This window comes from Xiphophorus couchianus, chromosome 23 (assembly GCF_001444195.1).
Source record: "Xiphophorus couchianus chromosome 23, X_couchianus-1.0, whole genome shotgun sequence".
Classification (NCBI taxonomy): domain Eukaryota; kingdom Metazoa; phylum Chordata; class Actinopteri; order Cyprinodontiformes; family Poeciliidae; genus Xiphophorus; species Xiphophorus couchianus.
The window spans coordinates 5,277,963-5,403,470 of NC_040250.1; the positions used below are offsets into that span (position 1 = coordinate 5,277,963).

The following is a 125,508-nucleotide window of genomic DNA, read 5'->3' on the forward strand; positions in this document are numbered from 1 at the left end:
TTTATATGACCCAATATATGTGGCATGATGAGAAATAGTGCAAGACTTGCTTAACCTCATAAATACCTTCATTGGATAAGTTGTAGGAGATTACACTCCCTAAAATATATTTCAACTAAGAAATTATGAAGCAACATGTCAGGGACAGATTAAATAAAAATGTAATCACTGTAAAGATATCAATAAAGAGGACTACAAAGCCACCAGGACAATGACCTTAGAATCTGGCACAACACTTGTTGAAGTGGCATGATACCATGATGTCAAGTTCTTTGACACAGATGCAATCAGGCCACTATTCCTGTGGTTATCAAAGATGATCTCTGATTAAATTAGTGAGAAAATGTGTAATTTAAAGGTCTCCCAGAACAGGCGTATATAAAAACATAGATTTTTGATACGTATTTTTTCTAGAATTGTAGAATTTTGCACAAATATTTAACAAGTATTGATTTCATGCAAAAAATCAGTGTGAACTCAATATTTGCCTTTTCCTGTGGAATAAAGGTCATCTCCAAAAGCATGATGAAAAAGTTTTATGTCTTAACCTTACAAATTCACATTTCTTTGAGTTGCAAAAGGAGGTAAAGCAAACCCTTTCCTAACGACTTAGCACAGCACAGACCTCCATGTTGTGTTGTGAAATGCATCATGTGATATGCTCCTCAAAGCGGTTCAGGCGCTGTCTGCGAAAATGTACATTTTCTGTCAAGTCAGCACATTTACGATCCCATTCTGGGGCCTTGTCTCAATGTGTCAGTGTGTTCAGGCTTAATTTCACAACACAAATGTAGAAATTATTCATATGTGATCATAATGAGGAGTGAGCAACATAAGCTACCTGGTCTGTACCTTTTACTAACCAATCCAATGACAGAAAACAATTTAAATCAATATACTTTGTTAAACAACAAGTTACATTGTGACATTGTAGTTCAAACTGAAGTAGCTGGGAAAGTAGATTTTATAAGGGAAACTACATGTGTGAATAGCTCTGGGCAGTCTGCAGCTGAAGTAAATTATGAACTGCTGGGAAGTAAACAATGACAGAGGAGTGGCCAGAGAGAATGGGAGTGAAGGTCAGACTGTTGTTTCTTTTCATGCCACCCTAAGGTGCTATAAAGAAAACTATCCTAGCTTCTGTTTTAAAAAATATCACTTGCAGTTTATTGTGCAACTGTAATTTATAGCTGGTTTAGCATTTTCTAATTAACTTTTTCAAACTGTTTTTGCACTCAGTGACTTTTTGCTGTCATTTCATAATTCTTTATGTAAACTATCATTAAATCATGTTCACATAAGGTAGCAATTGAAACAATTCAAGTTGATAAAAGAAAACAGCAAAATTACTATTGTATGTCAGTCCATGCATCGTCTATAGCCGCTTATTCTTGGAGGGTTGAGGGTAGATTCTGGATGATGGTCCATCTTACACCACAGATACAAAGAGGACAAATATGTACACATACACACATGTCCTTGGTGCAAATATATATCAGGGCCAATTAGTTATGCCGGTGGAAACAAATTTGCAAACTTGTTAACATGATTTACATATCTGCTGAGCATACCTATAATGTGCAATAACAGTAGAAGACTCCGGACTACATCATGTTACTGTCCTGGTTCTGGGGGGTTTGGGGTTTGGGTTGCATTTGTGTTTGCATTTTGATTATTTCCTAGTTTATTTCAGCTTAGGTTTTGCCTCTCTTGTTCATCTCTTTTGTATTTAGCCTCTTTGACTGTGATATTTTATTCTTTGTGAAGTGTTTTGGATCATTTTATTTCTCCTCTAGGTTTACTCCTCTGTTCCTTCCCCAGTAATTGCCCCAGGTGTTCCTCATTCTCCTGATTACCCCTGTGTGGTGTGTGTGGGCGTGTGTGTGTGTGTGTATCCCCACTAGTTCCCATTTCCTGTTGCTGGATTCTTGTGTCCTATCATGCTCAACCCCATTCATATACTCCTTTGTTTCCTGTGTTGTATCCTCAAGTTGTCCTGTAAGTTTTTTTTAAATTCTCTTAATAAACCATCATTCAATTGCCACTCTCTTCCGCAATTCAATCCACCGCTCATCTGGCAAAACATGACATTTAATCCTCTAATTGCCACATCTTTACTCGTCAGTTGTTAAAAACTTTATCCTCTTTCCTTTGGTGCTATTATATGTAATCCACTTGTTAAAATATTATACCTGGCCAATGTTTATATCATTGGTATGTTTTGGGATATGACAGGTTAATTTAAGGTAAAAAGTAAAACACAATGATATTGTGTAGAAACCTACAGTTAGTGGAACCTGAGATATATTAGTGTTGGAAAAAGCAAAAATAGAAGTTTATTAGAGAAAGAAGTTATGCCACACAGTTATAGGAGAAACAAGGTACTTGAGAAGCAACAGGAAGGCTACTTGCAATGCAGAGCACTAATTTACATTATTCCTTGAGCTTTAACCCTCTTTCTGCCATAAAGCATGTAAGATTTGGAAATATTGACATTTTGTTGGAAGGCAACATATATGGTAAAAATATTTAAATATAGATGTCAGGACCAAATCAGAACCCCCAAATTTTGGACCAGATGATCTCCAGATCAGACATTCATTATTGCATCAAGTGCCGTGAACTAACATGATTCACCCTCACGACAAGAACATCAAGCAATGCTAGATTTAAATTTTTACAACCTTGCTATAATCTGCAGAATTTCCTTAAATCAGTGAAAGGTGTCTGAACCTCCACAATATGTTTCAGGCTTTTCAACATGAGAGAATGCAATTCAAGAGGTTTCTGTTAATGCTGCACCCAAGTTAATTGTTCAAACCATTTTAAACTGGGCTCATCACTCTGTACACATAACTCGCAGGGTGCGGTTCGAAGGAATCATGCACATGGAATCTAATAAGTTTGCTTGTGCACCAATCATGATAATTCTTTGGAGCTGAACATTTTTGTTTCCTGGTCATGCTTCAGCTTGCTGATGCATTTTCCTCTTCATCCTCATTGGTAGCAAACTTAATACCAGAGCTACTCTTGCTACTTGCTGCACTGCATCCTGAAAAGTTCACAACTTCCTTTGGTCTCCTGGCAACTAGCACAGCCAGGTTTACGTACAATTTGGAGGTGTGCGCCCCACTGTGCATTTGGGAAACTAAGAGGATACTGATTAAATGTGGGGATATGACACATTTAATGTGTTATATTTGGCTCTTTGGCCTAGAAAGGGGATTGTTTGTTGTAGCTGTCTGTTGAGATTTGTTTGGTTGAAGCAAAAACAGCAACAATATGGAGTCACACTAGATTCCAGAATAGTTGTCAGGTTGTAGCCTTGGCATCAGGCCAATGTTGCCATTTCTGCTTTAAATTCTCTGTGCCTATGGGTTCTACAGAATAGATACAATGCCTCTACTGCCAACACACTCCCTGAAGCTCCTTTATACTCTGTCCAAGACCCGGATATGCTGCCAACACAACAATGAACCACCATAAACTCACCATGACTTGGGAAAAGTCAAATCTAATGCTCAAATAAGGACTCACTTTGTAAAATATTTGTGCAGATGAGTAAAATTAAAAGTTATTCCGGTTAATTCATTCTTATATAATACGGTTTAGCAGAGTAACAGAGCCTGTCATTTTATTCACAACTTACTTTAATACTGCATTCTGTAGCAGTACGACTCCAGTTGAAATTTGAAACCAGAACCTTTTTGGTACAAGACAATTCTGTAAATGGATGAAACAATTTGTAACTCCATACTTAAGCAGGGTTATTCACAGGTCAGAGTCCCCAGAAAGGATTTAAATTTGGACAGTGTTCTGGCAGATCTGATTTAAGGGATTAATCCAGTTGAAGGCTTAGGTGCAACAATTGAAATTGTGTGATCCCCTGGATTTTTTAGCCACTACAAGTATCTGGTTAGGATGACTAATAAATGAAATATGACAAATAAGTAGAAGTAGCCAACCACCATCTATTAGAACATACCCATTTAAAATCAATCCTAAAAAAAACAAGAGTGAAATTCACTCACTTGTACAGCTTGCACTGGTCCCAAACACCAGTCCTCATGTGCCACTTTTTCACATGTTTTAAATGTGTCAGTTTCTACAAACCTTCTTAAAAGAAAAAAATTCTTCCCCTGCATGTTGTCAGGTTGTGTGGATACCTGTTATTCTACATCAGATGTGCTGAAAGCAGGAATATGTCTAAAATGTGCATATTTTTCAGTTATAGCTTTTATATTTTCATTTTTACTGCATCCCCAGTGAGAAGAAATGAATAGTGCAACATTTGGACGTCTTGCACGGTAATAGCTGATACATGCTCAGGAAATGTAGCCAAGCCATGGTAATTTGTTGGATGTGCTTTTGCAACACCTGGCACAAGACACTCCTTAAAACGTAACGTACTTAGACATTACATAGTGTCAACAAAATCACACACGGAGTTGGGTGTGTTAATCCCAATGTGTAACACACCCAACTCCCCCCGCCTCCCCAAGTGGGGGCAGAAGGGAGTGTTGGGGTGCACACACAGTGACATAAGTAGCAAACATTACATGAGGAGTCATTAATACAGCGACAGTGTGTTATAGGTCACTGGGAGGACATTTGCACAGGAAGACTATTTACAGCATGCCCACACATGCTGTTTTATAAAGAGTTATCATGGTTGTATAATAATTAATATGTACAGTTTAAATTCATTATTTTAAATCCTCAAACAATATAAAATGTATGTGTGTCATCTGTGGCCAACCACTAGCTGTTTAATACAAAACAAAGAAAAACCATTGTTAAAAAATTCACTTTTTTTACTATTTTGTTTTGCAGAATTGGTTGTTTGACACTCTTCTTTTTGCAGGTGTGAGCAGAAATGTGTTCTTTCGAGACATTTCAATGTCAACCAGGCATAAATTTGCAACTGCCTTGGAAATATTTCAGTTCCAACTTGATGACAAATTGCTGTAAAAGAATTGCTGCTTTATGACTCCAGTCTACTACTAGGAGGTGATTGAATTTATTTTGGTTGATCGGAGTTATATTTTGTCAGATTTTATGCATAACTTAACCAGCCTTATTGGGATCTTGAACAAAATAAAACAAAATGGTGTAGAAAAAACACTTAAAAAACATCAAATATAAACATAAAATATATTTATGGCATTTGAATGTCAATTTTCATAATCTATACAAATATTTCATCACAATGGCAAAATGTCTTGTTCATAGTATAATCTGAAGAAAGCAGTAAAAAATGATTTGGTAAAAAGGCCAATCTGAGCTGGGTTGTTAATTATTCCTAATTCTTGAAGTACTTCTACAATTTACTGTGTATTTATATCTACACACTCTAGAGCAGACACAACATATAGGTCACAAAATTTTATCCTAATATTATCACATTATCAGCAGTAATGCAATCAATGAATGACTGCTGGAAAGCAATATTTGATTTGTTATAAAATTTCATGTGTCTTGTGGGATTTTGTAAATCTTTATGGGTCAGTTGAGATTGAAATATTAAATAACATGGATTTCTGAAAATACTACCAGACGAGAAAAGACAATAAATGCAAAATAAAAATAAGTAAGAACAATTAAGTTTTCTGTTTTAAACATAAAGATTCTTTGGTGATATTTAAAGGATGTTGAGAGGGATGTAAGGGAAGCAAGGTTGTGTCCTGGTCAACAGCTGTAGAGTAACTGTATTTGGATGCACTGGCATTTAGCTGGACACACACATGATCTGTCAGCCCCACTGCGATATGTAGTGCAAAAGTCAAGGTCAGCTTGAAAAAGAGAGGGACCAATGAGGAACATAAGTGAGTGAGCTAAAGCATGGAGAAGCATGTGCAGAGGAGAATAATGCATAGCACAGGATAAATTAAAACCTACATCGCTCAGATTCACACCACACACAATTTTTCCAGCAGCTCTTCACCAGATTGACCAAGCAAGTAATGAAATTCCCTGGTTAGAAATGAATGATGCCGGCTGCCTTGAATAACATACTCCTATAAACCAAGATGCTTGTCATTCATTGATGTACATTTAGGATGAGGAATGGAAATGGTTTTACACTGACCATGCATCCATAAGGAAATATACCTGCAAAATAATCAGCACAGGGGGACAAGCAAAAGCTAGCCTGTTCTCAATGTTCATCTTGGTCCAGCAGTTGTCATCCTATGTTCCAGTCATGTTCCTGCTGTGCGGCTTACCCACCTGTAAGTCCTTGATACACTAAGCCACAGTATAGGAGGACCAATAGGATTCCCATCTATTGTTGTGGTAATGCAACCATAATCAATATGCAAAAACTAAAAATTGTATTTACTCCTTATCACCATTGTCCTTTCTCTTTAACAACACCAGCTGTAGATCAGTGAGCTTCAGTAATCACTTGCCCACAAGTTAAACTCAATAATCAGGTAACTTATTCAATCATGGTTGTTTCCCAGGAGCTTTGCTAATTTTAAGACTATTCGCATTTAGGATGCTGGTGGTGTACATGGGTATCTTTGAAGAAACAGCTTACTAAGATCACATTAAATAACTTTACCAATTTTCTGTGCCTGTCTGTAGTGTGTTGATGTGTTTGAGTCCCAAGATTAAAACCGGATGTGAGTGGTTTTCCCAAAAGGCCACATATATAACTTGCATTTTTACAAAGCCTTTTTTCATTAGCTGAACTTAATTATTCCAAAAATATACTTAGTAATAAACTCTGAATACGTTTTCATCTGCTGCAAAAATAAATCACTAAATCATACTGACAACTGAAACGTTCAATTATCTTACTGAAAATAATTATCTTGTAGAATAAATAATGGTCAAAGAAGGAGGAGATGCCCAACTTTGAGTATTTTAGTGTATGCTTAGCCTGGTGATAATCATTGAAGAGGCAACCCAGGTGGATCTGTTCAGAACCACCATGACTTCAGTTAGCAGAGGGATTCACACTGTTATATAACTGATTTGTTAAACTATTGCCTTCAGCACCCTCTGCGACCTTTACAATCGTGGAAACCATTATTTGTGTCACATGTGTGCATCTACTGGAGTAAGACTCCATCCGACGGGTTGCATATATTATTGGCATGCAACTGTTTTCTTAAAATCACAACAAATAAATAATGCATTCCAAATAGTTGTCTGAAATATTATTAATCCGCAAATTGACAATATGATGATGATATTTTATGCAATCCTTGACTGATTATAAGGTACTGCTAATAACTGAATAGTCAGTAGTGTTAATTGGGCTGGCCTAAGGTTATATGAGCCTTAAGCAGAATTTTATTTGAGACTCTTCTTCCTGTTAGAAACACCACTGCTGTAACAGTGGTTGGTGGATTCCAGAGGCCTCGTTTAATTGAGGGAAGTATATTTATGGACCAATTGAACTCAAACACAAAGAGAGACTAAACTCGAAGCTTCAACTTGTAACTATGTTAACACAGCAGTAGATTATTTTCTGTGCTTTCACAAAATATATTTGGAAATTTCTTTAAATCCAAAATTTAAATGTAAAATAATTTTTTATCTTTAGATTTTTTAATGCTTGAAGAATCAAATCAAATTTAATAGCGTTTTCATTCTCAATAAAGAAATATAAAATCTTACAAGCTAACATTAACCCGTACAAGAGGGTTTTAATGCAGCTATTCAATCGGAGAAACAGCTGCATTGATCTGCAAAATAAGACAAATAATAAATCTATGCAATTAATTTACCAAATACAAGTTTCCTAAATCCAGCACAGTTCTGTTTTAAACTCTGCAACATTAGACACCTGTCATGAGGTTATATACCAAATGTACAGGAAAGCTCTGCTTGATCAATGCTCAATAATGACCCTAAAATGTCTAATAAGTAATTAATAGTTCTTTTTTACATTGTTATCACTCAAACTGTAAATATCTACTGTAAATATCTGAGTTTCTGTGGCCTACAACAAGGTCAGCAGTTCAAAGACTGACTGCAGTTCATCTGGAAAACTGCTTTTCTATTTAAAGTTTACTAGAGTTTGAATTCTTTATTCGCTCCAAACTTCAATTACAGAGCAGCAAAAGAACAAAGCAACACAATGTGCCTGTTTGAGCTTTTTTTTTTAGATTCGTCTAACATCAACTTGAGGATTTTGAAGAACTCAGCTTTGTGAGTTTGGAAGTTTCTTTTAATCTCAATAATCCACATGAACATGATAATGGAACTGACATATTAACATCCTTGGCTCTTAATTCTGCAAACGGCGTTCAACTTGATTCCTGTGGAAACTAAACCTGTGTGTCTGAAGTGAGAAGGCAGCATAGCAGAGTGTGATATTCTGGCTAAGTGGCTGCCTCATGCACTGCCTGGTTTACAATGTTCCAGCCTATTTCCATATCTTGGACGGTTATATTTGGAACATCCTTCTTACATGACGAGATACTTTCCAGCTCCTCACTGACTGCGTTTGATCTCAACATCATAAAACAGTCAACAGTCAAACAATCAGTTGGACTTTTTCTTTTTCTGAAGTTTCTGGACTTTTTTGATGTGGGTTTTTGTAATTTCATAAAAGTCCATAACGACTTGTTTTCTGCATGTGAATCTAATTTGAGAACAGACAGAAGTTAACTATTGTTTTTGGGGTGTGCTTACAGAGCGAAATCACTGTTCACAATGACATTGGGATGCTGAGTATGTGAAAGAGTTGTGTAGGGCAGGGGTTTTACACAGTACTCTAATTTTTAGACTGTTTTGAACCATTGGACACTTTGGGAAAAACCTGCAGTCATCCCTGACTTTCAGACTCACTTGTTGCATCAGATGATGCATCAGAAGATTAAAAAAGAGAAAACCTTAGAAGGATCTTAATTGATTCTGTCAAGATGTCATTTACAATTCCCCCTTCTACTGAACCAAATATGTCGCTACAGAAATGTAATGGTGTCATTTTACTAATAAATTATTCTATTTTTGAACCTTTGAAAAAGTTCAGATGGAACAGCTGTATATATTTCTGTAAGTATATAATAACAAATCATAATTAGTTTGGTGATTTATGTTGACAGCTCCACATTTACTTTTATCCATCAAGTCTGTAGTACATGATGAAATTACATGTCCCCAGGACACAATGTGACTATTGATCATTGTGCCATGAAATTTAGACATAATATTGACGGTTGTCAGAACTCTTTGTAGACTCATAGATTTTTATTTTACATATAAATTTAAAAAATCTGTTAGACAATATTGATAGACTAAAATTTCATACATTCATTGCTACTGTCTCCAGCCTTAGCTCTTTTCCAGCAATGATCAGAAGTGATCATTTGTAGTCATAAATTAACACCACAAATAGGAAGTTTAATAGCCATTTACCTTTTTTTTTTGCTAAGTTACAATAATTATTGGCTCTTCTGTAGATTGGATTTAACTTTACTGCAGCTTGGACTCACATTTGGAGAAACTACTGAATGCAAGGAGCTGAAGAGAACTGGAGGAAACTACAACATAGATTAACAGAAGAATAAAACAGGGATATAATAAATATAACAGGACATGACTTAGCAGAATCTCACATATACAAAAGGACAACTCTTTGTGTATATGTGGGAAAAGGAAAACAGGAAGTAATTAAACAGAGCACATACAGGAGAATGGGGACTGCTTCGATCAGAAACAATGAATACGACTTTATAAATTTCAAAGAGTAAAAGGATGAAACCAAACTTCAAAATAAACATATTGAAAGTCCTACGGATTATAACACTTAGTAATCTAAAATTTACAAATGTTTATGTACACAAAGAAGTACAGAGTAATAGGCTTCTTCAGGAGAGGAAAGCCAAATACAATGCACATAGGTAATGGCAGCAGAACTCTCCCTTGGAAAGAGGAACAGCTACATGTGAAAAGCTCTCCAGTGTCTGGGTATCATTAGAGTATTAAATGAATGTATCTAAAATTAAGGATTTAAAATGTCTTAAATCCATTTTAAAAAACATCTTTTTTTGGCCGTACATAATCACAGGTCTTTAGTTTTAAATTTTATCTCTTGTATTCTATGTAGTTAATATTTCTTGTGGAACTTTTTTGAGCCGTGCACAGACATCCTCATTGCGTTCTGTGACTCTAGGTGGTTAAGACTACTGCTAACTAGCTCCTAACATTTCTTTACTTGCTGGCTTTTTACATCTATTATTTGTAAGTGTACACTGACCATTTGCATGAACAAATAGTAAAAGGGTGTACAAGCATACATTGTTTAGTAGAGCACAAAATTGTGAAACATTTGAAATTGTGCATGCATGCATTATTTAAAAGAAATAAATAGCTAATTTTAATAAAATCCTTTATCATGCTATACCTTCTTAGTATGAAGGTGTAGCCTCTGGAATGTCCAATTACCCCTAAAGCTATCTGAGGTCAGTCTGACTGTTTCAGTGACATTAAAAAGTTCAGGAGTTCACTGTTATCTTCTCATTTGCACATTAAGGCACAGGAGCAGCTAACAACATAGGCTTGAGTGCATCTAGAAAGCCCGCTTCAATAAAATACAGCAGTTATCTAAAGAACCGCCTCACATTGCCAGCCCAGCTCAATGACAGCCTGACCTCAGATCATGAGCTTTGATTGAGACAGCATGACATTTGTTGTGTAAAACTCCTGTAGGTGTTAGGGTGTCACTGCCCATTCTAGTTCCCATCTAGTCATTTTGTACACAGAACACTTAAAGACGTAGTTCTGAGTTATTTGTGGTATGCTCTTAAAAGTGACCCATGCTTCCTTGACCTGATTTGAATAGATATGGACGAAGCATGTTCACTACATTTTTTGCACCAAAAAGATCCTTAGATAATGAGATTTTAATCTGCTCAGTTCTGCCTGTTTTGACCTCCTTTCAGAATGAGCTGTCTTTTAGTGCCTCTTGTCACTTTACATTTAAATAAGCTGCTGCTGTCCCCCCCAACTCAATGTTTACACAAAAATGGCTATAAACAGATCCAATTATAAAACTGTACATCTTTGAAAAACAGACGTGGAGCTTCTTGCACAACCAACAAGAATCCAGTAAGTGGTTTCTCTATGGCAGTCCAACAACAAACACTTGTCTTTTCCAGCAGCCAGTGTACAGTGCGTACAGTGGTAAACCAGCTGACCAAATGTACTGGAGCTCAACTTGGGTTGCTAGGTAACAGGTTGGGCTTTGCTGGGTTTCTAGGTGACAGGCAGTGCTTACTGATTTGTGACGTTACATTCCAGAGGTTTATGAAACTCCTCATTGAAACTGGAAACTGGTCTAGACAAGAGAAACATTAACTTATAACTAAAAACCAGCTGGGTGGGTTTTTTAAGCACTTGGGCTGTTTTTAGGAGCAGTGGATACCCAAATGAAAGTACAAAAACATGCAAAATGTGAATTTTGCATAATACATCCCCTTTAAGTAAAAGAGATCTCATTGCAGTTTAGTTCCTCTCTCTTCCTCTCCATCTTTAAGAATACCAATTTAGTTATGCTGCTGTACATGCTCTAGATGTTACTTTGTCTTTGAGCTCCTTGGCTGTGTTTCAGGGTCCGGGAGTTGACTGGAGGCATGCTCTTTAATGACACCAAAATGCAGTAATATTAGAACCAGGGATCACCAGAACTTGATTTAGAGTACTTTGTTGGCATTTCAGCTATGGTGGCTTCTTTAAAACACTACCGACAAAACACACTGAAGAAGAAGAAATTACAGTTGTTGCTATTTTAACCAGTTGTTATGATTTATATCATTAGTTTAGTTCTCCTGAAGCAAACCTAACACATTATGTCTAATGTGACTCCCTTACTATTTGTGTTTTCATATTTACATTGTTTCTGTCATTGGAGTAATCAATTCTTAAAGTCTTGCTACTTCTCTTTTTCAGGCCCAAAAGAAAAAGGAAGAGTATGTGGTGTAATGCGTAAGCTGGTGGGTGTTGAAATCAGATGAGGAATGAGTAATGCTGTACATTAAAATAAAATTGCTGTTGGCTTTGGGTCCTTTACTGCAGTTACACAACAATATAAGATAAAAATATGTAACCATGAATAAAACCTACCACTAAATGCCTCTGATTCTCACTGTCTGTCATACCTTCACTTTGTTAAAACTTCCAGGTGTTAAGCCTAACTGTGGTGCCATTAGACTTGTATGTTTAAAGGCCTCATTATTTCAGTAAAGCACTGAAAATGCATTCTGTGTAAGTTATGAGTTGAGAAAAAAACTTTACATCAACAAAAATTCCTGTTTATGTCACCTTTACTGGCAATACTTGAACCATGCAAGCCCCTCTACTCCAAAGACCCAAAAGGACTTCTATGCTTACAAAGCTGAACAGACCTGTACTGCACAAAATTTCTATTTCTCAAGTTTTGATCTTAATATGCGTCAAAATCAGCAAAGATTATTTTAGTTCATGTAGCCCTTTTTGACAACAGACACCTTTTGAGATATTCTAGAGAAAAATATGTGCATTCCTTCTTGTCACATTTAAATGTTTCACACTATGAAACGAGTTGAACATCAAACACTAACACCAAGTAAATCAGATGAAGTTTTCAAATTTCATTTATCCTGGTGAAAAAGCAACTCAACCTAATCTGGCACAGCATTTCAGTCAGACTTTGACCAGGCCACTACAAATCTTTAACTTTGGTGGACCTGCTTGTGTTTTTCAGATCATTATCCTGCTGTGTCTCTCAGGTGTGCTTCAGCCAGAGGAAATTGGGTGAAACGCGGCCACATCTACATGCATTGTAAAGTACATTACATACATAACATTTCTATATTAGTATCAAGTTTCTCTTGGTCTTCTGCAGCATTCTACTTTTTCAGAAACTGAATTTTGAGTTTTCATCAGGTGTGAGTCATAAACACCAACAGTATTAAGCATTTTTTTGTATTTACTATATCACTATGTGTAAAACTAATTTTATTCTGAAATAAACATATTAAAATAAAATTTACTGAAAATGATTATCTTCTCAATGATATTCTCATTTCTTGAGATGAACTGGTATTCAGACAACCTTAACTGCAAGTTAATGAGTTTCTCCTTCATGATGAAGATGTTAATGAGGCAGCATTACTACATCACACCCAAAAGATACTTGTATAGCAATGCCTTTGGTAAAAAAAACAAAAAAATAATTTGTAATTCCCTGTGCATAAGGAGAAGGTAGTATTTCCTGCTCCCATGGTTGTAAAACATGATCCTCGTGCCACTTTCATGTAAGTTGATAAGTCTTTCCAGCCATTCACTCGCAGTTACTCATGCTTTGGTGTTATGACCTAAATACTGTACCTGCCAAATTAACCTTTAGCTACTAAAACCTTTCAGTTGGTTTCTGCTAAGGAGAAAACATCAAAATTAAAGACATAAAGAGTTATTTTTACTCTTGCGTTGAAGCAAAATGAAATTTGATAAGTTTTTTTAATCTGCCACTTGACTCAACTTATAAAGTCTTGGCACTGATTTGATTAATATTGTGTGAAGCAACATGACAAATATTATGCTTAAGCTTGTTTCCTTTGTTTTCAAAACTGACACTGTTAGTTGATATGTTGTTTGGGAATAAGTTCTGACAAGTTGCCATAATATATAGTGTATGTATGAAACCCATCTGTCTCTTGCAAGTAACAGTCTATTGCCCCCAAATATACTCTATTTGAAACTGTCTATCAACTTGTACTTCAGCATATATTCACAGCTTCCAAAATGAGTACTTGTCAAATTGTGCTTCTCTCTTTCTCTCTCAGATGCATGTGTGGAGGTGCTAACTGGTGGTACCGGGCTCAGTAAATCTGTCTGCCAGGTAATAATTTTCTACAGAAGTAGTTGTTGATCCAGCAAACATGCAGGAAACATTTTTGGGACTTAAAAGGTCCTGTTGATAAAACTCATTACCCTTCATGGAGTTATTCTAACAGTTTGACTCAGAATAATCATTGATGGTCTTTAATAATTAAATCTGACCATTCCAGTCAACTCTTGTCCTCTTCACCAAGCTGTCTTTATCCATTCTTAGACTCTTTGTCTGCTCCACTATTTAATCGCCTTTTTGTGTTTTTGTGAATGTTGTATTTCATTTATTGTTTTTGTCTTTTTTTATTGTGTAATTTGTGTCATTTTAAATTTTGTCTTGCTTTACAGTCCCTCTTAGCCCCACTAAGAAGAACTTTCCTTCTGCCAGGCCACATTTGTAAATAAGAAATTTGTGCATAGTCTCTTTTTTTTTTTGTCTATTTAAATAAATGTTTTATTGTAATACTAGTAAATGTTCTCATCTACAGCTCCAACATGTTGGTGCAGCCAGAAATTGTACCATTTTTTTCTGTCTTTGAGCAAGGAGAGAGAAAAAAAAAACAAGATACAAATTGACACTTCCATAGAAGAGGTCTCATCCTTTGTCTTATATATTGTGTGATGTCATCAAAGGCATGTATGTCGAAGATTGTTTGGATTAGACAATAAAATAGCTAAATAAATAAATACAACTAAGACATGATATCCTACAGCTGACAAATTATGTCTAAAATGAGTTTGCTTGATTTTACAGAAAGCAATGCCTGCTACCTTTACCTGAGCTGATCCTCATTTTCTTTTTTAAGATCTAATTCTGCAACACCTTTCTACAAAGGGATTTATGTGCTTCATGATGGTTTGGATAATTGGGAATCTGCCCAATGCAATAATTTTTCCTTAAACATTTTAAGGAAAACTGCATTACATAGCTACTTTTTTTCCCCTGACCAACAACAAAACACAAACTTGCCTTCCAGCAAAGCTACTTACTGCAATAATACATAGCCACTGGTGCCAGCAAACAACAAACAAATGCTGAGGTGTATTTTCCATTCTGTTTTGCTCTGCATCTGGATCTGATGCAATTTCAGAAACGCATAGTAAAAATGTAACAGTAACGAGTGTGTAGTGGGAATGTACAACTGGATTCATTCTGACTGCATCCAAGGAGCTGGCCTAGTAAAGATAATTACTTTTACTAGTAGTAATAAGGCAACAGATTTGTTTCTAGTTTCTTCATCTGTATGAAGAAAACTTTGTGTTTTTGTGGTATAACTAACATATTTGCATCTGCTCGGGTTAAGAATGTGCACTGTCAGATGCATTCATATGGAAAATAGAAAGACTGTTATGAGTTCAGAAACTCTGGAAATCTATTGACAGAGCAGGTTCAACATTACCTGGATCTGACTGTCCATTATCAAGTGAAAAGTCTTTGGATTAAGTTAAGGCATGTGCTGGAATGAACTTAAAAAATATTGTGCTCATCCACTGATGATACAACCATAAAGAATTAAGATGTAAGTTTGCCTCTAATTGCAAAGAAGAGAATTGTGTCTAAACTATATTGTTTAGAAGTGTCTCTGTGTGCAGAAGCCTGTCAACAAACTGCCAGAGGAAACTGTAAAGAATTAAGTCATCCAATTACCACTGACTGTGTGCAGTAAAGACGAGATTTACTCAAGCGTGCTATTTTGCTTCAGGCTAGGTGTCAGGTTGAAAGCTAGGTAAAGCCGGTTAATTCAGGCCAATAAAACAAAGTCATGCTGACTTTCAAAAAACAAGGTTGAATAACATTCCTTTTATTATCAGATTATAAACAAATGGCTCATAAAAATAAAACATTATTGCAGAACAAAGTATTAAATTGCATTTCAAACAGTTTAGCATAGTCCCTTGCAAAAGTATTCATACCCCTTGAACTCATTCACCTTTTGTTATGTTACAACTACCATCAACAATGTACAGTGTTTTCATATGGATTTTATCTGATAGGTCAACACAAATCAGCACATAATTATGAAGCAGAAGGATTGCTTCAATTGTTTTTCAATTTATTTCACAGACAGAATTCTGAAAAGTGTAGTATGAAATAAAAGCCAGTGTTACCAACTGCTTTCAGAGGCCACCTGATTAATAAATAGACTCAATGTAAGTGTAATTTAATGTTAGCATTAATATTGCTCGTCTGAGAACATTGTAGAAGTTTGTGATGAGAAAAAAGCTATTGTTAGCAGGAAACCAATGCGCTCGTGCAGCACGGGACACAGTAAATATGTGGAAAAAGGGGCTGTCACTATATGAATCAATACAAATATATAAATATATTCAAAACCGTGTGTGTGGAAGAAAACGGTACCCGGTTAGAATGGTTTCGCAGAACATCAGCTGTGTTGGAATAGACAACTGACAGGCGTCGATGTTGCTGTTTCCCAGCAACAGCAAGAGGATTTTGCCACTTATAGCTGTGGATCTGAGACAAAAGCAGAATGTTTCAAGAGTTTTTAACTGTACAATGCATGTCCCCACATTTTGTGTTTTTCTTTTCTGTGGTTACAAAACAATGTCCTTAATGAATGCATATTAGTTTGGCGTTCATTTTTATTCTTAGTTTTAATGCCAAGATTACACTTGTGTTTGATGTAATGTATTCAATGATCAGGCATAACATTATGACCACTAAGAGTTGAAGTGAATGAAACTGATCACATTTTCCTTATGGTACTGCAATGGAACACTTTGTCCTAAATGTTGATTTGTTATAAGGAGTAAAAATTGATAAGGGTGAAGATTTGAGTGAATTTGACCAGGCCTGAACGACTTGGTCAGAGTATCTACAAAACTGCAGCCCTTATAGGGTGATACTGCAGTGGAAAACATCAGTCAAAATAGCATAGAGGACTGATGTCTTGGTCATAATGCACATTGGGAGCAAAGGCTGGCTTGTGTAGTGCGCTGAATTGCTCAAGAAGTTAATGCTAAATGGCTTGTACTTGTATAGCACTTTTTCAATCCAGAAGACCCGATTCACACACACACATTCACATGCTAATGGTGGCAATCTACTGGATAGTAGCCACAGCTGCCCTAGTCAAGGCTATTTTAGCAGCAAAGGAGAAACCAACCCACTATTAAGCAGCCGGTCATAATGTTAGGTCTAATTCATGTGTGGTGATGCTGGACATTGCTGAAACTCTATAAATATGCAAGGAAAAAACAGAACAGGTCATTCTACAATAACAACAATAAACTTTAAAAGCAAAGCCCCAAAACTGAAACTATGGATGAGATGGATTTGCATGTTTGAAATATAATTCATCTACTAGTTCAACAAAAATATATGAGAGGATTGCATGGCGTGTTTCTAATTTCTCTGAGTTTTTCTCAGCTACATCAAAATTATATCAACACATTTGAACTGCTGTAAACTGTTGGTTATGTTGCAGAAAATGTGCTTTCTTCTGAGAATATGTCTATCTATTTCTATAAATAGATCTTTATTAAGCTTATAGGGCAGTGACACTGCAGTGAAGCAGTCCTGATTTAGCTGCGGGAATCCAAGCATCGACCCCCTGGTGCTCCCCGGAGACCGCTTTTGAAGAGCCGCATGTCTTTTAATGTGTATGTTTGTCTCCACGAGTAAATAGATGCGCCCCCTACAGACGGCCCGCTCTCACTCCTCCTCCTCCTATACTCCACTCTCTGACTCCGCAGCTCCTCATTCACTAGAAGATGGCGGACTGCGCTCCACTATTAGATGAGGAACTCTCGTCCTTTGTCTTCAGTTACCTGACAGAAAACTCCGGCAGCCAGGTAAGACCCCAGCCTTGGAGGACACACGGGACGCCGGGCTTTGCAGAGCAGGGCGCGTCTCTGCACGTCGCCGGCTCTGGTGCACGCTGTGCCCGGCTGATGAGAGCCTCTCTCTGGGCTGCTCAGCAGCATCTCCCCGGCACAGTGCAAGCCGGCTTCTCGGTCTGCATGCGTGCGTGAGCGTCTGTGTGTGTGTGGACTACAATGACTTGATGTCTGGCTTTCACGTGTCTTGGAGGAAATGTCATCAGCCATCGGCAATAGGGGAATTCAATGAATGAAAATGGATAAATGTTTTGGTGTTAGACCTGGAGGCGGAAAGCAGCCGGTGTGCTGCTGCTCGGCCGGGATTATTTGGTATGCAAAGGGGCGCTTTGGAAACTTTAGACGCATTCTTGAGGGAAGTTTTAATTTCAGTGCCGGGGACTCGGAACACGTGGTGCGCCTCTTCATGCGTGGACGAAGCCGGTGGATTATTGTGATATATTGACGTATTAATTGGGTTCTGGACAGTTTATTTTTTTAATGTGTGTGAAGAAAGTCGAACTTGTGTGTGCTTAGACCACGTGTTTGCGTTCCTTGTTTTCTTTTTAACACTAATGAAATGTTTTGAAGAGGTCCCTTGTTGTGGCATTGCAACACATCAATGCTGTGTAATGGTATTTATCCACTTCATTATTAAGCTGATTGCCTCGACACGGCGGGCTTAGAGCGCTGGAGGATCTTTGGATCTCCAGCGGATCTATGCATGCTGGTCGGAGCGCTCCAAAGTTGAGCAACACCTTTCCCACGATGCGTTCATGGACATCTCATTATTATGGTTATTAGACTTTGTATCTCCAAAACGTGGACGAAGAAGAGCAGAGTTCCGAGTCAGCTGGGAAAGTTGATGCGGTTTTACGTTTTCGTAATGGTTTCCGTAATCGAAACGATTACAAAACGCGTCTGGCTGAAAAACTGACTGAAATCCGAGCGATTCTTGGACAGTTTACCTGAAAGTGTGATTATCGTTAACCGATTTTGTGCATGGATGAGGAGGGTCGCGGGGGGCTGCGCTATAAAGGGGTCAGTTATGTCAGGAAATCAGCGAAGATTTGCTGATTCTTAATTTAAAGTCGCAACACACTAAGATTAATCTCCTAGCAGGTAGTCTGCAGGAAAAGACCCCCTCAGGGGTCTGTCATTGTCAATCCAGGATCCGCAGCGCAGCGTGACATAATTGCATTGCGGTGATTGTTTTTGCTCTGGATGATGCAGGGTCATCGCGGCATCTGATGCGCTGTGTGTGTGGGTTGGAGGTATCGGTGTTGCTGGTGGTGAAGTGGGGGAAGAAGGGAGGTCTGTCACAGCTGATTGGCAGCCCTAGCAGGTTGAAATCAGTGCGTGGAGGGATGTAGGGAGACTGTGGACTATTTATAAGCCGCAGCAGTGACATGTGCCTACACATAACACATACTGTGGATGTGAGCCATCTCAATGTTATGCATATTAAAGGGAGATGCAAAACAATGTCTGTTATATTTGCAGAACATTATGTTACACATAACTGAGCTATACTATTCATGTATTCTCACTGGGATTGATCACATATTTAGCTCTTTAAATTGGTTTTGCAACAATAAATTGAATCAAAGTCATCACGCATTATCAGCGTATGCAATATCTCTATTCCAAAGCACTGCAAATTTGTAGCCTATCATATTTCATGTTTTATGCATTCAAACTGCTTTCCAATAATCCTTATGAAGTACAAACACCAATTAGCATTGTAAATTATTCAGATTTTTTCCTCATCATGTTGCCAATAAGTGGATGAAAGGTTTCTCCTCAAAGTCAGAAAAATGGACAAGCGTAAGAATTTGAGTGAGTTTCATAAGGGCAAGTGTGTGACAGTCAAATTGTGTCAGAAACAGCAGCCTTCCTGCTTTGCATGGATCTGTAAATATAAGAAGTGGTCCAAGGACTGAATAGTAGTGAGCTATGAAACACGGTGACGGCAGCATCATGCTTTTGTATAGCAGGGAGAGAAAAGCAAAGTTGATGGGACAATGGAAGGAGCTAAAATTAGGCAATTGTGCTTTTTATGCAAAAAGCTGAAAACAGGAATTAAGGTTCATCTTCCAGATGGAACATTACTCTAAACACATAAACACATCTTAGCTAAAATGGAATGGCTTGAATATACTCATGGACTAGAATGGCCCAGTCAAAGATAAGACCTAAATCGAAATTAAAAATTGTGGAAATAATTTAAAATTGATGTTCACATATGTTCTCCATCCAGTCGCTTTTTATTCTTGTTAAATTTGTAATTTGATATGTTTTTTTTTTAGTTAAAAAATGCTTTTTGTACATCATTATTATTTTCTGTTTTGATAGAATAAGCTTGTTAACTTGTCTGTATTGCGCTGTCATGTATTGTATTTCTAATGATTGTACCCTGAGAGACTATAGCTAACTCTTATATATTATATAATATTCATTGTCCCTTTTTGAAATAAATAAACAACAGGTTGAGATAGATTGCAATGAAAAACTGGAAATAATTTAAATCTCTACAAATGCAAATCTGGAAGAGATTACATCAAGAGGGGCCTTGCTGGTCATAATGTTTTGCCCTGATGGGTGGGTATTTGACTCAATGAACTGATAGCTTATATCTGTACCAAATCTAGATTTTATTGACCAAGAGTCTAAAGCTCAGGGACCGTAGTGGGGATATCATGACCAAGGAAAAAGAGCAGTACAAAATTATACCTCTATTACTAGCAGTCACTATTACTGATGCTGCATTAATCAACAATATTCTGATATAATTATTTTATCTGACTGGTTATGTAAAATTGGAATAGAAGACATATTCACGGTATATATGATACAAGTTTTGTTGTCTTTGTCCTTGTCCCTCCCCAAATTGAAGTGACTCCCTTGGCGATGAGCCTTAACGGCCAAATGACAAAACTCCATTGTGTATCAGGTTACCACAGTTGTGAATAAAATTCCCAGAAACAGTCAAAAAGTGGTGTACCAAATCATTTCTGTTCAAAAATCACCTCTGCCTTACAAACCCACACAACCAAACATCAGTCAACCAGCAGAAGGGAGTTGGCAATGCATATCATGCTGAGCACAAGGGGGAAAAATAATGCACAAGACACCTAATACACATTTCGATTTGGAAAATGTGACTATAAAACAAAAGTATATCCATGCTGCGCAGATCCAATAAAGATGTGGATGTGGAATGAAAATGGGACAACTGCGAGGGAGAAAAGTGCTCAGATGGAAATAGGCATGCTGTTACGTCTAACCGACGCTTTGCTCTGAGGCTTTTAATGCTGGATTGCTTTTAAGTCCTTGACTGGCACGGAAGAGGGAAGATAAACTTGACTCAGAAACAGAATCAAACTGTGCACTGTATCGCAGTGTGAAGTCCTTTCTCTATGTGCAGTCTGATAAGGTTATTTGTAGTGCAAACGGCACATTATATGTTAATATTTACTACTGGTTATTAAGGCGGACTTATGGCTTCCTTTTACTCCCCGTTGCTGTGTGTGTGTATTTGGGTTGTACTTGTAAAAGACACACTTGCCCCTGCCGGCTGGTTTTTGTAGTACTCTATCCTCGTGACTGGTGTTACAGAACTGCCCTGCTGCAGTCATGTGAGTTGTAGTGGAGGGAGGGGCGGACGGAGGCGTCACCGTGACGTAGAGGAGGGATGGGCTGTCTCGCCTCCCTCCTCTTCTCTACTTCCTCCTAACATGTGACTGCTTCCTTGTCTCGCTGTCTCTTTAGTTTTCTCTCACACATACACACATAAAAAAACATGGCACAGTTTGCCTCATTTTTTCTCTTCCTGTCTGTTTCGCACATGCACCTTCACATACTATATGAAAATAAATTGCTGTTTGGGCTTAGATTCCATTTCTACAAACGTTGACAGGAATTGGCTTTCCAACAAACTTAGGTTTTTGCTTTTTATTTTAGGATTTTCTCTGGCAATATTTGCAGAATTCAAACTCCCCAAAGTTATTTTTCTTGAGTTGTCTCCTAAATGACACAAACTGCTGCCTATATCTGTTTACTATATCACCATATAGTCAAGTTTGGAGTATTTGCTTATTTCTCTGTCATAATATGACAATTAGAGATTAGTCTTACACAAAATATGCTGTTGCCTCCGGGTGAAAGGAATAGTTTCTTAAAGTTGCTACAACATTGGCATTTCAAACATTTGTCTTGCAAAATCACAATGTCTATGATGACATGTTCCTGCAGATGCTTCTGCTGATGTCAACGTGTTTTGCTTTTTATCACAGAGAGAACAAGTAGATTCTTAGTAACACTGCATATATTAAAGTAAAGGCAGCAACAGGCCCAAGTTCACAGTTATACCTTGCAGCCTATTAAGATTATGAAATTTCCAAGATGATTCTGGAAGTGTTGGTTTGAAATCTTTTTTGCAAAATCTCTTCCTCTTCTTTTAATGATGAATAAGTCCATGACAAATGTAGTGCCTGTAAATCATAACTAAAAGTTATGATTAACTAAAAGTTATGATTTACAGTCAAGCCTGCACTCAACTACAGGATAACTAAAAGTTATGATTTTTCCTTTATGTATTTTGCTGAATTTCCTCACTGTGGGACAGGAAAGTATATTTCTATTCTATTCTATTTTCATCCCAAGCTACTTTGAAATGACCAGATCATCCCCATTTGTTATTACATATAAACACAGTTACCTACAAGCATCAGACAGTGTTAAATTGCCACTTCATACAAATCTTTAGTAAAGTATTGCTGCATTTGTGTAACAATTTTGGCAAAATTCTAGAAAAATTTGTAACATCATTGAATTTATATATAGTAACAGTATAAACAACCCCCCACTATATTTTGTTATTGTATTTATGTGTTTAATGCACAGTTTGTCTGTTTGATTAGCAAGCCTGCACTCAACTGCGTAACAGACACATTCATAGCTTAACAACTGTAGTTCATAGCGCCAGCACACTACAGGATAATTATGCTAATGCTCATGTAAACTTAACAACATCAAAACATTAACATTATTATCCTATGACAAAAGTTATTGGAAGAACTACTGTGTAATCTAAGTTTTAAATGTGTTATGGTTTTACAGGATAACAGTATGTTTTTGGACTTGCAAACCGGCTGCTTCTCTGGAGGTTTAATGCAAAGACAACATGATGTATTTAAAACTTTTCTGTTTCCGTTGACCTGACCGGACCCACAGAGAAGTCGCTTTAGATCACAGAAAGCTTCTCAGACCTCTCTCAGGGCTTATAACTGACCGGGTGTCGAGGGTCGCTCTCAGCCCTCTCAACAGGGGTAGAGGGGGATTTTGGCGGAGATCAGTCCGACTTACCATCAGCAACACATCTTGCTTTGACAGGACATAACCGGCTACGGGACACATGCTGGTAAAATATTAGCCTTGTCACGTCCAGTTCACTCTGCTGTTCAAACCGCCGGTTGGGCAAACTCGCTTCACTACTGAGAAAATCACATGCGCGTTCAGCGCACACGTGTTATTTTCCAGGATAAAGAAGGTGAACTCAGAAGCACTTGCTGCCTCTTTGATCACCATACAATAGGCCAACCATCATTCATTAAACAGCACCATAAAGTTGTGAGAAGCATTTTTTGTCAAAGTATTTTGATGTTCTTTGGATATTTGAAAACCATAGTCACATTTATATCTATAGACATTGTGGACTTTTAAAATACTTTCCTGCATACTTACAAAATTGAATTTTAATGATGCTTTGTGTGCTTTTAAAGCACTTTCAGTTGACCTTTCTATGAATAGTGACAAACTTGCCTTGTTTTGTAATTGTGTTGGCTTTAAGTTGCAATGCAAAAATTAAACTTCAGACAAAGAAATCTTTGGAATGTTGTCAATAAGTCATTCTTGATTATGTATTTTGTAGTAAACATCTAAAAAATACAGTTCCTTTAATAGTAACTTACATTTATAAGATGCCCTTTATTTTTGATTTGCCACAGCAAAACCTGAGTTCTTATTGAATACGTTTATTATTTTTGGTAAATCCATTCTAATTTAAGATACTTAAAGCACCTATTCAGTGGTTTTGCCCTTTGGGTTCCACCAAAATATGTTCTGAAACCAGTTAAACCAGTCTTACTTATGTGGATCTTAACCGAAGTAGGAGTGCTTTGTAGATGCCAAGCAAAGCACTCAATGGAACAACTTGTTGTTCCATTGAGAATGTTTTTTTAACAAACAAAATAAATTCACCAATTGTGAATTGAAAAAATTTATATAAAGTAGGATTACTGAGTTCTAAAATTGCATCAAATTATATTTTAAATTGGAGTGAATCTAGGTTTGGTAAGATCCCCCCTCAAAACATAATTGTCCTTTACCTCATTGCCCAATTGGAAATTCAACATTCTGATTTTTCATAATTTATGGAAGGTCTAGACAGGCAAATGGTTTCTTTTGAAATGTTGGGAAATATTATTGGATATATATTTGAGTCTGCCAATGTAACAAATTTTATTAATCTTGAAATCAGCCACCAACCTCATTCAGCAACCATGGAGCATCTGTGATGTAAATGTTGTCTTGAGCTCAAGCAGACTTTACTTCTAATTCCAGCCAATTAAAAACAAGCTTCTAATGTGTTCATTCTTTGTTTTTCTATGCTTCTGTATGATTATAGGAACAAGATGATACTAATACACAAAACAATTTGATGAAAGATTTATATAAGATCGTTGTGATTAAATTTGGATATAAAATTCTATTTCATTTGTTACTTACAGCCGAATGGGGGCAGAAAGCCAGCTGGCACATCACCTTCTTTGTGTAGACTGATAAATATGCCTTAAACTAGTTGGTGACTGAGGAGTGAAGGCTCAGCACAGACAGCAGACAGATGAGTATAGATATCAAGGCTTTAAGGATCCTCCCAGGTGTGATGGATGTCTTTGATACAGACGTTACTGACAGTGTTCAATATATATTCTATCCTGAGTTGTTTCTTTACTTTTCAATGATTTAGGCTTTTTGCTGTGTCTCCGCTACATTTACTTTTGGTGTGTTTGTGTTCCACCATCCTGTGTTTTATTCCCAATTCCGTGCCGTTAGCTCTCTTGCTGTTCCTCTCTTGTCTGTGCGAGTCGTGATGTGCAGTGCTGCAGTGCAATGTGTTCAGCCTGCAGCCCCGCGGTGACTCACCTGTCCCTTCTGTCACTATGTGCTGCTCACATCACGAGCAGCACTTGGATATAATCACACAATTGTGTGGAAACAGTGTCCAATATGACATAAGCTGACTTGTTTTGTCTTTTAAATATTTTAATATAGCTGGGGATGATGCAATTAAGGGTGCAGCTGGTGGAGTATCCACCTTGTTGGAGACAGAACAATATGTCCGCCTGACATAAAGTACGAAAGAAAGTAAGAAAGTTTAGGTGAATTGTTGCCCAGGTGTCAGATTCACAGCTTAGTAGTATTAAAATAGTCACTGGTCTTTTTAAAGTACCCCATTATGGTGCTTTGCACCTGATAAGAATCACCTAGTTTTTGTCAGGGACGAAAGTGTGTTGATGTTTGGCTAATTCCCTTTGGGTCTGTGTTAGTCTGTGATGGCGTTGGGAATATGTTTGTTTCCTCTGAAATCCCTCTGAGGTTCATCAGGCATCCTGCTGAGACACCAGGGGCCCATTCTCCCGTTAACCACTCTACTAAACCCTGTGTGTGTGTTGAAGGGATCTCTCAGGCCATCATGTGTTTGACGGTTGCTAGCTACCATGCTAGCAGAGGCAGGTTGGTGGAGGGGGTGTTCAATAATTAATTAGGTGGTGATTCATCAGCTGCTCACTCAGACTTTCTTGGCACCACAGCAAAAATTCATGCAGGCATACTCTCAGTTAGATCATGCAATCTCTGATTAAATCTGGACTTCTGTCTCTGAATTCAGATTATAATTGTGTCGTCTCTATAATCGCAGTAGCTCTTTGTTCTTTTTCTCATTCATCTAAGATACTTTTTTGTCATGATTTGCATTGTCAGTTTTTCTGGTAACTTAGGTCACCACTCAGATTTGAGTATCACTGAAAATGTATTGCTACAGTAAATTGATCCAACTCAGAATTGTTTAACTTAGAGTTTTAATAACTGATTTTACCTTATTAGGGAAAGCAGCTAGCTAACTGTTTATTAACTTTTCAGCAATGCATTAACCAAGTTGTTTTGTAACATGACATCTTGGCATGTCTCAACTTTGCACCATTGTGTACACTGTTTTACGCCATGGATAGTGTTCTTGTAAATATGTGACAAAAACTGAAGAGTATTTTCTAATAACTGCACTCCAAGCTGGACATCAAGAAACATGATTAGCAATTGATTTTTCTTACAATTTTAGTCAGGATACATTAGTCGTTGAGTAAAGATCCAGTACAAGATTTGCTACGTCCAAAAGATTTCATGAAGTATACATCAGCCAGGTGATCCAAATCAAATGCATTTGATTAAGTGACCACCAGTCCGTTCACCACTAAATAGCCAGCGGTTTTGGTAGGACAATGATTTCAAACACAGCCGCACATCTGCATCAGCACAGCCCAAATGATGTGACTCCAGGTGTTGCAATAGCTCAGTCAAAGTCCAAACTCTAGACTTTGTCATATTGAGTCATATCGTGAAAACGATTTACCTACTTCAAGTGAATGCTACAAAATATAGCTATAGAATCATTCGATCTTGTTATTCCCGTTTCCATAACTGTGTTTGTGACTTTTTTTAAACACAACAATGGAAAATTAAATGTTGCTTGTCAATTTTGTTGTATGATTGCCTTCAATTTTTGTCCACAATGGTTTTGGAAAGTTTTACCTATAACATAATCTCATGTGATCCTAATTTTGCATTGGAGTAATCAGAAGGTGTTGGTTAGATGCAGCAAATCACCCATGCTAATTAAAACATAGCAAAGTAGATTTCATTAAGCCTTGATGGATACAGTTTTAATGTGCAGAAGTGGTATGATTATTGCTAAAGAGCCAGACTCATTAAGTCTTTGCTGGCAGTCCTGGAAGACTGATATGGTCTACCCATCTGTCAAGATCAGATGCAGTTTCTTCTTCTAATCATGTGGCTTTGTCTTTGGTATCCCATAACAGAACACAGTAAGGCTCTTGGTCAGTGTTAACCTTTAGTCCAGTTTCCAAAAGGGGATAAACGGGGCTAGCAAAGGCTTACAGGCCTGCATGGTTCAGGGCAAAGTGGAGCTGTACATTATTGCTTTAGGTTTAATCAAATCAACATGAGTTTTGTTCCTGCTTCCCTTGAATGCATGTCAAGCTGCGCCCCCCATCACCACAAGGTTCACTTTTATTTGAAGGACCTTGTGTTAGTGGAACTGCCTATTTCAATTGATAGTTTGAGCACTGAGCTTTCTCATGATCCAATAAATGCTATTTGTAGAAGGGAAGTGGAGTATAACAGGTTGCATTTCTTATTTTGCAATCTGTAAGAAACGTGGATCTATGGATGAATCTCTGAAATCCAATTTCCATGCAGCAGAATTTCACACAGTGGCTTTCTGTTAGGTATTGCAGTAAGCAGCAAAAGGAAAGATGCTGGAGAAATCAGGTAAGCAGAAAAAAAAATCTAACATGACTGAGACTCAAGGGGAATTCAGATCCTATTAGGAATTCCTTATTGCATTTTTCCACCTTAATTTATATGAAAATCTATTCAGACTGTCGCCGTGTTGCAGGTTGTTGCCGCTGTGACTCAAACCGGAGTGGGATGTGAAGATGTAAATTTCTCCTCCATCTCATCTTTTGCACTCAGTCCAAGCTTTTCAGTTAGTGTTGTGATTCACTGGTATCCCCTCTCTCCATTCCCTCATGCTGCTGATTATTCTTCAAATTTATGCTTTTTATCTTTATGGCACATTGAAATCCACCTCCGAGGGTTTAAACATATTCAGTGTTTTATTGTTAAATCATCTTTTACACACCGTTTAACACTGGTGAGCTGGTTAAGCCTCTCAGTCTGATCTGATAGAGCTTTTCCCCTGCAAAGACCCTGATTCATCAGTGAGTCAAATTACAACAATTTGAGTAATTTATCAGTCGCTAAAGTCATTGAGAAACTTCTTTGAATAAATCTTTTTGCTGCTTTCTCCTGTCACTGTAGGCCCCAGGCAGTCATTAGGTATTTTGTACTAGTATTTGATGCTGAATTGGCTCATAAATGGCTAATTAGACATTTATTAGACAAAACCCTGACTATAAAACCTCACTTTTTACCCACTCAATATCTTACATTGTATTACATTTATAACACTTTGCCATCTCGCAAAGCTAAACATTTACTAAAAATATATGTTTATATGCATTACATGCATTTCCATATATTAATTAAATAATTATTCAGCTTACATATGGTTTGAAGGCTTTGGAGGAAGGTAGACGCTCTCTGACTCATGGCATATCGACATGTCCACTTTCTGCAAGCTTTGCCACAACCTCAGAAGCTGCCTTCCCTTCAATCAACTCCTTTCTGATATTTTTATTTGAATCTATATTCGTATTCATACTTAGGACCACAAATTGGAAATAATTGGTAATTTGATAATTGCAGCTGAAAATGTAGTTTCTCTTAAATTTTTAACATTAGATCACCAAAAAATGGATTTTACACATTTTTCGAACTACACAATTTTTGGAAAGACTGCTGACTGGACAGTTATCCGATAGTCAGTAACTGACACTTTCATGAGGAGGGTAAGCCACAAGAGGTCATTACTAAAGAAGCTGGTTGTTCAGTGTGTTTTGGTGGAAAGTTGAGTAGAAGGAAAAACTGTGGTAGGAAAAGTTGCAAAGGATTGTGAAGCATAGCCCACTCTGGGATAACTCTACCATATCCGTATCACTGTCAAATCAGAGGTAATGCCAAAAGAATCTTGCCTGAGCCAATGAGAAAAAGAATTAGATTGATGCTCAGTGGTGCAATATTCTTTTTTCAGATGACTTTGCAGTCTACCTTCAAGAAATTGACTTTAGCATCTCTATAAATAAGGTTTATAGAGATACTTATTTCATATGCCTGCAGGACTTGGCTTCTGCTCACACTGCCAAATAGACCAATTCCTGCTATACTGGCCATGGCCACTGTACTTAATTAGCCAGTAAACATATTCTTAAGCTGACTAAAGTCTGTAAGTCAGACTTTTAAGGTGTCCAGAAAAGGTCCTAAGTGGCCCAATGAACAAAGATTATCTTTAAAAAATGATTGGACTGGTGTGATATTTGAAGTTATGAGAAGCTGGCTTTTGGCCTTCAGTAGCTCTACACCATAACAATTAAAATCACCCAAGAATAAAATGGATTCCTCTGTTTGCAATGAATGAAACAAACTTTTCAATGATATTCACTTGTGTTCTACATGTCCTTTTCTAACCTTTGTTGGTAATTTGTATTCATCACAACTGCCATGGTGGCTATATTGATAGTGTCAACATAAGAAGTGCAGCTGTCATCCCTTGTACACTCAGATAGACACACAGTAAATGTCCACATCACCTGATGGAGGTGTGAAGGGGTTGGTACAGGGGGAATTCAATCTCACCCTGCTGCTCAGGGCTTTGTAGTGAGGCAAGAGCTCGCTGGATGCCCTAATTCTTTAAAGCTCTCTTCCACCGCTGCCTGATTTGTCATGGGGGCAGCCACATAGGAAATGTCTTATTTTAAGGGAGAAAGACCCACACCCAATGTTATATCTCTTTTCAAAACCTGAGATGAGTGGAATATAAAAAAGAAGGTTTAATCTTGCTGCGTAGGAAACGTGACAAGCAAATAACGGAACATACTTGCAGACAAAACTGATAAACCACTGCGTCTCTTCCCTCCAAATAATCCACTCGTCCTCCTGGATTAATGTGTAAGATTATGACCCATGCTCCACAACTTCAGGGATTACATGGTGCTTCCTGGGGTAATGCCACCCAGAGCTGAGGAGGCAGTGATGCAACATCAGTGCATATGTTGCACTCCCTGTAGTATTTCCTTTACTCTGCTTGTGGTCGCACCGACACAATGCTAGAAATAGCATTGCTCAAAAATGCAGAAATGTTGTGTGCTTGTGGAAGGAAACATTTAAAGCTATAAAATGTATTGCAACATTAACTGTGGATTACAAGATTATTTGCAGAGAGTACATACTGTAAGTCTTTCTTGCAGAGGGTCTCTCAAAATCAGAGATTAAAAGAGATTCCTTAAATTAAAACACATCACAACACAACCACTTTTAAACTGAACCTTGATGAACTCATGACTTTATATAGCTTATGCAAATTTGTGACCTTACTGTCTGACTGTCTCACTTGAAATTTAGACTCATCGGCCAAGCAACATTTTCTGCTAATTTTCAGCAGTCCGGTTTTGACTGTGATTAAATCAATAAGTGGCACCTGCTCAGGTCTTCTGTTGCTGCAACTAGCTTCCTGATTGTTGTGGTCAAAGATAGGATTCCTTATACTTTGGTTGTAAAGAGTAACTGTTTAAGCTAATGCTGTCTTTCTTCAACTTTTAAAAATGGCTTGCTCAATTTCTTTGACTCTGATATCAACAAGGGGTTTGGTCAACATATTTGCTGTTTTCTCTTTTTCATACCATTCTCTATAAACCTGAGAAATGTTTGTATGTGTTTTTGAAGTACTCAGACCAGTATGTCTGACACTAATAACTATACCACGACTCCACCAGAAGACATCTTTTAGTTCCTTGAACACATGTTTAAGAACATTTTTGATTGGTTGTTGGTCTTCATTAATGAGTTATGCTCCTACTGAAAGTTTGCCTTTCCTGCGGCTTTGCTGAGGTACCTTTGTCATGGGAAACAGTAAAAACAGAAGTTAAAATGTTACTGGTCCCAGTTCAAACATTGAAACCAGTTTGGTAGCTTTGTTTACCAGTGCAGTCTATTGTCAAAGAACACATTACTCTAGTTTGCCTAACTACTGCAAAGACTATTTTGTGCAAGCCACAACATGACTTAAAATTTGATTTGGAATTTTACAGCATTTGTGTTGTGAAAGGAAAGCAGGGATGAGACTTTTAGTAATTTCACAGATTATTACAGACTTTTAGAAGTAGTCTTGGCTAGGCTAATATAGTAGTCGAAGCAGCGATAATATTCATCATGTTACTCAATGTTTTAGGAGTTTGGACACCTAAACGGTCTCCATGGCAGTTGGTTTTATCTCTACTGAACCGTTTACTGCCCCCAACAAAGAGACAGGGGAGATAGAAAAAGTTTTTGTTGCACTTAGAGATCTCTCAAGGGCAATGGTGTAAATGAGGGAAAAGGTTAAAGGAAATTTCCATGGAATGGCGAAACAGACCTTAGGGACAAAAGGACACACAGTCACATGCAAGAGTGCCAGCATGACATATATCTGTGGCAACAGTGAGCCAGGGGAAGGCAAGCATAGACTGGTATGATCATGCACCTCTGCAAACACAGGTAACCATGGTTTGCTTTAAACACAGCCTATTACAAGCAGCGCAACATTATTGGATATGGTTCAGTGCAGTATTTCACACACACTCCTGCACTTATAGCTTAGTGTTTCTCCCTGTGCTTTACTCCATTTTAAAAGATGTTTTATTTTTAGATTTAACTTTGTTGCTTCCTCAGATAAAAGGCACATTATTGTCTCTCTTTACCTCAGTGTGTGTGATCCAGCAGGGAGTGACTGTTATAAATAGATCTGTTGGCTTCGAAGTGCACACCTTTCTGTCACATCATACACACTTAGACTTGTGGACGATCACGCGTTCAGACGTAATTACTAAAAGAGCTCCATGTGGGCTTGTTAAAAGAATAACAGAAAAATTGCAGACTAATGCTGTAACTCATCAGAATGTATTAAATTACCACAGCAGAAATTCAAAATTGAATCACTCTGATTTTGTGATGCATTCTGATGATAATCTAATGTAATATCTCTGATAATTTCTAATGATGAATACATTAGAGTGGAGTTTCAGTAATAGGCTCAGGAGGCTCTCTGGGGCTTAGTGATGGAAAGTTTAGAGGTGTGTGTGTGAGTGTGCTGTAAGCAAGCAGGCGTCTACCTGCACTTGATGAAGGCACTGATAGAGGTGGGTGAGGTTGTTAATAGCTGTGCTTACTTCCTCATTGGCACACACATGTCAGCATTCATACCAAGTCTAACATGTGAGTACATGTTTGCCGCTAAACAGACACCCTGCTTCTGGAAATTTCCATCCTTTTCCCGCCTTTTTGTGCAATCGTACTCCTTTATTATGATTTTATATTTGTCTTGAGCATGACTTATTTCCACCTCCTGCCATTCACCAGCCTGCTGCTCATTGACCTACATCCCAAAGGCCGCTTAGGATTGCGTGACCACAGTTCAGTGGCATGGAGATATGGCATTACACACATACAGTATTGTGTCTACAACCAAATTTGCTGCTGGGAAGTACAGATCTGCTTCTGGATGCTGTATCATTAATAAAATCCAGAAACTTTCAGTCACAGTTTTTACAAAACATTGTAACTAAAATTAATAAAATGATTGTTGTTATATTCAATAATAAAATGTAATTCTTAAATATACTCAAGTGAGCCCAGTGTGAAATTGTTCAGATTGAAATCAGAAAGGTGTATATTACTTTTATTCAAAGTCAATAAACATAAAGTAGCAAACTACTGAAAGCCATTATCTGTTATTACATTTTATTGCCTTTATCTGTTACAACAGGCAATAAATTATAAAGCACATTCACAACTGGTCGGACATTGGTTGAATAGCAGATGATGTGCATCAGGAACAATGATTCCTTTTTGGTGTTTTTTGTCTTTGTTAAACTTTGCCACACTTTACTGCAAACAGTTTGGTGGATTGATGCCCAATATAAATGATTTAGATTAGATTTAAATTATGAGGCTTTACAATACACCATTGCTTCCACTACATGACATATGGTGTATCACATCTTGAGCACTGCTAAATAAAAACAAGTGGTGGATATTCAACCTTCTGCATCTCACCAGCTATTCTTAAAATGCTTTGGGGTACAATGCTTTAGATAGCAGCCTAATCTGTCATCTGTTTTGATACTTACAATGCCAGTCCTGTTCTGCGTGACTCCTATTGACTGACTTATTCTTTTTGGACTTCATGTGAACATCGCCTAAGCAAGTACATATACTGTTATTCCTCTCCTGCACAGTATATGTATGCCCCATAAATAGCTTGAAAATAAATAAATACATGATCAGTGTTTTACCTGCATTCTTTGTCCTGTCTGCATAAAAGCCATATTGCAACAATAGCATGCAAACACTCAGCATCTTACTTTGTGCAAATGTTTAGGTTGGTCTGACTTTTTTGAGCCAGAGAGGAAAACATTTTCTTTTGTGATTTAACTTTACTTTGAAAATCAATGCAGCTAACACAAGAAAGTGAGATGAATCAAATTTAAAGTTTGAAAATCCGTTGTTGCTCTGTTGATGCAGCGCGGATAGATTAAGCAACTTTCTTCTAACTTTTGTATTAATCACATTTATCAGAAAATTGAGACGAGCCTCTGGGGAGCATCAGGTTTGAGTTAATGAGGAAATGATTTCTAATCAACTCTGACATATTAATGTGCCCAGACCTCCTCTCTCACCTCTTCAGTCTGTCAGTAGTTGGGAGAGTATCCGATCTCCATCAACAGATTAGAAAAATGAGAAGCATCTTGTTGATTGCGCTCTGAAAATATGGGCACATCCAACACTGTGGAGTTCAGCACCTTTGTTTTCTTTTTTGCTCTCTATCAGTGGTTCCCAGTTTTGCTGCAATGCGGGGGCGCTGTTGACATAAAGAACATTACTATTATAATGGCAGTTGAGTAGTAAGTCACATACTTTATTGGTGTGTGTGTCTTTGTATCCGGATGGAAATGTTTTTGGTGAATTTATTCTTTGTGCTAATTAGTTATAAATTAATCTTAAAAAATTCAGTAGTTTAGTGACAAGCTGCACATTAAACCAGTTTGTGCTGATTTTATTGTCACATTAACTGAAATTCGTCCTCTTTCAATTTTGGCTGGTGGTTCTTCACAGTTATGTTAGGTGTAAACACTTAACTACTATTTTATATATAAATAGTTACATCTACAAATTCATCATACTTGTCTACATTCAGCATTGTAAAACCAACAAACTTTATCTCACAAACTGACATAATCCCAAAGTTTTCCAGCTTTAGATTTATTTTTGTTCTTGGTATTGGTATATTTGTCTGACTGAGGTTTTATTTATCTTAAAGTAAACTTTTTATGTATGTTTATTTAATAATTTACAGTTGCATATTGTAAAAAATATATTTACAAACAGGCTTTTATTATATATTTTCTAGATTCATGTTCACATCCACAACTGTCTGTATTTTTTTTCCTGGGATGAAAATGCCCTGCTCTTTTAAGGCTTGTTACCATCACAGTACAAAGAAGTAAAGGTTAGCTAAATTGGAGGCTTATATGGATAAACTAACAGCCTGGAAAGAGTGAAACCAACCCTGATCCTTCCAAACTTTGGACCTTTCAGCACCAGGTAATTGTGTGGAGGTGATGGATGGACACACATTAGTAGACTAAATGTCTCCTTTGGGTGTTGTGTACTTTTATCTATACTCGTTGACTTTTTGATGCGCTGTCACTCTTCTATATTTTGTAGGTCTCATTGATGCTCTGACTTTCCAAAACATAACATTTTTTAAAAACATACACCAATGAATTTCCGTTGGTCCATCCAGTCTATATTTTTTGCAGGTTCCATATTTAATGCCGTGCAAAGGTCGAAATGGCTACCATTATCCCATTGCAACCATTTTATATTTGACCTTTAAAAGTTAGCCATAAAAGTACTGATTATTTTACAAAACGAGAATCTGGAAAATGGTAAAATTGGGATTGAAAATGTGCCATGAACCCATGTTATTAATTCAGGTTGGGGGACTAACCACAATATGGTTTCTAAAGTGATGCATCTTGAAGGTCAGTGCTGCGTTTTGGTTTCCCAAGCACACAGTAGAAGAGATCCATGTGATTTGCTTGTTTGGTAGTTGGCAGGGTTATGCAAATTTTCTTACACCTAATGTAAAGTTGGACTATGGACAAATACAGCTGCATTTCCGGTCATTACAGACCTTTCACACCATTTTTTGTTCACCTCACTTGTGTTCTTTCTGTGTGCATCTTGGCTCTCCATCATTGCTCCTCTGTTCTGAACTCCTTGCTGGAGTCTGTGACCTTTTTTTCAACTGCGTTCCTCCTTTTATTTCCTTTCCATTTTACTCTTTTCAATGCGTTTTTTATTCCTATTGGCTTTGATGTCACTGCAGCCTGCTCTATCTTTTTTTATCACTCAGCTTGAATATTGCTCTATTAACAGTTAGTCATGTTTCAGATACTGGGGCAACACACACACACACACATGCACGCCCCCTCACTGTGACCGGTAAGCAGTCATGAGTGAGTGATAGAGATTTTGTCAATCAAATGTAGGATTTGAATTGACAGCACACACTTGCGTGTGAACACACACACACACCTGGTCAGAGAAGAGCACAAATACCGGCTCAGGCAGGCTGATAGCCAATTTACACAGCGTGAAATACAGGCCGAAGAGACGGGAGTGAGTCTACGAGTTGTCGTGGTCTGATAGCTTATCGATTCCTCTGCAGGTGATTTTAGGAAGAAGACGACCGGGGAATCCGGGGGAAGGAGGAAGTAGACAAAAGAGTCAGAGCAGGTGAGGCAGATAGTGAAGCAGAGATAGACTCATATTATTTTAGTCAAGGGACACAATCCTTCTGAGAACTCACTCACTTATTCAACTCTGAACTCTTAAGAAACATGTATTGGTGAGAGAGATCATAGTCTATCACTTTTGGTACTGACTCTTTATATAAAAGACAGCTGCAATCAATATTCCGAGGTATAAATATATTATAAATAGAAAAGGTTTGCATGACTTCATTCTATTCTCAACAGGAAACAAAGCTAATCTGTAATCAGTCTAAGAAAAGTCACATTTTAGCCATAGCAGATGCTTAGACTCAGAGGTAGCCATTTATGGTTGTGATTTCTGCTGCAGTTTTAACTAGGTTAATTAGTTAAGCCCTAAACAGCTCTTTGCAGCTATTTAGGAGTGAAGCAGGCTGATGAGGTACTCCCCTAAGCCTGGTTGTGCCTTGGATAGGGTGTGAATGTTTGGCAGTGCCTCTTCAGTTGATATTTATGCTACAAAGTAGGTGTGCTTTATTTGCTCTGGAAAAATTGACGTAATCCCTTTTTGAAGGGCATGTGAACACATCAGCCAGACCAAATTCTACACCCCAGCTTGTATGTTTGCTCTACATTTCTGCTATTTACATGAATGAGCTCCTTTTGGTTTCCTCATCAGAAATCACACTAGTTAGATATTCACGTTTCTCCTGGTCTGGTTGTATTTCAGAGTACTGAACAGTGCTGTTTAATATTCAGGTCTTCTTTCTTCCCCCTGGGGCTGTGTGTTTGGGTAGCAGTACTGCCACATTGTTTGATATTGTTGTAGACTGCCCACGAAGAAGACTGAATGATCACCCAGTGTATACACCTCTGTGTTCTTGTCCCATCAGAATGGCAATCTTGGTTTAGTTCATCAGCATTATTGCCAGGACCTGAATGTGGACCTGTCGGACATCTTGGAAATCAACAGTAAAAGACTAACATTCTTTTGAATATTTTAGATAAATACAAAAATAATAATAATAATAATTGGTGAATTGTCTACAAATAATTCCATCATTTAAAGCAATTAGCAAACTCCACTGTTTATGTATTGTTTGTGTTGCTTACATTTGAGTGTATATGCATGAATAGATGGCTGAGCATTGCAGTCACCAGATGAAGCCACTTTAAAAAGTGTTCAGCAACAAAGCAAAGAGAAGTGATTAAGTGGTGGAAAGCTTCTCTCAGGCAGCCATGTTGGAGGTTTTTAAGTCCTAAAAAGTGGCATTGAAGAGCTGATTGAGTCTGATTGTGGATCTTAATTTGAGCCGTTCAGCCGAAGTGAAGAATTGTGCTGTTTACTGAGGGGAAATAACCACCGGAGGAGAGAACCTGAATAAAACAACAGATTTCCAGGAGAGAGATCAACTTTGGTTGGATAGTGTGGTTTCTTATTCATTACATTGCCTAATTAATCATCTGAGAAGTCTTAAATTGATTCATGTCCCCCAGCCTGAGGAAGGTTATTAAAACCACCGCATGGGAAAAGTGAAGGGAGACAAATGAAATGAATAACATGATATGAAGCAAGATATTTTTTCTTCTTTAATGAATGCTTTCTGTTGCAGGCCAGATTTCAAGCTGTTCCAGCTTAACGTGAAGGTGTCAAAACCCTTTAAAGTGTGAGATGTTAAATGTTCTGACAGTGGTCTGGCAGGATCTCCAAACAGCCATTCCCATCTGGATCTGATGATGCAGTCTGACACGACTGTCAAGAGATTAGTGACTCAAACTTCTGTAGCTCTTTTAGAAGATAAATATACAGAGGGTGGTACTCACAAGAAAAAACATGTTTTTCTGTGGAAGTCAAATCAAAAGTGCAATAGTACATCTTATCAAAATTTTGCAACTCTTAAACAAATGAGCATCCTCCTGAGGTGTTCTGGTTTGCCATGAAGAAGTCCCATTATTGACATGAGGAACAGTTTAACAGTGTACACTAGTGAAGTACTGTAAAGTATGTGGATACGAGCTCTCTGTGATTAATTGGAAGAAAACCTGCCGTAATTTTCTTTGCATGTATAGAAATGCTGAAAATTGCTGTCATGACTAACCCTTGCATAAGAACTTCCTACACACACTTCATCTCACTGACACAACACATACTTACACACTTTATGATTCATCAAGCAATCACATTTTTTGCAAAGTTGCTGAGTGACAGAATCTACGCTCACATCGTGTACCATTTTTCTCAAAAGATGTGCGCTCTAAGTGCAGTTTGAGTTTGCAAAACTGATATTACCGAAATTCTGCTGTCACTGTCTTTTTATGGCCATCTGTAATTCTCTTACTGCTAAAGCTGAAATTGTTCTATTTTATCACGTTGGGACTAGAGACTAGTAAATTTTATTGTACATGCCATAAAAGTCTGTTCAGTTAAACATCTTTTTTTGTAGTTGCATTGCTGCACATCACATTTTAGTTTGTAGCCTCTCTACTAATTCTGATGCTCTAATAACAAAAGCCCAGTTTCAGCAGGATTTGACTAGAGCCGTTTCAATAAATGTGGTGCTTCACATCAGCCATATTGACCACTAAGACTTTTATGCACAGCTCGTTGTGTGTCTTAAGATTTCCCAATATAAAACCACAACATTTCTTGTCAAAAAGAGAAGTCAATCTGCAGGACTATCGTATTATTGCTGGTGTCACTTTGTTTTATGAAGTAATTCTTCAGATGTTTTAATTATTGCCTGGATATGAAGGTGATTGTTTAAAATTTGGCACTATGTTGTATAGGAAGTGGTTCTTCTGGCTTAACATTAGCTGGTACCTAGTAGCTAGGATGTTAGGCATCATCTCATGTTCAAAATCTGGAATAACTAGGCTGATTTAGCCTCAACTGAGTTATTCTACACTAAACAGATATTGTTTTTAAAACAAAGTTTGAGATTTATAAAACTTTCATTTTATATTAAATTGTGTTTTGGCCTTAAGAACAGTTGAGACAAGGACAACACACCATACTACCGGGAATATTTCCAAAATATTCCACAGACTATTTAAAACATTTTTAAGTTGGTTGCATTTGATTTGTGAAGCTTAATAGACACAAAAACTGCATACACACCTGTGTGCATGGGTGTGTATTGAAGGAATGACGGTAGTATAGTAATAGAATGAGGTGGTGGTGTGAAGGTCATTCTGCCACCATAAACATGATATGATACACACACACATGCACACCCTGACACACCCCCTCCCATCAGCCGCCTCTCCCACTCTGCCTGCCTGTTATTTACTGCCACATTTTCAGAACGGGCCCACGGACCGAGCTCTGTCCGAGTGTGTGGTGGAGTGTGTGAAGGCCAGTTTCAGTCTGCAAGGTGAAAGATTTGCTGCAGGTATGTTATCATGGATGGACCAAAGCAGCAACAACTGGGGAGAAAAAAATAAAAAATTCTTGTACATTTAACTGAGTAGTTTCAACCTGCCACTAATAAGTAGTTCTTCTTCCATCTTCCCGCTCTTAGACATTTGCATTTTCACTTTTTTAAAAAGCTGTGTAAAAATGTTTTGACAGATTTAAGAGCTATTTTTTTGTCACCTGTTAAAACACAGCTGAAGTTCTCTCTTGTCACTAACCATGCGCTTTAACTTTTAATGTGTTGCATCATAATTTTTAATAACGATTGATCACTTGTTGAAAGCAACACTTTTACGTCACCTTCCGAGATGTTATTAGTGCATAAGATAGAAAAACAAAACTCTTGCAGATCATGTTGCAAAAATGTATGTATGTACATTTTTGTCAATATCTTATAAATTATTTGTGAGCAGCAGTACATCAACGGGCGCATTATTGCAATATCATAAAATCAAAATCATTCATACAAATTTAGTTTCAAGTGGTCAGTTTAGACAGAAGATTCAGGAATTATTCTGAGGAAACGGAAAAAAGCCACATGAACGAAACAGCATTATGTTTGTGCAGCCAAACTGAGTCGTAATGGAAAAATGAAAGAGGACACCACCTGACATTTGTGTGTTCATGTGATTTTGTAGATGCAGCGTGCGTCTGTTACACTATGATCCTGCGGACCAGGCTGGACATAATGGCCTAAATAAAAAAGGATGTTGTGTGTGGTGCAGTGTGTGAGAAAGATGTTAAGAGGAAGCAGATCTTTTGATGGGACAGCTGGGAAGTTCAAAGCCCGCAAGGCTTTGCGTCTGATGATGAACACACATGCTCCTATAAAAACACACGCATGCAAATATACATATTCTGGTGTATAGTTCACAGCTGCAGCAACACACAACCACCCACACACCGATACACACGCGCGCACTTGTTTCGTCAGCCTCTCAGAGCAGGTTCACTTTCTGCAGAGCTGTATTTAGAGATAAACCAGGAGGTCAAAGGTTGCAGTACAAAGTCCATGTCTTTGTTTCCCTCCCTGTCAGCCCTGCCTAATATGGATCTACTGCCTCATGAGCCTTGCAGTCACGTGTGTCGTCCAGCTGCAAGACCACACACACATGCACAAAGACACACATAGAAATACAGTTAATAACGGAGCATTTCACATGCTGGGGTTCTTTCTTGGTGTAGTTCAGAAACATTAATGTCGCTCTGTAAATGTTAAGGACTCCTGTTTAATACTAGTTTCTTCGTTCCTTGACTCCTTTTTTTCTCTTATTTCTTTTTTCTTCTTTCTGCTCATATCCAACTATCATCTTTTTATTTATTTATTTATTTTTACAGATTTTATTCCTTATCTTCTGCAACCTCATTTTCAGGTCTGTTTTAGGCAGTCATTATTTTGACATTATGTAGAATGATCTTTCGCATGCAAATAAGTACTCTTCTTCAGACTTCCTTTGCAAAATGTGACAGCCAGTAAACCTTTCTTTTAATTTTGTCCTGTGCTCCCTTAATGAAAAATAACAAAAAGAATCATTTGCTATTAGAATGCCATTTTAAACTTGTAATTACCTGTATTTCCAGAGCATTGGATGATAAACTACCTCTGCAGCTTTGTTTAATCTTTTACAAACAAAAAAAGAGAAGTAGCAACATTAATCTACCTTCAGGGGCGCAACTCCATATTTTTGAGGTGGATGCGAACATATCTTCGGCGCCCCCCCCATATATCGAATGATGACTGAGGCCTGCTCTTGCTTTGAAATATCAGGTGTGCAGTCCAGTTCCACTGCAAAGTACTTAGAGGACTTGATCTTGGCAGATATTTTACTCAAAACACACTCTGATATTGAATCTAAAAATTCATTCTGAGTGCACCATGTCAGATATCCAGTGGTTTGTTTGGAGGCAGCCTTTCTAAGATGCTCTGCCAGTGTTACATCATATCGTGCTATGAGCTCAAGGATTCCCAGAAAATTTCCATTTTTAGGATTTCCTAACTGAGAATTTTTCCCCCTTAGTGGCAAGTTTCTCTCTGCAAGGAAAAGTATGCAGTCGATAACTCTAGTCAACACACTTCTCCAGTGTGCTTTTTCAGCTGCCATGGTTTTCTGCAGTTCACTATCAATAGTTTTACCTAGGCGTAAGCGAGATGCCATTTCTTTCCACGTCAGATAAGCATTTATGTGAGAACTACTGGTTTCATGGTGCTTCAGTGTTTTTGAAAGACATCGCCAGTTATTATACCCCTCCACAAGGCATGTGTCAAGAACTTTAGCTTCACCAAAAAGCTTACATGCAAAACAATAGACTCTGTTAGTATTTTTAGAATACAGTAACCAATCTCATTTAACTTTCTCTCCATTAGACAGTAAACGAAAACAGTATGCTTTGGAAAAACACCTCTTATTCTTCTCTGATCTTGGATATGGACCATCAGAAACTTTCTGTGGGCCATTTACAACCATGTACTGCCTAAATGTGTCCCCCATTTTGTGTGGTAAAGGCCACTCCTTGTTGGATAACAGTTACTGATTGGACATTACATCTGATCTGACTTATCAGATACATCACAATACCACTGTAGTGGTATTGAATAAGACATTTAAACTCAAGTGTCCCCCTGCCAAAAAGGTTGGTAAAATAGGTCACCAACCTTTTTGAGTTTAAGGGCTTTAGTGACTCTGATGACTAATTTGTCTGATACACACATGAACTTGAACAACTCATCTTTAATTAAAGAATCCATAATACATATGAGTGAAAAAAATGCACCCAGGAGGGCTAAGTGTTGGACCATAGCTGGGCACTGCCGCCACAGCAGCTTTAGCTTTCCTGTGTTAATATTTCCTGAGTTTTATTTCGGTCATTCTTACTTAGTGCGCGGTTATGTGTCTGTGACATGTTTATGTATCAGATATTCATAGAAATACAAAACAAATCGCGTCCCTTAATGGTTTAATAGGGGAGGCAACTTTTAACAGCAAATATGGGACGATTCCGTATTAGGCTAGCTGCTAGCTTTAGCTAACTTGATTATTTACAGCCCTCCTGTCCTGCTAATACACTGACGGTACTTACCTACTATCTTTCAACCACATTGAGAGGCTTTTTTTCATCCCGCCAACATCTTTATCCTTCTCCCTTTTCCTTTTTCTGTTTTGCGCCCCGGACAGCTTTTTTTTCTGCCGCTCCATTTTGTCAAGTGCACTACGAGTGGTAGTCTAAAATAAAAAAAATAAAAAAAACGCGCCTGCATACTCTTAGGGGTGCGTGCACAGCCACCTGCATGGGAGGAGCAGAGGGGCGCCTAATCAGTGCTGTTCCCCTGTTATTGATCATTTCATTCTGTTAATTATAGAAAATGCCAACAAGAAAAAAACATTTTTCGAGATGGGGTTTTGGCGCCCCCTCTAGTGCAGCGCCCCTATGCGTTGCATACCCTGCATACCCATTTTTGCGCCACTGTCTACCTTGAACATTGACTGGTTGGTCAGAAACTCAAAAATCCATTGATTTTCTCATAAGTGACCACACTAAGTGCTGCTAGCGTACAGTGCTAAGGGACTTCTGGGTGAACACTTTTCGTAAATAAAGAAGATTCAAAATTGGGTGCAGAGATCAACTAAACTTTGAAGGGTAATGCATTCTCTACAACAGTGGTTCTCAAATGGGGGTACGCGTACCCCTGGGGGTACGTGGAGGTACTGCAGGGGGTACGTGAAGCTTTTCAAAATATCTTTAAAAAATCAGTAGGCTCCTCATAATAAGTCTTGGGAAAAATTAGTTTGTAAAAAGTTCGATAAAATATAAATGTGTGTTCATGCACTGAATTATTATTTATGTATATATTTAACTTTGTACCATTACAGAGACCAATATAAATTAGCAGCGTTTTGCATATTTCAGTTTTGACTGGTTTTATACCTTACTGGTGATCACCGTCTTCTGTTTTTCTTTTTCGTTTAACCATGCAATGTTTGCAATATGGATGTATTTGTCAGGTTCACTGATATAAGTTGTTTGGCTTTAATAAATCAGACAGTGATTTTACAGCACTGTACCTCTTTTTCATTCCAAAAATGTTTTGCCCGTGTCAGGGGGTACTTGACTAAAAATATATTTTTAAGGGGGTACATCACTGAAAAAAGTTTGAGAACCACTGCTCTACAATATAGCAATATGTCTGCAGTTGAGTCAGGCTGATAACAGGAAGGTTAAGTGGAGCACAGAAAAGTTCTAGTTTGTCATGGTGTATTCTAGATTTGGAAATGTTGGCAGCCTTTTTAAAACCTCAGTTTGACTTAAGGTCTTCTTTCTTTAAGGAAGATGCTTGGAGCGAACCTTTTTTAATGCCAATTGTGCTAACTTCTAAAAGAGGCTTTAAAATGTCATCTCTGAAATAATTTTCTCTGTGTTTCAAAATAGTAAAGCCATGATTTCCAGTGAACGCTGTCTCACACAGCAGTGTGTTCACCTCCCTGCCTCTTAATGGGCAGGTTAGCTAAAATCCGTCAAACCTTTACAAAAACCACCCTGTGAAGTCTGATTGTTGTGCTATCTAAAAATTATTCATATAAATGTTAAAGTCGACATTAAAATACTCCCAGAACACTCAAAATGTTCTGTGACTTTTCAGAATCCACATAAAGCAAATGTGTGCGCTTGACTGGAGTTTGCAGGGCGTTGCAACTGGTTGTGCTGGACTAATTCTGTATGTGTTAAGCCACTAAGCCATGGTTATCTGCTCACATTTGGCTAAGCAGCCTAGCCAGGCAACGTCTGGACTGAATTCAGATGCACCTGCCCTCTCTGGTCATTATGTGAGAGGTGGCAGGAGCTTGTACCTGCAGGGGTAATACTTCTTATGCTAATGCTCTGCTCAAACCTCCTTTTAAACTCTTTTCACTCATTTCCTTCCTTTTCAGACTGAAACTGGAGTCTAATAATGCCAATAAATTAGAGAAAAATGACAATGAAATGAAAATTGCCTCCCTGTCAGATAGAAAGGCATGCATTAATTTTCAAATCAAAAATGCTACTTTAAAGACTTCTGAATTTGAATCTAAAAGCAGCTTCTGAAAAGGCATAAGATTGTCCCCCACACACCTTTAGAAGCTGCTAAAAGCAGCAGCACAAAAGAATGTTAGCCAAAGTAAAGTAGGAGAGAAAATAAAAAAGTTAGTAAAAGATGGTGGATGATGAAGCATGTCGTGAGTTTAATTGAAAACTGAGAGCGTGTAAAAAAGATATCAGGGGGGAAATGGCAAAAAGGAGAGATGAGTCTGCAAGATTCCTTCTCTGTGATGAAACAAGAGAAAATGTCAGAGGATTAGAGGAAAATGTTAAGGACGCTGAATACATTTGTACTTTAATCATATCAGAACTCTTCAGACTTTATAACATACTCCTGCATGGTGTGCATGTATGTGTGTAATGCATGAGCAACAGAACCATGTATGTGATTGTGTGTGTGTTTGTGTCATGTCTGCTTGATGATGTGTCACTCCTGGCATTCCTCCCTCAGCTCAAGGACGGAGTCTCTGATTGCACCGGTCATCCTCCACTGCCTCACTCACTGTGTTCATGTGTGGGAAAGTGTGTGTATGTAAGTAAATATGAGTGCATGCCTGCTGATCCTGTTCTCTGCTTTCTTGTATTTATTGTTTTTTTGTGTACTTATGCAATGGGTTAGAGTGTGTTCAGCAGTGACAGGTTGCAGGTAGAAGGAGGAGGGGTGACTTTTACAGGTATCATGTAACCATGCATGCAACTCTTTAAGGATGTTGCTGAAAGACACATTCAGTGATTTAAGATGGAGGATGCTGGTTTAAGTCTTTCATAGCTCACTGGGTTGTGACTTGCACACAACTGAGGCATTACAATGATCTAAATGCCATGTACATGATTCATTTTCCAGGAGTTCATGTTCATGTTTTTGACATTTATTTTGAAATCATATACAACACACGTTGTCTTTTACTTTTAAACAATCATAGAAATGCATAAAAAACTATACAAAAATTACAACTGTATTATTTCTTTTCATTGAAGCTCTCTACACATAACCAGAGTAAAATGAACACAAAATTATCACATTTATTATTCCAACTTGGTAGTGCTTTCTTCCTTTACAGACATTTCTAAAACAGATTTTTTTTTTTTTTTTGCAAAACAGCAAAAATAGCATTAGTTGTGCTATAAAAAAGATAAGCATGTGGCACAACCTTTTGCAGCGTTCGTGAAAAATATGTTTTGAAATTATATACATAATTTGAAACCAGCTGTAAATAATTTTAGGCATTAGGTTTCTTAAGTGAGGTGTGAGACATTAAGCCTGTTTATTTTTAAAGGACTCTGCAGGACATTCGTCACATGAGTGGAAATGTACCAAGAATTTGGATAATGAAAAAAAAAAAGATGATTTTCTGCTTGATCAGCCATTAAAGGCACCAGACGATCTTTTTCTGATCAGTGAATGCACTATACTTGTGTGCTACCCAGTCGGGCTGACATCAACACTCCTGTGTCTCCTAAACCTTTCACAGGAGACTCAAAGTTACATAGCTATTATTATTTAGTATCAGAGCTGTGTTTAAGGTAAAGTCATAGGAAGCACATTCATTTAATAATCTATTGAAATAATATCTCTTTTTCTAGGACATGTACAGACAAGTAGGCAGTTTATTTAGGCTACGAGAGAGAGCAAGAGGTAAAGCAGATGAAGTCATGGAGTACAGCAACGTTATTCTGCTTTGTCCTCTAGGCTTTTAGCTTTCTACTGTCAGCTAAGTTTACTGCAGGAAATCTAGAAACAACATATTTCATGTTGTGCTTAAATCTCACATGATAGTTACATATTCGAAATAAAACTCTGAATATGTGAAAATTGGGATGGGTGCTTAAAAAAAAATCTGATCAGTGCATTTCTTCATGTTACATCCTGAAGGATGTTTTTTTATTTTTCTGGCACCCTCAGAACATAGTTAAAGGCAGAGAATTAGCTTTTTTTGTTTTTTCAATGGTACAGATTGAGTGATGGAGTTTGTTTTGGTCCTAACAGAGATAACCTTAGCTATGTCCTGACAAAAGCCTTTAGCTGGAGGTGCTGGTGTTCTTCTAAAATAGCCACTGGAACCATCCCAGCCATCTCAGTTATGTACAAGCGGTCAGAGGAAGTGCTTTATAAGTCATAGACCTTGTGTTCTTGAGTCTGACTGACGTGCCCTTTAGTGGCATGCTTTCTTAACAACTGCTTCATACCTGCAGCAGGACTAGAACAGCTTTGTTTGTCCCTACAGAGCTTTTGCTGCGGGTATCTGAGTTGCGCAGTCCGAATGAAAAGGATTTCTTGTTGCCTTAGCTGCATCAGAGAAGGGCTAAAGAGGTCAGCAGTCAAGGCTCTGAATGTTCTTTGTGTTGTGTTAATGCAAGCCCGCTTTGTATCATGTGCATCTGTGTCAGCAATTTAAGCCACACTGTAAGTCGATGTGTTATGCAGAGAAAGGCTTTTATTTTCTTCCCGTGTGTTTCCGTTCACCTGGCCGTCCTGACAGTGACGGATGGATCGGGCTTCAGAACGAGAGCCTCATCTGCCGACATCCTTTCGCACATGCGCACTTGCGTTGCCTATTTATAGCCGTATGAGTGCACGCATGTGAGGAGGGATATTATATCAGCCTTCTATTTTGGCATGGGGCGAGTTCTTAGTAGACCTCGAAGATGTGCCTCAAAAGCTTCTGTTTGCATGCTCATGAGGTCAGAGTCTGACCAGCTTTGTGTGTGTCGCCAGGGGACACACATCATGTGATGAAACCTGATCAAAGGTGGAAGGCGAAAAGCGAAAGCATACAGACGATGACTTTCTGCTCAAAGGTCGTCACTTGCTTGTGTTTTGCTCAAAGTCAACCTGATTTCTCCACAGTGTCCACTAACCTGGACCCTAATCCAGAATTGAGTAACTCTGTGGTGCATGTTGCAGGAGGGGAGGCAACTATCTAGAATGCTAGTCAAGTCCAGATTACACAAATGCTGCTCCACTGGCCTCTTCTGGTTTCCCATCATGAACCTTTCACAAGGTGTTTTTAGGTTCAGAGGCAAATACATTAGAAGCTGCCAGGACACTTAACGCTGCACACATCTTAATGTTGTTGATTTCTCCGCCGAGCCTCAAGTCGCTGCCATGTCGTGCATAATAGCGGCGGCCAGATGATTAGAATTGGTTCAGCTTAAATTGGCTCTTAAATGAGAAAACTGTCGTCATTTAGAGTTACAGCCCATTTCATTCTCTCAACATCTAGTTAACATTTTGTTTGGTCATTATAGTGTGCGGGCGCTATGTAATTGGATCTATTTGATTTTAACTTTGTTTGATGACAACATGTGACAGCTGCCGTTGCTCAGTTTCCTGACAAGTTTGTTCTTTCGAGGCGTTTTAGAAGCAATCTGATGTAGTCTGTCATAATGTGCTAATTACATACTAACTACCTTATATAAAGTGTCTTGCAAAAAACCAAAACATTAAACTTTGATGTGTCACAACCAGAACTCAATTTATGTTATTGTGAATTTATGCAGTAGGTCAACATAGTCATTCAAAAAAAAAATTTTTTTCTTGAATAACAATCTGAAAAGTGTGGCATGCCTTTGCATTCAGCCCTTTGAGTCAGTGACATTGTTTCTTTATTTTGTGACATCATTCTGTCTCTTAAGTTTGTATTATTTCCCTTTTTTGTTTAAATTGTAATCTTCAGGTTATTGTTTGAGTCAGTAGTATTCTTTGTAAAGCTCTCTTTAGATCATGTATCCCCTCTAAGTGTTTCTCTGTGTTTCCTTTCATCATGCTTCTTCCATTACTCTTAGATTCCTGCTCCTCAACAGCTGCTGTGCATGATTTATTCTGCCACCTGATTCACATTTCAGTAACCAGCCTTCCCAGAATTTATGCCTCTTTGTTTAGCAATTTCCTTGCCAGGTCCATGACTGTTTTCAACCCAGTTTGCCCCCATATTGCCTGATCTTATCTGTGGCATTAATGATTTTGGATTTTCTTTTTCTAATATTTTATCACAAGCTTCCTTCAACATTCCTGTCTTCCATCTTCTGAAATTATGTCCCCTCTACTCAATTAATTATATCACTGGAAGTCTTTTGGTGTATTTTTTTTCTACCAGATTTGCACTACTGGAGACTGAAATTCTTTGCATTCTTATTTGCTAAATAGATTGAGCTCAGTCAGGTTGAATACACACCATTCGTTTTCATTTTTTTCCACGCATTTTCATTTGGTTTAGAATTAACTTTGACTGGGCCATTCTAAAACACAAATATGATTTGATTTAAACCATTCTGATTTAGCTCTGGCTGTACGCTGATGTCTTACTGGAAGGTGGAATAACATAACAGGGTTTCTTAATATTTCCCCAAATCAACCTTGACCTGTTTCCATGCCCCTAAAAATAGCATCCACACAGGATTATTCTGCCAGTTTTTTCATTGGCAGTTTTTTATTTTTAAGTTTTTTCATTGGGATTGGTACATGTACAACATCGACCTTTTGCGTTTAAACCATAGTTCAGGTTTGTGTATCTATCACTAATGTGGATTATGACCAATTTTGATGATTTTGTAAATAAATACTTGCCTTAGGAAACAAACTTTGGATATTTATTAAGATTTCTTTTCATCATGAACTACTTCTGCTGGTTTGTATTACCAGACTGCAGTGCTGGTATCATATTGCACCACACTGGGCTGTTACTGTTGGTTAGCCTTGTGTCTATCTGGGCCAAGCTCAGTGCTGAGCCCTGGGGAAGAGAAACAGTTTCCTAGCCATCAGACCTTTGCAAAAATAGAGTTTCAGGAAAAGGGTTTCAGATAAAGGTTGTAATACACTTAATACTTGGCCTCATCAATCTGAAAACATCTAAGTATTGTCTTAGATGCTTTTGTGAAATGCTGAGCTGCATAAACCGAATCCCTTTGAGCGTTTTTCAACTTTTGTGCTGACACCAGCTCAGACATGATGAAATGCATCAAACCAAAATCAATCAAATGTTTCCCAATGAGGCCAATGACTGCAATAATGTTCATGTAACTCAGATCTCTCCTGACCATATTTCCTTGAATAGCTCAGTTGAAGTGAGGAAACACTGCTAATAAAAATATCTCTGTAGGGTGATGTTTTGTGCAACAAGATAAGATCTGGTGTTTGAGGGTTTCAGACAGAATGGGGAAAGTAATTTCATTCAGCCAATCTTGGGCAATATACAGTAAGTAACTGTCACTTTAATAAATCAAACTGTTAGGAACAAATAAATGTAATTATAGCCAATATTCAGGTAAATAGAGCATGACAAACTCAGTTCACTATCAGCAGATTTGTGTTTAGCCTAAAATTTGTAGTTGAATTAAGTATGGAAATTTAGATTTATCCATTTATTTCTTGCTACAAGAATCTGAAGAGCAGAATGAGATTGCAGGGCATGGTCATTATTCAATGTGTGTCTTTCTGCAGATAGATAAATGACCAAACTACATACTAAAAGTTTGATGTATTTCAATAATCTATTTGTGAATAAAGCATTTTTCATTGCAATGTACAGTCTGTTATGGGAAAACGCCTCTTTTTGCAGCCTGACACATTTAATATTTGTAATGTAAAGGCTGACCTTCAGAACCTTTATATGTATAATACTGACAGCCTTTCAGGTCTATAAATAAACAGACACAGGGAACAGATTACATAGCTTAAAACTGAATTTAATAAATCTCATTGTATTCCTGCTTCTTTAGTCCATTACACTTGCAGGTAAAGCGAGCAGCTCTTCAGAGAGGAGAGGCAGGTTGCATTGCTATATTCATAGCCGCTCTGTTTCCATGCTAAGCTCTCACATGTTCTGCTGCATAGCGGCATATGCGGCATTCACCGCCATTCACCGTGTGTCCTTCAGACAAGGAGCTCAGTGCCCTTCATGACTGCTGCATATCAGCAGATATGGACAACAAGGGAGGGAGGGACGGTGAAATGAAAGGAGATGATGGGGTGACACAGACCAGAGCAAAGTGGTAAGGGGTGATGGGAGGGAGACAGAAAAGTAGAGCAAAGTTGAAGAAGGCAAAGTCAAGAAGAAGATGAAAAATCTGAGAGAAGAAGGAAAATGATATGTAAAGAAAGATGAAGATCAGGCATGAGCCAGTAGGAGATCCTAAGAGTTTGATCAAATTGGGCAATAAAAGGATTTCTATTTATAATAAAAGTCTATATGATCTGACTTATTTCATTTTAAATAAAAAATGAAATAAAAAAAATCTACTGCTAAAAAAATCAGTAGGCTACATTATTACTGATTTTATTTATACTGTAAATTTGTTGTTTTACGCAGTTCTTTGAATTGCCTTTTTGAGGATATTTGCTACACAAATAATTTTGCCTTGGTTTGCTTGGCCTTAAAGTGAGCATAAGGGGGGGATGTTAAAATACTTGCTACCCTTAGTGAATATTCTTTTTGCACCTCATTTTATACTGTTTTGATGCTTTTTTATAGTGTAATACTGACTTTAATTGGTTCACTAATTGGGCTATCAGCTGTTTAGCAGACTTGCTGCTAACAGACTGGCAGTATGCAGCAACAGGTGGTGCTGCTGTTTGCTGTCTGCACTGATGAAGATTCTCTAACCTCAACATGCTGGAAGCTTGAAATTGATGACTATTTCTATTTTCTGAGTATTTTCTTGGCTTGTTAGATACCAAAAAGAAAACAGGTGATCCAACTTAAAGTGATTGAATAATTTGTTACAAGTAATCAAATTAGGTTTACCCAAGTAAATATATTTTATTTATGAAGTTGACATGTTGAACAAAACCTATATAAAGCAGGTTTGACAAACTTAATACGATTACAAGTGGCAGATCACAGAATTCCACACCCTTGATCCCAATACCCATCTACTATTTGGAGTTTCGAAACTTTTAAAAAACCTTGGTAATCAGTCCAAGTCTGAGTGTTATAAACTCATCAGAAGTTTTGACTGGACCGAATGCATAAGCTGACAGAACATGTTGAGTTACTACTGAAAAGTGACACTAGAAGATAACCACAAGCTTAACAAGAAGGCAAATAACTAGAATGTTTTTTTTAGGTTGGTTCTAAGAAATATCAAAAGACTGTGAAAATTGTCAACACTCTTCACATTTATAAAGGTAGTTGAAAACCAGCTCATTATCGACACATTTTGGACTGGCATGTAAAACTTAAAGCTGATGACATAGTTTGCTATAAATGGACACATGAACGTAAAGTCTTTACAGGGACTTACCGGCAGGGAAAGAAGTAAGAACATGGGTCTAACCTAAAATTGAATCTTACCAGATTATGAGAATCAAAAGAAATAAAAATGTGTGGTAGGAGAAATTAGGGAGTAGTTAACAGGCGCAAAGAGAAAGAAAAGAGAAAAAATAGAGTGCATTAGAGGAAATGAAGACTGCAGCGGAGGCGAGAAAGAACACAGATGGTTAACTGAGATGCAATAGATGAGAAAGGGAACGAGAAGAGCATTGAAATGAGAGGAAGAGCATTAGGTAAGAGAGAAGAGTCGAGAGAAAGATAGAGGGAAGTAGACTCCATTCATCACTTAATGCGTTTTCTCCTTTTTCTTTAGAGTGCAGTGGCTGGAAGGCCTGCTCCGGTGCATTAGAATGCAGAGCCAGCTCCCTTTTTGTCAAGCAGTTGGCCTCCCCTCTCTCGCACTTTCTGTCTCTTTTTCCTTTTCGCACGTCCAGACTCCATGTGTGCGCCCACATGGGGACGCTATCACGCGAGTGTGCATCCCCGCATGTGTTTGTGTTGCCGTGGGTCACTTGAGGACGACGCTTGAAGGCTGTGTCTTCCTCATTTTCTTCGCCATGTTGCTTGAGACGATTCACAGCTTTGAAGGAGAGCTTGTGGGTAATCAGTGGTGTTTATGCATATGGGTGTTCTGCACATGCAGGACTGCTGCTCTCATCATCTCCAAGGAGATGCAGGAGCCGAGAGGACAAGCCAGCAAGGAGTTGTAACCCAAAAAATTTCACTCTGTCCAAGTCTGATTTGCGTTTGGAGGAATGTGGCTGAATTGAGTCCTTACCAGTGTTTCTGCTGCCAAGAAACCCTGTACATTCGCCATTTATAAAACCTTTATACTTGTTTAATCACAATGGCATCCCAGGTGTGTTTGGATCAGTGCTTGTGTTATGGCTATTTCCTCAGCCATGTTGTTGTAAGACAGCATTGTTTATAAGACAATGTTGTCTTATAAATGAACATTGTATATAATTTTATCATTTACATAGGTTGCTGCCAGTTATATATTAGGGGGTGTCAATAAGTGAAGAAAATTGTGAAATGCAAGATATTTAGGCAATTTGAAATTTTTAAGCCAAGAAACTTGCTTTTGAAGGATTATTTTTAAATGCACTTTCATTGGCATTAAACTTGTCTTCATATTTATTATTTGCTGAGTCCAAAAATGGGAGCAGCAGGAAGGAGTTGCTAAGGAGGGCTTGAACCTCAATCCTAACTGCTCTTCTTCTGTTAATTTTTTTTTTTTTTTAATCAGCAAAATACTTATGAAGCTTAGGGATATTTTTAGTCCAAACAAAACTTGCATTTTAATCTGAAAAGTAAAAATAAGTAATACCTAATCAAAATGGATTCAGACACAAAGCTAATAAACAATATTCTAAAATTGGCTGTTTTCTCAGACTGTCTAGTAGCATAGTTTGCAGAACAAAGTTTACCAAGTGTATGTTTAACCTAGAAGCAGCAGTTATAACTTGGTGTCTAATACCATTTGTGTCCTGCGTCGGGTAGGATTCAGCTTCCCAGACTTAGAGACACTCTGATGTCTGTGCTGGGACTAATCTTTTTGGTGTCACTCTGTATTTAGTCCAACGTGACCTCACAGCTACGCATAGAGTGACCAGGTGAACTGAGCCAATCAGACTGTCAGAGTCGTCTCAAAAAGCTTGCTGTGTAAGTTGCAGCGAGTACGCTTCTCCTGCAGAGGTTAATGAAAAGTTGAACACAATTCCAACACTTATTTTTATACTCTTTTTTTTTTTCCTCTATATTTGACAAGGCTGTTATATTGTTATATGAATGTGTCAACACAAGCACATGTTGCAAAAACCTACTCTTTGAAGCAAACATAGTGCTTAAAATCAGATTTAAAAGATTTCCTTTGAGCTTGAAGGTTCAGTGGGAGAATTTTTTTCCCCACTTGGCTTTTTATTTGTAGTTATTTAACAAAAGCATAACATGGATATAAGGGAGCATCTCATATTTTCTTTGCTTGCTTATTGCTTTGCAGGTTGTTTATCATCCTAATGACAGAGACAAATTAGTAATCAAATTGGTGTTTCTGCTGTAGCTGTCTGGAGTGCTGTAATTAACAGTGTGTACAAACTGAGTGTTTGTGTGCGGATGAAGACTGTTAAAGGTTTGAATTGGCAAGCAGCCAGTGGTGGGAATTATACGTAGTTCACCATAATAATTCCTGTTTGTAGACCCACTGAGTATGTGAAGCTCCAAAGTTGAATAGTAGTTTTTGCAGTTTTGTAAATTATATGTTTGTGTCAGTTTAGCAAAACACTACCAGGAGAACATTTTTTTTGTTGTAATCTGAAAGTTTTCAAATGTAGAACGTTTATAGACAGCTACTAAAAGGAATTTAATTGTATTTTTAGTGCTAATATGCATCTAGCAACAAGTAGACACAGAACCTTCCTAGGCCATAAGCAAATTAAGGTGCTACACAAGGGCCCTACTTAATCACTGGACAAATCATGTTTAGGGTTTAATACAATCTTGGTCAGTAAGAAATTCATTTTCTGTTTTAACAACTATCAAAAGAGAAATTTTATATAAAGAATTTGCATAATTGTTCCAAACCGTTGAGTTAATTAATTCACAAGTATCTTCAGTATGACTATTAGAGGCATTTTGCATAAAGCCAGAGTTGAGACTGGACCATGATTAACCCTCCCGTCTGGATCTGTACTGAGTGTTTTGATGCAGTTAAAAAGAAACTCATCACTAAGCTGTATTCCTATACCTCGAGATTTTCTTTTCTGTTTGTCACATTTACCCTGTTTTCTGCTTACTTTTGAGTTTTTAATACTATGTGGCCTAAAATAATTTTGTTCTTTCATTTACAGCTTCCTTTTAAAGATGTAAATCTCCCATCTCACCCAAACAAGGTTTCATTTTAATCTCTTTCCACTGACAGGAGGGTGTGTTCTCAGAAATTCAAAACATGCCCTGCACAAAGGTGACTTTGTATAGCATTAGAGGCAGGTTGCAAATAAGGATTCCTTTATCTTGAGCTGTATTTATAATTAAAAATGTCAAAATTAGCAAAAAACCCTCGGTGACGCATTGAACTTCCAGATACCTGAGCTCTTTATTCTTATGTAATTTAAATCACGTCTCCATGAAGCATGTAGCTCTAAATGTAGCTTCGACTGAACTGTCTGGCCTCATTGGAGGTAAAGCCCTTAGAAGCCATGGCATCAAAATCAGGTTAAAGATTAGCAGTCTGCAGGTTGTGTTCCATGGCTTGGTTTTAACTGAAACCAAGCCAGTTGATAACCCTTATTTAGACTGGAATGTCACACCTGCTAAATAGTGTCAGAATGATAAAGAAAAAAAATGCAGGTTAACATCAAAATTTGGTTTGATAGTTGGATCTCCAGTCAACCAATTGCTGGTCTCAATGTTGCAGACAAGCATTGATGTAAAAAGTTACTGCTGTGCAATTGGCTTGACAACAGATGGCCCTGCCGTCTGTCTCCACATTAATAAGATACTGATGAGATGAGTCAGTTAGCACACACACTTTCCCTGCTGTGTCTGTGCCTGTATTTCACTGAGCAGATGAAGAAGCTGCATATCTGTTCAATATCCCTTTTTTTGTTTTAAACATATACCTATTTGTTGGTGTGTGTGTGTGTGTGTGGGGGGGGGGGGGGGGGTGTGTGTGTGTGTGTGTGTCATTGCTCCAAGTCTCCTCTGTTCTGCTTCCTCTGAGACATCAGGGAACATCGCTGACTCACAATGTCCACTGCAACACACACATGCACCCCCCCCACACACACACAACAGCAATGAGAACAAGTGAAATACATGGGCTGTCAAAAAGGCAATAGCTTTTTCTGATAGAAGATCCTCCACTTTTGATTGAATGCTGTGTTTTTTGAACATTGAGTCAAAGATAAGCACAGGTGTGAAAAACATCACTTGTGTGTGGTTGTGTCTATATGCTGAGAGGATAAGCCCTCAGCATATAGATTTGATGGCATGGTGGGATTCTGCAGTCAGCTCCTTCCACTTGAATGCATCCTCTGCTCTCATTATGTATTTACTAGATGCCACATTAGATGATAAAGCTGCATTTTTGATAAGAGGGTTGAATCTGTCTGGTATCTAATCTTTGACCTTAAGATGGATGAAGAGATTGGATTGAATTTCTAAGCTCGATTGGGTCTGAAACCCAAAAATCAAGTCATTTTCCAAACAGTCACAAATAAGTGCTATCAGGTTGTGCTAAGAATGCCCTTCAGTGGACATTGTTACTGAGTTAAGAACACACAAAATATGTTTTTTTTTTGTTTCAGTGTGGTGATTAAAATTAAGTCAGAGTGAGCACAAAAGAAAATACTTAAAAGCAAACATCATTTTCAGTCATATGTTGAGACGTGTCGGCAATTTGTTCAGGCTGTGAGACAGTGAGCGAGAGCAAGACTCTTCAGATAACAGGAAGGCTAAATCAGGAACAGTAAAATTGCTCTGTTGTGTTCTTTGAAACTTTCAAATTTTGTATCTCAATTTCTGATGAATTTGAGTGAAGGGAATGAACTACATTTTCAAGCAAAAGCATAGAGACTGTTGTTTTAGAAATGCTAATGTTTTACAGTTACTGCTTTCTCTAACCCCCCCCCACACTTTGACAGTGGCTCTACTGTTTAGGAAAATAACTAATGATCCCTCACAGCAAGAAAAATTTGATGAATAAATCTTTAATTAACCCTTCTTGTGCATTTTGCCGAACCTAATGTTTAACAGTTGAAGATTTGTAAACTTGAGTTTTTGTTTTCCATCATTCGATTCATGTTTTTTTTTTACAATTTTCTTCAGGCAATGAATGCAGATGAAGTGCATCCTTGACTTTTTTAGAATTAATATAAACAAATTAATCCTCTCAACCCGTTTTATTAACCTCTAACTTAAGGCTGTTCCTAATCTGTGGAACAAGATTAGGGACAATCATGTTAAGTGGCATATAGTTTCTCTTACCAAAGGTTAAAGGCTATAATCAAAGTGGTTCTCCAATCTAATTTACAAGTAATATTATCTTTGAAATGTCTAAAATCTTGTTAAGAGCTACAAAGTGTAGCTTGTAATGGCACATTACATTTTAATAAAGTTGGATGAGGCTTTTAATTAGATTTATGTAACTTGGATTGGTAGTACTTTCACCCAAAATGACTCTCAGTGTGATGGGACAGAAAAATTGTCTGCTCAGCTGGTTCTCCATAGAAGTACATCTGAAAAGATGTAAGTGCAGAAATGTCAGAGGTGAGATGTGAAGTAGCTGCTGACTGCCTTTAATGTTTTATGTTGTTGCAGTTAGTGTTCAGGAAGGCGTGTGTGTGTGTGTGTTAGACTGTGCTCGCTCTGTCCCTGGAAAATGCCGTTGCTGTTTCTTCTGTTGCTGTGTATTTTAATGCAGAAGTGATTACACAGCTCCATGGATCATTTGGGAGTTTGGAAGTAATGCTGATGTGCATATGTGGAGAAAAGCAGCGACCAATGCTGTCAACAAGAAGACTTCTTACCAGCTGCTTAGCACATAGAGTTGACTTGGTGCAGAGTGAATCTATGAGGTGTGTTGGGCTTTTGAGCGTCGTATTGTTTATTTAATAAAATCTCAGCTTGTGTGATATCAGTATTGATGGGAAAAAGTTATGCTCTTGGACAAAAGCTAAGCAACACGCTGTAAAGGTAGCGCAAATAGAAACAACTGATGAGGAACTCATGTTTTGAGTGGAATAATGTGTCTTCATCAACATCGAGATTTAGTTGAAATTTAGAACGTTTCCCCCACAAAACAATCTGCTAAGCTGATTCTTTGGGTCGTCAGAGCAGTCCACCAGCAACTCACCATGTTTTTGTGTTAATAAATATTAAAAGTTACAAAACTTCACTAAGTATGTTAAAGAGAGCTGTTCACCTAAAGCCTCTTTCTTACCATGACCATTGCCCTTCTTGTTTTCAAGGACACATTGCTTCCAGGTCAACCAACCCAAAATATATTTGGCTTCAAAATACAATTTGGTGTGCAAAAGGAGGCACGTGGTGAATATGAGTTGGTGTCAGAGTGTGGTGCAACAAGGGGCACATGGTGGTGTGCTTGCTTTGATCCTACTTTAACTGGCTGCTCAGCAGATATACTCATCCAGGGACCAGCTCAGATCACACTGTTATTCTCAAGTTGGATGGTGTTTCCAGGGAGGTGGGGGGTAAGTTGTTGTTCAACACGACGACACGGCAGTTTGAATAAAGTTCAGTGCAAGGCAGCAGAAATCTACCTGCCTTAGCAAGGTAGAGTTTTTCTTTGTTTTTAGAGACAAAAGGCTTTTTGTCCAGAAAGAGAGAAAACTATTCCTTCCTTAAAGATGAGCCTCATTATTTCCTGTTCAATGATCTGGTTTTCCTGGAATAAAACCTTCCTGAATTACAGTTTTGGACTCTGTTTGTTTTGTGCAATGTTATTAATGTGGATCAGAGAACATTTGTACCCATTAAGAAGGTGCTTTGTTATCATAACAGTATAAAAAAACTACAATGGGGCTGTTTAATATCTCCAAATATGCAGCATCGGCCAGGTGTGCCATGCTGTTTTGAAGTATGTTTCCCTCAAAGATGTCTGTTGGTTTTGCTTTTATGTCACACAAAATGTTTTAGATAATCAAACAATTTTAATACCAGACAGATACAAAACAAAAAAAGAATCACAGTTGTTAGTGGTGGTAGTGTGATGTTATGGGATTTATTTGCTGTTTCAATACCTAGAAGACTTTCTTTAATTGAAGGAGCCAGCAGATTATGAGTTTAGGTTCAAACACTCATTTTTATGTAGCAACACACTGTGTAAAACAACAAAACAAAAAAACCCCTAAAACTATTAGATTTTTTAAAACTGGCCTAGTCAAAGTCTAGGACTGATTGGGTGCTGTGGGAAGACTATAAACATGTCAGAAATGTTTGACAGCGGTTGCCACAGCAGAAATAAATTAAGGGACCATTTACATCATTACATAGGCCCAGTTGACAGATTTTTCCGCTTAATACACAAATTTATAATTTGAAAACTGAATTTTGGTTGTTTGACAAAACTATGAAAGTAAAAGAAATATGCAAGAGGGAAATACTAGTGGGGAGCTCCAGTACAAGTACAATATAACGTGTGTGGAATTTGGAAAATCTTTCAAAATAACATCATCGCTGATAAATACGTAGATTCACATTGCAATGTAAAACCTGTTTATGTCTCTATTTTGTGATCAACTGGAGGAGAGCTTTAAATTTGCTTGGCTATGTGTCGGCTGTTTGGGATCGAACGGGTGACCTTTCTGATATTAAACAGGCCGGCTGTTACATGAAAACAAAGAGGAGTCAATGGGAGACAAGCATTGCAGCCCTGAGGCCTAGTTTTTTCTGCGTGAGTGAGTGTGAGAGTCCACAGCCACCTCTTTGGTATGCATGCTTATGTTTGCGAGCCTAAAATATTTTCAGCCCTGGAAAAGCGAGAGAAGGCTGCTTGGTTGGGCTGTTTGTCACCTGAACACACTCTCACACGCATAGAGACCCCCGACAGTCTCATGTAAAGGTCAGATCTCCACCCATCTCTCCTCTGCTAAAACAAAATCCACCCCCTTATTAAAGATTGGAGGAAGGAGACATGTTGTGTACAGTAACACTTATCACCAGACACCCTCCCACGTTTATACACACACAGTCTGGCTGGTTGTTTTGAAGACGAGATGGAATGATGCGGATTTAGACGAGTGATGACCTGTTTGCCACGAACTGTGATCCAGTAATTCTCCGGTATCAAAGCAGCTCACTGCCTCTCTTACCTTTTCACCCCCGTGTGACTGTCATGAAAAAGCGGCAATGATTTGAGCAGGAAAGTGTTTGTCAAAGGGATTTTTTTCAGAAGTCTGTCTGCGACTCTCACTCTCCCCGAGGAGAAGAGACGGAAAGAAAGAAAGACTGATGATGACTATAGCAGCAAAACAACTTCCTTATTTAGATGAAAAGGAAGAGAGGCTAACAGAGGGGAGATCCTCTGAGAGACCGATTAAGAAAGGAGCAGCACTGATTGTTAGGCTTTTCTGCTGTGCGCTTCAGGGGGAATTGTGAACTAAATTGTTGGTCCTAAATCACCCTGCAAGACCTGTCCATCAGCAGCTGAAATGGAGCACTGAAGGCTAAAAACAGCCAACAGCGAACATGTGATGTTGCTAAGGTGTTGTGTTTCAGAGCTATCAGCAAAGTGCAACCAAATTAATTAAAATGAGGCATCAATGAAAGGAGAAGAAATTCTCCTTTTTCTGTCTCTGTGTCACTGCTGCTCTGTTGGGTATAGAGGTTTGGTAATGAATACTTGTCAGACCTTGTTTAGAAGCTTCGCTTTGTTTCTCTTCTGAATTTCATTTCTTTTATTTGCTGCAAAATGACCTTTCAAATAGGTATTATCACTCGCCATCTAAAGTTCAAAAGCATAAATGGTCCACACCATAATCACAGTAAAATTTCCCCCTTTATCCTGTTTTGGCATTTTACTTTGTATGTAGACACACATTCACAGATGTCTCTGTTATATACGTACATCTTCTAGGCTTAGGCCAAAATGAGATTCTCACAATATGATAACCATAAAAATACCAAAGTATTTCCACAACAATGTGAAACTAAAACATATGATATAATTACACTTGTTTAATGTTTTATTGTCACTTGTGGTTTGCCATTTCATCCATCAATTGTCTTCTGGTTATCCAATACAGTATTAACTTTCATAAAAAATATTTATTCATATATTTTTTACATATTTGTTCAAAAAATAATGAGGTCCTGCCTTCCCCCAGTTATATACAGAAATACAATGCTCTTGCATCAATAACCAATAAGAGCCAGGAGGCGGGTCTTAGCACTGTCAATCAACCTCATGTATCTGCCGCTCACACACTCCCCTTTGGTCTCTAATACGCTACAGCTGGTTCACCACACTATAGTTTTCCAAAAATGCTAAGGCAAATAAATAGATAAACAGGTTTTCCTGGCATGTTAAGTTGCTTCTCCACCATTAGCACATTTAGCAGCACAAACACAAGCATGATTGAAAGAACTTCATCTTGTCTGATTGGTTGTTTTTGAGCAGTGCGGTGCATTTCTTCAGACGGCAATGGTAGCCCAGGGAGGAATTGTAGAAGATTGATCTTTTCACAGATCACTATATCATATTGTCACCACATTGCAGCCTGGGGACAGTTTTAGCAAATATCAAAAATAAAAACATTTTGGAAAAGTTACATACTTAAGCTTTAGGCAATGGGACCCAGACTTCCCCAGTCACTTGAGCCAGCTTCTCTGGGAGAATCATAAGGCAATCCCAGGAGATCCCAATCTAATGAAGCCAAAATGACCACATTATGTGTAAAAAGCAGAGATGCAATCCTGAGATCACCATAATGGATCCCTCAACGCCTTTAGTCTTGAAATTCTGTCCATAAATGCTCTGAACAGAATCGGTAACGAGATTAAGCTCAGTTTTCTCTTATTTTAACGACATAAATAAATGTTGGATCACTTTCACTATAATGCTGGAGCCTTACAAGTGATCTTCCAGACATTCAAATCTAAAAAGCCACTATCTGCTCTGGGAGCTAAGCAGTTACAGCAACCCATAAATGAGCTTTTCTTAGAATAATATCACTGAGGTACCTTAAGCATTTCAAATATTTCATTTTCATATAGGAAGTCATACAACATTGTTCAACATAGTACAGCCTACCACTAATTCCACAATAATGTTGCCTCTAAATCAGCAGTAAAGCAGTAAAGTAACTTCAGATGAGTAGTAGAAATTTAAAAAAATATTTTCTCTTAATGTAAGTTGGAACGTCTTTTGAAACATTTACAGTTCATTGTGTCAGTTTGTAGAAAAAAAAGACTAAAGTTTAGTTCATTAATCTTTCAGATTTTCTTATTTGTTTTGTGCTGCGTAGAAAAGAAACCAGCTTGTTAGGATTGAAGAAAAGGTAATCCATCACATATACCAACATGTCATCTGTTATTTGAGGTTATTTTTTGTGTAGTGTTATGCCAAGCTGGAAAATCAGCTTTTGAAATAAACATAAATCCACATAAAGGACAAGGCAACAGCTTAGATTTGCTTACATTGCTATGTTTGTTTCTTTCTATAATTCTTTGTACCTCCCTGGCTGTTTTTCTGCCCTGTCGGTTGATGTCTTTGCGCAATTATGGAGTCGTGACTGAATGGGTGCAGGAAGGATGAAGGGAAGAAGAACGAGTGGTGGAAGAGGGGAAAACGGGTGTGCCATGATCTATAGTTTCACCCCTGTTTTCTGCAGGGATGGAAATGGGTGTATTAAAACTGGGGGCTGAAAGACGGACAGAAAGAGGGTGCATGAGCAAGGGTTAAAGAGCACAGAAATGATGCAATGCTTTTAAGAGGCAAGAAAAAAAGGGAAGCGATTTCTTAAATATGTAATGAAGGGATGGAATAGAGGAGGGAAAGGATGAAGAAATAAAGAGTGACAGGGAGGGGTTAGGATAGGAGGGTAAGTTTGCAGACACACCGAGCGTTGAATGAGAATGAGACAAGATGGGGTGTGCACACACAAATGCACACACACACATACACACACATAGAGAAAGTCGTGATGCATCTGCTAGATGAGGCATTCGATCAGGTGACCCAGGTCTGGTCCATTAGTTTTTACCTGCTTCTCCTCTTTCATTCTCTGTGTCCTCTAATTTTATCACCTCATTCTCTCCTTTTTCTCATAACATGACCTCATTCATTTCTTATTTCTTTCAGCTTAGCTCCCTTCCTTCGTTGGGGTCTTCACTAATGAAACTCGCTGCTGTTCTCGCTAATAGAGCCACTGCACTACAAAAAGACCATAAATCAGTCTGAGTGTGTCTGTGTGTGTCCAGTCCATTTGGTTTCATTGCTTAATCTGCCCAGATACAGTACCTGAACCACACATGCAAGAACTGAGTGCAGACTGTGGTCCAAGGACAGGAAACAAATGAAACCCTGAATTTACCTCGACCTCACGACAAGGCGGCACCACCTGCAGAGTAGTATCTGTCTGTGTCGGAACAGGTGTGTCATTATGCAGCCTGCTGTAACAGTAGACACCTGCTGTCATTGTCTTTTTGTAAAGGACACCGACGGGGCGATAGATAGGGTATCCCCTCTAGCGTGTCGTACATGTGAGTGGATATTTTCAATGCGTTTGTGGCAACTTCCTTCAGAGTTAACTAGCAGCCACGAATAAGAGGAGAGGGTGTTTCACAACAGTTGGTAATTATTAGTGAGATATATGAAGATGAGATAAGTAAAATTACAATGGGTAGCACTTTTCTAGAGCAAATATCGTAATACACTTGAGATAAACTAACTTACAAGTAACTTTTCAGCAAGTTATAGGCATTTGGTTTAAGTCCATAATTATTTAATATTGCTGAAAAACGGGTGGGCGATACGGAATTAAAGTTTTATCATGATATTTTGTGGTACTGTTGTGACAACTATAAAAGTGACGATAGGAAGTATTTATTACAGCTTTTATAGGTAACTGCATGACCATATTATAACCCCACAAACACAATTAATGGTCTTAACAAAATATTTCCATTTGTAATACGCTTCTTTAGGACACCAGTCGTGTTAAGAAGTGCAATTTGTATCACTAGCCTACACACCGTAACTTTATTTTCAAAGTTATTGCTATTTGTTGATGCTTTTAGTGAAGTCAATTTGGGGGGTTTCAAACACCATTAATTTTAATTTTTTTGTTGCAATAATAAAAGTTATTATAATGTTAAGTAATTTATCAGAAAAATGAATAAATTATAAACAATACATTAAATCCCAACCCCTAGTGGCAGATTATTTCACTTATAACATGAAAAAATATCTTGTTGTAGGGGAAATAATCTGCCAGTAACGAGTACTTTTTCATCAGTCGTAAAAAATACTTGGTAAGATTTTGTAGTGCATAGTAATGTTTTCTATAACATTTCTTATTCTTAATTAGGTAAAAATGCAGGCACCGGTTGAGCTGATGAATTCAATTGTATCTTTCCAGTAGCCTTTCAGGTGGGGATGGGGTACAGCTGCATTAATGTCAGCTTTTTAAAATAATTTTTATAACCATGATAACCAGAACACTTTTATCCTTGGCTGGATTTCTTTTGCTAGCTGCAAAGACCACACAGACATCACACTTAATTTAGGTTCTTCATCATCAGTTTTTTTATCGTTTTGTGCTCTGCCACCTTTCTTTTCTTTTCCACCTATTCTCTTCAAACCCTCTGACCTCACAGCTCACATGCTGAGTTGTGCCTACCTGCACATTTCCCAGCTATCTCATCCATGAGAAACCACCGATGTGTGTTGGTTTGTGTTTCCAAGCTGTGATAAGCTTTTTTTTCCCTCTGTTAGGAACTGATAGGGACATCCAGGATGGTGTAGGGGAGACACTTACTGGTGGAGCTGAAAAGAAAAGTGTCCAATTTACTCACAGATAATGTAATTCCTGATAATGTGTTTTCATAGATTTATAGGCTTCTCAAAATTATATGGAATCTATGAGTGTCATAGGAAGCAGAAAAGCCGAACATTTCAATAAAACCTGCCTCTTTTCATAACTTACACCAATCCATCAACTACTGATTTAAATGGGCCAATTTTGTCTTGATTTTATATTCATAGATACATGGTATTTAGGAATTCCCACTATTTCCCAGTCTGTAAACACATCAATAAGATACGCTTTGGTGCATAATCATATACCTCACCTAATCACATCATATACCTTTGCTGGATTTAAAACCACTACCACTATCAAGAAAACTGCAGGGTATTTATTTTCTTTTATGCTTGATGTTTATCGCAGTTAGTTGTTCAGGTAAAACAAAGGTTGAACTGAAAGTATGTACTTGAAATAGAAAACATTTTCTGGAAATGGTTATGGTTTGATTAAAGCCAGTTGTTTCTCTGCTTATGAAATAATATGTAAATAGTTTTGCTTTTTATATTTTGCAAAATTGTTTTAATTAAACCAAATTGGAAAAATAAAAATGACCACAGTTTGCTGGTAATTTATTAGATATAAGCATGATTATGTAAAATTGACTCTTTATGCGTGTGCATGTGTGTGTGTTTGGGGGCGGGGGGGTGTCTGTTAGTACATCTGACGTCACCTTACCATGAGAAGTCAGTTTGGTCTTGTCGTTAGTCTTCAAAGTGCAGCAACGTACCAATATTCAGTGGGCTGCAGCCAGCAGAGAAAACACAATCAGCTGCTATTTGTCTTTCTGTCTTATGCACACGCATCCGTGAAGCAAGCCACAAGTTTGTTTATGTTTTCGTGGCGGAGCAAATAGGATGTGATTGGCTGTGTAATTAGCTGCGTGCACTCAGGTTTTCATCAGGTTTATGCTTCTGTTCAGGCTGCAGGATGAAAATGCTTTCGCACAGAAAGACAGTTGCTTGGTAGAGTTTGCTCCGTGAGAGATCTAGGAGATTAATTGACTCACTGATCGACTGATTGGTTTGCTTGTCTGCTTAAAGAGTTGGGTATCATTTGTAGAATTTCTTTAAAGTGTGAGAATCCTGCTGTTTAGTAAGGATTTCAACATTTTACACACTTGTAAAAACAAATCTATTACCGTTTTTAGCACTTAACTGTTATTGCTGCAAACTCGGTGCATCTCAGTTCAGACTTTAATGATATTACAACATCAAGCCTCATTAACTTTACAGTATTCTTCCTTCCATGCAGGAACGCCACCTGTTACCTGTTTAGGTCTGAATCTGATTTTAAAGAGCTGAATCATGTTTCCCACCTTTTTCAGGATTACAGTTTATAACTAAAAGTTCCCAAAAATGCTGAGAATGTTCAGGTCACTCAGTATGCTGTGGCATTATCTGATTGGACTCTTGATAATTGATGAAGCTCCATCGCTACTCCTTGATATCATATTTCAGACTGCAGGATCACATTTCCCTTCGGTGTCCTTTCTCTGTTCCGGCTGCCCCCTCTTCTTCCTCCTCCTTGCACTCCCCACCCTCTCTCTCCGTTCGTCTGACGTTACATGCTGCCTTAGCTACACCTCAGTCAGAATAAGCAGAAAACGTATGCAGCAACGTCCTTTGTCGGCAGCAGATGGAAAACACGGCGTCAGCAGACAGTGTCGCTAGTCTAGAGTCAGGATGGCGAAGGAGATGCGGGAAGAGAATCATAAGCAGGCTGCATTAGGGCCAAAGGATGCCTTCAATTTTCATAGAAAACTTTTAAATTAAATTTGCACAGTTTAGTTCTATTTTAATTGATCTGCCTGGATACCTTGGATCCCTAAATTGAATTTGCAACATGGCTCTTTATTTCTGCTGACAGAATTGCAGAATAATTAACAAAAACTTGCACACTGTCAGTATGTTGCTGTAAATAGTTGACCCCACCTAATGCAATATCAGCTCTGCTCAATCCTCTTAAAAGCTTTAAAAACTTCCTGATTCCCAGCCAAAGGAAGAGTTTATTGGATGCATAGACAACAAGAATGATGGACATAGCCTTTATAGTTAAAGGTTGTTGAATTTGGGTTAATTATAGATTGGTCACCCCAAGTCACAGTTTGTGATATTAGTGGAAAATGTTATTTTTCTTTGAGCTTTCATTTATTTTTCTCCTTTTTTTATGATTTAAACATATTTTTACATTTTCCTTGCATTATTTCTAATTTTTACTTAATTTCATCTATCAGCCCCTTATTCCATTTGAGTTTTTATTTGTGTTTATTTTAGTTGTTAATTGAATTTTTACACATCCATCCCATGATATTTAGGCCAATCCAGAATCTGTTCCTATTGGTAACAATGTTCAGGCCTCAGAGGAGCTCAAAGGAGGAAATAAATGAAGACAAATTAGTAACAAGACTAAATTTAATGAGTAACTTATTGTGAGAAATCTGTTGGTTTGAACTCTGTTCCTCTTGTGTTGAAACATGCATGTGTGTTCTGTCAACATGTGAGGGACAGTGGATGGCATTGCTTTTTTAAATCCAATGGAGAGATCGACAGAACATGAGAGTGGTTGACAAGACATGCATTACTGCACATAGACGTGTAGATAAAAGTGGTTTTGAAAGAGGGATTCAGAGTGAAAATGATGCTCTGTTAGACTTTGCAGTGCCTGAACTTGCTGCTGTTATTTCAATCCAATTATTATCCCAGATCAGACCCAGCATTTTTTGCCTCTGGAGTTGTTTGGGATACCATCAGATGCATGGATCTCAAGGTGATGGATTCCTCAAACTCTACAACCCGGAGAAAAACAGAGGAAAAAGAAAAAAACAAAAAGAACAACTGCTGCTTTCAGGTTTATTGGCTCCCAATTTGATTTGTCACCAATGATAAAAGGAAGTGGCTTTCAGGAACAGAATAGGCAGTTTGGACCGTTTCTTTTAGTTAACTCACCACAATTGTTTGGGTGAATTAGATGATTGCTCTGCAGCAATTGTTGCTGACCTGTGTCTGGATAAAGCTGAGTGTTTTAAAGGTTAGTGTCCATAATTTAGCCTCTAAAGTAATATTTGACATCATAATTTGAAAAGACTCAGAAGGAATGTTGTTGTTTTTTTTGTATTATTACTGCAATGCTGCATCAGATGTTTAAACCTCAAAAGCTCTTGCAGGCTCACCTGTGATAACAGTAAAATAAAAGGCACATGCGTGGCTGTGAATTCCTGGATTAAATCTGAAATGAACATCCCTACAAAATAAACTTTAATATAATGAAAAAGTAAGTTTAGGGGTTCTGGTGGAGCTGAAAGCTGGTTCCAACCGCTCTGGAATTAGATACTGGTATAGCAGGATATCTGAGACTGGGGCACCTTAAGTTGAAACCAGTTCAGCTGCAAATTCATCAAACTACAACTAAGCAAGCTGGCGAAGGAATTTGGAGACAAAGAGCTTTTATTTGTTGGAAGGCGCTGACACAATAGTGTAAAACAGAATACAAAGGGTTCAAATGTGATCCAAACAGAATCTTTACTATTCGATTTTTTAAAAATCCATTTTTGTATCAACACTTGGCTGTTTGCCTACATCTCCTGTCCTCTGTCTTTTTCGGCTTGAGGGTCAGTCACTCCAAACCAATTCTCTTGAAGCCCCGAGCTTCTATTCTCAGTTTTTCTTTTCTTATTTCCTTTCAACGCCCCAACATTTTTCCTTTTTCTTCCTTCACCATTCTCCTATCACACTGAAGCTTGTGCCCTGCATAAACCTGGCTGGCAGGGCCACCATGTCGACTTAGCTGCCACCAACGCTCTTATTTCTGAGCTTTGAATCGGCTTTTCCCTCTTCGATCCCATTACTGGGTTGGCCCTCAACCTGCGGGTCAAGATGGCTGCTCTCCACCATCCAAACTGTTCTTTGAGACCCTGTGTAAATCTTTACAATATTGACTTAAAGCAGGGTTCAATATGGAGCCTATATTTTAAAATCTTTATGAATAATTAACTTTAGTCTCAGCTAGATCAGTAGTTTTTTAAGGATCATAGCTAGAGATGCACAGATTAGAATTTTGACTCCTTAGAAACTGTGATATAGGATGAAATAATCACTCCAAGTGTATTTTTGCCAGATTTAATACTGTGACCATTTGTTAATTATTTATAATAGGAGCAGAAGGCACTTCATGTCACAGGAGTTAGATACCAACCAATGAAAAACAATGCTTATCTATTATTTCAATGGAAAACTCTATAGGAGTTGACACTACAATATTGATTTAAGAATCTCATGTAAGCAATTGCCTTGCTTATCATTGCATAAACTGTAAGAGCCAATGACATCTACTGTAGGTCTTTGCTTTAGCTTTTCATTAATCTTTAAGATCTACAGATTCCTCTAAGAGGTTAAAAGCTCAAAAGGATGGAATGAAACAACTTTACTTGATTTAGCCTTATTGTTATCTGCTGAAAGTGTTGCTCTCTTGGACCCTCAGTGAACTACAGATATTTATTTCCAGGAGATAGAATGCACATTTTCATTCTAAATAACTCCTTCCATTATATAAAATAGTTAAATTAGATTTTTTTTTTTCATTCAGTAACAACACCCACACCAAAGACTTTTTTCTCACTGTGCAACTTAATTGTGCTTAGTGGTTCTTTGAAAAACTGAAAAATAGTCTTTCATGTTTAAACATTTCACTACAATTTAATTGTCATGGAAGTTAATATAGAATGTTTCGATGTTGATTCCCTTTATTTTAGTGGATTTTTCTATTTCCTTTATGTACTCTGCTCCATGTTTTCCCTTTTCCTCCAATCAGAACTCTTGCCTTCCACTTCCCTCACTTGATTGGCTGTTGACTTATCATCGACCAGTGTGTCAGACTGATGTTATTAGCTGTCAGTGTTAATCTGACAGTAAGCAAGTGCTTAGCGTAGTGATGAAGTGATGTTGATGGGGACGAGGCTCAATCAAAAACTGAAAGAACAGCTGCTATTGTGCCACATGTGCTGGATGGAAAAGAAAAACATCTTCAACAACAGAAATAAATACACCACACCCTGCCTATGTTTTAATGCGTCTCTCAAGCTGAATAAAGACTGTTTGTCGCTCTAAGTTTATTTCCATCCGGCCAGCCTCTTAATTCAGGATGCAGGGGAGGGTTCACCAGGACTGCTCCAGATTTTGCCACGATAACTCCGTCACCCTATGGGGGAGTGGGAGATGGTGAAAGGGGGGAGGGATAAAGCCAGATTAGGTTGCAGAGTGGCAGAGGTTGGCTGGAGGTGAGATCAGTGTAACGGATCTGCCAGCAGGAAGAAAGGCAAGCAGACAGCCTTGATTCCCTGTCGTCAGTAACCTTAGACACGCAGAGTTGAGAAGCGACTCTGTGGAAAGTATTTTTTTCCTTTTTTCCAATTTTAGAACATCACAATTAATAATTAATTATCTATATGAATGTAAATTGATGATGCTGTAAGGACATTTTAGCAGGATCCTTTTCTCTTCTGGGAAACCTTATGTTTGAACACGCAAAAAAAGCCATGATTTTTACAAATTTGTACTTTTTCATCAAATGGACTGAAATGAGAAGTGTTAAAAAGCAAGACTTGTCTGTGGATGCTGACGTACTTTTCTTGCTCCAAAAGGTTTTTTATCACACCTCCCCTTTTTAGTACATCCCTGTGAGGGTTTTGCATGAACCAGCCAGCGAGACGTTGATGAAAATTCAAAATATAATCTTAATTTATTAACAAAAAGAATCCAAAAATGATAAATTGGGCCCGAACTGAGGTCAACATAACAAAATACAACTCAAGTGGTAACAGAACAAACTCAAGCACAAACTGACCTAACAAACAACACATGAGGGGAACTTAAATAGTGGCTGATCAGACCATTAACACACACTAGGGGGTAATTAAACACACAAAAACCTAACAAATATTGGTCAGAATATTACTAAATCTATAAATGAAATAAATATCAGAATTTAACTAACTTTCCAAAAGAAGAAACATTAAATAAATGGTAAAATTAAACTAAAGACCAAATTTCCCCCTCCCCTGGTGAACAAATGGAATGGTCCGCTGAGGAAGTTTGACAACCATATATGGACACCAATCAGCTGGAGCTCATCTCTGATTTTCAGCCACAGGTCCAGAGGAAACTGGTAACTCAAAAGAAAAATAATTAATTTGTTGTATTTAACAAAATATACAAAGAACTGACACATAAAGTTAACTAAATGGGTGCACAACAAATAGTTAACTAAAGAGTCAGACTAATGAAAACAAATTTAAAGATAAAAATCTAAACTACTCAATATATAAAGTAATATTAAGGGAAAACAAAAAACCATTACCAACAGTGTCTGCTTGTGACAGTCGGGACAGCTGTCACAATCCCTTTAAGGGTTTCATCCTTTATGGGAAGAGATGGATTGCCCATCGAATTCAGGAGTGAGAAAATGAGCATTAGATTGAACTCTTTGAGCATTTCTTTCAGGTGAGACTGGAAGTGGCATCAGCAGCACTCAATATCATTTGTGGTATTGACTCAGATCATTGAGTTCAGAAACTCTGTATGCGTGAGGGTGTGTGTGGGTGTGTGTGTGCGTGGGTGTGTGTGTGTGTGTGTGTGTGTGTGTGAGACAGCTACACCATGGAAGTGAAAGAAAATTTGTTCCTGAGATAAAAGATGACAGAGGAAGGGAGTGTTTGATCATGTGCTTTTTTGTGAAACAGAGATGAAAGTAAATCCACATGGAGAAATTTGGGTTTCTGACTTTGAGTCAAAATGCAAGTGACTGAGGTTGAGTACTTCCCTACATCTTAACCCTCATCATCTATTAGGGACTTTTTTTCACTCCTGCTCTCCTGCTGGCTTGTTCCCAATTTTTCAAATCTGCCAGTAATGAGAAAGGTAAAATGTTAACAGTCATAGTACCATCAGCTCCAGAAAGCAAATAAAATACCAGTTAATCTTAGGACCAAACATTTTTATTTAAGTTGGTGCAATTCATCAGTACAGTATACATTAAACCCTGTGGAGTTTGAACTCGAATAACTTTGATTTGAAGAAAAAACAAAACAAACAAAGTTTCCAACGTTATTTACGAACAGCTGGTTATTAAACTGAACTGTAGCGCTTTGAAATCACACCGTGATCATAGCAGGAATGCTGTATATGTTCAAGCAGATTTATGATACTAGATGTGATTAACATCAAACCATCTGGACAGAGCTGAGTAATTACTCAGTGATGATCTGAAATATGAACAAGAATGCTTTCTGTGTTCATTCCTGGGTTCTCTGTGGGAACTCAGACTTCCTACCACTGTCCAAAACCCATGCTTGTTTTTTTTAGGTTCATTAGCTACACTAAATTGCTGCTTCCAGTGAGTTTATGAGAATGGTTATTAGTCTGTTTCTGTGTATAGCTTTATCCATGGTACACCTGCCTCACAGCACCTCCTAAAAAACCCTGGAAATGGATGGATGGATGTTATAAACCGGTTCACTTGCAATGAATGGAATCTTTCCCTGTATTGCCACTTCTTTGATTGAGTCAGTTAAACCTCCACAAAGCTAAAGAAGAACCTAGAATTTAATCAAGCATGATTTTGTTTACTATTAATTCAATGAAATTAAATGCAGATTGATGCCATTAGATTGAAATGAAGCAGAATTTAGTGGAAATGTGTCTTAGATTTTTGGCATCCATTTTTCTACGTACAGTGTTAGCATGTCACTAATAATTGTGAGTTTTAGTCATACATTAGACTCTTCCTGTTATCTCCTGAAAATATAACTTTCTCTTGCAACCTGGATAAACCACAGGAATGTGTACAAATGTCCCTTCTTCTACTTTCAGTGTAAACACCTGACAGATACTGAATATATTAACTGAACCTACTTCATTCAGTAGCAACATCAACACAGATAAATGCTCTGACAGCACTTCTGTCTGATATGTTTACAGATTAGAAAGGCTGAATGATTATGTTTCATTCAGCCTTTCTGATCTGATAACATAACTGAAATGTTAAAATATTTAATAAATCTTTAAAGCTTCAATGTAGCTTTCATGTAGCTTTAAAATTGCAGTACTATGATCAGGACTGCAACTGATTACAGTTGCAGTACAATGAAACGTTATGATCTTGCTCTAGGTGGTAAGAACTGGGAGTCTCTTAGAATGTCTGCACACAGAGATATGCTCTGTTGCATCAAACCACTAGAACATTATCACATAAATGCACCCAAGAGAACAATAGCCAGCAGTTAAAATGCTGTATTCAGGAGCATCATACTTACATTTCGCTTGCAGTTATCACAGTTTTAACACACAAAAACAAACCGCAATCATGTAACTCACTAACTGGTCACCTCCACACTGTATTCTAAATACAAGGAAATGAACTTAAAAAGACGTTTTCATGCTTCTAGTTACAAAACTTTCAATGTAGCTGTCTGCTTCTCCAAGCTGTCTCTCTTTCAAGCGCATGCTCTGACCGCTGCTCAGGCATGTAATAAGCAACACTAGCTGCCAATTTAGCCTTTCATCCATTCATTATAGCTGCTTTATGTGCACATGTGACAGAAAGAGGCTCTCATTTAAGTAAATCACTTAATGTGGCATGTGGTCGCAGCGTTGTGCGAGGTCGAGGCCACGCACACACTCACGCACTCAGCCACGCCGGCGGTTACTACCAGAGCTTGTCCGATTAGACTTTATTGATTCCACAATAATCCCTGTTCACTTGCATCATCGAGCTTTAAGGTGTGTGTGCATGTGTGTGAGGGTCAGCGGTGTCTGGCACTGTTCCTCAGCTCATTGGCAGCCAGTGGAAGAACTGGTCATGAGACCAGGATAACAGCTAAATATAGAGGCACAGACACAGTGGACTCGATCTGTTTGTTAGTGTCTGCGTGAACCATTAGCTTATCAAAGATAAATGTTGAGAAGGTTTAGTTCTACAAGAAGACATCAATCAAATGTTTAGCATTTGATACCAATTTCTGCTTTTCCTTTATGTTTTGATAGATCAAAGTTTTATTAAACTCAAGACACAGTTCATGAATGAACTAGTCATTTTCAGTTTTGATTTATCAGTCTGGGTAATTCTGCTTTTGAAATGTTTGAGCTGCTGACCACGGTCAGCAATCAAGAAAAATCCTCTGATATCCATTACTGCCCAAATGTGATTGTTGCATCACTGGCTATAAATGTCAAACAATCTCAAACCAACCAACTATAAACCGTTCATTTAGAAATGGCATTAAGAGCCGCAAAGAGCTTGTTGCAATAACAATATGACTTGCAATTAATAAATCAATGAACTGTATTAATTCATTGTGAGTAGTTTATTCAACTGTAAATACATATATACACCTCAACAAGGTTTTGTTGCAAAAGTTGCTCCTGTCTAGTATTTTCTTAATGACCTTACCACCATATGGCCTCTTTACCTCCAGAAAATATCTATGTTGCATTAAACAAATAGTGTCACCAAATATATTGCAGGTATGGAGAGACTGCATGGTTCCTAAATAATAAGCTAAACATCTTTTGCGGTCCAAGCAGTTCCTCTTTAATGATGCAATAATGAAAATTTTCTGATTTATTGTGCAACACTTTACTAATTGTGCATTTGTAAAAAACTGAAATTAGACACTTTCTTCTAAATACATTTTTCTCATAGCTATTTGCAAGTTGGGTATTCATTGTGAAAAAAAAATTATTGGACATCAACAATCCTGACAAGTGATGTTTGATAAAAACAAAAACAAAATCCCTTCCTAGCTCTTTAAACACTGATATTGCCCATTAGACTTTAGCTATGCAGATGCCATTAAGTTTCTTCAATCCCATTTTGAGTCCTATTTATAGAGACGCTGTTACATTTTTAAACTGTCAAACATTCCTGTCATTACAGTTTTGTATAACCCCATCAACAGGCAAAGAAAAACAGTAAATCACAATGTTAAGTGGTAGATCTTTCTTTACAACTCATCTCCCAAGTCTTACTGGAAAAATGTACACTACACACTGACTATTACATGTTTTCTTCAGAAATTAAATTATGTTAATTTGATATTTCACAACAAATGCAATCCCAAACCACTGTACAAGATAAACAAGCCTAATTTATGTTTAGTTATATAAAATTAATTTTAATCATTTTCAATGCAATCCTGTCATCAGCTTAACAGTCAAATTCATTACATAATGTAATGTTAATTAGAAAAGTATAGCATGATGCTACAGTAGAGAGGATTCCCTGTCAACAGGAAGTAACCTCCAGCAGAAGTACGCTCAGTAGTAGCAACCATCTGCCTTCACAAGCTGGGTGTTGAGAAGGCTGAGTTGACAGAGAAAAGAGCAACTCACAGAAGGGAATAATAACATAAAGAGAACACAAAGATAACGGCACCATTGGGTGTCATTAATTTTAAGTGCAATTATTGGAACAGTAGCACCTAAACTGATGGAAATTGCAAATGAGTATTAGAGTAGCTATTTAAACATTCTGGCCATTTGCATTTGCCATTAATTGACGTTAAACCTGTAAATGTAAAAGCTGAAGCTAAAGAAGCATTTAAATACTATGTTAAGCTTTCCAAAGAAAAAAAGAGATTAAAAGCTACAAGATAATGATGTGCATTGATCTGTACCCTGATTTAGCTTCTTTCTGTATCCCTGGTGAGATTTTATTGTCGGACTTTGTGCCTCAATAATCAAACGGCACATAATTGGCTTTTTGTGGCCCTTATTAAACAGCAAGGGGAACGATGGATGGACGGGGGCATCCTTTTTATTCACTTTAATTAAGCACATCTCCTTCGTATTGGCTGTGTGAAGGGAAATTGAGTTTTGAAGTATAAATTGTTCAGCATTCCCTCCCCATTAGCTGTTAGTAATTTATTCACAATCCCATAGTCCCCCTCATAAAACTTAAGCTTTATTTGTTAAAGGATAAAGCGATGCAGGAGGTCACAGTAGAAATTTTCTAGGGTTAGAACTTGATATGCCAAAGTTACAAGCTTCACGATTAAAAGGGGAATATCTTTGGATTGTGGCTTGGAAATGCCGCAGAAATGACGGATACAGACGGCTCCAGATATTCCAAATTTAATAAAACGAAAGGATTTTATGTTGCTCAGTACCCTCAATCTTTGACTGGAACTTTCTGAATTGTCATTTATTATCCACTCCCTGTCAAAGTGACCTACAAGAAAGTGGGACTTAAAGGAGTGGCACACTTAGCGGAGTCCCCAGCTTGGCACTCTGCCTTATATCTTCCATGTCTCTTCAATGTTCGAGGCTTGAAGGTGATTACAATTCTCCTTCCAGCTCCCCTCATAACCATCCTTCAGCTATATGGTCTGTGCTCTTGTCACTTAACCTTCACATATTCCTTCCCCTCTCCATTTTTTATATTATGGCATCTCTGTGAGGCAGGGTGTGGCAACTGTTTAGATTATTTAAAATTCCTAATTAAATGTTAATTCTCAGGACAAATTAAGCTGACCTTAGTCTTTATTCTTTGATCAGCCAAATCTGTGCTTACATATATTCAAATTGTTAAATTGTCCTGCTGGAGTTGGGTCTATCCCAACTGGCATTGAACAGGCCTTTCTACTTCTGTGCTGTCTTGAAGTTTGAAATATCTCTAAACCAGTTGGGACATCTCGCCCCTTGACTAATGGAGACTCAGGTGTAGATGTAACATGAAGTTTGAAAGCAAATTATACGAGCACAACTAAACTATTCTTTCAAATTTGGTTTGGAAAGCCACTTTGGTTTGTTTTGCCTCTTGGATATTTCACATATTTATGGAAAACATAAACTCAGAAGGTGAGAAACCACTTTTCCACTTAAGCTAACAGTAACGAGAAAGTTGTTTGCTTTGGAGATTAACATTGTTTTCGTCCAATTTTGTTTTGATCCAATGAAATGTGTTATTCAGAAGTTAAGGTAACTCTAAATTCAATTGGGATAATGAACCATGAAACTCTCAAACTAAAATGTACTATTGAGTGCATTTCTTTCATCAATACATTCATTTTAGTAAATGTTTTGCAGTCCTAAACTTTCTGGATTGCTAGATTGTTCAGTAGGTGTTTTCAAGGTGGTAGCATTACCTGAGAAACTGATTTGCACTTTTAATTAAGACTTAAAGATTTTATTTTTTTTTTACTTCCACCATCCTTAGAGCTGCACTACAGAGTTGAGGGAGTGAGGCCTTGTATGGTGTTGCTTCTGAACAAGCATGCCTGTGCCTCAGTTTGTTCCTAAAGGGAAGTTTGGACAGTCCAGACCAATGTCACATGACTGGGCTTGTGACTGACCTTACGTAACATTACAATAGCCCCCGCTGTCTAGCTGCCAGGAAAGCAACAGCCAGGGCTTTGATTGTTTTTTTGTGGATCAATAAAGTGTCACATCATTATTACAGCTCTGTTGCAGCTCAATGGTTTATTTTAAACAGTCGAACACCTGGATACATCAGACTGTGGCTGTCATAAATTAAACAATAAAATGTGCTTACACAAATACAGCCCTGCAGATTACCCTTGTATTCTGAGTCTATGGAATGTTTCTGCAAGAATGGTTGGTTCTGTTACTCTCTTGTGAAAAATTTAATAAAAGCTTATGTTACCTAAACTCACTTTTGGTTTCCAAACCTGTGCAAAAGTTGGTTATCTGAAAAGGTTTTCCTCTAATGAGACCATTTGAGCTGCACTTGCATCTATTGCTCATTCAAACATGGAAACACTTCCACTTAATGCCCAGTACCATGGTCAAAACTCACAGAGGAAGTTGCAACTTCAAGTATGAGCCCTGCATTGATGTATGTTTATAGAAGATCCGTTTTCAATTATGTACATCCACATGCGAGGGCATCAGCACAGATTCTGTCTGGTTTTCCCACATCCATTTGTTCATTTTACTCCATATAGCTTTCCCATGTGGAAGCTTTCTATTAATAGGAGGGTCTAATGTGCGATCATCCCAGCAGGCTTTTTACAACTGAATGGGCCAGTAGGTCCTCTTCGTTGTTACTAAGGCAGAGATTAACCACAAGAGGAAGTCACTGCACTTGATTTTTTCTCCTTACACTCAATTCTGCCAATGTAGCTATTAGGCTTTATAGATGATATTATTAAGGGTTCCACAGCTCTAAAGATGATATTCTAAAGATATTTTATATCTGGGTTTTTTTAAGCTATAGAAATGTTTGTATGTTTAATTGGGAGCCAAGCAGCCATTGATTGTTTTCACCTAGTTTCATTTTTCTGCCTCCAGCAATATTGAGTCGTCAAAATGATGCACAAATCAAGCAGAGTTCAATTGCTTTTTAACGTACTGTGTTGTCAATTTTGGCTCAAAGCGGTTGTGTTGGAGCAAGCACTCAATCGTTAATTTATTTAGTACCCCTTGCTGTTACGGGGTTGGATCCCCTTTTTCTCTTGCAAACTGCCTAAATTCTTTGTGTCATAGATTCAATAAGATGTTCAAAACATGCCTCTGAGATTTTGTTGCATATTGACATGATATAATTGCTGTTACTCTGCATTTTTCCACAGCACATCCAGGACCTGACTCTCCCGTTTCACCACATCACTATAGTGCTCTGTTGAATGGCCATTCAATTACAGTCCAATCATTTTGAGATGATTTTAGCTTTTTAAAATGGTACATTTTTCTGCTGGGTGTAGCCACTAGAAGATGAGATCTTTGTGCCCATAAGGGGTTGGATACGATCAGCAAGAATAGTCAGGTAGGCTGTGCTCTTTGAAAGTGGCTCCTAAAAGGCCCAAAAGTGAATAAAGAACATATTCCCCAAATAATTTCCCACTACCAGCCTGAACCATTAAAACTAGAATGGATGGGTCTGCTTCCATGATGTTTGCACAAAATTATGATCCTTCCAACTGAATTTGTCAGCTGAAATTATGGCTCATCAGACTAGGTCATGTTTTTCCACTACATTGCTGTTTGTTAAGCTATTGTGTAAATTCAGGTTTCAGTTTCCTGTTATTAGCTGACATGAGTGATACCTGGTTTGGAGAGATGGATGTGTGTGAAATCCCAGTAGATCAGTAGTTTCTTAAATACTCAAGCCTGGCACCAACAACCATCCCACATTCAAAGTCACATACGTCTCCTTTCCTTCATCGTGTTGATGCTTGGTTTAAACTTTAACAAATCATCTTTACCGCTTAAGTGCATTGAGTTGCTCCTTTCAGATTGACTCATACACTGTTTGTGTTAACATCAATCCACAAGTGTATCTAATAAAGTGGAAAGTGAGTTCACAAAACATGGACAAGCATTGCTACAAGAATCAAGCATTTGAGGCATATAAATACTTTAAAGTCCTTGAAACTATCTCCAAATTTACTGGGATTATCAATGAATGCCCTTTTTGTAACTAATATGAAGTCTTTATTACATATTGATTTCATACTAATTGGCCTAATCTACCAGTTCTAATGCCTCATTTAAGCTTTTGGTAGATTTAGCGATATTGACAGAGACACTCTGACTGATGTTTTCATTTCTGAGGATCCCACTGTCTAATTCAACTGCTGACTTAACAGTGGTGTTTTTCAGTAAAAAGATTTATCTTGTTCAAAGTCTGCATTGAGTCTTTATTGATCTACATGATAGTTTGCTAGATTTGCTTCCCAGTTGAACACATTTTGTGACACAATATTTTGTGACACATTACATACATTAAAACACAAATAGAGTTTGACTTCACAGCCAGCATGTTTTGTGAAACCATATTTTTGTTGTACTTTTTAAAAAGTGAAATTGATTACTTAAAATTTCACTTGCCAATGTTCAAAGCTTTTGAGCTTCAGTAACAATGTTTCCATACATTTAACTTCACAATTTTAGATGCCAATGGCAGCACAGAATCGTCCTAAAAGGAGTTTTCTTATTGTTTTGTAAATGTCAACGGGATAAGATAATGGAATGAAAAAACAAACACTCAGCTTAGATACAAAGAATGTGTTATGTTTTTCAGAGGTGTGTAATTGAGATGAGATTGAGATAAATATCTCGCAAACTTGCTGAACATGTTTGGTAAGAATCTCAACAGTGTATAATCTGTCCTTTCGTAACATTAAAATAAGGTAACATAAATATTTAAAAAGACACTTTAGGAGTTTCCACCTCCTTAAAAGCCTTTGCTCTTAATCATGGTGAACTTTAGAGATCTTCCACAATCAACCTTGATGGAAAAATGAAAGAAGAGCTGCATGCAGAGGAATAACTGCTCAGTCCTCTGATTCTTCCTCCTGGTGCCTGTGAGTCATGATGTGAAGTTTTCAGCAGCTTCATCAGAACTCCATAGCACACAGCATGGCAAACATGCTGCAGCCACAACTGTCGGCCACATTTAGCCTACTTCTGCAGCAGTAAAGACATAAGAAGAAACGTCACGTGTTCTAGACATTATTCTTCAAGTAGTTCTGCTGTCTCTCTTTACATTTTTTCATATCATAACCATAATTTTTTACTGATTTCATTGGGATAAAGGACGCATCAAAGACCTGAGTAATCTGTTGTGCATTTTGTATTCATTCTTCTTTATTCAGATACCCTTATAAAAAACTTCACAATATAGCTGCAATTGTAGTGGATGGTGGTTCTATAAAGTTTTGGTTCGGCGGGGGGATTGACCCAGGTGTACCTAAAGAAAAATGCTTGGAAACCGCTGCTATGGCAGGAAGACAAGAAATAGTGGCGGGCTTTATGGTTCCTATCACCAAAGAAAGTGGCAAAAATTTATCAAGCAACTTCATGAGATTTTTGTTTGTGGAAAATCTTAATACTTCACAGAAAGACATTATTGTGTGTTTATCACATTAAATCGCCTTAAAATATATTGCGTTTTATTGTTGTAATCTCACAAATTTTGAAAAAGGTTCAGGAGGTTTTAGTGTTTCTGGCATATAGTGTGCACTTGTTAACATATATGAATCAGTGACATTGCAGTGCTTATGTCTGTGAGTGTGTGTGATAGAGAACAGGATACAGGAGAGCAGAGCATTAGCAATATAAGGCAGAGAACCTCTGCTTTGGTATGTGAATCGGTCTCCTATAACAAAACATGACATTTATTCCAGTTTTCAGGTTAAACATTCACTCTATGCATTGTGTGCTTGTGGATGTGTGTCCCATGCCCAAGGATGTTTTTATTGATTGACTAGTTGTAATGGACAGAAGAGGGGAGATATAAAGGGATGATGAAAGAGGTCCAGCAGCTGAGTGGAAACAAAGGAATCAATCAGCCAGTCCTTTGAGTTTATAAGGAGAAAAGACTGAAATGGAGGGATGAGGGAAAGATGGAGAACAGAGAGGAAGGTCATTGGAGAAGGCTTGTGTAAGTAGGAAAGAAAGTTGAACATGGTGTGGGATTGATGACTACAGAGTCACAAGGCAAAAAGGGAAAAAAAAAGACACTTAAGGGCAGATTAGAAAACATGGAAGATATGCAGGGGAAAGCAACATACGAAATATGAGCTGAGCAGCAAACAAGTGGTTGAGGGGAAGAGTGGAAACCATGTGAATTTTGTGTGTGAGCTGCATGCTAACCAATATACAAATACAGCAAGGTGAAAACACACCTGCATCAGCAACTAGAAAGAAAGGAAGCAGCAGGAGGGTCTTATAGAGGACATCCTTCCCTTCTTCCTCGCTTTTCTTCTTCCCTTATCCCCAGCGACCATCTTTTTTCTCCTTTGACCTAAATGTTTCTTTTTCTCTCTCCCTTTTTGACTTCATTCCTGCACCTGGATTCCCTTTTTCTTACCTTTCAAGTGTCCGGTATCATTTTTCCCAGCTTTATTTTCTCCTTTTCCTCTCTCTCCCTCCTTCTGTATCTCTTTTTCATCCAGTCCACGCTTTGATCAAGTCTTCTGTGGTTTACTGCGACTCTACTCCCTCTAATTTATGAAACCATAAATGATATCAGCTGCATTATCCATTCCTTGACCTAAATAAACACATAATACACTCACCCACCCTGCAAAGCAGCACGATAAGTAACTCAAAGGCAGATTTTAAAGCACTATGCACAGCAAATATTTTTACAACGTGATAATTAAGATAGAGAAAAAAAAACTGAAACTGACCGAATGTGGTTTGCTTGTTCATGAGAACTGGGAAGGTTGTTTTGTCTATGTGTGCATTTTACTGTGTGCAGAGAAAGGAAAAAAACATAGCTTGAAATTGTGAAATATATTAGTGAGAAAATAACCCATTATGGGGTAATATGATTTATGTTAATTATATACAGCAACGGTATTTAAAGTGCCCCTTAAATTGGTTTGCAAAAGTAATCATAAACCTCTAAGCATCAAGGAATTTTAAATACGGTGTTAAAACAAAGTAATGATGCTGCAGCGAGTGAGAAAAAAAAGCGAAAAACCTGATAATCAAACACCGCTTTGCAGAAGAAAAGACAATTAATTATGATGGCCTAATGGTAATTTGTTATAAATTTGTTGTGGTTGTTGATTTTTGCCGGTGCTCTGTTTGTGCATTATAGATAAACCCAATGGCTTTTTTTAATGAAATCTGTGATGATTGAATGGATGAAAATGTTGCATCAATGTGTTTGTCTTCTCTGATGACATTTTCAACCACATTTAAGCTCAACCAGGACAAGCAATCAACATAATTTGCATGCATTTGCTTAATTTAATTCACAATCAGCTTTTTCAATTAATCAAGCTGAGCTGTTGATATATCCAAATGAATTATGTTTAAGTGTCACAAACTTACACTCAATAGATTCAAGTGATTTCTAAGTTCCGTGTTATGTTTAAGTGAAATCTGATCCATTTTTTCCTTTTACATTCTTGACAGAACTTTTTCTTGTTTTCACTTTAATCTCCTATTTGGCACTTTGAATGCTCAGGCTTGTTTTATTTGTAGAATTAATATTTGTAAAACAAAAAGATGTTTTGTTGCATGACGTTGCACTGTATGCATTTATTTCAAACTGTAAAGTGCAACTCTTTGCTTAAATTTTATTTGATCGCTCTACAGAAATACAGGGGATATAAAAAACAAAGATTATTTGTACTTTAGGTAGCAAACGTTTTATTTAAGCAGCAGATTAACTCATCAGCCCTGTTTGCTCACCACAGAGAGAACAGACAAGAAACATTTTTTTTCTGTGGGCGTTTTGAATTCCAGAAACAAAGCATACTTCCCCCTTAAAACTTACAATAGATCGTTGAGCTCTAGTTGCTCTCAGATGTGCAGTTACATGTTCAGGATGTAAATAAATTTAGCTGAATCATTGCGATCGTGAAAAACGGGTTGAACTACCGTTGTTTACGTCAATGTTCCCGCCTCTAACGTTCCCTTCTCTCTTTCCCAGTTCTTCACCTAAAATCTCCTCCTGCATCCTCCTTCCCCAGGAGTCTGCAGTTGATTTCCGTCACAGCAAGTCACGTACACACTTCCTGCTTGTCTTTTAGGCTGTTCTCATGGTGACGTGGCAAAAAGTTTCCATCTGAGACCAATATCTGTTCACTGCAGAACATGTGGCTGTTTTAGCCTCATTTATCATAGTTTTATAGATGACGTAGTTTGTTTGGGTTTGCCACAAGTTTGCATATGGTCTTAGAAGAATCTCAAGTTTTTAAGCACTTGTAATTTGAGAATCACAACCTTTGGAAGTTGGAAAAACAACTTCCAAAACCTCAGAATTTTCTGTAAAATGTATGCTCGCCATTATCACACATGTTTTTAAGAAGGTTGATGCAATCCATTTTTCTCCCCAGGCTTTAAAGTTAAATGCACACACAAGTCAAATTGCATAATAACGGCTCTAATGGAGCAATTGATGCCATGAGGCAATGTTTTTTAGAAGATGTGAGATTTTATGATTCTTTCCAAGTGTTATAATAGTGTCTGGGGTCTAACCTGCTTTCTTTTTTAAGATGTGTGGATGCTGTGGGTGTAACAACAGTACAGTTTAGAACTTTAGGGGTTCCTCAGGGTATCTAAAAAGGGATACCTTTTCAGCAAATGGTACTTTAGTGAAACATGGGATCATGTTTCAGTTGCGTCATAAAGATCTTTTCAGGAAACAGTTTTGTGCAAAAGTGCTTATTGGCCAAATGTAGGAGTTTTAGGTCTTCCTCGGGAGTAAATGTGACCTGCGACAGCTTCCAGGGTCATTGAGACTATCATTGATACAAATGGAGATGTCCAAGGAGTTCTTGAACTTCCAAAGCTTGAGTTTAGTTGGTAGGTTTTCTTGAAGAGCCTCTTAAAATGTTTCAGAAAACAATTATTTGTGAAAGTTCTTGAGGTTTTTTTATGTCATGTAAAGGTGTTTAATATGTTTTTAAGGAGTTTGGGGGCTTCTTAAGTTATAGGGCTAAAGAAGGGGTTTGTTAGGAGGATCCAGATGTCTAGAACAGTTGGCTCATGTGATTTAAGAGGCCTTCAAGGGTCATTGGAGCTTTCAGAAATTCTCTAGTAGACCCTTTAAACTTACTCCAGTAAAATTGTATAGCAAGTTGTTTGAATTCTTAATTGATGAAGATTGAAGAGTTCTTTCTAAGAGGTTTCATTAATTCATGGGAGGCTTTTAAGGTCATTGCAACTTTCAAGAATCCTAATAGGACCCACATTGTTAACTTCAAATGGTCTTAATGGTTTTCATGAGCATTCGAGTTTATTAAAATACAAACAAAATATGAATGTGGCGATGCCACAAATGTATAATTTTACACTTTAAACCAAGACTTTTCTTGCCTTCTTACTCTTTTGTCCTTATCTCTGCTGGCCATTCACTTTCAGCAGTTTACAGTTCAAAATGTCTTAAGAACATAAAGCAAATCCCAGTACAAAATTTACAATACTTGGTCAGATTTTACACAATAAATCAAACACAGGAACAAGAGGAAGATTCACAATCTGAAAAACAAATACAGAAACAATGCAGTCTGCTTCACAGATAAACATCCCCTCAGCCGACAAAAGAAAACTAATCACCTTAGGACCTCTTGGGTAACTTTGCTCTGAGCCACAGGGGGATTTTGCAGAATAAATGCATAATGCAACCTCTGCGGTAACTGTCGATGCCTGTGTCGCGTTTTCTGACTGCCTCTGTCGGTTTCTGTGTTGAACCTCTAAACGTGGAAGTCTCATTATCTCTAATGAGTGGCTGTTGAAAGATGAAGAGCTGTTGATGAGAGCTCCTTCTGACTCAGACAGTGAACAGGGTAATAATATACAGTATTGGCCACATGATGGGGGCTTTTATCCAAAGTGCCTTGCTGTGCTTCGCCTGCATGCATATTTTAGAAAGGGAACTAGCCAAACCTCTAGTTCTAACAATGTGACTCTTCACAAAAAACACCAACTGTAGCAGCATGTATCAAAGGTGGAGCAGGGTTATTTTCATGCTTGGTAGCATGTTTCAAAGAGTTGCAGGGGGGGGGGGATATAAATTTCTTTGTTTTGACACAAAACTGCAAAGGTTCATATTTGTTCATATCTCACAGGAGATCTATCCAGCTGTGATCAGCAGCTCCAGATTTATTCTGGGTTCATGTTTCAGAGAGTGACTTGGTTTTTGTGTGTGTGTGTGTGGGGGGGGGAACTCTGTTGTGTCTCAGAAGACCCAAACGCCTGGGAATTGTGTGTGAATTTCAGTACTGATGTGAACTTTCTCTCTTTGTTTCCATCTTTAGTATGGGGAGGAGGAGGTGTGTTCAGACCGCTTGGACACAGACTTCCCTGACATCGACCTCTCCCAGCTGGACACCAGTGACTTTGACAGTGTCAACTGTCTCAGTGAGCTGCAGTGGTGCACTGATCATCCAGCGGATGTGTCGCCAGCCTCCATCCACTACAGTACAGCAGATGAGCTCTTTGAGGTGAGCTTTTACCACCGAAGTGAAGTTCATGTAATCTGCAGTTGAGTCATGGACTGCAGATGACTCAACTAGAATGCATGCTGATGTGCATTCTACGCACATCAGCGTAGAATGCTTTTATAATAGCACAATTTCATTTTGCTCTATTAACAATGAAATATTTGGTTTATTTTATTGTTAATAGTTAAGGGACAGTGACATTTACCTAATGTGTGCTGTTGCAGTGTCAGTCAATAAATATCAGTCGTACAACAGTGCAGATTTTTTTTGTATCTTTGTCTGTGAGGTCAAATTTTCCATTATGTTTCTGTTTACCAGATGATCTGCAGATTTTTTCCTCAATAGTCATTATGTTTACAAATTGTTCAATTTCTCCAAATTAATTTCCTTCTGTTAAATGAGGGCATGTTGAAAGGCACAACAGTCCTGCATCTTTCCATCCGATCTTTATTTTTGCAGTCCTGTTCAGGGTAAAAACTTTTATATTCTGCATCCAAACTACTGTCGTACATTTTATTTTGTTTCCTAATAAATACATTTAGAAGTTGTATGTTTTCAAATAGGTAGCAGGGGAAAAAATTGTAAAACACATAGTGAATTCTTTTCTCAAGAAATTTGGAATGGTTGTATTGAAATAAGATTCACACCAAATGTTGGTAATAATCCAAGTAATCCATGGATAAAAATAAATAAAAGCAATTTATTCTAAACTGAGGTTATATATAATAAAGGTTATAGCACAATGAATAAATATTGAACATGCTTTCTAAAGTAGATTAAATACTTAACTGAAAGAGATTTCCTGTGTCAACAGTCTAGTCTCAAGACTTATTTCATAGTGATCTCTAGTTCTTTGCATTGATTTTCAATTCTATTCATGTCAGGTGATTGATTGGACCACTCTGTCAGCTTTATTTTTCTTTGAAGCTGACTTAGAGTTGCTTCTCTGTGTCTTTGGGATCATTATCTTGATTAAAAGTCCACCTTCATTAAATCTTCACATTTTCATCAAGTGCCATTTACTGAAAGGTATCCCCAAAGCATGATGCTCCCACCTACAAAACTCACTTTTTTGAATTTTACATATTGCCTGGTCGGACTATATTCTTCCAATATAACATTGGTGTGTTAATTCTTCCTGTAGCAAATTAGTGTCTGTGTGCTTATCGTTCAGAAGTGGTATTGCAGTGTTATCACAGAAAACCCTGCTAATTTCATGTCTCTTGGAACCTCTCTATGATTCACCAACTCTTATTATTATTCTTTTGACTTTTATGGTGAAATATCTTTCTTCATTATGACCTAGGAGATTCTCACAGGAACATTGGGAAGTTTAGAAAAAGGTGTACAACCAAAGCAATTGCTACGTTTTGCAGCAACAAGGTTGAGAGAGCCCTTCCTTTCTTTTTACCCATTGTGAGATGACTCTTGTGCAATACCCTGGTAATAGGAAAGCTTTTATAGGCCACAAATTAGTATCAAATCAGTTACTATTAATTTGCATTGAAGCGGTTGGGATTTCTTTCTAATAGAAAAATCCCATCATGTCTTGTGAATTTTAAGTTAATGGCTTTATAAGAAATTGAATTTTTGAGAAAATTGGTGTGGTTTATACCTTTTATTCCTTGCTAATCCTGTAATTTAATGAACTAAATCAAAGACTTTATTATGTTACTTCTCTAAAACATTGCGTACTGTGTTCTTGACCTCCAGTACAACTTGTGCAGTCGCCAGAGCATTTCGGTTTGTTGACACGTGCATGATCCCAGCCTTTCACTTGATCCTCGTTCTGAGATTCAGACATGCAGCAGGCCTCAGAGGGCACTGCCAACAAAACTGATTCCCATTTACACTGAGTAACATGATAATGGAGGCAGTCCATCAGTTTGAACTGGCCGAGTGCTTCTGCAAGGGGCCGGCGACAACCTTCAGGCTTCAGTTTCCTGGGGCCCTTCCTCCAGGAATTCGGAGAATCCCCATCTTGATTTTCCCATATCTAAAAACCAATACTTCATTATTGACCAGGCGAGGTGTTGTGGTCTCATTACAAAGGATAAATCGAGTGCACTTTGCGAATAAAAAGGAACAACTGAGAAATAACATAGCATTTTGGTGCAGATTGTGGGTCATGTAATCCAGCCCTGCAGGTGGAAATTGCTCTGATCCTGTGATGCAGCGCAGAGTGTTGCCTAAATGAAGACAGGCAAGGCATGATGGGAATGCTGGTAAAGTAAACAGTTACTGTCTGTCTTTGCTGTTCGTCTCTGAGTGCCTCAGTCTTTATCATTACTTTGATTAATTTTAGCTGACACCAAGCAAGTGCCTATTCATTGCAGACACAAAACAGATTTTCATAGTAAAGTCTGACCTTTTTAAAAACAAAAGTCCACATTTTGCATTGATATTTTATTCTCCTCATCTCATTTTGTTTGTTGAATCTTTTGTTAAAAATGTGAAGTTAATAACCTTTCATATGACTTTTAACTTAGTGTCGATTTCTTTAATGCATAATTTTATTACGCAGGTTCCTGGTTTCACTTTGCCTAATCTAATATGAAAATGTCTTTATACATGAATTTCTATTTCTTTATTTATCTGCCATTGCTTTCCTTTTATTAATTAATCTTTTGTTTTTATATTTCATATCTCATTTGCTCATTTCTCTGATTTTGTCTTTTTACACTTTAAATTTGCACCGTTCAAGCCCAGTATTTTGTACCTCTGTGCTTTTACTCCCCCTTTCCTCCTTTGCAACATCGCATTTTGGCCACATAGTATGTCAGACTGATACAACGTAGACAATCAGGCATCATTTAATTATCTCTGAATACAGTGATAAGGACACAAATGAAGCTATTGTCAGTGTATCTTTTATGCCTCTGCTTCCTGTCAGTTGATTTCTTTATAGCAGAATATTGGAATTTAATCCCATGTTGAAAGTTATTGATTGCATTTCCGTGGGAAGACTCAATATAACCTTGGAGACTAAATCAAAGAGATTGTTTCTAAAGGTTAGAGCAATTATAACTCATCATTTGTTTTTAAACTGTAGCAATATAGATGCTTGTCTATACATCTAATTTATCACATACATAAATAAGATGTTTTCTGTGGTTTTTTTTGTATAAACCTTTATTTCGATTAAATATATTAATAAATAAATCTCACCAGTGCCAAAAACCATTTTTGCTATTTTTTCTGTCATGATGCCAAGGTTCTCTGGGCCTTTTGAAGAAAAGCACACCCACAGCATCACACATCCTCCACTGTACTTATTAGCAGGCATGAGGTGATTTTCTATATAATTTATCCTTATCTGGCCATATGCAAAGTCCCAGTAGCTTTTTGCAATTGTTCACATGATTATGATTTGCAGTGGTAGGGAATAAATACTTTTTATTGTTTCTGATGGAGATTTTTTTCACCTCCTTTAACATCTTTCTCACTGTGTGTGATGGAACGGTAAACTTGTTCCTGTTGTTTTCAACTTCTAAATTATTGCTCTGACTGTAGAAATGAGTCATTTCTTGACTTACAAAGATCCTCAGACATCTGACATGTCCTCTTGTCTTTTTGTCTTTTGAAGAGAGAGTAGGCCATGTCTTACAACATTTTTATATCCCCAGTTATATCTGAATAATTGGATGTTTTTAAGCAATTTAATCAACTTAATGTATAAGTTTCATAGTTTTATAGTAATAGGGACTCTTTGGGGCTGCGGTAAGTGTGTCACTGGGAGTTATATAAGTTTGAAGAGCTTTTAGTCACATTAAAGTACAAAAAATGTCATTGTATAATTAAATTTACTAACCATAACAAATAACCAAACAAATAAATGTGATATACAGTACAGTAACTCCCAAGACAATTATTGTTTGATTTCTTGCTTTATTATGACATTTTAAAGTATTTCTTTCTTTTCCGAATTCTGAAAAGTAGCTTCTGGCACAGAGGTAGAGCGGCAGCCAGCTTGAGACAATGAATACATTTTATGATAAATACTTTGGCAGTGAGGGACATATTAAGTTGGATGATAAAAGTTAGTGACTTCCTGTAGGCTAGCTGTGCTATCACCTCTCCTCCAGACGCAGCTCTCAGCAAGATGGCAACTCCTCAGCGGTAAACAGCCTCTTTGTGCTGGGGTGCTGGGATTTAAAAAGCAAACAAATGTTCAAACTGAAATCTTTTCTGCTACTTTCACTATTTTCTTCATGTTTGAAAACTATAGGAAAAATAAAAAATAGTCCCTGCCGCAGGAAACGTAAAACAGATGAGCAAGAGTTCAAACTGAGTCACACCAGTAATGATGAATTAAAAGGAATAAAAATCCTGTTTTAGCAGAACTGTGTTTTTCTCAAGATGGCCAGACTGATATTATTCTGGATAAATGTCAGAAATCAGAGAAACTATTAACCCAAACTGATTAGTGCTTAGAGAAGGCTGACCGAAGAAACAGGATTTAGTCAGCAGTTAAATGTTGTCTGCATGTAAAAAACAAAAGTTCATTTTCAGTCTCAAACTGTGGTTGATGTATATAAATCCTTCAAAGGATTGCTATTTTCTGTCCCTCTTTATGACTTCATGGCCAAATGTTTGCTATGTTGTGGATGCTTCATGGGTGATGATTGCAGGGTGGAGTGAGATGTGAAAGCAATTTTCATCCAAATGCTGAAAATTCTTGCTGAAACTTGATTCTGTTCTGCTTAGAAACTAAACTCCAAGCGTTAAACCTTTTCTACCCTTTTGCACTTGAGAGTGAAATACCATTTTGAGTTTATCAGACAAAGTGGTGGAGTCAGATCTCTAGATCACCAACGTATATAGAGAAAATCTGTGAAAAAAGTGCTAGCATTGTCTGTTTTTAGTGTTTCCGTTGTATAACTGTCATTGAAAGTTACTGCACCAAGCCAGAGGAGATACACGCTAATCTGCTTAGTCATGGTGACTCCACATAGGGATAATGTAGGAAAACAAGATGCTGCATGCCTCTTTTTCTAGGCGGAAATCCAAATTGGTCAATTCAGATTAAGATCTGGTTTGTCATCCAAGCCTAATTACTTCCAAGTTGACCATTAAGATTATTTCAGTAACAGTCTAATGCAAATTGTTCAAAAATATTTTAGGCAATCATGTTTACAAATAACCTCTTTAGTACAGCAACTAATTTTGTTGCTCTCTTACATAATAAAAATGATTTTAAAACAGTTCATTTTAGCATTAGAAACATTTGATTCATTACTTTAATTGACGAAGAATAAGAGGTGGTGATAAATTTATAGACAGAAAATGTATCAGTTTGGAGGAAATGATGCATCCTGCATTCATGATAAATAATAAGAATATCTTCTCAAAGGAGGCGTTTAGTTGAGAAGCATAACTAATTATCCTTTTTAGTCCTCAGATAAGTTCCAGTGATATTCTCAGTTTTAAATGCACACACATTAATTCTGTAATCTCCCTCAAGGAGTTTTGGGCGAACTAAGGCCGAACATTGTGATTGTGAACAGAAGGCATTGAATGAGTAATGAAAGGAGAGGGAATAAAATTCACCATTAGGACCAAATAGGGGACTATTTGCCAGCTTTTTGACTGACTGACTGGTTGATTGTTGCATCTCCACAAATATTTAAGAAACATTTCCAAGAATCCTTTCCAGTCTTTTTCTGTATTGCTTTGTTGTATTTTCTTTTCTCACCTTTTTTTTCTCTGTGTTCGCAGATAGAAGAGGAGAATGCGGCACTACTGGCCGCTCTGACAGACAGTTTGGATGGCATGGTGGATGCTGAGGTGGGCGGGCTCTCTGTCTTTCCAACTCTGGAGGAAGAGCCCAGTCAAGAGGAAGAAGACGAGAGGAGTCTTCCTCTGAGCGCCGAGGACTTCAGTCAGTCACTGGGGGCCGAGACAGAGGACCTATCTCTTGTAAGAACATCTGTTAACTTAAAGTCATATTCATTTTGGATACATTTTGATAACAATGTTATGAACAAAAACATCAGTTATGAACATCCACTTTCATCTTCCTGAGTTTACAGCACACCTTTGAGTGCCTGTTTGAGAACATTAATGCTACCTCCTGTTTTGTTTACAAAGATCTTAAAATTAAAAGTCCCCTGAAGCCCTGAAAGCGACATCTGTCAGAGTGGGTCCTTTAATTCGGGCTTCAAACGCCATGTATCCCCTCCTCAACCGCGCTGCGACGTGCCTCTCCTTTCCCATGCTCCCCCACTTTCTTTCTCACCGGCATTCTAATCTTCATCGCACGCCGCACCTTGATGTTCCCCTCAAGTTGGCCTGCGAGGTTCAAAGTCTGCCTTTAACTCCCCCAAAGAAAGAGCCGCGCAAGGCACAAAGTAACCTTTCATCCGGTCCTGTTAAGTGAACGTGGGCTGCTGGAGTTTCAAGACCCACGTGTCTCTTCAAGGAAAAGGGAGAAAGTTTTCGGAGAAAGAAACTGCATTCGTTAATCTGTTAATTAATCATCAAAATTAACAAAAACAAATATTGAAGTACAACAGGGTGACATGTACTGAATTTACATGTCAGTTTAACTTTTTGGATTTAATTAAGATAAACTAACTTTTTCAAAGATTTTCTAAGTTAATTCTAAGTTAGGATTCAGCTGTACGTTACTGAGTAAAGACTGTAGAAGCATAAGAAATGTTAGAGGATAAGATATCTCAGCAAAAAGTGTGATAAAATATCCCTGTTGAGGAATTAAGGATTGCCATTGACAATCAGAACATTTTTGGATTGGGTAACAATCACACCTGCTTGTTAGCACACTAATATAAATGCTTGTGTGATTGCCTATTTTCAAGCCCTCTTTTCTCTTTTCACACTGTGTTGTTGCATGCCTCCCTTCATCGTTCTCTGAACCACATTTCTGGGAACAAACCGTGTTTTCCTCTCTTCGCTCTGGCTTCTCCCTGTTATCAGCCTGCACCTGAGCACCCCCCCCATCCTATCATACAGGAGCAACAAATTGTTGTATCCCTTTACAGGGAATATTGTGGCCCATTTTCTTTTGTGTTGGCTCAGCTGTCAGAAGAATGCAGCTCTGTACCCGGCTCTGAAGCCTAATTAAAGCAGGAAGCTATTTCACTGCCACAAATGACTTATGATTAGCGCTGTAATATGACCTTATTGCACTTGTCGAGTTGAATCCACCCTACGTCCTTAATTTGACTTAAATTTCACAGCATAACGGTCTGCGTCTAAGGTCCTCTGAGTAAGTGCCTGTCAACAAAGATGCCATTGTTTGGTAGTCACGAGTCAAGTTGGAAGGCTGAATACCTGCAGCGTAAATTTCCTCTGCAGGAAAGATTCAAGAACCTCTTTTATATTGAATGGGTTCATTTATAATTCAGTCCAAAAGAGCAAAGCAAAAAATGTTTGTCGGTTTGGGTCTTATATTCTTTCCTGTTCTGTGAAACAGTGTTGTGTTTTTTTGTTGCAGAAAATAAGCCTGTGCACTACTTGTTTTTGTTAATTAGCCTCCATCCATCTTAAAGTGCACTTAAAAGGTGGTGGACCAATAATTACAAATAATCACTAGCACCATAGGGAAGAGTAGGTGAAAGTTCAACAAGGCTAGAGGAGAATATATACAAACAAATTTGTGATTGGCAGCCACATTGTTGGAAAATCTGAAAATAGAGAAGCAGAAAGTAAAGTTTTACTCTGCGGACTGAGTGTGAAACTAAAGAAGAAGCTCCTGCTCCAAAACTGAAACAATTAAGCTTAACTGCAATTTGTATGACTTTTATTTGAAGGTGTTCAGTTTATTTGAGGGTATTCAATTACAACGCATGGTAGTGGCAGCTTCATGCTGTAGCACTGTTTTGCTGCCTGTATAGATGGTGTATCCCACATTTCCAACACAGTCAAATATTTATCACTAATTTAAAAGTAGGCAAAATTCTGCTATTATTTTCTCTAACAACTTTTTTCTCTTACATTGTGACATCTCCTCTCCTAATGCAATTAATAAGCTGTCAAAACAGAAAGGCTCCTTAAGTGTATATACATAATAAAGGAGTGAATGGCATAATAATCTTACACAGTACACTACCTATAAACTTTTTCCTCTAAAATATAAACTTGTTGCAATTATTATAAAGTGTTTTGTGCAGAACTATTTTAAAATATTTTGATGAACCTCTACGATGTAAAATTGTAATTTAAAAGTAGTTTTTTAAATTGAGGCCTAATATGACATTCATTCCCATTAAAAATATGTATGTATATATGTAAACATCTGAACTCAACTGCCTGTCATTATAGTGTCAGTGAAAGACATTTCCAAAAAGTCAGGCCTGGCAGCAATAACAATTACTGTGTGGACTTTCTAAGCTGGCAAAGCAAAGACATTCAGCAAAACATCAGGGCACAGAGGTGACTGCTGCAACAGCCTGATAAATGCCATGAAGGTATTGTTTTAATCTAAATAAAATGTCAGCAGTATAGAGAGGTCACACTTCCAGATGACATTTTCTTTCATTTTATTTGCTGTTGTGTATGGAAACCCCCCCACCCCTCCAATTGTCCTCGTTTATCCTTGAAATCCCACAGTTAGAGAAAGCACAGACAGTGATGTATCCATCAGTTATCAATTGATGTGTGTCTAAACGAGTGTCGAAGTAGGCTGTTACTGAGTTACCCATGTCTCTGTTTCCAGACTTATGGCGCAACAGAAAGACAAGGGTCAAACCAGAAGCTCATTCGGGTTCCAAGAGGAATCCCGTTACATGTTTTCTCCATTTATACCTTATATGTTGATGTGAACTCTATGATCTTGTATAAATTTTGCACTTTCTTCACATCCTTTTCTTTTAAAGTTCATTCACCATAACTAATCCAGCACCTAACCCTCAACATTGCCCTACTTATGCACTCAAACACAGATCTGTAAAAACCTATTCTCTCCCTATGGGTTCAACTCTGACAGCTTGGCTCTGTTTCTTTTTCATGGTAACAGATAACTCTCATACACACTTAGTCCTCTCCACAAACTCTTCTGCAGAGCCTCTGCTCCTACCCTGACTCTGAATCAGTTTGCCACAGGCGTAACTTTTTCTTGTACCTGCAGGCAAGCATTTTGTGACGAGCCAGTTAAGACCCATCGCTTCTAGGAATTTCTTCGCCTGAAATCGTATCATTTACATGCAGAAAGACTGGTAAACTTCACACTTTTCGTAACTTAGTTTGAGCTGCTCAGGCAAGTTTTCCTATCATTCCTCAACCCTTCAAAGAGGTTTGTGGTGCGTCTGTTCAGAGTGCAGTGTCTCAAAAATCCCTGATGCAAATCCAGCCGTGACGTTCAGCACCCCTGGAAAAAAGCAGGACATTTCGCTGTACTAAATATAAATCATATCATCCTGAATCCCGACTCTGTTTCCACTGAGTGCACTATCAGTGGCAAATATAGCAACCTGACATTCACATCCACTCACACAGAAAAGCCTGCTGTAATAACATTAGGCCTTTACTCAACTGAAGCTGCCAGATGTGTGTGGATCCGTGTGTGTGTAATTCATCCCCTCCTTCCTTCAGTTGAGTGGTTTACTGTCACATATTTATTGTCACTCATGTGCTCAGGTCCGAGTGTGGCGCTGCCCTCTACTGTAAAGTGCTGGCTCTGCAGATGGCCTCACTGAACTTTCTAGTGCTTCTTTGCCTGTCTGCTCGCTGTCTGTGCTTTTAATGCTCTAAGTGTAATTATTCTGGAATAACTGCACACATTTTATTCATAATTGCACATAAAAGTTTTTATGGACTTTGAAAATGATAAAGAAGAATATAGTAAACATTTTGTACTATTTTGTATCTCCAAATAGAAAAAGACATCACTGAGAAAGTTAATTTATTTAGCAATTTAATTGAAAAAGTAATACAGCTATATTGTTGTACACAGATTGGTGTTTCTGAAGCATCTCTTAGAAAGTTTGAATATTTTAAAGACCATTAAATACATGATTTATATAATGCTCTGGACAAACTTTTGCCTACACAAACATTGGGAAGACTATTGACAATCAATAGCCCCAACATAGAATGAAGGCAAAAAATTATTATTATTGTTAAAGAAACTGACTGTCCACTGTATTCAACTTTTTAATGTAAAGTTGAGTGGAATGAAAAAGTTGAAAATTGTGCACATGCAACCTATGTAAAACCCATTTAGGAATGGGATGACATTAACCTGTACCAACAACGCTTCTGTAACATCTCAGCAGAGTCAGAAGCTGGTCACCTCCACCCACACTGCACTGATGCAGTGATTACCGTATTTTCCGCACTATAAGGCGCACCGCATTATAAGGCGCACCTTCAATGAATGGCCTATTTTAAAACTTTTTTCATATATAAGGCGCACCATAAGGCGCATAGAATAGCTACAGTAGAGGCTGGGGTTACGTTATGCATCCGTTAGATGGAACTGCGATAAAGGGAATGTCGACAAAATAGTCAGATAGGTCAGTCAAACTTTATTAATAGATTACAAACCAGCGTTCTGAAAACTTCGTTCATTCCCAAAATGAACAGCTGTTGCTTCCTCCACTTCTGCACCATTGATTGTTCATGTTAAATTCTCTCGCTGCTGCTCTATGGGCTCTTTGCACCTCAGCTTAATGATGTACATCAAGCCGAAGCCCCGACAATAAGCTGGAGAAAGGTTTTAACATGTTCGCCTTGTTATACACAGATACGAAGGTGAGTTTTACTTTCTTTAAACTTTGTGGCTAACATTAGCTTTAGCTTATGCCGGACATTTTTCTTGTAAAAATGTGCTATTTAAGTATTTAAACATTTTTCATCCATTCTAACGGACAATGTTTTTACCTTATGTTCAAGTATATTACGTGGTTTATTGTCGTTAGTGTCAGAGACCAAGTAACGGACGGTTCAGGCTTTTTGCTTCTGAAGCACAACGAGCCCATAGCTTAACATTAGCTCTGGTGTCGGAGTTCTAGTTCAGCTGACGGTTCAGGTTCAAAGTTATTGCTTTTAGAAAAATATGGCCGTGTTCCTTAAGGTCTCCGTGTTACTTCGCTTTATTAGTTTTGCATGCTTCTTGTGAAGCAGGACGGTGTTTACAGCGGTTTGTACAGGCGGATCAGTAGCTCGGCTGTCTGGCTCTGGTCTGCTCTCTCGTTCCCATAAACTCGATCATTCAGGCTGAATACAGAAGTGATTCCATGGAAATAACACAGGAGGCTCCTTTACCTTCTTCTTTAGGCTGAAGAAGTTGATCCGGAGTGACGTGAAGGCTGTAAACTTTGCTGTGCGGCGTTAGCTTTAACTGGTAGCGACGAATATTTACAAGCCACCGTCTTCTTAATTCAGGATCGTTTGGAAATCCATGGCCCATTATATTAGGACAGCAATGTTCATAGTATTGTTTTATTTGCGTCTGAAATAAGACTTTGTCTTTTCTAGCTGTCATGGTAACTCAAAGCAAAAAAAGAGAGCAGCATTTGCGCTTGCGGTTGTGACGTCAGCGCGGCAGGTGCAAAGAGCCCATTCCCGTGTTCTACTGTGTGACTGATCGCCTTGAGCTTAAACTCTGCGTTGTAAGCATGTCTCTTAATAGGAGCCATTTTGGGGTCTTTACACAAAACCCAGCTTGCACTGCTGGCTGCATCGGCGTTTGCTTTCCCGTTTCTTCTTCTACGGGGAAAATGAAGTTGGCGTCTGCTTTCCCGTTTCTTCTTCTACGGGGGAAATGAAGTTGGCGTCTGCGTTCCTCCGTTTCTTCTTCTACGGGGAAAATAAAGTCGGCGTCTGCTTTCCCGTTTCTTCTTCCACGGGGGAAAATGAAGTCGGCGGCTGCTTACCGTAGTTGCGAGACCTGTTGTGGCTCAATATTGGTCCATTTATAAGGCGCACCGGATTATAAGGCGCACTGTCGGCTTTTGAGAAAATTGAAGGTTTTTAGGTGCGCCTTATAGTGCGGAAAATATGGTAAATTAAAATTATTCCCAACCAAGTATTTAGTGCACAATACACTGCAAAGTACGTGGACAATTTTAAAAAATTTTTTGTAATAAACATTATGTATATTGCTGTAATGTAATATTTAAGTTTTCTAAGGAACAAAGTTCTAGGGTGTTTTAGCCATAATCCAAATCCAGAACAGTTAGCCATAAGCCTTAATCATCAATATAAACAGAATATGTTTTCTTACATTGTAAATTTACTGACATGTACCTAAAATGCAAAACTTTGTTTGTTTTAAGAATTGACTTGGCTTTTCCAGGATCTTATATTTGTTGGCTTGGAATAGACTACACTGAATGGGTTGAATGAGACATTATTTTAAGTCAAAATCATTTCTTATTGAAATTCTTCAGGGACTAGCAACAAATAAATGAAAATAAATTTTCAAAAATAGCATGGTTACTTCGGGGTTTGTTTTTTTTTACTTTTACAAAGATCAAACATCTAATCAGAGTTTGTGTTTGGACAAACATTTATTTATCAAATGTGTGTATTCCTATCCATCTTATTTGAGTAAGTGATTAAGAAGTTGTATGCTATTAAAAGATTATTTTGATTAAAAAAAGTTGTTCTGAGGAAGCATATTATCTTTTTCCTTTGGTGTTGGTTTTCTGCCAGATTGCATTCCATACAATCTGTTCATATGCGTGTGTGATTCCCTTTGTATGTTTCTTTCATCACCTGGGTTTGCAATTCCACTTCCACTTTTCGTGAATGTGTGTGTTCCACCGTAAAACAAGGCCTCTATTGATGATGCCAGCTCAGTTCTGGAAAGTATCCAAAGCAGAGTAGAGTAGAAGAGTGGGCTATACTGTTAGGGAGGCCCCCACGCTGTCGAAGAGTTTGCAACGTTTCACACAGACTCAAACCTTCAGTCTACTCTTCAGTTTCCTCAATGGGACTCTCAGAGGAGCATCATCACACACTCTAAGCCAAGTTGGCTCTCAGACAAAGGGCCACAGTAGCCCCATTAGCGGCGCAGGCAATCGTCCCATTTCAGTCAATTGACCCAGATAGTATTCTTTGGTGGCAGCCAGCGCTGTTGGGTGGTGATGATGTATTCATTAAAGCATTATAGTACTATAACAGTGATGAAAGTTGTTTATACCTTGACTCATGGCTCAGCAGTTTTACAGCATAAACTGCTAATATAAATATGTCAAATTTTGGTGCACTTTTAAACCCAATCCCTTTAAAAGTAGTTCTACCAATAATGTTTCAAATTACTTTCTCATAAAGATGTTACCATAAAAAGCCTATAATTAATTTTTTTTTAGTGACTGCTGTCTGAGAAAGGTGCTAGATAAATTTAATTTACGCACTATTTACTCAGTATGAATCGTGACTACCAGCTATTCTCAGATCATCTATCTCATTTTATTAAATATAGCTGGCTAATCTGTAACATAGTGCTGATGCCATTGATAACTGTCTAAATTACAGCAGCTCATTATTCAAAAATGGTTAATAAGTAAATTAAGACCCCCCAAAAACAAATGTTACTATTATTAGTATTTTTGTGTTTATTTCTTTTCACAAATGAATTGTTGTTTATTAAGTATGAAGCATATCAAACTTTTGTTCTAGATATTCATGCCTCTTCCCTACCTAAGAAAATTATTGTGGTCTCTGACCATGCAGAAACCTTTAAAAGGGCATTTAAAGAACATTTCAATGATAGGGAATAGACCAATATATCAACACTACATGTCAAACTAAAGTAAAGTGTTTAATCATAAAAACGTTTTAGTAAATAAACAGAATGCAATGACATGATTTGATTATAGAGTATTAACAATAACTCAGTGCCATGTTAATGTCCCTTGCAGTCATTTTGTCACATTTCAGCCATGACAAAATTGTTGTATTTGTCATGGCTTTGTGTAAAAAGCAGCTATTATTGTGAAGTTCAAATCCAAGGTTTTCATACTTTCTAACAAATACAATTCTGAAAATACAGTAGTATGTATTGCCTCCTGATGCAGTACTCTGGCTATATTTACAGCCAGATATTTTGTATTTTTTTCTTTACTGTCTTTATAAACCTAAAGGCTAAACATTTTTCTATTGTTCTTTACAATATACTCAGCTCACCTGTTTTTACAAATTCCTTAAATTGCAACAAAAAAAGTAAAGAATGTTCCTTCATAACATTATTAGCTTTGAGGAAGGCATACAAGTAACACTATTCCATAATTTCTGAGAACAACAGCATCAAAAAGTGATGCTTGACTGCTTTGATACATCTATATAAATTGCCACAACCATCTCCCAAGTGATTCAGACCCCCAATATTGCTGAATTGCCCCCCACTTTAGGTCGACCGTCTTTATAATGGGTCCCTTTGAATCCTCATTCCTATCATTTCTGTATTTTCTGCATCATCTTTTAGAGCAAAGGCTGCAAAGCTTAGAGGGGGATTTTCTTCCTAAGCTGATTTATATCAGCTGATAGGGCTGCCATGAAGCTACGCTCAGGATTGAACGGATGAGTACACAGATGGAAAAAAAGTAATGAAAGGATAGTTGGAGAAAGAGAAGCGGTTGTGTTAATATCCATTTCAAAGGTAATACCCAGGGACGGTCTAAGGAGAGGTTTCCTATGCTTTATGCCTTAACTTGGGCTTTGTGTTTGAACAACAAAAGGATGGGAGCAGGAGGAAAGGATGTTAGAATAGAGGGCAGAGTTGATGTGACAGTTTAGAAGTTAAGATAAAATATGTAAGGATCACACAAGTTGATTTAGAAAGGAGTCACAAAGAAATCAGAGAAAAAAAAAACAAGATTATATATATAAATCCAACAAGAAAATGTTGAACAGGTAGAAAATGATGGAGGGATGATGGAAGATCAGGAGTCTGAGAAAGGGAGGCTGAGGGAGAAAGAGGGGCATTGGTCACGCCATATTATTATGTAGAAAAGAACAGCTGGATCTGGCTCTTTAATAGGAAACGTGAATGTGCCATGTAGCTGTCAGCTTTAGTGGTATGATAAATGTACAGTATCATGACCTTTTCTACACATTATTCCTTTATACAAACATCCATCTGCAGAGCATTAACGACTGACAGAATATAGATTAGAAAGTGCAGTGAAAGGCCAAAAGAACTGAATGTTGAATGCTTTTATTTCAATGTGAATGGTTTTTTCTCCTCCTGTTCTATTTACTAACCCTAACCCTACTATTTAAAGTATGTTATCACATATTTATTCACTATATTTGCATCCTAATGATTTTGCCTTAATGTGTTTCCATCTGATAATCCAAACAGGTGCAGCTCAATAAATTAGAATGTCTTCAAAAATATTTATTGTAAACTAATATATTGCATCACAACACACAGAGGGGTGTCATGTAAATCATCAACTTCTCAGGAATTATATATAATACCAGTATATAATACCAATATAGAAAAAATATATTTATATACAAAAATGTGATTTCATGATAATGTTATGCCCTATGCAATCATAGTAAAGACTATGGACTTGAAAGACGTCCAGGACATGATCACTGACACCCTCCCATGGAGGTCAAGTCACAAAAGGTTTATGCTAAGGAAGTTTACTTTTCACATTTTGTTGCATCTCATGGAAAGTTGAGAGGAATGAAAAACTGGTAGAAAAGCATGAACAAGCAGCAGTGGGATTTAAGAGTTTGCTGTAGATTTGTACAGTTGAACTGGCATGAAGCATTAGCAAAAGCAGCACATCTTGGCCAAAGGAAAAAAAAAACTACTGGACAGAAGGGCTTCACAATATCAGGGAAATTTTGTATATGTGACACTATTGCTGAGTATCACAATGACAATATGATTACGCCACATATTTTCTTTCTTCAAAAGGTTCCTATCCATTTTTTGCAAGCTTTACCACCTTGCCTAGTAAAAATATACATTTAGTGTGGGCATCTAGGGAAATCAAAGTCTGTTATTATATAGCATACTACAAAATATTGCTTCTACGCAGTGCTTTGCAGTTGTGGCACGTCACTCATTGATAAAGCAATGACTCTAGCCATCAACCATAATCATCTAATTTACCATGCCTAGTACATATTCCTGTGTGTAATGAATCTTTATAACATCTGAGTTTTACCATATGAATTAATTAATAACTATTAAAGGTATTCTACTTACTAAATACCAAGAGAATGTCCTGATACCATATGTATTTTTTTTATGCAGCTGAAGAAGTTGTTGTTGACTCCTCCCAATGTTCCAACCGGCATCGATGTGCATAAAGATGGAGTCCAAAGCCATCGCTGCAGCAACAGAAGTCTGCGTCTACGGACAGTCAGACCTCTGACTAAGGTGAGGTGCGAATTACTGTGATTAAGTGACAGGACAATATGATCTCATACATATAAAAAACTCTATCATTAGTATATACTTTAGTAAAAATACCCACTTTCCAGGAGTCTGAAGTAGAACAGAAGCAAAAACACAGACGCACATTTCACTATTTGCTGCATGATGCCTCATTCTGTGTTCTCTTAAAGCTGGTGAGATAACGAAATTGGATTTTTCCAATCACTTCCTCTCAGGGTGGCGAGTTGAGGCAAAAGTAATTTACAGCTATATGTAGTGTTTGCAGTCAGCATCACTGCAACTGCAGGAGTTGTGTTTTTACATGTGTCTGCATTAATTTGTTTTGCCTAGTCTTTAATGCACAGAAATTATTCTGAACTTAAATCTGTATTGGACTGTTTTTGGTCATTTGTGAGGCTTAAATATTTCTAGCAAAAACGTTGCTCAATGAGGGTTAGAGATGGAAAACTACTTGTGTCATCACTTGCTAAGATATAAAACCAGATACAAATTTCAGAATTAAAAGTTTCTCGTGCATGACAGTCAGCGGAAACAGATGGAACAATTTTCAGGATTTTGTGTGCTGAGTAGCATCCAGAAACAGATTTTATTGTACGATCTCTGGCAGCCTGATGAATTTAACTACATTTTCTCCACTTCTTTATGAGTTAGTCAGTAAGGATAAAGACCCAGCAAATGTTTTTGTTTGTGCTTTGAAACAAAGGTTTCACAATGAAGTGTAGAGTCATACAAACAAAACAGATGCTTGTTAGTGATGCTGCTTTAGATGTTATGTTTTATTGCTTAAGTGTTTTCATGCTGCGTTCTATTTGACTCAGTAATGAAAACGCCTCACCCACTTTGACCATTTCCAACTGAAGTGCAAACTACTATTAACCATGCAATCTGATAACAATGTATCTCTCTCTGTCTTGTACATATAAATATTAAAGGAATGTATGTATCAAAATAATTGTTAGGCTGCGCAAATTTCCTGCGTAGCTGTGTTTTAGATTTGGAGCAGTTATAGCAAATCTTGAGAACCTCAGTCCAAAGTGGCTGTTCTCTTTTTGCCACCATGGATTCATTACGTTTGTTTCTTGTTTGTATGTCACTTTGTATAAACAGAAGTTAGTGTTTTAGTTTGGTAATTAGCTTTAGAAGCATCATTAAAATCGGGCTGGAAAAATCGGACTTTTCCTGAAGTATTTACAGAACTTCCTAGCAGTTTAGTATCTGTCTTGAAAAATATGGTGAGTAGTGTGTGTTTTTTAACATCAACAGAACCGAACATCGTTTCTTAAATTGGCTTCTACTGGAGAGTTTAAGCAACACAAACATGGAAAAAGAAATTATCAAATAAATCCAGCCAGACTGTAAATAAAAAGAGGCTTCAGGACAATCCGGTCTCGTCAGCATACATGGAGGCTTTAATGCGTCTCCTGACAGCTCTCAGATACTCCATTATGTTTACAAAAATGGGAAACAATATCAAAGCTGTCCAGAATGCAGCAGCAGTACGTCCCGTATGGTGACAGTTTTTATTTTCCCAGTGATAGATATTTCATTTTAGAATAAAAACCCTGAGCCGTCAAGCTTGCAGAGACCTTCAGCTGCTGCTTGTGATAAATGTAGTGTTGGGGATGAGAGGACATCTACAATGGCTACTGCTGTATGACTTAGCAGTAATTGGATGGCTGCTAGCATTGTGCTTCAAGTGGTCATTGATTACAACACTGGTCATTTATCTTGTACAAGCATAGGGAATGGGAAGCCTTCGCGCAGGTTGTTGCCTAAGTAAGGAGCATACAGAACAGCTGCAGGAGGAAGCTCGGGAAGAGCCTGGCCTGTGTCTGTCACATGGTCTTCTTAAAGTCACCGTTGATGGCAGATGGTGGAAGTATTGACTGACGGGGCAGAAGGGCAACAGTGAATCACATTCGCTCACTCTATTCTTTATCTGTCTGAGTAATACAGATCAGCCATTTTATTGCAGCTGCAGACTGAATCATCCCGAAGTCAGAAGGAAAATTTACTGCTGTGTGCTCCATGATCATGTATCCAAGGCAGGAAATTGAAAATGCAGTTCTTTTTTTCTGTTTTTCTTTAAGCGTTTTGTTCTGCTTTAATTGAACTACATTGCGTTTGCACAGAAAGTTCGGTTTGCCTGGGGTGATGTGGATGTGCAATCGGACTCTGATGCAGACTGAAAAAGTGAACTATGTTCCATCTAAAAACTTAGGTCTCGGTTTGGTTGAAGATAAATCAAAATGCAAACCAAGTAGACCAGAGACTACTCACAAAGCAGGAAGTGGACTATAGCCCAAAGTTTCCTGGGAAAATACAACCAAAACATATTTAAAATACAAAAACCCAAACTTCATGTCAAAATTGAGTATTTCAAAGCAAACTCCACAGTACAATATAACTCACATATGTTTAGCATAATGTCATACAATGGTTATTGTCTGTTTGATGACAAATCTAATGTTATTTACTTGAGATAGAAATATCTTGTCATTTTATATTTAAATAATTGCCCAAGGCATTTTCATGTTTGGTTCATTAATATTCTCTTTGTCTCCCCCAGAGCGAAATCCCTTTAGAGCGGAAGCCCCGAGCAGTGCGTCCCACGAGTCGCCTGTGCACCGAACTCCACCGCCACCTCACCACGGCGCAGGACACTGAGGACGCTCCGGTTCACGACACTGACGAGGGCGAGGATGAAGAGGAGGACGAGGACAGTGAGTCGGAGGAGGATGAAGAAGAGGAAGGGGAGGAGGAAGAAGAGGAGTCTTCCAGTAGCGAGGTCGAGGGCGCAGTGGCAGCGGCCGCTGGCCCTGCAGAGCCTGCTGCGCCTCAGTTCAGCTCGGAGAAAGAACTACAGTCCGTTGTTGAGCTAATCACGTACATGCACACATACTGCCTGCCCATGCGCAAGCAGCAGGGTTGGGACCGCAAAGACAGGGACCTTTCGAGGCAGCGGACCAAACCCGACGTCCCCCGCCCAGCCAACACAAACTCTCACAGCAGAGTTGTACTAGTTAGTGCTCCTGTTACTAGCGGGAGCTTGAATGGGACGAGCAGCAGCGCCCCCAGAAGGCTTCCCTTCGCCAGACGGAGGGAGATGAAGGTCAACTCTCTTCTCCGTGAGCTCTTGCAGCAGAGCAGCTCCTTTGATGTGAGCAAGCCTTACAGACTGCACAGCCCACCTTACGCTCATTCACACAGTCCCAGCAGGGGCACGGCCTCTGCTCCTTCTGCCCCAGCTAATAAATACCCCCCAGCCCAGTCCTTCAGGTCCATTCACCCTAACCCAGAGTTTTGGAAAGACTCTTCCTCACTGGAGAGGAGAAACTCTTCCTCCGAGCTGCAGCAGAACCTGGAAGAGCCGGCAGAAACCAGCAGTTCCTTCTCTGTTCGCCGCTCCAGACGCCTGGCGTCCTTTCCCAGCCGCTTTGCCAAAAGGTTGCGGCCTACACGAGCGAAGGAGGAAGAAGGGAAGGAAAAGGATGAGAATCACATGGACAGACTCCTGCTCACCCAGGCTGGAGGGGGAACGGCGACGGAGGCGCAGCCAGACAAACTGACATCTAATGATGGCAGCAATCCCTCTGAGCTGACCAAATCCTGCTGCATTGGTTAGATCACCAAACACACACAATGGCTGCGCCTGCACCACTCACTTTATAGCCAAGTTCACTCTAAGCAATATTAAATTTGGAGCAATAATCTTTTAAAGGGAAAAATATTTTCTTATTTGATGCTTTGAGATGAAAAAATAATATTTTGATTAATAAAATAAGATTTTCTGATGAGATTTTCCTTCTCTTGGTGCATTCATGATAACATTGACAAACACATGAAAACTTGAGCTGAAGTCAACCAGCTATTGTCAACTTTTATAGTAGGCAGAGAGCAGTGACCCTACAAAAATGACTGAATTTATGTTGTTGAATTTTAACTTTTTTACAAACATTTTGCTGTACTTGTTACAAATTTAAAAAGTTTCTCACTATTTATTCATGTTGCTAAATTGCTGTCGTTTGCTATTATTTATACTGTGGACCATTTATTCTGTCATTCCCGCTTAAAATAGAGACTAAAAGTATTTCTCCTTATATTTACAGGTGAGCAGTAGTAACTGTCACCCTGTTCTAACTGAGGTCTTATTCTAATTTCAGAAAAGCGAGCCTGTCTCTGTCTGCCTCTCAACCCAAAGTCCACAGGGTAAGTATCTGTGAAAAGTACCTGCTGTTTTGCATCCTTGACTTGAGGTGCTTTTCGTCCAAACAGTGCTACAGGCTTGCTAAATGGTCCACAAACAGTAAATGGTCCACATTCTAGAAAGTACCTGGGTTGAAAGATAAAATCCCAGTTTGGAGCTATCAGGAAAACATGTAATTAATTTGTTATTGCAGAATATTGTGATGAAGATATTAATTTCTGTAAAAAAAAAAAATCTTATTCTTGACTATCATGTTGGTCTTCACTCTGTGAAGCATCTTACACGTCAAGTGTAGACGTCAAGAACAGTGAAGGACTAAAGACCAAATAAACATGCATGCGGAATTTGCATGCATGATACTTGAAACATAAAATCCAACCAGTCCTTTGCAGTTGTAATATTACACATATTGATATTAAAATTATGCTTCTAGAATATATTGTATAGCTTTATCTTTCAGGGGTGTTTTATGTGTAGAGTTTGGTGGAAGAATAAGAACTTTCTCTTGCATAGACACAAACACAGCATACAGTCAGAGTAAAAAAAAAGTACACCCCTTCAAAATATGGATTTCCAGTAAAGAAATTCACTGCAACCTGTGTTGTGTATTAGATGCAAATAATTTCCAAACCTGGTGAAATATTGACTAATATTCCTGCCAGTATTCTTCATTGAATTTTTAAAGGTGAACATTTCTCTATAAGTGCCAACGTTATATAGGATATTGATTGTTAATTCTAATATACACTTCAGCAAAAATATAAACAAATATTAATTTAGTAGTAGTTTTCAATTGACTCTTCAGCCCACAATTAGCTGCTGTACTGCCGCTTTTAGCTTGCTAACATAGCTTGCTAGCTATTTTAGTTCCCACATATTGGCTGTTTTTTGCAACCCATTTTACTTCCGAACAGCTAATTTTTCTATTTTGTAACCAAGGGAAAAGTGTGGAAGCCTTGTTTCAGTCAGCAGGCTGGCAGTGCACAGCCACAGTTGATGGAGTTGCAGTACTAGAATCTCATTACTAAGACTTCTTTCAGCACTCAAAAGTTTAATGGTGTAATGAAAGTGTCAATTCTTAAAACCTTGGTGTCCCATGAGAGTGGTAAGCAATATGCTTGCTTTATAATCAAGTTGAAATTCCAGGTTTCTTCCTAGATTTGACTATAAAGGTAAATTTTGTACAAAATCAAACAAAACTGACCTATCTACACTGGTTTTCAAAGATTGACTTTTCAAATTTTGCAAAAAGGAGGAAAAAAAATCAAAGCACTTTCTGGTCTTATGTAGTCTTGAGACTTTTGAGGATCTTTTCCTATGTGGTTTTTCTTCCTGATATCTTATTTACTGAAAACCGGAACCAACGAATGGAGTAAATTTAATCGAATACTGTATTATTAGATTATTATTCAGTGGAATATATTCCACTGAATATATTCCACATATTTAGTGGAATATGAAGCAGGTTCCACTGATCCTGAAATTATATTAAGCTTTCTAACATAAATTACAGTGTTAACTCCCATTCCTTAAGCAGCCTCAGAAATATAATGCAACGCTTAATTATCGGGTATTGTTGAGAATGGCTCTTCATAAATGAGTAATTAGCATAACGCAGGACTAGGGGCATAACAAACAAAACTGGAAGCACTGTCCTTAGATGTGCTTCACGTCATCAGTTCTGAGTTGAAACAGGACTCAAATCAAAGACAGCTCCAAGCTTGTTGCTAACTTAGAGTAATAAGGATTTTTTTCATTAATATCTGTTTGCATGGTTTGCAGGCATGTCCTTATTTTTGTTTGTGTGATGCCATTTATCTATATGCAGTAAGTCACTGCTATCTCTGTCCTTGTCGTTCTATTATTCTCACAGGGCTAAAAGAAAATTAAGTCACAGATTCAGCTCAGATTTAATAAAATCCTCAACCCTAATATAGTCATTCACTTTGACCTAAGCAGTTCTCTCTGATTTGCTATTTGATACAAAATTTACATCAGAAACTATACATTTTATTGACACTTTTGGTCTTAAACCCTGAACCTTTTCCCCAGCAAGAATCCATCCATCTTCTAAACAAATCACTCGAAAGGACATCAAAAGAGAAGAAAAAAAAACTTTTTTCTATATTTGGTGTTTTCTGTGGAGGGTAATTGATCTCCCTGCCTGTAGCCAATCCAGTCTTCACACCCACTTCCTTCCATTGCAACCAGAGCAACAGAAACTGACAGCCACCAACAGCAGGAGGAAGAAAAACAGTGGGGACAGTAGAGCACATATGGCTGTGTTGATAAGAAATGAGATGCGCAGCAAAGTGCCAGTACTGTTCACACAAAGACAAATAATTCAAATTCAGCAGACATCAGCCTAAACTGTTCTGTTATATTTAAAGAGGCAAAAAGCTGAGACTCGGAACCTATTGAGGGATTGGTGTTTTCTGTTTTAAGCCTGCAACATATTCCGACATGACAGAGCGAGCTGAAAATTCTCTGCTTTGATCTGTCTCTTCACCAGAGAGCCCCAGTTCAGCACCAGGCCTTATGAGCAGACGCTCAGTGTGGATCTGTGTGGAACAGCAGGTAATCTCATCTCAGCCTCAATGGCTTATTTGTTGTCCAACTACTCATGTCGCTGTCGGCTGGTTACAGATCTAAAACAAAATGGTTTGTGATGGAGCTAATAGGTGACTGTGAGTCACAGAGGGGTTGTTTCTAGAGGTTTGGATGCTTCAATGGATCTGAGAGAATAATGAAGCATTTACTTGAATATACTTGATCAAATAATCCACGTGACTTATGCACGTACTGTATTTTCTGGCACCCTGGCTGATAATGCTACAACCCCCTTTGCTAAAAAGGCAACACTTATTCTTCTAAGACTGGACCACATATTCCTCTTTGAACAATTTCTTGTCCATCCAGAGTCACAAGTTAGGATTTAAGTCTAAGGACCTGCTGAAACACTCAAAATAAGAGTCCAAGATTCAATGTGATATTAGGGGTTCCCAAAGTTGGATCAGGCTCCCACATTGGGCCATGAATCAACAATTTTAGGGTCTTGAGATTCTTTAATAATTAAACTAATTCACAAAAATTCTAATGGTAAAAAGCATATTTTTACTGTAAAAGTAAGAAGAGATTACATGACAGGTAAATCCAGTATTGTGTTTGTTTGTGGTGTTTGCATTCTCATTATGCTCTTATTTAATTGTCTTGTGTAAGCAACCAATATTCAGGGTTATTAGTCGTTCCTACTTTTATTTGGGTGAAGGAGTGGAAGCTGAACATTTTGGGAACTACTGAGCTGATGGAGCCTTTGAGAAGAAAAACAGCCCAACAGCACCACTGAGCATCAACCATACTTTACAGTGGACAACATGTTCATCATTCAGGGATGTTTCAGGCTAAATCTGCCCTGATAAAAGTATAATCTTAGTCTCATCTGACCAATGCACTCAGTAGTATTGAGCAAATTCCACAAGTTATCATTTGTGATGAAAGGAAGAAAAAACAAGTATTTGTTTGCTGGCATGCTTCTCACTTGGCATGTACTGTAGATAGTAACCTCTGTTAGAAAACATCCCTATCATAAATCTGGAGCCAAGACCAAGCAGCAACATCTACTGTTGGTTTTCAAAAATAAAACTACCAGCACAGAACTACTGAACAAAATGCGGGATCAAGATCAACACTCCATCTCTGTCTTCCCGTATGTTATTTATTAACATACGGGAATAACAGGAATAGCAGAGTAACAATGCAATGATATGGTTGTTGACTGAGTCAATTCTTTGAATTTAAAGTGCATAACTCACCATTGTACATTTCTCATTGATAATTGTTTCCTAAGTCATGCATTGAAGCATTTTGTGAAATGGGTTTTGAATGATTATTATGGAGACAAGGTTCCCCAAACAAAAGTAAAACTGCCAGCACAGATCTACTGTGATCTTTGGAGAGTTGTTTCACATCCCTTCTCACTGTGTGGTAACAACACAAGCCACCACATATCTACAGTACTTGCTGATAACGGCATATTCTCTTCTCTTTCCGATGTTGAAGAGTAGCTAAGAAAAATAGGCCTTCTCTATAAAATCAAATGGAAACAGCAAATAATGGGTGAACTAATTCAGAGCCCAGTGAATTAGCGACCCATAAATATTAATTACAAAACTTCAGGCACATTTAGTTTTTAGAAATTGTTAGGGTTACCAGTAGGATTTTTACTTTCTGAATTGATTAAAATAATAAATTGTTGATTTTTTTCCAAAAAGTTTCATTATGACATTATGGTGTTACAATCAGAGATATTTATTTTAAACATTTTTCATGCATTTTTGCCAAATGTGCCATTAAGTATTTTGTAAATATAAAAAGATTTGGGTTATGTGCAAGTCAATATCTTAGAGGAACCAACCAACATTTAAACTGTATATCTTTCCCTTTCACTCAGGTCTCACCCCTCCAACCACTCCGCCTCATAAATCTGTGGAGGATGAGCTCTTTAAACCGACAGATGGAGGAAAGTGCTGCAGCAGCAGTGATGGTGGAAGTGGCAGTGAGTCTGTCCACCCAGCTTCAAATACTAACACCAACGTTACCGCAAAGGGCTCAACCTGGCTGAGTCGCTCCCACCACCAGAGGAAGCTTCCAGAGCAGACAGAGCTTTATGCCCAGCTGCGGCGCATGGGTCAGGTGGGAGAGGGTGACACCCAGCGCACCTTCGGTGACCACGACTACTGCGCGCTTAGTCTCGGGGAGAGCCGCAAGCGTAGCGCTGCCATGCTTGGCGCCATACTCCAGACCCAGGGGGGCAGTGAGGGAGATGGCACCCAATCATCCAGTGTGGTGGTTTTAGATGAAAAGGTCCAAAAGTGCGAAGAGGAGCGTCTTGTGATGACAGAAGTGGTAGAAACACAGGAGCAGCAGACGACAATGGTGTTATTATCATCAACGCCATCAGACTGCCAGTCAATTGCTGCAACGCCTCCAGTTTCTGAGGAAGAGGCGGAGCGCTCGTCGGCGTCTCGCTCTCCCTCACCCATCCTTCACATGTGTCCTGACTCTCCCTCCAGCAAGACAGACTCCAGGTGAGACAGACTTCAGAATAAAGAGAAACATTTCAAGGGACTAGATTCAAAAAACAAAATCTACACTTTTTTGCACAGACGCAAAGGTTATTAGGGTATTTTGATTATCATATGCAGTACACCACGATCACCAAACCCAACATACACAAACATTTTAAGTGGCATGTATTGTTTTTTTCTAAATAATCCTTTCCAATTATTTCTGGACAATAGCTATATTCATCTTTTTTTAAAAACCAACCACACATTACCTGGAAACACAGAGGAGAATTGCCAAAGACTAATGAAGTTACTTGTGTATCTATGCAAAATACAATGGCCAGTGGTGACAACATAATCCCCAGCTTCAATTTGAATTCATAGAATGCACATTTATAATGTGATTTATTGATGGGGGAAAATAAAGTCAGGAGAACTTCTACCTAAAAGCCATAGCTTGGAAACCTAACAAACCAGTGGAGGAACTTACAAGTTCTGCTTGTAATTCACTACAGAATGGTTGGATTAAAGTGACAAATCTTTTAAAGTGAAAAAACTTTAATCCAAAACTATTACAAACCATATATTTTAAAAACATTCAGGCAGAGGTAACAACTTCTGCTCTGGTTCTGATCATGCATTTTTACTCTGATGCATTTTATCAGCCCTTCTTTTGTTGCCAACAACTGTGCCACCAGAATGCTTTAAATTTGGAATACATGCAATTTGTGTGCAAGTTTAAGTTTCATGTTTTATTGCACTACAATATTGTAGCTGTCAATGTTATTTCAAAAAGCTAATAAACTAATTTCTCATAACAATTTGGGTTTCACTATAAATGCTGCATACATGACAGATGGAGTGGAAGATAAAATACTCAGATATCATTTGCACCTAAATATCCAGTTCTTCACTTGACTCTGTCACAGAGGGGAAAAAAAGCTGCTGCAGACTATGTTGTTTGACTGTGAATCATCATCCATATATGGTGGTGCCTTCCTGATGTTATAAGTAAAAATGCTCTTTGACAGATGATTCCAATTATATTCACACTAACTTCTTTTGGATTGTCCAGCCCCTCATTCTGATTCATAATTTAACATATAACCACTTGACATTTGATGTTTTTACCCTTCAGTCTCTGCATTTAGCCCTGTGCATTGTGAAGCAGAGGAATTCAGTCGGTAAATGCGTTGTGATTTGTAGCATATAAGAAAAAAAAACACTCAAACAGAAGCTGTACTGTCCAAGTTAATAAGGTCAAAAGTCATGTTTGTTTCTGCTGCATGTGAAGATATAACCAGGCAAATGCTGGAGCATCACTCAGATTTCAGGCAGAACTGTTTGAATAGGTGGCCTTTCACAGAATGAGGTCAGCAGTCATGTTATGTCTTATACATTATGACAGGGAATGTAACGGTAAGAGACATAAAACAGAAAGATACTTTTTTGCCACCAGATAGAGACTTTTGTTGGATGTGGTTCACCTGTTCCTACATGTCTCACATTACAGTTTCCCACCAACTCACTGTCTTCCTCCCTGTCTTCTTTGTTCTCCTTCAGTGAGAATTCTGAGAGCTGTACAGACGACAACCAGGAGAACAAGGACAAGTCTGACGAGGTACACACCCTTTACATTCTGCAGCCTCATTCAAACTAAAAAATACCTTTGAAAGTCTAATTAAAGTCTGCTTGGGTTTGACGAAGGCCCAGCCTAATGCTAGTCAACGGTTTACTTCCTCAAAAGAACAACAAACATATTGTCATTGGATCCAAACTGCTTGCAAACCTGTCATTTGTTCTTATTATTGCTGTGGTTTCCTTATTGCCAGGAAAACTGCCAGGTGTTTTACATCCATAACCTACCAAGCAGGGTGACCGAGAACATGCTAAGGAGGCGCTTCCAAGTTTTTGGCAATGCAGAGGACTGCAAAGTCATCATCTGCAATGAGTAAGTGTCCCAATCTGGATCAACTTTTTCTGAAGAGACACAGCAGATTTTGCAATGGTGCTAGTTACGGCGGATGAAGAAGATTCTGCACAAAATAAAAAAAGCAATTGGTTTTGTCTATATTAGAGGTTCTGTTCACATTGCTGTCCTTGACTGAGAGTGGGACCTCAGAGCTAGAGATGGTTGTCAGATACCGCTTCTTAACAACCGACATAGTGTGGCATTTTCTTTCAGGATTTGTTAAATACAAACACAAATTTAAAAACACTGCTAAAGAAAACCCCAAACTTTTGTAGTCTAGAATTTGTTCTTGTACATATTCAAGATAAAATGCTCACTTAAAGCTAATACACCATTAGACATTACAATTCAATGAACTTTCAGTTCACAATGTTCACACTCTTTAGTAATAGAATTTATTGAAATATCTTTCATGTGTGTTTTTTTTTCTGTGTGGCTGAAGGGAGCGCTGTGGAGTGATAAAGATGCGTCAGTCGGGGCCTCAGAGACATCGCAAAGAACGAGAGATTGTTTTCCAGAATGCACCTCCAGGCCTTAGGAGGCTAACAAGGAAACGCTACATAGACCTTGGTAACCAAAATATAAACACTCAAATCTATTATAACCAATCCTAGCACTGGAAGATATTTGTACATATCTTCTTTACATCATGTTTTTTTTTCATTGAGGTTGTAATTTCAACTTGTATTAAACTGAGAAATGGACCATTGGACCAGAATTTGTCCTGAAGTAACTGAATTATTGAGTGGTGTATGTGAATAACAGCTACATATTAAGAAAAAAACTGTATGTGAATCAATAAGAAGCCCTTTCCTAATGCATTACCCACTTTTTTATTTGGAAAATAATAATTTTCATAATATGAATATTGATAATAATTGAACACAAAGCTAACAAGACTGTAAACTGAGTAGAGAGTATAGTCGCAAGTCAAGTACAAAGCGTAAAATATTTTCTTAAGGGTTTTTTTTGAAAAAAACTAAATAGAAACTAAATTCAAAGGAGTACTTTGATTTTTTTTAAATTTAGGTTTTAAAAAAAACTCAGACAAATTTCATGTCTCATTGCAGCTTGACTTGAGTTATTGGAAAAGTGAACAAATCTTCAGAGCTATGACATGTCTGCTGTTTTTGGCCATTTCAAACAGCTAAAACTGAAAAATGTTGATATGCCTGAGTTTGAGCAGTATATTAGCAAACTGCTAATATCTGGGAAAGCATGTGTCCAGGAACTCCTAACTGCTTCCTGCTCTTCTTGCATACAGTTTTATGTACAGTCTATTCATACTAGAAAGCATCTATACATCCATCCTACTACCTTAATAACATATTTGTGTCAGCTAATGAAACAATTAGACAATAAAATAGACTTGTTGTAATGTGTGGTACATTTTGCTCATCAAAAAATGAATTTATCAGAAGTTGGCAGAATGACTTTGACTGATGATGCAGATTTTTACATTAGCTCTGTGACCTTATTGAGGCTGTAAATGTTTCAGGCTTGATTTCTACAAGGACCTTTTGTGACCTCAATGTGTTTCTGTGTTTCAGATGAGGCTGGCCCTGGCCCTGTCAAGAGTAAGTATGATGCACTGGACTTTGACACTCTGCTGAAGGAGGCCCAGAAGTCCCTGCACCGTTGACAGTCCAGCATTGCTGGCTGGCCAGCCTTAGTAAACTGCAGCAGAACCCCTCTGACAACAAGGGTTTGCCCACAGTACCTCCGTGCAAGGCAACCTCGCAAAATGTTTACATTTTTACTGTTGGAATAACGTAACAAGGACCTTGATTTTTGTAAGTCTCTTTCACCGGAGCATTCTGCTAAAAAAGAAGGAAGTCACTGCGAGGAGTTAAGAGACAGGAGGGAGAAAAAGGGACTTTAAACAGCAATGGTACAACAGCTAAAAACAATGATACAGTTCTCTGAACAAAGGTAACAACAAAGCTGCTTCCTGTCTGTACTGGTGTCGTCTTTGCCCTGCCTTGGAAGAATGGGCATAAAAAACCTGTAGCAAATCCTTGCTATCCCTGCGTTGCGTTGGTCGTTGTAGTGTGTGTCGTTGTGTGTGCGTGTCCTTCACTCTGTTTGTTTTGTAAGCAAAAAAAAAAAGAAAAGAGAAAACCTCCCTTTTTTCTGGTCACAAATGGTGAACCTGCAGGCTGTGTTTGCTTGTCTGGTCATATAACCAGGATGTGAAAAAATAGTCTGTTTTGTTTTAGCAAATAATTGTGTATGTTATAAATTTTTAAACTTACTCTGTGTGAGTGCGTGTTGGCGTGAGGGCGTGTGTTTGTGTGTGTCTCATGGACAAAGTATATAACAAACACATTTAATGTAATCAACGGATGACTGATAAAAGTTTACAAACCTAAAATGAAGAAAAAAAGTCATGTTTTCTTTTTTGTAACTGTAGTGCTTCCTTGATTTGATCTATGCACTGTAACAGAGGTAAATGTCTCCTCTGTCCCCCTTCTGTGTCTATCTCTGCCATGCTAAATATTTAGCTTCTGCTACTGGCTGCTGTAGGCTTTGTTTAGTGAATGCTTTACACACAAAGACCCTATTTAAACTATTTATTATTTAAACATTGTTCATATTTTTACAACCAATTTAGACTGAGGAAGGAGTTTTCTCTAAATAAAACGACATTGGGTTAAAACCTTACCTTTGAATAGATTTACAAATAGATTAAGATGACCATTGATTTGGAAAATCTCTGATTTATGTTTAAAGACAGAAATGTGAAAAAACTGGATTTGACTGCAACTAAATGTCAAGTAATTTCATAACCTGAAATAATTTTAGGATTTAGAACAGTGTGAGTAAAAAGACCACCATTCATAGTACTAACTAAACATTAAAACAAAATGTTTGACATAATTTTAACACCCAATAAATTTAGCTCTAGATTAAAAGTAAAGAATATTATCCCTTTTCAATGTTTTGCTCTTCGTAGGGTACCCCAAGTATAAAAATCTGATATGAGCTGATTAATGATTAGTTGGGTTGTCTGCTGAGGTAGCTATCCTGCCATCTGTTGCCATCTGTCTTAGCGTGCCAACTTTAGTTTAAAGCAGAACTACTATAATAACAGAGATAGCTTGGACTCATTTAGTTGCCATGTCATTCTTGTCATTGGTTTTCATGATCGGAAATCTTTACAGCTAAATTTGTCTTTGTTGTACATGGGAGAATCGTAGTAGCTTTTTTTTCCGTCAGCTGACAATCAGTGTGGGCACTTTCTCTGGAATCTCAATAATAATACTTAACACTATAGAAACAGCTGATATTGGCTTACTTTTTACTGGAAAATAACCCATTTGGAGTCATGAGTTTATCGCAAGTTGAAATCCAACTCATGGACAGAACTAAACTAAAGGAAAGCTGAGTTATGGATCACATATCTATTTTTAAGTAGTAAAACAAAACTCCCTTATTTGACTATGAGTCTAAAGATATTTTTTTAAATCCTTTAGACACATTAAACTTGTTTACATAGCCTTACATTAGACAAAATTTTGACAAATCCTTCATAAATCTTTTCAACTGTAATGATATCCTTACATGTCTGTTATTTCTTCTAAAGGTAAAGACAAATAATGGTGTTATTTGTGAGTAAAACGTTTTGTTCCCTGGAATGTGCATCACTTCAATTACATGTAGTTTAACATGCAAAAGAAACCAGTGCATCAAGCACAATAGGAATTTATTTTATAGCAACATAAGGTAGTTTGTCATTTCTGAGATTTTTGTAATGAGTTCAAACATAGGAAAAGGTTTTAATTAGGTACCAATATGAAAATTTGGGTCAATATTAATATATAAAAAAAATCTATTTGCAAATAAACCTGACAAAAATTTATAGATATATAGGAAAAATACAAATAAAATTCTGTAAAACCTCCTTCCTCACAGCCTGCTTGCATGTTATAGCCATGCAAGGTGTTCTCTATCCCAGTCCATTTCAATCCAATCATCTATCACACTCAATTGAGTTAATACTGAATACAACATAAAGTAGTGGTCTTTAAATATATTGTGTTTATTTAGGGTTAGTGAACTGTTTGGTTTTATAAGCACAAAATGCATTACCCATTAATACACTATGGCCACAGATGGAGTAGGAATGTATTTTAAGAAGCTGAATGTAATCATCGTGTTGTCCCCACACAACGATTGTGGAGCGATGTGGTGCTTCAAAAGATGGGTTTGCTTGATAGTTTCAGACTGGATCTGGTTAGCAGCTAGCTTACATTCCAGCAGCAGCCAGCAGCAGCATGCCTTGAAAAACTTAAAGAGAGTCTCTGAATCCTGCCAATCTGGTGGCATCAACTCCCCACCAATAATGCAGCCAGGTAGCTGGCAAGGGATCGGCTGATTAAGAACAAAGAAAGTAACCGGCTGAGAATTCAATTTCTCGTCATCTACCGGGTCAGATGAGCGTCTCTACCTCACATCCCTTCATCCAGGTCCTGACCGTCTTTTTGTTTAGCGGTTCTCCTGAACGCTCTCCCTCCTCCTCTATTATCACAGCATCAAAAGTTTGTTTTCTTGAAGATTAAAGCTTTCACAGCTGATGAGGGTGTAGAATTGAAACCCGACTCATGGACAGAACCTATAAGGGGTATAGGTTTAGTTTTCTAAGCTTCTTGTGACAGAGATGATCTCTTTTTGTAGTCTGTCCTCCGCTTGCCTCATAACGGTGTCCGTTTGTTGGAGTCTCAACGTTGTATCCTTCTGTAATTGAATGTTTTGTCTTTGTCTCGTGTTTGAGTTGGACACTGCTGAAGCTTACGGGTCAGTGAGAGGCCGAACAGCAATCTGGTGGACTGGTTGTTCCTTGTGTGTACTTCATTGGTGAAGATTCAAAATCTTCTCCGACTGCACTTGTTTTCATGTTGTCATCAAGGAAGTGCCACTCCCCCTGTTTGTATCTGCTCACCCTCTCCTTGCCTAGGACATCCAGTAAAAACGCAGCCTAACTCTTTCCCTAACTTCTCTCTCTTTGTGGGTTCAAGACCTCATCTTCTCCAGGTCTCCCCTCACAGAGTTCCCACTTTTTACCCGATAATCTCCCCATCCTGGTTCTTGTCTTTTCTATCTAAACCACATCTTGGTAACACACACACATACACAAAAAAATTGAATGTTTACATCACTTGTTTCTCCTTTGACTTTATTAGGAACGCACACTAAGTACAAAGGCGCCTTATTCAGTGCTTAAAAATGAAATAACAGCAAGTCAAGATTCTGGAGTGGATGCCTTCCTCTCCAGGCTCACAGATGTCCAAAACTAACACTTTAGTGCTATACATACTGATTGAAAACAAGGTGTCGTCTGTTAAAAAGGACAAAAAAACAACAACTTGTGAACTGAGTAAGGTTTTGTGCTTAGTATGTATACTACTAAAAAGTGAGAGAATGTGCTGGTTTACATGTTAAAAAGATAATATATGAATATATAATGTGTATATAGCACTATGCCTCATTGTAAACATGAAATTTATTGTGTGTTCTTATTTTATTTTTTGGTGGTGGGTCACACTTGATTACTAATAAGACAGGAGATTTCAGGTCTATTTTGTTTCAGTATGTTAATTTTGTTCAGTATACAGGGAGGAAATGAAGGGAAAATCACAACTTCACACAAAGTCCAACACAACACTGTAGCAAAAAGGGAAAAAAAACAACAAATGAAAAGGTGTCACCGTAGATAATCACGCTAGGAGGCTGTATTTTGTATCTTAATATGGATTTTGTTTTTCTTGTTTTCTTAAAAAGCAATTTTCCAATGCAATACGTAATAATCTCAAGACAGCCTTTGTGAAAAACGGAGGTAATAATGTACAGTGTGTGGTTGATTGTTGAGCTATTACATGGGCAACTGTTAAGCTGCGGATTAAATAGGCTGCTGTACTGTACGTAGACTGCCATTTTAAAAATAATCTACAGGAAGAATGTGGTCAGAAAAGCAGATAAACGGAACACGCTGTTCTAACGTTCTCACTGCACAAATCGTCCTAATTGGTGAACTACCTTCACTGTATTTTCTTCTTGTAAGCTGTTGTAACTATATTATTACCACCTTTTGATGGTGCACAGATTTGGTTTTAATCAGAGTTGCTTAAAGCGCTTAATTTACAGCCAATAACTATACAGTTCATGTATATCTCTGGTAAAGGAATGTGGCAGGGAGGTGCTGAAGAAAAACTGGTGAATATTTTCCAACAGCCGATGTTGGCACTGTAGAAATCCTAGTTTCACTGCTGCACCTTACTTTGGATCAAAAAAGGAGGACATGGGAGGATACATTCTTCTTAAAAAACATTCAGGCAATTATCCAGTTCAGGTTTTCCTTGCAGATGACCAGTCGATAATGTAAAGGAGAGATATACTGTCTTTTCATGTAAATTAAAGTTCAACCTTGAGCCTGCAGTACTGCTATGGTTTCTACAGTGACTGCCTCTGTGCCTGTGAGGCTTTTCAAGGGTTAAATGGAATCGGATTAATCCCATGTCTAACATGGCAAGCCTTAAAAATCAGTTTGGGGGAAACTAAGCTATCATTAGCTTTTAATATTACTATTTAAACTTCTTTCCAATCCAACGTGGTTTATTATTAAATAATTACTGACGTAATTTTTTCAATAGCCATACTATAAAAAAGGTATATACATATATATGAATATATATATATATATTTGTGTGTTTGTGTAGATATCTAGATTATTATATACTTTCTTATAGAAAACTTTGATGTGGGTCATTCTTCGCAGTGTTTTGAGAACACGTTGACACATTTCAACATTAATAACTGCTGTCTATTTGGTCTAGGTGCTAGGTCAATAGGCAGCGAATCCAAATAAATAAAAAAAACTTATTTAAACAAAAAAAAACTTCCAAAGGGAATTACCCTCATAAGAATGCAATATCTTTCTTTCCACTCTTCATTTCATAAAAAAATGGAAAATGGTGAGAAAAACTTCTTACTAGGCAAGCTGACCAAAAAAAAGTTAAAATGAAGAGCAATGATTCACCAGGGATTGCGAACAAATATAAAAACGTCCTGAGATTCAGTTCTAGATGTTACGTTTTTAATGCCATGGCTCAGTAAAACTTTGCGTCACTCACTGTTTGTTTTAAGCCATGAAATTATCCCCGACCACGACAGGAGTGCTTGCAATATGGGCCGAGTTAAAATGAAGTGTTCAAAGAACTTAATGGCTAATCTGACAAATTAAAAGGTGACACTGATGTCAAACAGATACTTATTTGGGACTGCAAACTGTCAAATCTGCTTAATATGAGTGAGTGTTTTTTTCTTTATGTTTTTTGGGGGTGGATATAAAAGGGCATATGTTTATGTTGTTTTTCATTACTGTTCATTTCACTGTCTCTTTACATCTAATGACTATCAAATTCAAAAATGATTTTTTTCTTCTTTTTTTAACCTAGTTTTTTTTTTTTGGTAAAAAGAAAAAGTAAATACTGCTAGTGAGATTTTATATTTTTACATATGTTTGTTTTATTTCATGTTTTCTTTTTCTTTTTTATTTATATGCCACTTAGTTTTGATGTCTTCAAAGGGTGTTTTTTTTTCTCTCTGTTGTGTAATTTCATATTTCTTGAGAATGTGGAGACAAAGGCATTTCAGTATTTTTGAATTGTTAAAATCTAGTTTCATAGAAGCTAAAGTATCTGATGTTATAAATTATATTTTAATTCATGTAAATAGTTTAAAACAGACAACTATGGCTTCCTTTTAAACTGAATACATTTCTCTTCAGAGATTGTTTACATTATGAAACTGTAGAGATGTGCTCCTCATATACTGTATAAAGTACATATATTCATTGATTTGCCTCCAAAAATAAAATCCTAATGAACAACATTCTGGCTTTGCTTTTGTTTATTTATCAAGAAACACAATAAATAAATATATTCTGCCTAAATACGCTGCTGCTGGTCCCCCAACTCAATGTTTACACTCGCATATGAAAATGACTGCAAACAACTTTGCTGCAAACAAATTCATACAACCAGACATCTTTGAAAAGCAGAAGTAGAGCCTCCTGCATAGCCATCAAGGCTGTAATAGTTGGCTTCTGGGTGGTAATTGAACAACGAAACACTTGTCTTTTCTAGCACTCATTTTACAGCACATAGAGAGATAAAACCACCTGACCAAACATTCTGAAGCTCAGTTTGGCTCGCTATGTGATTGGCTGTATTTCATTGGGGTTGCTAGGTGATAGGCAGTACCTGCTGATTTGTGACATTACATTCTGAAGGTTTTTGAAATGGCTCATTTTGCACACAACAAAAACCATTAACGTATTCATCGTCAAAAAGTGGCTGTGTGTTTTTAGAAGCATTAGAGACCCAAATGGAAGTACAAAAATTTATAAAATGTGGATTTTGCTAAGTACGTCCACTTCAAAGAACAGTTAACACTATTTAACACTAAGTCAGTTAAAAAATTTGAGATCTGATCTATAAATTGAGAGGGCCTTGTAATGCAAAACAAAAACCTGCAGTGGCTCATGTGCTTTGCAATTTGGATAAGGAAACCTAGGGCTTAGATATTCAGAAGAACTGTAGTTATTAATTGGTCAGGGATTAATTAATAAATATGAATGAAAAAAAGATTGCTATGCCTCCTTGCCCAGTCCTTCGAGGAATGTAAAAATTTAAATAATTAGAAGGAGTTGAACCATTTTTATGAACGTAATCCTCTTCAGTTGGAGCCTTATTTTTTGTGAGATTTTTATGATTTGCTCTTTTTAGGTTAATCTTTAATCCATTTCATTTTAGCTGTGGGTAAGACACTGTCTCAGAAGGGGTAATAGATGGATAACAGCACATAAGCAGCAAAGAAGTTTATTAAACTGCAAACCTGATAGAATTTGAAGAGGTTAAATGTCACATTAACAGTTTCTACAGTTTAAATGCTAACAGTTTTAGCTTGTTTGTTTACAGATGCTCTTCACACTGCAAGAACAACTTGATGAAGAATCAACTTCACAATGTCTGTGGTTTGTCTTCACAAATCTGCATTCTCTGGTGTTCAAGCACACGCAATGGCATGCTAACAGACATTCACTAATTCCAGTCCTCCTTTGGTTAACAACCCCCTATTAACAGGCCGCTGGCAATTTTCCGCCTGGATAGACAGTGATTCACATGTCAGTGACCTCACCAATGAAGTGAGTGCACAGAAGATCCCTACACCAGCAATGCTGCATGGATGGTTTCTTATTTCTTGTCCAACTAACATTACCAGAAACTGGAATACAGATTTATAATGTGAAATTTGGTGTAACTTTAGGTGCCAAACAAATGTGACCCTTTCAACTTTTTTGAGTCACAGCAAGGCAAACTACCGCTAAATTTCAGCAGTGTGTCTTTTACTTACTTGTTTATAATCTCTTTTAAATTTCTTAATGCATTCAGATAAATATAACAGTAATTCATGATATATTAAAAGTCGTGTTTAAAACAGCTATTTGCAGAAGTATTAACCTTTAAATCTGGTGACTGTAAAGCCAAAGGCAGAGGAGATTAGAAATCATCCTGTCAGCCATTTCCTGTCCTGCTATCCTCTGTACAGCTGTTACTGTGGGGTAGTCGTGACTGCAGCAAAAAAAGGAGCTCTGCAGTGCAGAGATATCAGACACACAGCTTTATCCCCCATGAGGTTCGAAGTAACGGACAGAAACATCAGGAGGAGGACATTACCTCGAAATCCAAACCTCATAATTTTGCCTGTCATGGACTCCCATGTTGTTTTGTAAACAAATTTGAAAGTCCTTTAAAAATAGAATTGAATGGCAGTCGGACTTATACTGCTGTGAAAAAGTACTTGCCACCTTAGAATATTAATGTTTTTGTCACATTTTTGTGATTCAGATTATCAAACCGATTTTATCAACAAAGATGTTGTAAAATAACTAGCAATGAGTTTTTAGCTTCAACAGTCCATTTAAGGTCATGACTCACCTTTTGAATCAGATTTGAGTTGTGATTTGATTTGACCGCTGTGTCACGATCCTCATACAGGCCTGTGATTCTAATGCAGTCAGTACTTTAAACAAAGGCAAGAGTGATGAGTGCCAGCATATTTTGCATCAGATTAATATGGATTGACTTTAATCCCCCCTTACATGTCGGGACCTTTCATTTGAAGGCAAGGTGAAACTTAAACGTGTGGATCAAGGAGCTAAAGGACCATTTGAAAGGGTTCTTGAATTTCATTAGCTGGAGGAAAAAAATTTTTTTAGAGCCATTAGCCTACTTCCAGATGTCAAACAAGGTTCTATTTAAATGGTTTCATAGGTTGAGCAGATATTAGGTTATAGTGAGTAGTTAGTAGGGTTTTTTTTTACCCTTAGTAAACAAAATCATAATTTAAAAACATTGTCTTGTATTTACTCATTTTGTTTTTATTTGTCTTGTAAACTAGAAGGTTTAACAATAGCTGAAAAGGAAAAAAAAAAGAAATCTGTTCAGGACAAATAAATTTTTGGCCATGTAAGTTAGTTATTGCTCGACTATTTAAGTTTTCTTCAGTGTCCATTGTATTTACCTTTGCCGTTCATGAGGCTGTGGTTAATTCAGTTCTTGCTCTTTCTATATTATATTCCCAGATTCATTGTTAATGTTATTAGCTTTACATCTGGCAAAAACTGAGTACATCATGTACAAATTTGCCCTAATGACATGTGCAACATTATGTTTTATAACAGAAACATCAAGATACACTATACCCAGCACTGTTGCTCATCTGAGCAATAATATGCTTCACTCATATATTTCTCTAGAGAGGTGCTTCAGCACCTGCCACTGCATGAGTAATATCTTTCCAAATACTAATAAATGAGTTAGAGGGGTTTTGTTCCGCAACATAAAGCATATGTTATTTGCTTCTGTTTCCAGTGTTTTCTAAAAAATTATGTAAATTTACATAGGGAAACAAAATATTGTTGTATGTGACATTTTCATGTCCTGATTTTGAAGATAAAATTGCAAAGAATATGGTTTTGAAAATCCATATCTTAAAAGTGTCCACTGTATTCTATCAGTGGTTTGTGAAATTATTCTTTTGCTAAAGTTTTTTTTTACCCATTCCAAGAACTAAATATCTCTTGGGACTGGGGGGAGAATGTGTACATCAGTTTTAGCTCTTGTCACAGATTCTCAGATGGACTTCAGTTTAGACTTTGAATGAGCCATTTAGCACATAAAAAATATTAGCTAAACCAACTTAACTAAAACTACTGTGAAGAATCATTCCTAAATTTCTGAATGTGTCAAGACAATGTTGGAACCAACGGACCAAGATTTTTTTAGTAAATCAGTCCTGTGGAGTAATGAAGTTCAATCAGACACAAAAGGCTAGAAGAACAATTTTTGATTCCACAAAAAATATTAACTTTTACTGAGGGTGATTGGCTTGATCAACTTATACAACAGCTGCAGAAGTTCAAGAACAAAGGAGAATCTATTTTCTAATGAGCATGCATTGTTCACAAATATGTTTTCTCCCTATTAATTTTGATATTTCAAGTTGAAATAAAGGTTCAACAGTTCAAGTTGAAGATAAAAACTAGATGGTATCTTATTAAACGTGTCATCTTCAGCTATGTCTAAAAAGGTTAAATATTTTGGTTTGCAGAATTTATGGCTCATTGTACTGGTAAATGTATTTTTAAAGCACATTGACTTTGTACCTATGTTTTTAATAGCAGAACAATATGAGATCCAGTCATATACAGTTGAGCAATATAAATGTTTATCTTGGTCAGAAATAAAAAAACAGATTAAGCTATAACCTGATTACTTGTCATTGTGCATTGTTTGAAATGCATTTTCTGCTGTCTATAAATAATATTAACCCAACAATATCTGAGAACCCCGCAGGGGATTTTAAAGCTGATTCATGGAGCGCTGGCGTTAGAATGCTGAACAGATGCAGGTGGAGTGGATGTATTTTAGTTTGTGATACATTTGCTTTCTGCATAGATCCTGCTTATTGCTGGAGTTGTTGGATAAGCCTCTTAAACTGTCCTCATGAGGCATGCTGATCCAGGCAGTCCTGGATCAGCATCCAGGACTGCCCCCCCCCCCCCCCCCCCCCCCCCCCCCCACACACACACACACACACACACACACAACATGCTCAGACTGAGATAAATTGACTTGGTTTTGTGCTTGTGCAAAGAAAATCTGAGACAATGATAAAAAGGTCACATCCCATCTAGAGATGTTATTGAAATCTCATTTTGCTTCTTTAATATTCCTTTTTTATTTAACTGGAGGCCAACTATCTCCGTCATTTCACACTTAGGTGGGATTTTTATCCACTTTGCAATCAGGATTCATGAGCTGTGACACAAAGGTGACATAAATATTGTCTTTTAAACTAGGATGGCTCGGTTTTTGAGTCCTTCCCATATCGGCTCAACAGGGCCAAAAGGCCGGAGTCCACCCTGACGACTCTGATGGCTCAAATTAGCATCCCTTCTTCAATTGTAAATGTGGCCGTTGACCGTCAGGCCAGAAGGTAGGAGTGTGAATTGTCCATGTTGGGGGTGGGTATCTATGATAGTGCTCTTCAGTTTAGTTTTGAAGCATACATGAAGTGTTTTTGGAGAGATGTGACCTTTTGCAGCTGATCCATGATGTTGTGCTGCATTATCCAGGTCATTTTGCCAAATGTACATAGAGTTTGCAAAACATACAATCTGTTTCAAAAAATATGCAAAGGTTTTTCTAAAAGAAATTAGTAATGTTTCTCTTTGAAATAAAGCTAAGAGGGTATAACATGACAGTTTAGAAATAAACTAACCGAATTAATTGTGTTGATCCACCTCAAAAAAATCATGCAAAAAGTGTAAGCAAAAGAAATCTGGGAGACTTAGCACATGCAAATTTGCATGCAGCCTTTTGTGCTGTGGAGGATAAATAGGTGACTGCTTCACCTATTTAGTTCACAAGAACTAATGGCATTTATTTCAGTCATAATCTTGCAGGGGGTGACCAAGGTTCCATCACTATGTGACAGCTGGTCAGCAAACCTGGCAAACATGATTGACATGGCAGCACTGAATGCACACGTGCTTTATCAGGCATGCATTGGGGTGCAGGAGAGACGGGTGGACTTCCTGGTTGAGCTTGCAAAAGAGTTCGGTAACTCTCATGTGAGTGAGAAGAAGGCACACAAGGAGAAACTGCTTCGGCAACAACCTTCCACACCCA

The 125,508-nt window shown here is 37.7% G+C and overlaps 1 protein-coding gene across 1 annotated transcript; it reads left to right on the forward strand.

The window, feature by feature from the left end:
• Positions 1-17,500: 17,500 nt before the first annotated feature.
• Positions 17,501-120,142, forward strand: ppargc1b (peroxisome proliferator-activated receptor gamma, coactivator 1 beta). Its single transcript, XM_028008803.1, has 12 exons — positions 17,501-17,640; positions 84,492-84,677; positions 90,396-90,596; positions 100,864-100,989; positions 103,577-104,627; positions 105,171-105,216; positions 107,727-107,791; positions 109,665-110,301; positions 111,844-111,901; positions 112,113-112,231; positions 112,695-112,822; positions 113,803-120,142. Exons 1-12 carry the CDS (start codon positions 17,560-17,562, stop codon positions 113,892-113,894), a joined length of 2,790 nt encoding a protein of 929 aa, XP_027864604.1. The 5' UTR covers positions 17,501-17,559; the 3' UTR covers positions 113,895-120,142.
• The last annotated feature ends 5,366 nt before the right edge of the window (positions 120,143-125,508 follow it).

Bases quoted from the DNA above. Each gene is read 5' to 3' on its own strand.
- ppargc1b (XM_028008803.1), top strand. From the start codon at position 17,560: ATGGCGGACTGCGCTCCACTATTAGATGAGGAACTCTCGTCCTTTGTC. The intron at 104,628-105,170 runs GTTAGATCACCA...TTCTAATTTCAG, and splicing joins GACCAAATCCTGCTGCATTG to AAAAGCGAGCCTGTCTCTGT. The intron at 112,823-113,802 runs GTAACCAAAATA...TCTGTGTTTCAG, and splicing joins GAAACGCTACATAGACCTTG to ATGAGGCTGGCCCTGGCCCT.